The sequence below is a fragment of the Camelus ferus genome, chromosome 9, assembly GCF_009834535.1.
Source record: "Camelus ferus isolate YT-003-E chromosome 9, BCGSAC_Cfer_1.0, whole genome shotgun sequence".
Taxonomy (NCBI): domain Eukaryota; kingdom Metazoa; phylum Chordata; class Mammalia; order Artiodactyla; family Camelidae; genus Camelus; species Camelus ferus.
The window spans coordinates 78,935,351-79,075,473 of record NC_045704.1 but is presented as its reverse complement, the minus strand read 5'-3'; the positions used below and the strand labels follow the sequence as shown (position 1 = coordinate 79,075,473).

The 140,123-nt window shown below is 38.9% G+C and overlaps 3 protein-coding genes, 1 long non-coding RNA gene and 1 other non-coding gene across 14 annotated transcripts; 4 read left to right on the top strand and 1 right to left on the bottom strand.

The window, feature by feature from the left end:
- The first annotated feature begins 13,739 nt into the window (after positions 1–13,739).
- TRNAD-AUC lies at positions 13,740–13,811 on the top strand. Its single transcript has one exon. It is a non-coding gene; the product is annotated as a tRNA-Asp (tRNA).
- Positions 13,812–18,506: 4,695 nt separating this feature from the next.
- DENND2D (DENN domain containing 2D) lies at positions 18,507–38,145 on the top strand. Of its 2 annotated transcripts, none has more exons than XM_032487307.1 (12): positions 18,507–18,756; positions 23,284–23,459; positions 24,304–24,416; positions 25,132–25,201; positions 25,908–25,985; positions 27,193–27,333; positions 28,608–28,756; positions 31,134–31,311; positions 34,325–34,366; positions 34,785–34,869; positions 35,197–35,436; positions 35,912–38,145. In XM_032487307.1, exons 1-12 carry the CDS (start codon positions 18,699–18,701, stop codon positions 35,986–35,988), a joined length of 1,407 nt encoding a protein of 468 aa, XP_032343198.1. In that variant the 5' UTR covers positions 18,507–18,698; the 3' UTR covers positions 35,989–38,145. The 2 variants fall into 2 exon arrangements, with proteins under 2 accessions (XP_032343198.1, XP_006182935.2); XM_006182873.3 differs by lacking the exon at positions 18,507–18,756 and adding an exon at positions 20,867–22,709 and having other exon boundaries at positions 35,912–36,399.
- A 371-nt stretch (positions 38,146–38,516) lies between these two features.
- Positions 38,517–74,567, bottom strand: CEPT1 (choline/ethanolamine phosphotransferase 1). Of its 5 annotated transcripts, none has more exons than XM_032487308.1 (9): positions 74,499–74,567; positions 67,282–67,691; positions 61,982–62,129; positions 59,957–60,098; positions 47,304–47,388; positions 41,243–41,374; positions 40,615–40,773; positions 40,009–40,134; positions 38,517–39,408 (listed from the first exon to the last, which is right to left on the bottom strand). In XM_032487308.1, the coding sequence occupies exons 2-9, from the start codon at positions 67,618–67,620 to the stop codon at positions 39,289–39,291; spliced, it is 1,251 nt and encodes a 416-aa protein (XP_032343199.1). In that variant the 5' UTR covers positions 67,621–67,691; positions 74,499–74,567; the 3' UTR covers positions 38,517–39,288. The 5 variants fall into 5 exon arrangements, with proteins under 5 accessions (XP_032343199.1, XP_014413235.1, XP_014413233.1 ...); XM_014557749.2 differs by lacking the exons at positions 47,304–47,388; positions 74,499–74,567 and adding exons at positions 54,013–54,097; positions 73,983–74,123; XM_014557747.2 differs by lacking the exon at positions 74,499–74,567 and adding an exon at positions 73,983–74,120.
- On the top strand, positions 74,090–94,692 carry DRAM2 (DNA damage regulated autophagy modulator 2). Of its 5 annotated transcripts, none has more exons than XM_032487311.1 (9): positions 74,513–74,651; positions 75,291–75,416; positions 80,458–80,599; positions 84,159–84,226; positions 85,381–85,520; positions 91,353–91,530; positions 92,055–92,137; positions 93,117–93,209; positions 93,705–94,649. In XM_032487311.1, exons 3-9 carry the CDS (start codon positions 80,469–80,471, stop codon positions 93,810–93,812), a joined length of 801 nt encoding a protein of 266 aa, XP_032343202.1. In that variant the 5' UTR covers positions 74,513–74,651; positions 75,291–75,416; positions 80,458–80,468; the 3' UTR covers positions 93,813–94,649. The 5 variants fall into 5 exon arrangements, with proteins under 5 accessions (XP_032343204.1, XP_032343202.1, XP_032343200.1 ...); XM_032487309.1 differs by having other exon boundaries at positions 80,455–80,599; XM_032487313.1 differs by lacking the exons at positions 74,513–74,651; positions 75,291–75,416 and adding an exon at positions 74,090–74,222 and having other exon boundaries at positions 80,455–80,599; positions 93,705–94,692.
- A 9,689-nt stretch (positions 94,693–104,381) lies between these two features.
- On the top strand, positions 104,382–130,887 carry LOC116665926. The gene is made up of 4 exons (XR_004322764.1): positions 104,382–104,958; positions 105,586–105,699; positions 106,847–106,883; positions 130,767–130,887. It is a non-coding gene; the product is annotated as an uncharacterized LOC116665926 (long non-coding RNA).
- The last annotated feature ends 9,236 nt before the right edge of the window (positions 130,888–140,123 follow it).

Here is a 140,123-nt window from a genome sequence, read left to right as displayed (position 1 = left end):
CGCACGCACGTACATTAACAATTAAAGCATCCTTATGTGTCACCAATCAAGATACACCAATTTACATGCCCTTTCAACAGCTACAATTCTCCACTGACAGGTATTTTAGTTGCTTCTGACTTTCACAATTACAGTCAATACTGCAGTGAGATGAGTTTGCACACAAAAATGTGCGTTTACTACTTCTATACCACTCTTCGAAACATTCTTGTTTATACTCCCTCCAACAGTCTGTGATGTGGGTCTATTACCCCCATTCTCACAAATAATAGTTATTATCAGGCTTTTATATCTTCTATATTAAACAAAGATGCCTTATATCAATTTATATTAGAATTAAAAGTTGAGCAATTATTTTATTTATTTATTGGCCAAGGCTATTTCTCCTCTGAGTTGCCTGCCCATTCATGTTGGATTGTTTATCCATCTTTTTGGTATTGCTTTTTAGTTTGTTGGTTTTTTGTTTTTTTTTTTTGTATTATATAAATTCATCTTTTCTCTCATATTTAATTTTCCCCATTTTGTTCACTTCATCTTTTGTTTATATTCTCTTTGTGCCATTAAGAAAATAGTTTTTTTGAAGTCTGATCTGTTGATCTTCATTTATAGCTTCTGCATCTAACTGGGGAAAGAGGAGGTAGGTGAGAGCTATGTCCACGCAGGATAAAGGAACAGAGAATGAAATACGCACAGCGCAGCAGTGCAAACAGAGGGAGGGCTGTAGCTAGAAGGTGACTGCAGTGCCCTGGTAGGAACCAAGCTGGCTTCCTCCAGAAAGAATGCTTTCAGTGGGATTAGAAAGCGGGTCTGGGCTTGGCTCGGGTGCAGAAGAAGAGCCGGAAGCATGCACTGCTGCAGACCTCAGGGAAGTCCTGAGGTGGGAGCAGGAGTGAGTGGGAGCCTTTATGGGCATCACAGGAACTGAGAATCACCCAAGGTGAGAGTGTGAGGTTGTCCATCTTGGTTACAATGCCAGGTTTAAACGCCAACTCTGGGTCATCTTGATTTACAGGGACGTAGGAAGGCAAGATCTAGCTCTGTTTCAAACCCCAGGGAAGACCTGAATCCCTAAAGCTGGAAAAAAAACTACACTTCTTAACCCAAGGTTTGGTCAGAAATGTTTTTTTGGGATTTGAGGAAAAGATTCAACACCCAGTTCTGCCAGAGGAGGAAATAAAAATGAAGGATGACTTTTTATTAGTCAGTGAGGAACATGAGGCACTATCACTGGTCCAGGGAGAATTCCACCAGCCAGCCTGGACTGGGAGAGAGCCGCGGCAGCAGGAGGCCAGAAGCAGCGCCCTCTTGTGGTGGTTGGTAGGTGGCTCAGTACCTGGACTTGCGTCCTGAGAAGGTGCTGTGTCCCCCAGCCTCTCAGTCTCTTCTTGGGATAGAGATGTCTTAGAAAAGCAGAGAGGATGAATAGGGAGAAAGGAATGAGTCCATCACCTGGCTCACTGTGGAAACAGGTATGGACCAAAAAGGGGGAGGGAACAGAGGCACAAACACCAGGGGAAAATGCAAAGCAAGGGTGAAGAAATGTTCTGTTCTAAATACGGCAAAATGAGTTTTTCTTGTTTGCCTCAACTTGCAGACATTCCTGAGGCTTGGCGCCTCCCCACCTTGCTTTCTGGGACCTGGATCAGGCCTAAACCTGGTGTAACAGAAAGGGGCTTTTGTTAATGGGCCTCAAGGTAGAAGAAGAGACAGGCTCTTGCAGCATATGTCAGCCTGGGGACACATGGGATGTGTGCTAAGAAAGGCCTGTCTACAAGGCAGGACACGGAGGGAGGTCAAATGAGGCCAAGTATCCATGTGGAGAAGAGGGGCCAGGACAGGTTCACAGAAAGGTATTTGCTCTCTGGTGAGAGGAGTTGGCCTGTGAGACACCCAGAGGGCCTAAATAGAAAGACTCAGCCCAAAATAAGCACTAGAGTGGGGGTGGGGGGGAAGGTTGAGCTCAGTGGTAGAGCCCATGCTTAGCATGCATGAGGTCCTGGGTTCAATCTCCAGGCACCTCCATTAAAAATAAAATAAAATAAAATAAAATAAAATAAAATAAAATAAAATTTTTTTAAAGTACTAAGGTGGAAGGAAACAAACTGAAGGAGACACTCAATTACCCACCTGTCTGAGAGCCCCTTCTGCATGAGAAATTAACTGTCAAACTTGAGCCAAAAATGTCTTGCATAGTCTTCTGGACTTTGTGTGTGAGATTGAACTATGGTGAAGTCATTGAGTCATAGACCCTAGCCCTTCCCTCTCTCCACTAAGTGGAAATGTGAGGTCATGACTGTTTCTCGCTCCCCACCGTATCTTCAGGACTTCTGTTGCAAACAAAACAGAATCTCAGTATGTCACCGTTAAATAAACAAGTGTAAGAATAAGTGAATAGGTCATTCATCTGTGCCCTTCCAGCCAGCCCTTGTCCACAGCAGGTCCACTTGGTAGTGCATCATTGATAAACAGATGAATGAACGAGCGATCTTTGAGAGCCCAGGTTGGTGGTTATTAAGCTGGCGGTAAGCTCAAAGATGTTACATACAGGCTTGTATAGGTTGAACCACTGGTGGGAACTTGAATCAAATACAGGATGTGGGCTGCGTGCTTCTTGCCTTCCTATTTTAGAGGGTGGGTGTTGAGCACTGAAAGTGCCCCTGATTTGTTAGTGGGCCCCTTGCAGGGGCTGCCAGAGCTGCAGAATTGAAAGCTGGGGGAGGAAGGAGGAAAAGCAGGATGTAAGCCCCAGCTAGAGATAAAAAGGAAGCTGTTGTGAGGCACTCATGCCACAGATAGTGGAGCCAGATTCCTGGAGGGGGCCTGAGATAATCACACAGCATCTTCCCATGGGCCTGCCCCAGCTCTTTGTAGACATAAGCCAGGGAAGAGGGAAGTTCTTTATAGAGCAGGGATGATAAGAGGACCTCCCCTGTGGGTTGGTCTGTGAGGATTCATGTTGGCTGCGTGTGTGAAACTTTCAGCATTGTGCCTGGATCTGAGTGTACACTCAATAAATAACTAATGTTATTTTCCAATACATTCTGGATGCTCATTTCAATTTTCTGCCACACTGGTAAAGAAGGGAGGTGGAGAGTTGTGAGGAGTTAGAACTGGTGTATAGGGTGACCTTCCATGGAGTCATCACCCACTGCCTGATCCGGCGGCACTGGCTGCGGGGAACCTGGCCTGGACGTGGCTGCCAAAGCCCAGCGGTGGTTCCCTATGTCACAGGTTAGGTTCCACAGTAACAGATGTGGAGTCGGAGCCTGGGCACAAGTCATTTATCAGGAATCATCACCTGTGAAAAGGAGGGAGAAGGGGCAGGACTGGGCGGGGGGCAAAGCTGAGTCGCGATGCAGCCCTGACAGAGCTTCAGCCAACCTGGCCAGGAGCTCGAGAACAAGTGGGGTCCATCTGAGTCATCCTGCTTCAGATTAAAATGCCTGGGCCTTTATCCTGCTACCTAATTTAGTCCCCAGATATGAGTCACCCTCGTAAGGGTGTGACCTGGGGCAAGAGGGCTATCTGTACCTGAGGCCGACCCTGAAAAGCAGCAGCAGGAGGTGTCTGCCAACGCCAGTCCCTAGAACAAGCGCTCCCGGAGCGAAGAGGCTTTTTCTTGGTGACCCTCTGCCCCTCGGGGCCTGACACAGAGGCAGGTGTTTAGCACTCTGCTGATTTTCGGGTGAATCCCATTTGCTTAAGTGTTGCTGTTCACAGCACCATTTCCTAGACATGGGTTCATTGTGTTGCATGTTGGTGTGAGGGGCCTTCGGAGCAAATATGAGGCAGATGTCACAGTGGGGAGGATCACATAGCTCATCTCACTGGCTCATGGTGGAGTGGGTCTCAGCCCTTCTAAATGGTCTGTTACACTTGGGCCTGGAAGACCTTTCCCAGCTAGTCTGAAATAGGGTATGGGGAGGTGCTGGAGGGGAGCAGGCTGAAGAAGTCAGTATTCTGTTAGAAGACAGGGACTGGGGGAAGTGAGGGCTAAGAGGAGCTAAGCTGGGGGCAAATGGTATGATTTGAGCATAAAGAACAGCCTGAGAATGCAAAACACCTGGCCGCTCCTAGTAACAACGGCAGCTTTGTCACAGGCAAATGATCTCCTCGCTCTGAGTTTCAGTTCCTTTATCACGTGCCAGTGTGCTCGCACTCAACTCATACCCTAGTAACTAGCATAGAGGCTGAAATGCACAACACATTTCAGAAGGGTTTGTGGCCACTTCCAGTCACAACTGAGTAGCCAACTAGAGAACGAGATGAAACATGTGAAACCACTGTTTTCAGACAGCAGGCAGCGTGCAGTGCACGGCTGTGAACCCCGAGCGAGAGAAGGAAAACCAATGAGGTGAGCGTTACTGCTCCCCCAGATTTCTGCCTTGGGACAATTTCCAGACTGCAACACAAGGAAGGGGGCACCTATGCAGAGCATGACCTGAGAGGACAAAGATTGGCATTGAAAGAGGCTGGGATGTATGGATTAATGCAACAGAATACCAGAGACAAGGGAGCAGTAGAGAAAAAGAGCTTCAGAAATCTGTGTGATTCCCCTGGGTCTCGGGGTGAATGCAAAGCTGTACATACAAAGGGTGAAACCCCAGAGGGATGGGCAAAGTTCCATCACCAAAGGAAAACACAGCACCGCGGAGCTGAGAGCTGACCAGCCACGAGAGCTTGCACAGGTCTGGGAGACACTGATGTAGGACTGGCCAGGGTGGAAAGTCTTGGTTGAGCAGTTGGAAAATTAAACTGGGACCTCAGAAGTTTCAATCCTTAGTAAAGGGCACACTGGCCCTAAAGACAGCTTCCCTAACAAAGCCTGAACACAAGCTGCAAATCATTCAAGCCCCAATCTGCCAGTAAACTGACCACCTGCCAACAAAATCTACACGTTTGATGACATGAGAGTTACAGCAGTCAGCATCCAACAAAACGTGGCTAGATACAGCAAAATACAGGAAACATGACTAATAACCAGGAAGGAAATGTGTCAATAGAAATACACCTAGAAATGACAGAGATTGACACACAAGGGCCTTAAAGCAGCTATGTTAAATATGTTCAAGGACTTAAAGGGAAACATGAATATAATTGCCAACTGAAGACTGTCACTCGCTACCTGGCATTAGCCAGTGCAGTCACCAACCTGCAGCACAACTTGAAAGGAGTTCAGGGTGGAGATCAGGAATGAGGTACTCTGTGCTCTGGGAAAACGGGCAGAACAGGCCTTCAGATAGTTAAATATTTTCAAGAGAAAATTTTATGAACCCGGATTCTTGCATCTTCCCATACTTAGAAAAACATTAATCATTAACTGAGATATCTGATCCTCGTGACTAGTAGCAACCTTCTACCGAGATGTGTGCTTGGTTACATGGACCCCTTCTCCAGAATCACGTGTATACTGACCTCCCCCTTGCCTCCTCAGAGCAGGTCCTCAGAGCTGTGTGAGAGGCTGCCTCCCGGGCTGTCATCCTCAGTAAGTCCCCAGATAAAACAGAAACTTCACATCTTTCGCATTGTGCATTTTTATTTCAGTCTTTTTTTTTTCATAATGAACAGAGAAATAGAAACCATGAGGGGGAAAAAAGGAAACTCAAGAGCTGAAAAATACAAAATTCAATGTGATCAATTCACTGGACGGGCGTACAAGTAGATCCCGAAGGGGGAAACCCTGGCAAACCTGAAGGCAGAGAAACAGCAACTGTCTAACACCGGGAGCTGCATCATGCAGGTGACTTTTAGGTCGTTCTTAGAAATTTGGCTTCTACTCTGAGTAACATGAACGTCATTGGAGGGTTTTGATAAGAGGGGCGAGACCATCTGACTTACATTTTATGGAATCACTTTGGCTGCTGTGTTGAGAATAGACTGAAGAGGCAAAAGGTTAGACACAGATGGCCTGTCAAGAGAATATCACAATATTCTGTGTGAGAGATGCTGGTGGCTTAAACCCCGTTAGTAACAGCAGGGGAAATGGGAAGTTGTTGAAATTTGGGATATATTTTGATGGCAGAGCAGATGGGATTTTTTTCATGCACTAAATTTGGAATCAAAAATGATGTCAAAATGTGTATACTGAGCCATTAACTGTGTCTGGAGAGCAAAACCTATGTATCAGTCAGGACTACACTTAGGTATGTATGACAGAAAACCTAAGGAGGCTTATTTGTTTCACATAACTGGTTAGACCAAGGCTGGTCAGCTACTCCAGGTTACAATTAGTACCCCAGGCTCTTGCTATCTTTCTATTAAACCATACTTAACAGATTATATCTTTGTCCTTTCTCTTGTACCTCATGGTCCCAAGATGGCTGCTGTACTTCCAGGCATAATGTCAGTGTTCCAGGAAAGAAGCAATGGCAAAGGGACAAAAGGGGACCTGCCAGTTGAGTTTGTCCCTTTTTACCCAAGAAAGCGAAAACTTTCCTGGAAGCCACATCAAGCAAACTTCCCCTCATATCTCATTGGGTCAGGTAGCCAACCTTAGGAGAATGAGAGTACTATGTGTGCTCTAGGCAAACTGCAATTCACTCCTTATGGCCAGAAGAAGGGATCTTCTCTCTGTAAAGTCAAAGAACTTCTACTGGTAGTTGACCACATCGAGGTTTTATTAGTGGAGCAGAAGGGCCATGCTGCAGGAAGAATGTTAGGTTGGTGATGGACAATTTCTGTCATTGATTGCTTTTTGTGATTTTGTTACACACCCCCCTCCAAGAGTTTAGCAAATGTATACAATAAACGTGTACTTGCTGTAATGTTGACAGGCTGGCATAGTGATTTTGAAAGACTTCATAAATAAGAGGGAAAGACCTAGAAGGGAGAGGGGAAGGGTGGGCATGTTTGGTTTCAGATTATTTAAAAAATGACCTGTGAGGGGAGCAATGAACTGGGGACTCATGAAGTCTGAAGAGATGGTACGCCAGGTTGGCTGTCTCATTCATTTTAGGTTATCTTGAGGAACAAGGGAAGTGTAGAGTGAATAACCAATATAGTAACCACGAGAACAAAAAAAGCACGTTATATCAAAGCTGAAGGCAGAATTCCCTTTGGAGAAGAACTTTTGTTGTTGTTAGCAGAACACTTGCAGAATCACTCCATTCTGGAAAGTTAGGTCTCAGGATCTGGTTTAGAGAGCAAAAAAAAAAAAAGAACCAAAGAAAACAAAATAGCTTTGCAAAATAAAGTAAGAAGAATCTTGAGTTCTGATTGGCTGCACAAGAGGAGAGAGAAAGGGATCGTGGGAACTGGGAAGGAAAGGGGCAAAATGAAAATGGTTGGGGGACAATTATGCAACCCTCACAGCCAATGCATTATATGCCCCCTCCCCACACAGCTTTCAAGTGGCAGAGCCAGGGTTGATTGATTGATTGATTTAAAATCTCATTCTTTGAATTTTATTTTTACATTTTGAATTTCAACATTATTAAGGCATAATTGACATACAATTGTAGTAAACTTAAACTATATGTCATGGTGGTTTGATATATATATACACAGTAAAAGGATTCTTTCCATGTAGTTAATGAACACACACATCACTTCAAATATTTATCTTTTTTTGTGTGTGTGAGAACACATAGTTTCTACTCTCTTCAAAAATATCAATTATACAGTAAGTGTTGTCAACTATAGTCACCATATTTAACATTAGATCCTCAAAAAGAACAAAATACCTAGAAATAAACTTAATCAAGGCGGTTACCTATACTCTGAAAACTGGAAAACATTGATGAAGAAAATTGAAGATGATACAAAGAAATGGAAAGATAGCTTGTGCTCTTAGATTCGAAGAATAAACATTATCAAAATGGCCACGCTATGCAAAGGAATCTACAGCTTCAATGCAACCCCTGTCAAAATACTCATGACATTCTTTACAGAACTAGAACAAACAATTCCAAAATTCATATGGAACCATAAAAGACCCTGAACAGTCAAAGCAATCTTTTGCAGGTCTTTTTTTCCCTCTTCTTTTTGTTCTCTTTTCTTATGGTTTGATGCCTAGAGAAGTTCCTTTAACGTTTGTTGTAAAGCTGATTTGGTGGTGCTGAATTCTTTTAGCTTTTGTTTATCTGTGAAGCATTTGATTTCTCCATCAAATCTGAATGAGAGCCTTGCTGGATAGAGCATTCTTGGTTGTAAGTTCTTCCCTTTCATCACTTTAAACGTATCTTGCCACTCCCTTCTGGCCTGTAGAGTTTCTGCTGAAAAATCAGCTGATAACCTTATGGGAGCCCCCTTGTATGTTATTTGTTGCTTTTCTCTTGCTGATTTTAATATTTTCTCCTTATCCTTAATTTTTGTCAATTTGATGACTATGTGCTTTGGTGTATTCTTCTTTGGGTTGATCCTCTGTGGAAGTCTCTGTGCTTCCTGGACTTGGATGACTGTTTCCTTTCCCAAGTTGGGGAACTTTCTGGTTATTAAGAGCCAGGATTTAAATGCAGGAATTCAAAGCCCAGTGTGCCTTCTGCCTGCAGCACCCTACCACCCCACCCTCAGTCAGCAGGATGGAGTTCCAGTTTGAACTGGGAGCAGTTGGCTGATCATTCACAAACTCTTCCATCTCCAGCTATGGAAAGACTTTGAGGTGAAGGCCCACCTCAGTCGTGAAATGAAGTATCACGTGCTCCGGCAGGAAGCCGCATTATGACCTTGGGGAACAGACAGTTTCCTCCGGTTAGTGTTGTGGGTGAAGGTTCCACCTCCTTCCCCAGAAGAACCTGGTAAACAACCTTAGCCCCTCCTCCCACCCCCAGACCTCCTGCAACCAGGACTGTTGCTAGAGCAACTGATTCTTTCCATTTCCTGATAAGCAGGGGACTGGTATCTGGGCCCCCTGTGGGATAAGTACCAATTTGAGTTTGGTTTCTTTTGCGTGCTGTTACAGAGAAAAAAAGAGAAAGAAAGCAAAAGGAAAACAAAACAGGTTTTGACTGCACAGCCCCATTCACCACGGGAAGCTGATACTCGTGGTTTCTCAGGTATTCACATCTTGATTGCTGCTCAGACCTCACACCCTTCGTGTGGTCCATGAACGTGCTGAGTACTGCTCCATTCTGCTTCCTCTCAGCTGCAGGGACACAAGAGAGCTCTGTTAAACATACCTCTGATGTAAGTGGCAATCGTATTAACACAGATACCCCAATTACTCAAAGCATTTTTGTAACTAAAATCCCCCTTGGTCTTCACAGGAAGCCTGCTGTTTATGTTGGGTGTGAAAGCTCCTCTGAGCACTGAGATGCTACCTTCTTGGAGCCAGGTTCAGGTTTGTGTAGTTCAATCCACAGCACCAACCAAGGTACCTGGGACACAGGAAAGACTCAGGAAATGAGAGCTGTGAGAAAAAGTGTTACAGTGAGATGTGAAATGAGAGGAGTGGTGATATGATGAAGTAGGTTGCGGCTTCTTTCAGCTCTTAGAAAAGTCTGATATGGGCATCCATTGAGGCTGAGGCTGGTCCTTATTTTTGAGTCGGTGTGTAAATCCCAAGAGGGCGAACTCCCCGAGGGCACTGAGTTTGAGCAGCTCTGTTCAGCAGAGTCCACTTTGGGGACAGGTGTCAATTTGGTACATATAGCTAAATAGACATGTGGGCACCTATGTGAGTTCATGTGTACATACACACCTATGTGCATCTGTCTCTTTAAAAATGACTGAGACACAAGACAAAATAATATTTTCTGCAGAGGCCAAAGGGAGGGAGAAGAGAGCAGTCTCTGAGACCCAAGTGGGCAGCCTTGGTCGTGAGGGGAATGCCAGTCCTGCCTCCAGCCTTTCTACCCAACCATCTTTCTCACTTCCCTTCAGGTCCCTGCCCATTATGACCTTCCTCCTTTTTCCACACGATGTCTTTCAAAGCCTTTCATCATTTCCTTAGCTTCCCCTACTCGATGGTCATGGTCAAGGTTGTTCGGCACAGTTCCTTTCTGAGCCAGGCAGGGGCAAGGGGAGAGGAAGGGACTTCGGGTGTGGGTTTGTACCTTCTTGGGCTCTGTTCTCAGGGTGACCATGGGTAGTTGGGGGTTGATGTCATTAATCAGTCAGTGAACAAGTATTTACTGATGTCTGTGTTCCAAGGCTGTGCTCATTGCTCTCTCTAGTATCTGCTCATTAAGGGGGAAAAAGAGAAAAAAAATTGAAGACAGTTATCCATCAGATCCCTTCCTTGAGCTGAAGATAGGGGCTTGGACACTCAAGTCCCAGGTTCTTATCCTGATAGTCGCTAATCAGTTGTATAATAACAAGGCTACACACACACACACACACACACACACACACACACACACACACACACACGGCCTGGGAGGCCAAAGACTAAGTTTTCAAAACGGGGATTTTCCTACTGCTGAAACCATGCCTGCAGTGGTGGCAGCCCTTGATAGGGACAGCCTGGGGCATAGGATGCCTCCGATAGTGTCTCTTCTGACTTGACATTCTACAATTCTAGGTTCTTTCTGTCAAGACCTGGCAAGAATATAGTTAATGAGACAAGTGAGATGTAGACAAAGAAAAAGGGTGTGGAATAAAGGGATTTTACTGTGGGCAATAAATAAGGACATTTCATTGCAATTTGTTCATTTCATTGCATTTCATTTCAGATTCATTGCATTTCATTCAATTCATTGCATTTCACTGCAAGGAGAAGAGAAGCTCAAATGAGCCAGTCAAAACTCATGTGGAAGACATCTCAGTAAACATGTTATAAAAGATTACTGTTCAAAATATCAAAAAGGTGATAGAAGATGCACTAAACTGAAAGAAAAGGTATAGGGTTGAGAAGACTCTAAGAAGAGTTAAGCTTATTAATTTATGGCTCATCTAGAGTAATTTTAGATTTACTGCGTAAGCCTTGTTTAGCCATCTCAAACCAAACTTTGACTCTGAAATGTTAGTTACTGTAGTCATGGGACAGAGATGGTTTTTAAGTTTCCCTCAGTGGGATGAGAAAAATATGTAGTTCTGGGGAAATGTACAAGTAAACAAGGAGGCAATAAATAGATGAATGTAGGATCAGTACTTTGGGTAAACTGTGTTCATTCAGGTAAAGTAATGTATCTTCATGGTGCTGGTTTGGTTCTGTTCTGTCCACTTGCCACGCATTTAGCAGGTAGATATGTTTGACTTACAAGACTTGTTTACACATTTAGGAGATGTGATTGTTGGATTAATATGTCTTTCCTGCCAGAAGTTTGCATCGTTGGAGAACTCAGTCATTTTGCACTTCTAAATGTAGAAATGCCTAAGGATCTTTGATGAATTACAAAGCCATGCATGACCTTCATGTAGGGCCCCCTTCTTTTCCTGCTACAATGGTGAATGGGGGGCTTATTTCCCTATAATTTCTGTAGAATTATCTGCCTTATCTCTAAGGGGTCATTCACATCGCTGAGGACTTTTAGTAGCTGTGACTCCTCTTACAATGAGCTTCTGTCCCATACATGAAAAAGCAACAATAAGAATAGCAACAAAACTCAAATAGACTGGGGAATTCCTTGGTGTGGAAGGTAGGGCAGTTTAGGAGCAGCAAGCAGACTGGCCTGATTGTAATCACACAAGGTATCTGTCCTAGGACATCGTGGGAAGCTTTGAGGACCGGATCACTTGTCAGCTCAAGAACCTAGAGATAAGGTTCCCATCCTAGTGGGAATTTAAAGGTTCACTTTACCTGCTGTGTGACCTTGGGCAAATTTCTTAGCATCTCTGAACCTGTTTCGTCATCTGCCAAGCAGAGCTAGTAACACCTAGCTCAAAGTGTTATTAGTAATGCTGATTTGCAATAATATTTGTAAAGTGCTTAGCATAGTTCCTGGAACATATAAAGAGCTCAGTCCATGAGAACTGTCTGTTCCTATTAAGTGAATGGCCAAAGAGGACTAAGAAACTCCTCTAAGTTATTATCAAGGTGTTGGGACTGTAGTTCGGCTCATCAAATACATACTAACCATGAACTAATGTCATAGTCATAGCACTGGGGTTTATTCATATTTGTTCAACAAACATTTATTAAGCAGATGTTTTTTAGGGACATTGGTTTTGCCTGTTGGTTGTTCAGAGCCCTGACTAGTACTGAAAAGACACCTCCAAATTCTTACACTTTTTGTTCTTTTTCTTCTGAATGTATTCTGTATTCAGAGTGGTTTTTAAAAAGGAGATATTGCTAAGTGAAAGAAGCCAGCCTGAAAATGCTACATGCTGTATGATTCCAATTCTATGACATCCTGGAAATGGCAAAACTATGGAGACAGTAAAAAGACCAGTGGTTGCCAGGGGTTCCAGGAAGGGAAGGAGGCATGGATAGGTGGAATACAGGGGATTTTTAGCGCAGTGAAACCATTCCATGTGATGCTGTAATGGTGGAGACATGTCATTACGTATTTGTCAAAACTCAGAATTTACAAGACAAAAAGCAAACCCTAATGTTAACTATGGAATTTAGTTAATAATAGTGTATCAGTATTGGCTCATCAATTGTAACAAATGTACTGCACTAATGCGAGATGCTAATAATTGGGAAAACTATGTGTGAGGGTCGAAGTGAGGGAATATGTAAGAATTCTCTGTACTTTCCATTCAATTTTTCTTAAACCTAAAATTGTTCTAAAAATTAGTCTATTAGCTAAAAAAAAAAAAAAAAAAGGAATTAGAAATTTCACTACCCATTTTGTCCCCTAGTCCTACCTCCTAAAGATTAAATTTGATTCCACAGGCTGGAGTGCAGGTTTTTTCATCATGTCCCTGAAACATGCTGTGTTTCTCTTAATCCCAGCATCTCTACGTTATAATATCCTTCCCACAAGAATGCAAATGCTTATTCATCTTTATGAGATCACATCAGTCTTCTGTTCAGACCTCCCAACGGCTTCCCATTCCAAGCGCTTTGTGTGTATTAACTCATTTAATCCTTAAAACAACACTGTGAGGGGTCTTGTCTCCATCAAATACGAGAAAACTGAATCACAGAGAGGTTAAGAAATGTGTCCTATGTAACGGAGCTGGTAACTGGCAGAGCTGGGATAGCCTCCTAAGTGGGCTGGCTCCAGAGTTTGCAGAAAAGTACCAGAAAACCCCAAAATGTGTTGAGTTGCAGGTCACACACATTTTGGGGTGGTGAAATCATTTTAGGGTGCCTTATATAAGCATATTTTTAAAAAATTCAATAATAGAATGGAAGAAAAAAGAGGAATTCCCTTGCACATAGTCGGAGTGGTATTGTTTTGTGAAACTTTTGTGTTTTTTGGATACGACCTGTCTGTATGTGTGTTTGTGCTGAGTGCCGTGTAAAACGTATTTGAAAAGCTCATTGCATTAATCTGCAAGGAGAGTTGTTACCTCAGGTAATAAGAAGCACAGAGCTGAGGCAGCGCCAGGCTCCTGCCAGCCCAGTCATACCTGGATCCCGCCTGTTACTCTGCGAGCTGGTTTGTCCTGTTCTGCTGCATGTGCTGGCTTCATCTCAGCAGGTCCTGCCATCATATCCAAACTGAGTGATGTCCAGAGGTGGAAAAACACCATCCCTTCTAGAGAAATCTATGCCAGAAGTCTTCAGCAGATTTCCCCTTGACCAGGGTAGACACTTCCTTACCTCTCACTGGGCCAGAGCTAAGTCACATGCCCACTTTAAGTCATTCGTGAGAATGGAGACTAGGACTGCTATGATCAGATTCCACTGATCTGATAAAACTCTGAATAAAGATTTCCAGCAAAGACAAAAGTCACAATGGTGTGGACGGGGTATAGCTCGGTGGTAGAGTGCATGCTTATCACGCATGAGGTCCTGGGTTCAATCCCCAGTAACTCCATTAAAAAAAAAAAAACTTTCTAAAAAATAAATAAAATAAAATTATGACATATGAGATAACCACAGGGGAACAAATAAAGGTCACAATGGGTGTTAAGCAGCCTAAGTGTTTGCCTTGAGTAGAACTTGGAAGACCAAAAATGTTTCAAGTAATTTTCTGTCTTCTTAGAGATGGAAGCTTAGGGCAGACTACTCATCTAGTCATTCACCATTAATTCCATTGAGAAATATTTAGCAATATCCTAGTGTGTGCCTGGCACTGTGCTAGGCACTGGGGACACAAAGGTGAGTAAAAGAGACATGATCCATGCATCCTGGGGGTGACTCTAGGAAGGGAGAGAGTTGTTACACAACTAATCTCAGAAATATATGTGTAACTATAAATCGTTAAGTGCTTTTAAGAAAACAAAGGAAACAGTGTGATCTGAGGTTGTAAAAGGAGGATCTGATTTAAATGGGGTGGAGAAAGTCAAGGTTTGGTCAAGGTTATCCAAATATAGAGCAGAGGCCCTTGTCTAGGAGAGAGAATGTAAAAGGTGGTCTTTGTTTCCAATTTTCAGATGTCCTCTCCTAATACTGGGAATCATTGATGATTCCTGGAAGATGTATAGGCTATCGTTCAAGTCATTTCTCACAGGAGATCAGAAGCCAAGACTCCAAGGTGGCTTGAAGGACAGATAGCTGAGCTTCTGTGAACCTCAAGCTGTGAAGAGGAATTGTACGGGACTATGGACCGCGTTATTCTGTACTGAAGGACCCATTCTTTGGAGGTGTTTTGTTTTTGTTGTTGTGGTTCTAGTGCTTTGTGCCAAAGGATAGGATCACATCCGGTGTCTGGGGCAGCAGTCCCCCTGAATGTAATAAACCTCACCACTGTCAATCATCCTGGAATATGTGAGTACTGAGGCAGGGCTGGACTCAAGGGCATTTCCACCGCAGCCAGGTCCCTGCAACATGGGGGCAGAACCTGGGAGCAGGCAGAGAAGTGCCAGGAAAGGACCCATCTGCAGAACCCAAGAGCAGTGATACTCTGTTTTCAAGTTCTCTGTTTTGCAGTATACTTCTCTTATCACAAGACCTTCAGCAAGTCCTAAGAAACCTTATTTCCTGATCTCAGGTACCACTGTATGGAACTGGAGATAGAACCAATGTCCAAGTTGGGCAAAACAGTACAGGGGAGAGCAGGAGTTGTCTTGAGACAAACATGCATAACCATGGAAGGAGAAAGTAATAGTTTGGATCCCTGTTGCAGACTGTGATGACAAGCAACTGCCAGAACTGGTCTGCGGAGCATGTAAACACTTTTTACGGATTTCCCAGAAATACCTGGAAAGAGGAGCCTGGTAATAAACAGTGCTTCTGCAATTAAAAAGAAGAAGCTGAGACTACAGTGATTCGGGCATTAAAGGGATATGTGAAGTTTGGACTTTGGAATTACTAATCTATTCTCTCTGGTTTTCACAAGCACCCTGCAGAGTGATTTGGCTATTTTGGGAGAGTGAGGCGTAGGAAATGCCTAACCCAAGGCAAGTAAGCGGCAGCCTGGGGCTAAGTCCAAGCACCCCAGACCGTTGTGTTGTGCCGTGTACATTCCCTGAATGAAACTGACCTGTGCGCTTCCTTTCAAGACCTTTGGGAAAAGTGGGCTGGTTTATTTTCTTCCGCTCCACAGCCAGACTCTGAGAGAATAGCCAGAGGAATAGGGTGGGGGACAGTAACCACAAGAAGAAAAAGGGGGGAAAACCTTTTCTCTTAGCAGAAACTGAAGCATCTCATTTTATCCTTTAACTTCCCACTTCCTCATCTACAGATTAATCCACACCTATACCCATTCCCCCCAAACAGAGCTCTTTCTCCCATTTAAAGCCAGTCTTCTGCCAAAGCCCGGACTTCATCGTCTCCCTCTCCTTTCACATCTTTTTCCACCTGCCTCTCTCTTGTACTCTACATCTCTTCCCTCCTGCTTCCTCCCCTGGTGCCCATAAATATGCTCTCATCTTTCCCATCATAACCCCGCACTTTAATCCCGAGTTTCCTTCAAACTATGGACCAATTAACTTCTTTTATATTGTTATCCACACTTCTCAAAAGTGTAGATTTACACTTGTTAACTTCATCTCCTTCCATCCCAATAATTTCTCAATTCATTCTCATTTATGCCACCCTCATATCCTAATGAACACTTTCAAAAAACGTTTTAAAGTTTCATGTACTTATAAAAAAGTTCATCAAGGTGTACAGTGCAAAGAATGATCACATAGTGAACATAGTAAACCTCTGTGTCTGCCACCAGATTAAGAAATAGAACATTACTAGCACCCCGGAAATCCTGTAGTGTTCTTCCAACCATTACTTTCTCCTTCCTCCCTAAATGGAGCATCATCCTGACTTCTCATTCCATACATTAGTTTTGCTTGTTTTTAACTTTGCGTAAATGGAAACTAACAACATGGCCTCTGTTTGTGTCTGGCTCTTCTGTTCAGCATTCTGTTTGTGTGATGTGGCTATGCTACTGCAGGCAGCCGTGGTTTATTCATTCTTACTGCCGTCTAGTACTCCATTTTAAGAATATGCGGCAATTCATCCATTCCACTGTTTATGGACATTTGAGGTTATTTCCAGTTTGAGGTGATTTCAAATAAAATTCAATATAAATATTCTTGTATACATCTTTTTGGTGGGCATTATACACACATTTCTTCATCTGTTTTTAAAGGAAGGAAGTAGTTTGGTTGTGAGACAGGATGGACGGGAGCAGGGCACAGCCACTCAAGGAATAACAGCAACCAAAATGGTGGAAGATTCACCTCCTAGCTGGCCTTGAGGATTAAGAGGTTTGACTTCTAGCAGACCTGGAGCTTCATTATATGCTCATCGTAACAGTGTGATCAAATAACATGCCCGCAGGCACCATGACAGTCCCAAGGCTAACCGCAAAAGGCCAAAGAATGGGCCATGGTCTAATTCCTGGTAATCTCAGCCCCTTCCCCAGGGCAGTTGGAATGATCCCACCTGTAGACGTGTGAAGCTACCGGACCATAAAAACTGACAATACCACACCTAGTGGCCTTTTCGCTCCCTCCCCTTCAGAGACGGCCCGCACTCTGTCTATGGAATGGAGTGTGTACCTACTTTTACTTTAGCCGGAGCACCCAATGGCCGCACTTATTTCCTTGCATTTCTCTTGCCTTACACTTTATGTAGTATGTATCTCTCTAAATAAATCTGCCTTTACTTAGTGGTGGCTCGCACTTGAATTCTTTCCTATGCAAAGCCAAGGAACCACATTTGTGGGGGCACATCCCAGGGTTCAAGCGAGACATGGGACACAGCCCTCCTCAAGCCCCACATCCGTTTTCCTGCATCAGTTGGGACCACCATAAAATAGGTTGGGAAAAATTAAGGCACAATTATAGTCAGCCAATTGGAAAAGTTAACCATGAACAACTACTATACTCACACAGAAATGCATAAGACATGAATGCAGCCAAAAGAAGGTACTGGGGGAAGATATGTCTCCTCGTGTGTGGAAATAGACAGAATATGGAACAGAAACTGTGCAATTAAGACTGTGTAATTCAGCACAAAATTGCATAGGCCCAGAGTAGAAGCAACTTTTAGAACCTCCGGGCTAAGACTAGACAGTTTAATATCAGGCTGGATTCCTCACTCCTGCTCACCCATAGTCTGTGACAGGAGAGTCACCTGGAGACCACGCATGACAGAAGAAGGGGGCTGTAGGTCTGGGGGACATTTCTGTAGATCCCAGACATATATCTGCCACAGTGTCCTCTTCCCTCTGCCTTCCACACCTGAAATTGAAGCTAAAATCTCTGTGAATGGAAAATTTTCATATAAGCTCTGCACTCTCTCTACGGTTTCCACCCTACAGATACAGGTCCTGCGAGGGAGAGGGGAGCCAGGGCAGATTCCAAGAAATAAGTGGGGCTTATCAAATGCAAATTTCATCCCTGACAACTGAAGCTTGAAATCTGGGCATACATGGAAGCCAGCGAAGGTGAGAAGGGTGGAGAGGAGCTGAAAGGCTGTACTGGGGTGCGGCTAGCTGCAACTGTCCTCACCATCCTCATCATTATTATCATCTCCCTTTAAATTTAATCACATAAGAGTTTACAAAGAACTTTCTATCCCTTAACTTTCACATCTATGCGGGTGGCAGGGCCAGGATTACCCTTATTTTGCTGATCTGCCCCAGAACAAGCTGGATAGAAGGCGGGGTCAAGACCCTAACCCGCATCTTCAGTCCCTCCTCAAGAGCCGCCAGGTCTCGGGTCGGTTCCTTGGGGAAGCGGAATCGGAAAAAGAGCAATGCTTCTCCCCACGGGGGAGAAGGACAAATACGGGTAAGAGATCTGGAAATGGCCAGAGGCTAAAGCAGTAGCAGGGGTGAGATGGATGGGTTGGAAAGGTGTGCCGTCTCTAAAAACTCTATCCCCTTCTGGGAAAAGTCCGGAGCCACCAGGAAGGTGCACAGATGCCCACCGGGCGGGCACTCCCGGCGCTTGCCGCGGAGGTAGAGGGTGACTTCGTTGCGACCCCGCCCGCATTTGGGGACTGCGGGGCTCGGAAAGTCACGCTTCCCGGGGTGCCCCACGGAGGGTGGGAGCGAGGTGGCACCGCCCCTCCCGGACACGCGTCGAGCGCCCTCTGTCACCCCAGCCGCCCAGCCTGGGGCCGAGGGAAGAGCGGGCCCGCCCAGGTGCGCCGGGGGTTGGGCTGGAGTCCGGAAGGTGCGCCGCCCCGCCCCGGGCCTGTTCCCTCGGACTCCCCCCCGCGTGAAAGTGAAAGTGTCTGGCCCGCGGAGGTCGCGCCTTGGGGGGCGGGGCCGGCGTGGACCTGGGAACTGGCGCCGGGCACTCGAGGGGCCATGGATGGGCTCGGCCGCCGCCTGCGAGCCAGCCTGAGACTGAAGCGCGGCCGTGGGGGTTAGTGCCGGGCCGGGGCGCACCGGGGCGAGGGTGCGGGGACAGCGAGGGGACCGCGGGCCAGAACAGGGCTTGATCGGGGCAGGGGGCCAGGGGACGGCGGTGCGGAGGGTTGCGATCCGAGAGCAGTCTGAGGGTCATCGCTGGGGGCTGGGCAGGGGTCAGGTGAGCTGGAGGGAGGGCGCAGGTGGAGGTGGAAACCGGCTGGTGGGGACTGGGTCGGAGGTCAGAAGAGAAGCCATGCCAGCGGGGGTGAGGGGGAGGCTGCCGGCCAAAGGAAGCCGTTGTGGGGCCCCGGGGCCACGTGTCCTTCCAGCCAGGAAGCTTGTGGGGCAACCGCAGAGTTCCTGCAGCGCCGGGGCCACGGCGCGCCGCCCGGAGACCCCGCCTCAGCCCCCGGCCGCCCGCCCCACCCCGCCCCGCCCTGCCCCGCCTCGTCTCGAGGTCCAGGGACGCCTCCGGTGGGAGCCCGCGACCCAGCCCCGCTCGCGGCCGCCGCCCACCGAACTGGTCTTCCCGACGTGCTCCCCCCACCACACCACCCAAGGGCGGCGGAGAGCCCTGGAGAGTGCGGCCGCAAGCAGAGCTGGGGTGGAGCCTGTTCAGCCGATTCCTTAGAATCAGACAAGTCTAGCGCCCCACCCCTGATCTTCTCTCAGTGAAGTGAGAATATTTCTTCCGTCCAGGGTGGTGGGGATTCAATTAAAGTCAACATTCGTTTCCTTTCTTCTCAGCAGGGGCGCTGAGCTTTGGAAGGCAGATTAGGAATTCATTCATTTTTTTTCATTCATTCAACAAACATTGCTGCTTACCACTAGCCAGTCCGGTGGCCAAGAAGCCATAACCCTTAGATAATTTGCCCAGAGGTCCCACCTTCTGAGAAGAAAGGAGCTGGATTGGAGAGTAAGCAGGGGTCAGTTCTCAGACAGCCCACCTCTCTTAACACTGGCAATCAAAAGGTGGAGTGAGACCTCCTCTTACTCCAAGCCCCAGAGCAGGAGAGCCCTGCAGGGAGAGACTGGTGCTCCTTCTGCCATTACCCCTGCCCCCTACCCCCAGCCCTTGCCGTTCTTCCTAAACACAGTTTTCCAGTGTCTATCTGGTCATTCATTTCCTCTACCAAGGATCAGAGACCATGGATGGGGACGGAGGCCTGGGAGTCTGTGGTGGCAGGAGCGGATGTAGGGTGGGGCTGGTGGTCCCTCTCCTCTGGAGAGCACCGGCCTGGTCATTCCTGGTCTCCCTCAACCCTCAGAAGTCTAGGTGAATGGAAGGCATCGGTCTGCTCCCTGCAGCCCAGAGTTGCTCCCACACACCTGGTCCCAAAACAGGGCTGATGATTGTGCCCATAGGAGCTTCCTGGACATTGAGGACCTGTGGATGAGCAGCCAGTATGACTTGACCTGAGGTCTGGCACCTGTCAGGCCAGGGGACTGTGCCCTCTTCATCTTCCATACTGTCCTCCGCCTTCCTGGGGAGTTCCCCGTCCTTCTTTGCCTTTTTGGCTCCAAGGCAATTGTGTGGTCGGAGGGTGTGTGTGTGTGTGTGTGAGTGTGTGTGTGTGCGTGTGTGCGTGTGTGTACACGTGCATGTGTAAATCATCTAGATGGGGAGGAGTGTCAGTGGTGGTGGTCTTGGGTTGAGAGCAGCCAAGCTAAAAGAGGAGGAACCAGCTTTCCGGATCAAGGTTCTAGAAAGTCCCTACACCCGAATTCTGCTAGTTCTGGGACTTTTCAGCAGAGGGCTGTGGGAGGGGCTTCCTGATGGAGGAACAAGTGTAACCAGACTCCTGACTTCCCTAGAAAGGGTGGCTCCCTTCTCAACTGAAAACTCAGGATAATTATTTCTTTCTAAGGCGCTGAGGATTAAATGAGATGACCTATATTAAACATGTGTGTTTGATGGATGTTTTCTCTTCTGTTAATTAACCCCCTTTGAAAGGGAGGAGAAAGCAATCTTTATCTGGATTTTTTGGACCTCAGCCCCAAAGTCCAGTAACTTCTTTTGAGTTTGTGAGTTTTGCTGTGCTCTTGGCTCTCCTGATAAAGCAGGAAGAAATGGGCCGAAAATGCAACTCAAAGAATTTAGGGAAAGAAATCATTTCCCGAGGTTCTGGAATGATCAGTAAAAAAAAAAATTGAGGGTCTCTAGGTCTTTTGCAAACAGGAGGCATTCCCCATTTGTGGGATGTTTGGTGTGCACTGCATCCAGAAGGCCAGAGCATAGACATGAATCCCTCATAATTCCCACTCCCAAAACTTTCTGTTGGTAGTCCCTAAATAGTCCCTGAATCACTCTGTGCCTCAGTTTCTCCATCTGTATCAGAGATGCTTGTTCCTCGGACAGGAGGTGAGGATTGTGTTGAATAGTCTGCGCAGGTTGCGAGTAAGGTGTGGCGACAGATCCAAGTGTTCCAGGTCATTGTTCCCACAGTTACAGTATTTGTAACATCCTTATTTATCGTGGTTAGCATTATCCCCAGGAGTCACGGCTGGGCCACTGAGTACTGGCTTTTACTAGTCCCCAGAAGCCAGGTCTGGAGCTGTTAAGGGCAAGCAGTCATCTCCCCTATTTCAGCACCCCACTTTCTTCCAGAGGGCTACTAACTCTTTACAGGAGTGGCAGACCCTGGCACCAAACCTTTTTGCCTCCTGGCAAAAGTCTTTTTCTTTTATCATGTGCATTTACACATTCAAGGGTTTGTGTGAGAATCCTAGGCGATTCCTTATTGCTATCCTTTCTCTCTTCCCCATCCTCCAGACACCAATCTGTACCCTAGAGCCCCAGGGGCCTGCTGCTCTGCTTTTAGCCTGGCAGAACGGTTGACCTGGTCCAACAGGCATAAAAGACTGAGCAAGAGTGGGAGTGGGGTGGAGATCAGACAGGTGATTTCCACTGCCACTGAGTGCCCCTCAGGCTGCGGATGCAACCAGTCCCTTACAGTACACCAGGGAGAATGTCCTGAGTCCTTCCCATCTGGGAGGAGGGATTCTACACTGGAGCCCTGGAACAGATCCCATGAGACAATAGGTCCCAGGAGCCCCTTAGGATGTATCGCAGCGGGTGAGAGATGCACCACTGTAGATCGTCCTGAAATATTAGGAACTCTCCTGCTCAGAGATGAAATTTGCTCTCTATTTCGCCACCAGGAGAGGAGGCTTTTATGTTTGTATTGATATCCAGGAATTCCTCTTACTAGAACAAATTTCTCCACTTAGATAATGATTGGGCCAGGTCTATTGATCTTAATCAGGGGAGGCAGTGACATGCTCTCTGTGGGGAGTGTTTGGTCCCGCGCTCTTGCTTGTAACCTTGAAGTCCTGGAAGTTCCACAGCGGAGCAGGTGGCCTTGCAGGGGTCATCTGCAGCTGTTGACCAAGTTAAGAAGAGAGAGGTCAGGAATCGGTTATGAAGACAGAAGATCCCAGTCCTGGGGCCGGCGAAGTCCAGCGCTCACAGTTTGATGCTATCAGGCATTCTTCATTGTCCGGAGGTTGTAAGGAAACTCGTTTCACAATCTGCAGCCCAGAATTGAAAGTCCTTAGCCCAGAAGCAGCCGGGCTTTGGAGGTGTTTGCCTATGACCTTTTCTCTCACCACACCCTGGGGCTCTTGGGAGGAGCTGAGGTCTGAGCTGCAGTGCCAGGATGCTGTCTCTGTCAGTGCGGGCGTTCTGCTGCCTTCCTGGGTCCTGTCACAACCTTCTTGCTCAACCACCGGGTGCGCAGGATGGAAACTGCTCTCCCCGATCTGGAAGACAGTGCGTGGCTTGGCTTCTTAGAGTTGTGGCTGGAGACTGAAACAGCCGCCCCTTTACCGGGCTTTCTGTAACCAGACCGTGTTGGGGGACAGGGAAGCTCTCCATGCCCTACAGGCCCAAGAAGATGGAAAGACGAGTGGTAGGCAGGATACTCAGGCGCCTCCCCAACTGGCTGCTGCGAGGACGCCGAGCAGGTCTGGACTGGATCGCCCACTTCCCTTTTTCCGGGGTGGTCCTCTTCGAGGAGGTTGCTTCTTCCTTGAAATGTTTCTTTTTCTTCTTCCTTTTATATTTCAGCCTCCACCTGGCTCCCCATGTGACTGTGCTCGGAGGTTTCCCCTTTTGGTCTGCAGAGTCGGTCATGCCCTCTGTGGGGGTTGGTGTGGTCACAGCCACGTGGCTCTCGAGCCTGTTCTGATTTATTGAGTCCAAGTCTGCTTGGGGCACAATGTCTCAGGTAGTCAGAGTCTCTGTCACCCTGGGGCCAAGGGCCTCCCAGGCGGCCTCCCCAGTACATTTCCTTGACTGCTGAATCTGTGTTTTCTTTCCTCCTCTTGGCTCCTTGTGGCTCCAAATCTTCCAGGGCAGGCAAAGAAACTGTCCAGTTGGCTCTGATTCTGTGCCGGGATCTGAGGCGGTGGGCGGGCTCCGGGGACCTCAGCGTTGGCATGGCGGCTTGGAGGTGTGGAAGTTGCCCAGAGCTGCACAGCCTCCACCTGGGGCTTGGATCAATGAGATACCAAGTGAGCCCTGGTGTCTTGGTTTCAGTGCCTCTCCGGGACAGTTCGGGGGAAGCTGTAAAGGAACCAGAAAGAGCCCAGGAGCACTATCTGCCCAGCTTTGCTGGAGGGCAGCATTTCTTTGAGTACCTCCTTGTGGTTTCCCTCAAAAAAAAGCATTCAGGGGAGGACTATGAGCCCACGATCACCTACCAGTTTCCTAAGGTAAGGACTGAAGGAGGGGGCCGGGGGTGGAAGAGGACTGCGGTGTTTGAGAGGCGGTGGTGGTGGGGGTGCCCTTTCCCTCCCTGACTGGGGCTGGAGTCTGGAGCTGTCCTGAGCTCACCACTCCTGTTTCCTGCAGGCCCAGCCCTGTTTTCTGTTATCACCCACAGAATCTAGGTCTGGCATCTTTGTGAGGAACTGACCTCGGCTCCCTAGCCGGGAAATGAGGCTAGTTCTTCTGCCCTTTTGGGGAGCCTCCTAGTTCTTTCAAATTCCATCCTCAGCCACCCTGCTCTGTAGAGAAGCTTACCTTCTGCCACAGGTTCTTGGAGGAACCCTTTCCCTGCAGTGGATGGGAAGGAGAGGGCAGGACAGGTACATAGCTGATGAGCAGACATCAGTCTCCTTCTTGTCTGGTCCTGCGGTGGGTGAAGCGGTGGGGTTAGCTTCGCTTACCCTGTCCAAGCGGCGACTGAGCTGGCCACATCTCTTCTCTGATGTGGTCCTCCCAGGAAGCCAGGCGGTCTCTGGGCCTTTCTGTATTCAGCATGGTCCTGGCTCCCTTCCTAACTATGTAGATCCCTGGGATACTCAAGTCCAACTCAGGTTCATGTAGCCTTGGCCCAGGAAGAGCTCCTTCGGCCCTGGGGTTGTGCCAGCCAGAGACCAAGGATGCAGTCTCTGTGCAGAGTGACGGGCAGAGATACGCTTGGAGCCGCAAGCCAGTAGAAAAGCTTATTCTCAGACTGCTTTCGAGCCTCAAGAGAAGCCCACCAGGCCTCAAGCCCTTTCCACCTGCTCGTACCTCCAGCAGCCCACCTGTCTCTTTTCCTCTTCCTTATAGAGGGAGAACTTGCTTCGGGGCCAACAGGAGGAGGAGGAGCGGCTGCTCGGAGCCATCCCCTTGTTTTGCTTCCCAGATGGGAATGAGTGGGCTCCACTCACTGAGTATCCCAGGTAATTGCCCGGCCCTAGGACAGAGGAATCTGGGATTGGAGGAGAAGGGATAAGTGTGAGCCACGTGATTCCTGCGCCCCTCTCAGATGGAGTGTATGCTGATTTCTCACCAGCTTCCTTCCTGATGGGGAGGGACCGGAGTTCATTCATTTCTAAACATTTGCCTGGGGTCGGTCTCTGGAGGCAAGCAATCTTAGCTAACCAGGTTGACCAGTCCTTTCTGTCCAGAGAAGGGCAAGTTTCTCTCACCTGTCCTGGGAGTGAGAATTACTGTGTTTTGACTGCCTCTGACAGAAGACGGCCTTAAGAGAAGGCCTTTGGTCTCTAAGGAGTCCCTTGTATGGCAAAGTCTTTTATACCTTGAGTCCTGGAACTTGACTGCCTGAGCTCGAATTTTGGCTTTATCACTCATGAGGTGAATGACCTTGGATAAGAAACACTCCCTCAGAGTCTCAGTTCCTTCATCTTTAAAGTGGGGAAAGTCATTGAACGTACCTCAAAGAGTTGCTCGGAGAATTAAAGGAGGTGATGCATTTAAAGCTTGACACCAATAAGCACTTTAGGTAAATTACTGGTGTTCCAATTACTCTCAGGATCAGTCAGCAGCTCTCCTTGACCCATCTCACCCGCCTTGGCACCCCTCTGGTGCTGGCCGCCGTCCTGTTTTAGAAGCTGGTGAGCAGGTGCTAACTAGGTCTTGTCTGCTCATCCTCAGGGAGACCTTCTCCTTCGTTCTGACCAATGTGGATGGAAGCAGGAAGATCGGATACTGCAGGCGTCTCTTGGTCTGTGCAGCTCAGAACTGCCCCCTCTTCCCTGCAGCCTGCTCCGCTCCGCAGCTGGGGTTGCTCAAGCCTCAGCTGCAAAAGCCAAGTCTCCCTGGCAGTGGTGGTTGTAGACTGAGCACAGCCCAGCACCTGCTGCCATGTTAGTGCCGTCTGCAGCCTCACAAGAATGAGGACACACACCCCTCCTCACCCACCCCGGGGACCTTTGCTTTGGTCTTTACTCTCTCCAGCTTTCAAGCGTTCCTGTGTGGGGGAGGCTTCAGCACAATCTGCCCTCCACCATCTCTATCCAGGCCTCGTTGCCTTGGCCCCTGGGGCCTCCCAGAACCTGGCCTGGGATTTGAACATGGTTTAATCCTTGGGTCTCTCTACGGCACTTTCAGAGCGCCCCCCTCCCTAGCTTTTTTCCTCATCTCTACAGCACACATGTTCCCTCTTTGCTGACCCCTGATGGTGTTGGTGCTGCCCATGAGCCATCCCCCCCTTAAGGCCATCTTTTTTTTTATTTCAGTGACCGCTCTGGCCTCCCTGCTGCCGGTCCCTTGAATGGGACCTCTGTGCAGCCAGGCCTTTCTCCATCCGGCCCACCACCCTCGGGGAATCCCCCAGCCCCAGCCACCAGCCCCGTGCCCCATCAGCCCCAGCTGGGCGGAGGCCCTGGGGGGGAGGCTGTGGCACTGAAGGAGCCTCTCTGTCCCTGCAGCCCGCCGGCCGTGGCCCTCGCCTCCCCAGGGTGTACTGCATCGTCAGCTGCATTGGCTGCTTCGGCCTGTTCTCCAAGGTAGGGGCGGAACAGGATTCCTCGGGGCCAGTTGGGCCTGTTCAGCCTCCAGGTCTGCCTGGCCGCCTGTCCTGCCCGTGCTCCCTGCACTCCTCCCCCACGGTCGGGGTCAGGCTAGGCACACGGGGGGAACCGGCAGAGAGGTGCTTGGGCTTGACTTGATTTTCGGGAAAAGTGGAAACTGAACCCAGAAGACTACTTCCCCTGCAGCAGAGAATCCGCTGCTCTAGGGCAGAGAGTATAGCTCAGCTGTAGAGCGCATGCCTAGCATGCATAATGTCCTGGGTTCAATCCCCAGTGACCAGTGATTTCCCTAAAAAAAAATTAAAAAAGAAGAAAGAAAGAAAGAGAATCTAGTAAGATCTCTAGTAAGAAGGCAGCTGGAGCAGGACAGTGGGGAGAGCTCCACATTTGGAATTCGGAGTTTCAGTTTCCTTGTCTGTCGAATGCATCCCTCCCCTTCTATTTCATGGGTTGGTATGAGGTGATATGTGAACAAAGCAGAGCACTAAACAAATATATAGACTATGCAATGGGACTTGGGACTTGAGGGGGCTCCCTCTGACTCCTTTCAGGGTAGAAGGGAAGTTGAGGTTTCCAAGGATTTCTGCTGTAGCTAATTTGTGTGGCTCTGTGCCTGAGCTGGGTTCAGAGAGGAGTCCTTCAGAGTGGATGGGACATGTCTTAGTGGCACAAAAGGGCGTCAGTGTGCTCTGCCACAGGCATCCATCCTTTGGAAGGATGAAGGCAGTAAACTCCGTCAGCCTTTGCTTGGGCGGAGTGTTCATCTGTGCGGAGTTCTGAGCGATGGAGGCCGTCCCTCCCTGGGGAGTATCCAGTGGAAGTTGAAGGGCAGAGTGGCACCCAGCAGGCCCAGCTTCCATGCTCCTACTCCAGCCAGGACAAACGAACAAGGTACCATCGTGGATGATGAGTTTACTCTAGGACGACTTCCTGGGGAAGGTCGTCTATGTTGATGTTCGGAGAAAGGAGGAATATGGATTGGTAGACAGAGGATGAAAAGAATAAGGCTAGGAAAAAGGGGGTTTTGTGCAGGAGATAAACAGCAGACTTGTTTCTGCCAAAGAAGAAAGAGAACCAGTTAAGGATTGGCTGGACCAGCGTGGGAGACTCACATATGAGATCTCTGCCACCCGCCCAGTAGCATCCCTTTGAGTCATGTCTCCTGGGGTCCTTTTTTGTGCAGATCCTGGATGAAGTGGAGAAGAGGCATCAGATCTCCCTGGCAGTCATTTACCCATTCATGCAGGGCCTCCGAGAGGCAGCCTTCCCTGCTCCTGGGAAGACCGTCACCCTCAAAAGCTTCATCCCCGACTCAGGCACTGAGGTTGGTGAGCAAAATGGGTGAGACCCTCCCCAGCAGGAGGGGCTGGGTTTCTGTGGCACGGCTCCTCATGGAGCTTCCATTCAGCAGGTTCACATTCAGAGAAACTGAGCCAGGTAGGGAGTGGGGCTTGGCTTGAATTATTCACAGAGCTAAATATCAAACCCAAATTTTCTGATCCTTCCAACCTGATGCTCACAAGGACCTAGTCACTGCTCAAGCCACCAACATTTTTATTTATAATAAATAAGCTATGTAAGCTGAGGCTCCTGGTACTAGAATGGCCTTTGCCCCCAGCCCCTAAACTGCCACTTTTCCCCATTACCTCCCTTATCTTCCTGTTTCTGTCCTGTATCTCTACCTTATGGCGTCCACCTGTCTGTTTCTTATCACTCATCCCCAACCCTGAATCCCCACCCATGCCATATGGGGGATGTTACTGTTTTAAGACACTGAGCGGACAACGCAGCAGGTAGAACATTGTTTTAAGAATTCCAGCCCTGATCCATGGTACTCTGGATAATCTGAGTGTCCCTTTGAACCTTGGTTTCCCCATATAAGAATAAGAGGAGGGGGCTAGGCTTTTTCACTTACTCAAAAAGCAAGTATGAAAGGCCTGCTGTGCTCCAGGGTGCACTATTTTCCAGCTCTGAAGTGGTAAATAAAATGAATGTGGTTCCTGACCTTATGGAGCTAAAAGGCCAGTGGGGGAGGCAGACGTTAAATAAGTAAACACACACATGAATAGATAATCAAAACTTGTATGATTGTGACGAAAGGAAAAGAAAACAGGATCCTGGGTGAGAAAAGGGTGAGAAACACGTGTTGCATTAGGGGGCCCAGGAAGGCCTTTGAGACAACAAGGAGGGTAAGAATGAAGAGATAAAATGTGGTCAATTAACTACAATTTAAAAAAATAATTAATCAATCAACAATTGAAAAAAAAAAAAGAAGAATGAAGGGAGGAGAGCAATCCAGAGAAGGAAAGAACCTCAGGCAGGAAACAGCATGACATGCTCAAGGAACTGGAAGGGGTTGATGAGACAAGCGAGGTGGGGGAGATGGTGGGGGAGGCAGGGCCTCGAGTGCCATGCCAGCGTACATCTGCATTATCCTCAGAGCAGAGGGAAACTGTGGGTGGATTTTTAGCAGGAGGGAGACAGGATCAGATTCCCTCCTGCAGGGAGAATGGTGTGGAGACTGGTAGAGGCCCAGCTTTCTGGGGTCTGTGTGATTTTTCAGTGTGCTGACCCCCTCTCTCTCTGGTTGCCCCACAGTTCATCTCATTGACGCGGCCCCTAGACTCCCATCTAGAACATGTGGATTTTAGTTCTCTGTTGCGTTGTCTCGGTTATGAGAAGATTGTTCAGATCTTTGCCTCTGCTGTGCTGGAGAGAAGAATCATCTTCCTGGCGGAAGGTCTCAGGTAGGTCCAGCCACTGAGCAGCTCACCTGAACTGATTGGCATCCCTGGGTTCCAGGGAACAGACCCGAGGGTTCTCCAAGGAAATCAGGCCATAGGACCCGTGTGCTCACCCTGCTGCCTCCCGGTCTTGACCTGCACTAATTCTAGAAAAATACGCTTTTGCAGTCCCCCGTTTCTGCCTTCAAACTTAATTGCTGCCTAAGCCTGAAGCAGGTCCCTGATTTAGCCCTGAGAAGGGCTTGAAGTACTCCTGTGACAGCCCAGGTGGAGACCAGTTAGGGTGGATGCAGACATGATTCTTTTCTTGAAACGCTGAGGGAGGGAGGGAGGGTGGAGGACAGGGCAGGAAGCCATATAATGGTATGGAGTTCAAGCCCATCATCCTTAACTGCAAACACATCTTATTTGTCCACTTGTTCACTCATTCAACAAACATTTATTGTGTGTCAGCTGTTTACCAGATGGTAAACTGGTATCGGGAAGATACAGACATACAAGATGTGGTCCTTGACCTGAAGGGGATAAAGAATTATGTAGTGAGTGAAAGCACTGGTGTTGAAATCAGCAGAATAAGGTTCTGGTTCTTTCCTTCAACCTTTAGCTACATGATTTTCTGTAGGTTAGTTTCTTAACTTCTTAAAGTCATGATCCCCTTGTCTGTAAAATGGAGATATTGACTGTGCCGACCTCATCAGGATGTGGTGAGGATTAAATGAAATAATCCCATTAGGTAAGGAGCACCCCGCCAGGCACATATTGGTAAATGCTAGCTGTGATTCTTAATAATAAGCTCGCAGTTGAGTATATTCCTGTGTATAGTTGAAGCAGAGTAATATCATGTCTTGGTCTCTACCTCTTAGGGGCTTCAAGTTTGAGAAAGATGGGGAGACATGTGACAGAACAGAGAAGGGAGAAGGATCATAAAACAGGAGAAGGTTGAACTGTTCACGTCTGGGGATGAAGAAAGCTGATGACATTGGGCTTACAACCTTGGTTTTTATCTTTTAGGGAAGAAGAAGAAAAGGATGTTAGGGACCCAAATGTTAGGTCAGAGGGTCATGTGAATGTCATGGGTTTTAGAGGACAGGAAGCTTGGGCAGGGAATGGGGTCTGTGGGTTGAAATTCCTGTACAAACCAGTAATAACCAAAAAGGCACCAGTGGTAGGCTAATCCTTGAGGAAGTGGTGTGAGCTTTTATTTTTTTGGAAATAGCTCTTCCACTTTCGGCCCTCTAGGGAAGTGAGAAGTTTCTATCCTGGGTAGAGCTGGGATTCTGTCCTTTTCCCCCTAAGATCGGTGTTTCAGAAGTGAAGGCGACTCCAGGTGTCCTCTGGCCTGGCCATGGGCTCACCTCTGGACAGTAACTTTCTTCCGGGAGACCCCACCTCTCCCCACTTCTTTCCCACACTGAGTGTTTCAGGTTTCTGAAGCTCAGGCAGGAAGGGGACTTCCAGTCAGCCCAAGTCTTGGCTAGACTCTCAGAGTCTCCATCTTTCTAACTCAGGAAATGCTAGCTTGATACCAAGAATTGAAACAAGGTTTCCGCATCTGTGTTTATATTGGCCGTGGCTTTGGGGCAATTTGAAGAAACGAAGAGCCATGAAAGCTAGTGGAGAATAGAGAAGACAGAGGGTGGGGTTGTGTGTGTGGGTTGAGGGGGGAGTGGGAGGAGCTGAGCCCCAGTTGTGACTTAGGCAATAATTATGCAGGGATGCTTCATTGCAAAGGGTGGAGGAGCCACCTCTGTGGGACTTTCCGGGTAGAAATTGCTGGTAAGAGGTTCCTGGAATCTAGGAGTTTCCCACACAAACACAGGCACCAACCTGGTAGCTTTAAATAACCTCCTGTGGCCAGAAAGAGCCGTGAGAGTTAAAGGCTGGGGATGAGACATAAAGGGGGGAAATAAGGCTTGACCTCTCTGCTCTACTCCAATGTTTACATATTTGTCTCCTTAACGACACTGGAAGTTCCTTAAAAGCAGGGTCAGGCTCATACTTCCTGGTATCCACATCCTTGGCCCAGGGGTGCACATAGAGAAGGGCCTTAATCAATGATCTGTTTGAGTGGAGCCATTTCTTCTCCCCTCCTCTCTTTAGAGCTACTTCTCCCCGCCCCCAGTAGTGAGTTGAGGAGACTAACTGGGAAAAAAGGATCAAATAGAGGCCCCATCCTTGATGAGAGGAGCCTCAGCCCCTCCCAGTTTCTGCCCTCCCCTCCCAGCTACAAGGAGTCACAGCTCTGAGACCAGCCTGGCTCCCAGACTTGCTTTCATATCCCCTGGGGTAGCACTCAGCTGCTGCTGCCTGTGGTGGGCTGGGTGGGGGTGGCGGCTCAGGGAGGCCCCCCTGACTCTGATTCTCTGTGCCCTGTCCCCAGCACCCTGTCTCAGTGCATCCACGCTGCTGCCGCGCTGCTCTACCCCTTCAGCTGGGCACACACCTACATCCCTGTTGTCCCCGAGAGCCTTCTGGCCACTGTCTGCTGCCCCACTCCCTTCATGGTTGGAGTACAAATGCGCTTTCAGCAGGAGGTTATGGAGAGCCCCATGGAAGAGGTATGATGCAGCAGGAAGAGGGCGTGATTTGGAGCGAGGCAGACCAGGATCCGGATCCCGGCTCTGCTGCTAACAGCTGTGTGATCTGGGGCAAGAAGCTTAACTTCTTTAAGCCCGGGCTTCCTCATCTGTCATACTGGAATGACGATGTTCAGTTTCTAGGGACCCCAGGGGAAATGATGTGCATAAAGCACCTAGCCCGGTGCCTGACATATAGTGGCTATTCAGTAAGTCTCTGCTTCCTCCTCCTAAATGATTTCCCTTTGGGCTTAAGGGGTAGCACATCACTTATTTCAGGGGTCATCCAACTGCCCTGAGCCAGCTAGTCCTAGTCAGCTGGCCCTGGGTATCCCATTATTCTCTTAAAAAAATTATTTATGTTTGTGTGTGTGTTGGGGGATTAGGTTTATTTATTTAATTATTTGTTTATTTTAATGGAGGTACTGGGGATTGAACCCATGACTTCGGACACCCTAAACACACACTGTACTATTGAGCTATACCCACCCTCCCAATTTCTCTTCTGAGCACAGCTGGTCTATACAACACACACCCCACTGGAATTTATCCACATTGCTTGGACGTGAACTAACATAGCCTTCCTGAAAACAATGAGTCTTGAAAATGCTGATTTTTTTTTTTTTTTTCTGTAGCAAGGATCATCTTTCTGATTAGCTCAGAGCTCTGTTGGCTAATGAAGATATAGGTCCAAATCCCCTTTGATTTTGTCAGCTTCTTATTTCTTGGCAGTGCCCCCAGTACACCAGAGAGCTCAGTGGTGAAAATGGGCATACGTAACATAAATCTATCTCCAGTGTTTGGAAGAACAACTCAAAACAGGGGCTTTGCTTGAATTGTCAATAGGAACTTTCAAAATATAGCATGTTACTGCAGTCTCAAGCCAGAAAAGCTACTTAGTTGTGTCTGCACTGGCTGACCATGGACTCCCTCTGTGTAGACAAAGGGCCTATGAAAGGGAGAGGCCAGGTCCAGAAGTAAGGTATGAAGGCATGAGACCAGCCCTAGTGGGAAGATTCTCATTTACATAAGAAATAACTGAGGTCCAGTGAACTCAACTGACTTATCTGAGGCTGCACAGGCGATGATGGAGGTAGAACCAAAAGCCCTTCTTACCAAGTGCTGCTGGGAGATAGAGAAGCAGGCTCTGTTTCCCGTCCTTGCGTCCCCGGCCCAGCCAGCCCTCCTCAGAACTGCTGAGTACACATGCCCTTTGAGCCAGCCTTTGCCTTGTGACTAACTGGGCCAGAGTATCAGCCCCATGTTTAGCAATAAGACTTAGGATGTCCCAACCCCAGAAGTTTTGAAACTTCCCGACGCTGCAGCTCCCGCCCCTTGTAAGCTGTGGCTCCTCCCCCGGTGGCCTGGTGGGAAGACACCCCAAGGTTAATAGGACTCCTGTTCCTACTGTCTTAGAGCCTTGGCTTGTTTTATTTCTCAGCAGCTGCTCTGTGAAGCGGGCAGGGGATGAGGAAGGCAGAGGGCCAGGGGCCAGGGTAGGGGTAGGGGGATTCCGACTCCCCATGTCAGCAGCTCTCTGGAAGGCACTGCTTGACAGGCAGTAATATCCCAAATACTGGAAAGATTTCTGGGAACAACTTCACAAAAAAAATGTTCACACACTTACCTCCCCCTCCCGCCCCCACCCTAGATTGAAGAGCCTGCCCTGAATAAAGGCATCTGAGCTGATGTATACAAGAGGTTTCAGGCCTGAACTAGTTCAACTTTCCTTCCTTGATGATGGATAATTACAGGGCCCTCTCTGTCTTTTGGCATGCTTTCCTGTTCCTCTCTTTCTTTTTATTTAGAAGAAGGGAGCACAGAGGGATCATTCACCCTCCGGTCAAGACTAAGGGTCACAAACTGAAAAGAGGGGCCCAGCAGGCACCTACGTGGCCAGCGCAGGCGTTGGGGGCTTACGCTCATCTGTTGAGCACATGCCTTGCCTAAAGGAGGCAGGTGCACTCAGTTCCACCCGAATGTGGACCAGTGTCAGAGCTCCTACCTTGTCCAGGGAAGCCCCAAATCCCAAGTTTATGTGAACTTTTCCATTTAAATACTGGAAACTCATTCAATTATTTATAAAATAATCTGAGGCTCAAAGATGCAGATCTGCCGGTTGGAATCCAACCAGCAGGATGCCTGTTCGTCATCTCAGGTCTAGACTGAAGGCCCCTCAGGCAGGGACGCAGCTGGTGCTAGAACTCAGGTCCCCCAGGTTCCAGGCCTGTGCTTGTCCCGCCTGCAGCCTATGGACACATGGTCTCCTCACCGGCTTTCCTTCCCTCTTCCTGCTGACCCTGGGCTCATCTCCTTCTCTTGCTGTTTCCTGCTGGGAGGCCCAAAGCTCTGAGGGCTTTTTTTAAAAATAGAAGTGCAGGCAGTTGGACCTAAGGTTGTTGTAAGCATTCAAAAGTCGACATCCTTGTCCTAAAGCCAACCAGAGGGAAGGGAGCTGAGGAGAGCTGTGGGGAGAGGGCTGCAATCCCAGGGACAGCACAACCTCAGCTTGGAAACTGGTTCTACTGTCTGTTAGCAGTATCACCTCGGGCAGCTTAACTTCTTTGGGTCTGTCTCCTCACCTGCAAAATAGGCATAGTACCTGCCTCGACAGGACCGCTGGGAGGATTAAATGAGATAAAATCGGCAAAGCAGTTATGGTGTGTGCCTTGTACTAAATGTCTCACATGTAAAAGCTGTTAGTGTGAACCTCATTTTACTAAGGGAGTGAGTGGCTATGCGGTACCCGTACTCTGTACCCCTTCTCCCTCAGCTCTCTCCCTTACTCCCCCTTCCCACACTCTCATCCCCTTTCCCCAGGAAAGAGGGGAATGGTGAGAAAGGAGACCATCAGCCAGGAAATGAGAATTGCAGATGCTGCCTTGGTTGCTGCTTGGGCTGAAAGGTACAGCCACAGGCAGACGTGGAGGTGCTGAGGCCTCCCGAGGGCTATGAAGAAAGGGGAAGAGATCAAGCTGTCCTGCGTTTCTTTCAGGTCCTGTTGGTGAATCTCTGTGAAGGAACCTTCTTAATGTCAGTAAGTGTCTGGGTTCAGACCCCCGTCAGCCCCCCCACCAGCTCAACTGCTCTAGTCTCACTGATGCTCCACTCACTTCAACCAACTTTAAGTACTTCTGTTGAGTGAGAACTCACACTAACAAGACCTCTCCGCTCGCAAGGAGCCCACGACAAAGACGCACGTGACTTCACCAGGCGATTGGTGTTAGTGCCTTTAGAGCAAGGATATAAACCAAGTACTACAGGAATGGAGAGACTTGCTAATGTTTAGAGTCAAACTGACAATCAAGAAACAGCTTCTGTTTGTTTCTCTATGTGGCCAATTGTTTGGGGGTGAAGTTGGGGGTAAATTTCATGCCCTCCTCACACTCTCTGCCAACACCTCCCTCTACACCTCCTCTGTGACTCCTTGACCTCTGAGCTCTGTCCTCTCCTAGGTTGGTGACGAAAAAGACATCCTACCACCCAAGCTTCAGGATGACCTGTTAGACTCTCTGGGTCGGGAGATCAAGGAGTCACAGAGTAAGTCCTACCCTTTCTGCAAAGAGCTTGAGGGCATGATTCCCAACAATTCCCTTCCAGAACTCAAATGAATTCACTCAGCAGCCCTGGGCTAGTCCCAGAGGCCTGGATTCTAGGGCAAGCGTAAGTATGAGGTTTTAGTTTTCCTAAGCAGTGGTGGAGAACCCAGACCCAGTCTCCCGTTTTAATCAGTCATCGGTAATTATGAACCCTACTGCATCCCTTCCCCAAGAGCTTTCAGCCTGCAACGAAAGCCACTTGGAGATAAAAGTAGGTGGTTTCAGCCATCTGTTACCCTCTGAGATGATCTCTCTCTGTCCTCTGCAGCTCCGGAACAAATCAACGAGCACGTTTCAGGCCCTTTTGTGCAGTTCTTCGTCAAAACTGTGGGCCACTATGCCTCCTACATCAAGCGGGAGGCAAACGGGCAAGGCCACTTCCAAGAACGGGCCTTCTATAAGGCTCTGACCTCCAAGGCCAACCGCCGATTTGTGAAGAAGTTTGTGAAGACACAGCTCTTCTCCCTTTTCATCCAGGAAGCTGAGAAGAGCAAGCAACCTCCTGCAGGTATACAGGGACAGCCCTCTATCAATCTAAGCCCAGAGGGTCACTGTCTCCAAGTCAGGTGTGGCCCTAGGATGACGAGGAGGGAGGAGAGGGCACTCCTCTGTAGAAATCCACAACAGAGCTGTCATCTTTTCAAGTCGGATTGGAAAGAGAGACCCTGAAGCCTAAGGAAAATGCCTTCTGGGCTGACATTTTGCAGAGGTTGCTCTATTCATCAGCCAGCAGGAGGCCCTGTGCTCTTTGTTTTAGTCTGGAGTTAATTCCTATTAGTTATTCTTTGCTTTAGGCCCCTTCGGGCCAAAGTGAATACCCGGGTCTCCAGAGGCCTGTGAAGGCACGGGAATCCTGGCAGGAATGTGGGGGTGGGGGAGCACGGGCAGCAGACAGAGAGGATATTTCGGACCCTCGCTCCTGAGCTCATCTTGGTCTGCCTGGCCGGATTAGATGCCTCTAACACCTGTATCTGAACCCACAGGCTATTTCCAACAGAAAATACTTGAATATGAGGAACAGAAGAAACAGAGGAAATCAAAGGAAAAGACTGTGAAATAAGAGCTGTAGTGAACAGGCGTGACTAGACCGACAAGCCAGTTTTGGACTTTGGCCCCTGCCAGCACGGCAGGATCAGCGAAGCCCTCAGTCCCCAGAATCCACAGCCTTCTTCCGAGTCCTGGTAACCAGGTCTTGCTTCAAGTTGGTGTCTTGAATTTGGGATCTCTGGAATCAGCTATCTCAGGACTTTGGAAGGCTCTGACTTCTGTGCTCATGGAGCTGGGCACAAAGCTGCCTTTTCTGCAGAGGTGACACAGGGCAGCAGACAGTTGTACCGAGTGTTGTAGAATCTTCGATGTTGCTGTCACTGCCCCCTCCCACTATTACAAAATCCTCAAAAGAGGGACCAGTTATGGCCCAAAGGCCACGTAGAAAAAGAGGTCTGTGGACATGTGAGGATAAGAATAAAGATGACAACGTTCTTGTCCTATATATGTGTATCTCTGGCTTCCACTCTGGAGAGAGAACCAGCAAAACAAGGATAGATGTGAGACTAAACTGGACTAGATGTGGAGGACCTGGTAATAGTGCCCAGAACTCAGGCTGTGTTTGGAGCAGCAGAATTACACAGGGGTCAGCAGAGTCTCTAACATGAAGGGTAAGGGAACCTGGTAAAAGCAGCAACAGCACCAGGGGCGGGGCAGCAGTTCTTGGTTCTCCTTAGGTGGGCTTTCCAGAGTCCTGGGAGGAAAGGCTGCTGCCAGAGTGAAGCATTTGTAGTCCAGGCTGGCTTGAGGGTAGGCATTTCAGTTGACAGAAGCCAGTGAAGAACACTGCACTGCTTCCAAAAATTGGTCTGTCTGCCCGTCACTTCCAGTTTGGAACTTTCTGTTTAGACACCCTACTTCCTACTTTGTTGAGAAGCCCAGGTCAACTCTTTAGCTCAAGGCGGAGGGATCCTCACATTGATACTTTTTCCCCTTTGGGAAAAGAGAATCATAGTCTTAAAAATCCAAGGGGTTTAGTAGTCGGTCCATCTTTATACCTCTACTGACAGCTTCTGTTCAAACACTGTAAGGGGTCAGAAATTTTTAGAAGCATCGTGTCTTTCAAAAATTCCATCAATTAATATGTGTATGTGAGTGTGGTCCTCAGGGGCCCCTGAATTCTGTACAAAGAAAACAAATGTTGTTGGAGGGTGGGATAGGGGGCTGGGGTTGCCAAATTTAAGTGCAACCCAATATAATTTTATTTTAGGGGCAGAGAGACCCACTGCAGGTGGCAGATGCTCCACCGTGCACCTACCACCCCAGCTATGCTGCTACTCTGCACAGCTTCTAAGAGTTAATGCATGTCTTTAGGTAATTTACGGCAGTAGTTCCTAAGCCTAGTTTTACCTCAGAAAGTTTTAGAACAAGGACTGGAATCCTGGAGAGCTTATGAAAAATAGGAGGCCCCGTCTCAAACCTACCAAATCATCTCTAGAGATAGGACCTGGGAACCTGTATTTTTTTAAACTTCTTCAGGAGATTTTGGTACCTAACCAGGTATATGATCACAAGAAGAAGCAAGGCCAGCTGAGGTTCACATACCCTTGATCTGATGCTGATAGTAACCTAGAGCTGAAGGACACACACACACCAAATACCTGAATGTCTTCCAGATTTCCTTTAGGCTGAAAAAGATCCTAGCATCTGTTTGTAGCTATATCCCACTAAAACCTACTATGGTGTAGGAGAGAGCCCTGGACCAGGATTCAGAAGATGTGGATTCTAGTCCCCATTCGGAAAAGTAGCAACTGTTGTGACACTGGTATGCCGTTTAGCCTCCCACACCTCAATGTCTCCTGCAGGTAATTAACATCTGCTATATCTGACAAGACAAGGATGTAACTTTGCCAAATAAGTTAATTAGCCCTTCTTCTTTTTCCTTTGTCCAAGCTTACAAAATTTGATCTGCCTTTTTTCCTGTATGCACTTCTCTACTCCAGATGCTGGAGAAGTTGCTAGCAAGCAAAGGTACTGAGAAATGTCCCTTTCCTATTATATTCTAGCAAAGAAATAAAAGATTTCACTGTCATTGCTAATCAAGATTATATGGAACTCATGGAACCATTAAAAGTGCAAGAAAGAGTTCCGGCTGCCAGGCAAGGCCGCACAGCTACTGTTTACCTCTGATTATGGAAACAATGTATAAATAAAAATCAGTAACAACATACCTCATTTTAGTCAATAGTTTAAAACTTTTCTGCTTGTCTCCCTCTTCATTCAAGCAACTGAACTATCTATGTACCGTGGAAACAGATCTGGTTTATAGTTAGAGGATACTTGGTTTTCATTTCAAACTGTTGTGCAGATATTGAGCAGCCAGAAAAGGAGAGCACAAATTTTCAAGAGGCCCAAGCCTCTTTTATTGACAATCTGGGGGAAGGGTTTGAGATTCCTAAAAGACTTATACTCTCAAGGGTGACAACTGCAACAAAACAAAAAATCTCCTGAGAGGGAAAATGAACATAACACTCCTGTGTTTTGAGTTAATCAATTTTATACAAAACAGAAAGGTCACAGGACACATAACAACAAAGCAGCTGACCGAATTTCCTTATTTATTTAAGAAGAGAAATAAATTTTGCTTAAAATTTTTAAAAACAACATTAAAACTTAGTTTATCTTTCCACTGAATAAAACGGAGAAAAAGACTGGCTTTCAGATCATACATTTATTTAAAAAAATAAAATGGATTGATAAAGTTACCACATTATTATGCATGCTAACAGGATTTCCCAAGCCCGTGAGATACCATTTCTTGAGCAACAAGAAAATGACTTCCTCAACAATGTAAAGATAGGAAGTCTTTCAATCCAAATTCAAGATCTTTATCACTAGTTCCACCTCACAAGCTAGTGGGATGTATCTGTGCTACCAGCTGAGCTCCTTGGTAAAAAAGCTTGAGAAGACACTAAACAAGGATGTCACTAACAGATGATGATTTGTTAAAATTATAAAGCAACCATCTTCTGGCCTGCAAATATTCTACATTAGAAATCTCCACCACTGGGGGCCTGCTCCCCATGAAAATTTTACTCTGAATCCAAGATAATTACAAACACATGGCATTTTTTCTTGCATGCTTTCTTGGGCCAAACCCTGTATGACAACATGTTACAGTTTACAGGATGGAACTTGAAATCGCCATTCTCACACAGTACAGTTAAGGAGTGTTACCAGTAACAAAGAATAAAAGTTATACAACATCGATTATTATAAATTATATTTGTTCTTAGCCACCCCAATCTCCTTAATATGTCCAGATCCTTTCTTGCAGAAAACATGAGTTTCCTATATAACGTCAACTGCATCATTAATGATGATTAGAATGAGCCGTAGAGACTTTGATTCTGAAGACATGTATGTGCAGGTGAGATGCAATCTGATTGCAAACACTGACACAGTAGCGAATCAAATCAAAGAAAGAGAAGACCTGGGGGAAAAAAGAAAGACTATGAGATTCTCAGGACCTGCTTAGACCATCCGTAAGCTTCCTGAAAGCAAAGAGGAGTGGCTTCCGACTTTCTTCTCTTCAAATTCACCTTCAGTTCCATACAACTTAATAACTCAATTCCCTTTTTTTCCCTTTATACCAAGGAGCAAAAAACTCAGTAACTATTTTAGGCTCTGTGGACCAGTGTTGTCACAACTGCTCAACTCTGTAGCATAAAAGCAGCCATAAATAATACATAAGTGAATGGTCACGACTGTGTTCCAATAAAACTTTGTTCATAAAAAACTGTCCATTGGCCCCCAGAGTGCAGTTGGCCAACTCCAGCTTTACAGCCAGAAATCTGGAATTTATGAGCTATGATGTAGGCAGGACTAACAAGAATAATGCAAAAAAAAAAAAAAAAAAAAAAAAAAAAGACTCAAAGATGAAGCCACAAGGAATTCTCAAAAAAAGTCCCATAAATGTGGTTTTCTGGTATTCCAAATCATTACAATTACATGACCTATCTTTCAGGACCAGCCCATTGAAACAAGGAAACAAGTAGCTTCCAATCATGAAACAACACAGTACAAAACTTACCAGGGCAATCCACAGTACAATATATTCATCAATAAAGCTGTTAAAATACTGGTCCAGAAACAAAAGTGCTGGACCTATGAATGCTGTGTCATGCAAATGCATTTCGCTTTTGGTCATGTGTGCCACCTACGAATAAAACGGAATCAGTGATGTAGGCATTTTCATATTAGAGCTACACAGTAAATCAGTATTGTTATCAAGTATCAAGTTTCAAGAATTTGTCAGCAATATTTATTGAGTTTCTAAAACTAAAACACAAAGTGGGTAGGAGAGCTATACACCAAAGGGATACACCGTGTCCACTAAGGCCCTCTGAACATGCTTTTCACAAAGAGCCTTTACCTGACTGTACAGATTGAGATTGAAGAATGTAGACGAACTAACCAAATTAAACTGTGGATAGAAAGAATTACAGAGGTTCAAGAGGCTTCTGGTAATCTCAAATGGTTAAGACTAAAAACAGCTCCCACATTGATGTCAAGAGATTTTGACTAGAGAAGAGCAAACTCTAGAACTGCTTAGGGAGCTACGGGATGAAAACTACAGACTTAAAACCAATATAAGACAAAAGTTAAAAACAAAATAAACAAAAACTTTGGAGCTTACCACAAGCTTGTTGGTGATTTTGGCAGATACAAAACCAAATGTCAATATATAAAGACAGGGATGCTTTTCAAAAAGCTGAACTGCTGATTTCTTGTAGATCATTGCAGCTAATGTAATTACGGATCCAATATGGAGAAAAGGAGAAAGGACACTTGTCCCCTGCACAGAGTGAAGAGAAGTGAGGAGTTAGTCGTGTTCTATATGGATCTGCTTGTTGTAAGACAGATCAGCTTGAACTTCTAAGAACCTCACGGTGTCTGACAGCCAGCAGATTCTATAACTGAATACCAGAACAGCTACTAGAAAGCAGCAGCATGGATTGGTTAGGCACAGACTGAGGATTTTACTTAAGAGGCCAGACTTACTTTACAAAGCAGGGCACCCTTAAAAAAAAAATGTGCATAGAAGTGTTTGGGTGTGTGTGCATGCACAAAAACATGCAATTATAGGCATATAAATGTATATATGTGTAAATAAAACTGAGAAGTTTTGGCTACTACTTTTTTTTCTTTAAGACTAAGTGGAAACTCTCAATTAACAAGTGATTTTAATCAATTCAAATGAAAAACAAAGCAACTACAAAACTAAGTCCTAAGCACAATCATTAGAAATCTTAAGATATACTTACTGCTATTGTTGATCCATTTTTGCCAACACCACCTGTGAAGATTACACGGAAGTAATTTGTACAGGAAAATATGGTCCCTGCTACAGTGCAAAGCGCGGGAAAAATTTTCATTTGAATATTCAGCACTGGAATCTTTAATGGGTAGAGAGAGAGAGAACAATTACTACACATACAAATTAAAATAAGAAAACAAAACAGTCAAATACTTGATCCATATTCTGATATATTCTCCATTCCTTCTATAGTTTAGTGAATACTTAAATTTAATCGAAGTTTCTATCCTTTCCATTATGAGTAATATAACAAGTCTCAAAGATGAGATTATATAGAAATTAATCTCACTTCTGACACCAACTATTTAAAAAAGTAACTGATCGAACTTGATTAATATGTGTCATAGCTAAGTAAAGTTCATTCCAACAATGAACCAGGCTATCTTCTGGCCTTTTTATTAAAGAAGTGCAGTTTGTCTTTTTCTTTGTGCATTTTTTGAACTCTACCTCTAAATCTGTAATTTGTTACTAACTGTTATGAGAGAGAAAGCAGAGAATAAAGGACCAGAAATATTTGAAGTTAGGTTTAAAAATTCTGCAAACTGGAGAATGGAAGACAAAAGTTCTACTTAAAAGAGTTCCCAACTCCCAACTGTTAGGATACAGGCAGCTAGTAAAAACAGAGAGCAACTAAGAAGGCATTCACAGTCAAGGAGCTTCTGGTAATCTCAATTTGTAACTTCACAAAGAGAATAAACAGCTCTCATGTTGATGTCAAGAGATGCTGTTTGGAGGACAGCCAACTGAGGGGCAGAGGGAAAAATGTGAAGCACACCCACTGAAGTACAGCTCTGTACTTGTGGATCCGAAATTTCAACATGTAAGTTTACCTCTCAGAAGAAGTAAATACATTTTTATAGTATACTGAAAATATGAATTACCTAAAGTAAGGGGAGTTCAGTGGATTGAGAACATGTTATCTAATCTTGCAAGCACGATAGCCACCGTTTAAAATGAAATACACCTGTACTAAAATGTAAAAGTCATTTAAGATTTTCTTCCTTTTTGCACCTCTCTTTTTAGCTTTTCTGAAGTCTCTAATTTTGTCCAATATGGACTTGGAAAAAAAGCAACAGTAAAATGATATATTCTATTAATTTTAAACAAATGACTCTAGGAATAAGATTCCAAAAGCCCATAATGGTTTAATGGGCACTGAGTTCTTACAATGAAGACATTTTAGTTAGGGTTGTCTACACTTTTTAGGGATGCCATCTGCCTACACTTTCAAAATCAAATAAGAAATGTGGCATGCCCTATTTTTTGTGTGCATAAAACCCAAGTAAAATTGATAGATATAAAATTTCATGTTTAGATACTTTATTTCTTTAAAATGCTTAAGGCCTCAGTTTATTTAAACAACTCTACGACTCTTGCAAAACTGCAGTCTAAAAAGAAAAAAAGGAAATCAACTATTCAAATTTCAAGTTGTACTGTGGCAGTGTTTAATTTTCTAAAATGAAACAGGTCAACTTAAAAACTAAGCCCAGAACTTAATGGAGCATCTTAAATGGTCTCCTTTCCTTCCCTAATCGATCTCTAAACTGTACAGCCCAAATTCAAAGCTTATTTTCAATAAAGGAGAAAATCAACACCATGGTTGCTTTGAACTCCAAGAGATTTTTTTTTTTTTTTGCTCTAGTTCGGAAAATCAAGGCTATTACAATCTAATCTGATGCACCTGGCTAAAATTCAATACTCTGGCTAGTTTCTTTTTCCCTCCAGAGACAAAGCACCTGTCTGGCAAAGGAGGAAATACTATACTCCTTCAGATTTCAGAAGAAGCAAAGCATTAATCCATTACAGGGGCATGCCTGCACTAGAGCCAGGGTACTAAATGAGTGCCAACTCTGGTGCAGCAGCAATCTGTGCCACAACCGAAATGAACAGTGTCACAACTGTATTTAAAATATGGTGAAAATGCTTTAGGATCATGGAAACTGTTGCCCTTTGAAATAAGAAAAAATAAACAGCAACATTAGAAAAGCCAGGCAAATTAGTAAATGGCTTGGACCACAAAGTAAGTAAGCAGGCTACAGACTTACAAGCAAAGAATCATAAACATTCTTAGGGCTTTCTTCACTTCTGTCATATATAATAGATATACACCAAAACATAAACCCTTGAGTGTTGGTTTATGTTTGAACTGATTTTTATATTCTTTCTAGAACCCTGGATATTGAAGGTGCCCAGTATAAACTTGTCAAATGAAGATTAAGATGCTCTTCATTTCTCTTACCCTCTATGTTGAATTAATTTTTGGAGACACTATGAAGACACATCTTGCTCCCACATTAAGAAGGAAAAAGGAAGTTAGCTACAAGATAAATCTGAGGCACTGGGAAGGGAAAGCTGAAGTCAGAGGAATTCTGAGTCTCACCAGGTGATCCCTTAAAAATCAGCACTGACTGAATCACTTATGGAAAGGACTAAAAACGTTGCCATTTTCACCTCACACTCAAGATCAAGGAGGTGGGCACATCCATCTTTACCAATCTTTTTCTTTCTGGCCTCATCCTCCTGGAACTCATCCAAGGTGATCAAAGTGCATCCACTGTATAGAAACAGCCAGAAAGCTATACTGAAAACATCTTTATCTCAGGCCTTCCCAGAGCATCAGCAGTCTTTGGGACCAGGAAAAATAAAAACTCCCTTGGGTCATGGTGTCTGCTTTACGCTAGGGTAAAACTTTCTGGATTCATGGCATAAAGTTATGCATCCAAATAATATCTATCTTTTTTAAAGATTAAAAAAATCTTAAATTCTCAGATTTACCAGATTAAAATGGACACAGGTTTTGGTTCAATTGTTTGGATTAATGCAGAATATCAGTTACTCAACTGATAGATTAGCTTTCTTATGAGCATAATAAAACATTCTTACAGGCTTTGTAAATTTCAGCAGAAACAGATAGTATCATTTTGAGATTAGATTCTTCCTTCCAAAGAATGTGGAAACACCTGTTTGTCATGTTAAGTGTAAGGGCACTTCTTAAATCTTTTAGTTTAAGAATGAGCTACAACTAAATTGCACTACACAGTAAGTCTTCAGTTCTACCTAATGAATTATGAAACTTTACTTGTAGTAAAACTCACCATTTGCCTTAACTGGATTCCAGAAGGTGTCTCCTGGTTTAATACATATTTAATCAACTACTACTTTTAAAAGAATCAAAGTCATTGAAAGTAATCATGAGGGGGATTATATGTGGGTTCCCTTCCAAAGTGATGACATTCTTTTTTAAAAGAGTGATATATATGACAGAAGATAGTTCCACGACATACCCTGCAAAAAAGTCTTGTTTCTTGTAATGTGTAAACCATGCACTAACCTTTGTGCATGAAAATTTCTTTCCTTAAAAAATGGGGGGAACTGCCCCCCACCAAAACCACTCACACAAAAAAACCCAACCAACCAAAACCAACCAAAACTAACTGTAACTTTTGGTTAAAAAACCATCTCTTTGAAGGAAAAAAAAAATGGGTAATCCATATGTAGTGGATACAAATCACTTACTTCTGCAAAATAGCTGATCTTCTAAAATCAGTTATATGGAGACATTTGTACTGTTTCTGTTTGTTTTTACCATTAAGTTGCTTTCTTACAGATCAGTTAAAGCCTTTCAATGAGGATTTGGAAGGCAATTTCCATTTTATGTATTCAACCTCAAGAGATAAAAATTTCACACCCAGGCCCTAAATAAGTATCTTCTCTTCATTTTGGCACATAAATAAATCAGAACATTGCATGTAGTAGTCTTTCCTGAACTAACACAATGCAATTCAAAATAGCATATTCAGCAATGAGTCCATAGGGCCAAGTGAAAAGAAAAAAGAAAGAAAGTGCTCTGAAGTTCAGATTATGGGATTCCGTGCTGGAAACCGCTCAAAGAACACAGAATATTTCTCTGAGCCTTCAAATAAATATCACCAGAGAAGTCAAGTCCTTCCCGTTTAGTTTAATGATACTAACAGCAGAACCAATAATGCTATTAATAAGACAGAAGCCTGGGAATCTGTGTCTCTACTACAGCTTAACCTCACTAATCCTAGAACTGGATTGCTGGATGTGGGACCCCCATTTCAGTCTTGGGTCTTAGAGTTCCTTAGATTACTTTTTTAAACATAGAATAAAAAAGAATGATTATATTATTTTAATTATCAATAAAGATAGGACAAAATATTTGATTCTTTTAAAAGAAAAAAAAATTGTTATGTACATGTACAGGTGGTATGCACAAATCCTAATTAAAAAAAAAGGTAACAAGTTTACCTGAAGCAAACTTACAGCCAGGCACCACCTCAAAATTAAGGATATGTGTATAGTAGACATGAATATGTAACTACACTGACAACAATGCTTTATGTACTTCCATACTGATAAGGATACTTAGGTATATACACCTAATGCTGACTTGTTTTTCAATGATCAAGCTAGAAATCCCATTGTTTTGTTATTGGTATGCAGAAACATTATGGGCAATTTGTATATGTGTAAGATATGCAAATTAATCTTGGAGGGGGAGAGATTTTGGTATAAGACACAAAGTTCATGAAAATAATAATCGGTATAGTCGAGATACAAAAGACTTAAGTGGGAGGTTGACTTTAGCTTTATAATCTAGTTTTAGGAAAAGAAAATCTTTTCTTTCCTTCCTCTACAGCTAAATTGTTTAGTACTATAAACTAACAGTTCTATAACTATTTATAACTGTTAACTATTTAACCTACAGGAGACCAAAAGCAATAATATTCTTTAGTGAGATCTGAGATCTATCTATACGTATATCTATATATAGTGCGTGTACATATATGCACATCTATTTGTATTGCATATAGATACATATCTATAGATCTCAGATTTCACTAGAACTGTATTGGCTTTTGAGACTAGTGTGTAGGAAAAGATGTGATTTTGAAGGATATTATGTACATGAATGAACAGTTTCAGAATTTTCCTGGTTGACTATGGATTAAGTTTATTCCTTCATCTCCCTTGTCACAACCCTATCTTCCCAGCAAAAGGCATTAAACAATTTCTGGTAATAAATACCTAAGGAAGGGTGTTAACTACACTTCCTCAAGTATCTAATTTACCATCATGAAGTAAGTTAGGTAGGGGAAAAATCTTGCTCAGTAAATTTCCCTTATACCTTAAAATTAATCTGATTTTTAAGTACTGTGTTTGTGTAGGAGTAGTAAACATCTCACTTATAAGAGCAGCAACAACTTTTTTGAGGGCTTATTTGATAGGCATTGTTCTGAGTGCTTTACACATGCTCATTTAATCCACAAAATAACCTTATAAGACAGATACTATTATTTCCTCATTGTACAGAGGAGGAAACTAAGCCACAGGGAGTTAAACAACAGATGAAGTTCACACAGTAGGCAGTGGAGCCAGGATCAAATTCAGGCAGTCTAGTTCCTGAGCCTGTGTTCTGGCCCCTGTATTATACCTACTATATTCCCTCTTTCAGAAGTTTGTGGAAAACAACTTGTGCTTGTTGGAGTGACTATATTTCAGGTCTGGCTGAAAATCAAGGTCCTGGTAAAACAATCCTATGGCATGGATTTCAATAAGCATTTATTCTGATCTGGGGCCAGAGTTTACTTACTATCAAAATTTGTTATTCAGCTTTAAGCACATGACAGAGAAACCAGAAAACTTATGTAGTTCAGAAAGAGAAAAGATCTGATTTAATCTTGTCATTGGTTTACCTGATATACTACCTGCTGTTTCCTCATCTGTAAAATGGGATGACAAGTAATAATTCTGATAGCCTTCAGAAACAGCCATGAAATGGACCTACTGTACCACAGAACTCCAGGTAGTAAAGTTCACTATGCCCTAAAGAGAAGTCTGTGTCCTACTGACACTGTGACTTTTCATTTTCAGAATGAATAAAACAGTTTTACACATCACCCTTTAACAGTATTATCCTTTGTTAGGAAAACACAAGCAAAAGACAACACGCATTACATGGGATACACAATGCGAAGAGTTACCATAGACTGCCAAAAAGGTGGTCCTCCAATCACTGCCAGCAAATGCATGATTATTATGAAGATTTGCACTTCAGTCACATCAATTCTGATTAGGTACAAAAAGCCAAAAAAGCAGAATTACTCAAAACAATTTCAAGTTAATTACTTGCAAGCTTAGCAGCATTCCTCTATCATGCACAATAGAAACAAAAATCTCAAATATCAAGGAAAGGGGAAAAGGAGATGTCAAAAATTTGTTATGAGCAAAATCAAATAAAATCCAGAGCCTTTTAATTTAATTTGATGAATTTCACAGAGCAATAAAAACCCCTCCTTTCTAAAGGAAATTTCTGTCTCATTGAAGTTGGGCTGAAACTATAGCTTAACCTTTCTCACCAAAAAAAAAAAAAAAAAAAAAAAAAAAAAAAGAAGTGTATGTATATTAAAGTCCAAGTATCAAGCAGAGAATTGCACTGCACTGCTTTAAAATACAAGATCTTGAAATAAGTGCTTTGTAGTATCAAACAGAAGAAATGGTGAGCTGTTACTAAAGTGACATAAATCACTGATACCTTGCAAAACTTACTGCCCTTTAGATATATTCATTTAATGCCAACTGTGGTATGGGTGAAAAAAAAATGCACCCAATTCTCAATCAAATCCTTATGCTTATTAGATTCTAAGACATCTGGAAAGAAGATACTGAAAGCAGCCAGGAATTAGCTTTGAAGTTGCTGAAAATAATCTTACAGTCAAGAAGAGACAAACCTGGTACAAAAACAGGGCAGTAGAAAATTAGAAGTCTGAAAGTATGAAAAAAGAATACGGGCAAAAAGACTGAGAAGCAAAGCATAAACTCATGTTCCTTTTCCTCTGTCAATGAGCACTTGTCATTCTCAGATTACTGGATCCAAATGCCTTCTGATTTTGGTGATTTACCCTACAGGTATGCTTGCACAAAATGTCTGTACAAGGCTATTCAGTACAGCACTATTTATAGAAGCAAATTTTTTAAAAAAAAATCCCTCAGTGAGGGAGTAGTTGTAGAAATTATGGTACTTCCATACAACGAACTACTGGGACAGCTTTCTACATAGTGACATGGAAAAGTACCAAAGCTATATTAGATGAAAAAAAATGTTGCGGAATGCCTGTATGCTACTTTTTGTATTAAAAAAGAAGAAAAATGATATCCCATTTAAAATTTTGCCAATAATTACATAACAAATTTCTGGAAGGACACATTGCAAACTAAGAGCAGTGGGGACCTACTGGAGAGGACAGCGTGAGAACTGGATAGCTGGGAGATGAGGATGAGGAGACTATTCACTGCATACCTTTTTTATAATGTTAGTTTTTAAACAAAGTGACTAATTTAACTATTAAGAAGGTAAACTAAAAAAAAAAAAAATCAGTCTAAGAAAAAATGACAGCAACAACAGCAACGGGACCTACTCCCAGAGAAGAATGGAGCCCCCATTTCTAAAATTGATACTTCAAGCAATCTATAATGTGAGCTTAAGATACATAAGCTCTCATGCTCATAATAAATTACTAGATTGAAACCAGTCTCTCACAACTAAAAAACTGATCTTTGATTGCTCAAGAATGTATTAAGCTGCAAACATAGTGATGTAGTTATCTTGATATACACATTTATTAGAAAAAAAAATGGACTGAATTAGGCTAAAAAGAATCTGTAGAGCTGACCTGGTGAGTGGTGTTGCCAATAAAGGGAATTACACTCAGTAGCAGACTCAGGAGACTAAGCAGGTGTCAAAGATGTTCGACTCTGTCTTGGGTGGAGGAGGGCAGACATCTTACAACATTTGCTGGATATATGAAGTAGCCTTTTGGGAGGGGAAGGGCCAGAAGTATAGAATTACAAAATAAAAATGGAGGGAACCTCATGCAATTAATCTTTGTACCCTGGACAAATGAATGTAAAAGAGAACAGGAAACATGAAAAATCTTTACAAAGTCCCAAATCAGGATTCCTAGGGGAAGTTTTATGGATTAGCCTGTTTGGAAATTTTGGAAGACAGAATTTCCTAAACCATTCAGATATTATCATTGTATTTAGGTCAACAGTGCCTTAATGTTAGGAAGGAGAGCCAGGGAAAACTTACTTACCAGTTGGTAATTAGTTAAGAATATTGTTTACTGTGTGATTATCTGATTTAGAGGAATGCTCTGTACTACAGGTTAAAACCCTCCTGCTATGAATCATGAGAACAGCCTACCACCACACTCCCAGGGACGTGGCTCTAATCTTGACTGTCAACGAAAAATGCGAGACCATCCCCAAAGATAGAAACTAAGCAAGCTAAGAGGGACAGGTGACAGAAATGATTAACAGTGAACAGAAGAGTTAATGATTCTGTTTAGAAGAGAAGCAGTTACATGACAGTCCATTTTCCCACCTTCCCACTAGGAAGTCTCAGTATGGGCTGAATTCACCACAACACATATTAGGAGGGGGCTATTTTACTCTATGCAGGAAAGTCATAATTATCTAGAGGGAGACTATCATATAAAGGCAGGAATTTGGCATTTCTGCAGTCACTTGCTTATTAGTATTTCCAAAATACTAACATGGGTGATAATATTCCCACATGTTGGAACTGTTTCTCAAAAACAAAAACAAAAAGATCAACCTCCATAACTATACCAAAAGTAAGTTCTTCAATGGACAAGGGATATGTGGTAGAAAACCACCTAAAACACCAGAGTGATTTTTTTAAAAAGACACGGGATACAAATCTCCTATCTATAGCATTAGACTACCACTGCTTGAAAACTTCACAGGGGGGTGGAAATTGGATGGTAATCAACACAGTCTTCTGTAACCAAGAAAGTATTTAAGTATCTTGACTGGTATTGCTTAAATAATTTCTTATTTCTACTTTATTTTAGTATAGGCTGTTGAAGGACAAAAGAACTTTTCCAATTACTGAGGATAATCGGTGAGTATGCTGGTCAGAACACACTTAAATTACCACAACAAGCCAGCAACGAACAACATTCTGATGGCTGTCACAGAAGGAAAATGGAAAAGGCAAACCTGTTGTGGAGACTAAGCTCTCCCATTTTCCTGATGGGGAGGCTGTAAGTGTGGCAGTCCGCAGTCAAAATAACCTTCCACACTCCTAATAAGCCCCTTGGGCCCATCCTTTTTTACAACATCCTAACAGTATATTGATTAAGAGATAAAGATATCAAAGTATCCCAAATAAATGAATAATTTTAACTTCTGAATGGGAAATAGAATCTCTCCAGTTGGAGTTGAGGATACTAGGGGCCTTCATCACCAGAGGAAAGCAGCTTAGAAAGCTCCCTGATCGGGACAGTTATTACATCAGAGGTATACCTTTAAAAACTGATTTAAGGGGTGCAACAACTCCAAACCATCTAAGTTAGCTAACTATAAGGAAAATTCCTATTCTGAATGTTTCATTTTTATTTCTTAGTGTACAGAGCCCAACAAACACATTCTGAGTTCCAAGACTCAGTATTAACTGAGGGATGTGAAGAGATTTAACTGACATTCTGTTGATAAGCTTATTAGTCATCATTTCCTAGCATTTTTAAGTGTCTTTCACCTCTAATATCAGAAATAAGACAATTTAATCTAGTTTTCTTCTACATGTGACATGTGCATTTCAAAGGTATACTTGCAGTTAATTTGTAAACAAAATTTTTTTGTTGAATTATACATAGTAAATATAATTTTGTTGTAATTGGGTTGGCTACTAGCTTGGTTAACACAGAATATGCACTAGGGCTAAATTCACAATGTCACAGAAATTCTGATTTGCACAATTTGATTTGCTAGTTATTATTTTAAAAGAAGCATTTTGCTTAGAAAGTCATTGAAGATAGCTGGAATCCTATTCAAGGATTAGACTGCTATTAACTACAGATTCAAATTATTTGTAAAGGGATCTGACGTTCTAAGGAACTTATACATAACCAGAATATGGCACGCTCCTTATGTACTCTACCAGAAATACCATGGGTGGGTGAAGTACTGGTAGACTAGAACGAAGACTGACCTAGAAATTTAAAATACTGCCTTCCAATATTTTACTTTCTACCCTTGATACGGGGTAAACTGGGCATGACAAGCTTAAATGTTAAATAACATTAATCATACAGCTGAGTGATAACTACGAATATTTTAAAGTGTTATATACAGAGAAAGTCTAAGTATCTATTTTTGAGATAAACTCAGTTATACAGAACAGTATGATACAAGTGAGTACATGGGCTCTTCAGATGATCTGAGAGACTAAAACAAAACAACAATCCATCCAGCAACTCTGAATAGGAGAGAAATAGGCAACGGCTAGATTAGAACAAGTACCCTTAAGAGGAGCTAGAGTTTAGGTCTCAAATCTAAGGGGCAGACTATCCCTACCACCTTTGGAAACAGAAGGATTAAGAAGAGTAATAATCCTGGAGTTAAATAGAGGGATCATGGACAGATTTTTCCTCCCAAATTAGCACAATCAATTTTGGAAGAAATCTGGAAATTACTGGGAGTTACTAACACAGGTCTTAAAATACAATAATAATGATAATGAACAGTTACTATACAACAAGCACTGTAGTTAGCACATAACATGTTTTACTCTTTTAATCTTCACAGCTATCCTAGGAGACAGGAAATACTACCACCATTTTATAGATGAGGAACTTAAGTCATATAAGGAAAGTGGCTTTTCCAAGGTTATAGAGACTCTAAGTGGCATAACCTTGAAAGAAATTAGTGTTGTTCCTTCACAGTGCTAAAATCCTTCTAATTTTTAGTCTACGAATCAACTGGGACAAACATTTGTCTTATGTTTTTAACTTGCTATCACTAAGATGTCTATACATTTTAGGATGAAGATTCTCATATTTTAACACAATTTTCCCTAAAATTGCAGAATACAACAGGCAGCAACTAACATAGAAGTTTAGATGCTAATAAATTAAAATAATTTGGAAACAAATTAGAAAGAACAACTATTTCTGAAGCTTATATTTTTCTCTGAACGTTGTAAAGAAGAAAATACATCTGGCAACTTCAATGACCAAATCAGTTAAACAGGAAAATCTCTGCAAGTTTGCAATTGATAAAAGTGAAGACAATGTATCTGGACAAAAAAGAATGTAGTTCTAAAACATTTTTCATGATGTTAAAATTAAAACGCATTTCCACAGGAAGGGCTCTCTAAATAGAGGGTACTTTGTTATCATAGACAGACAAGGTAAAGGTGAATAATACAGTCAATATCCTGACTATTTAATTTCATTGAGAACATTGGTGGGGGAAAAAAACTTTTGGTAAATATAATTAATATTAGTAATAAATAAGCTATCAAAAATTGTAAATCTAGACAACTGCAGTGAGCATAAGGCTTCAGGTCTTTGGGGAAAGTACCAGAAAACAAGTTAAGGATAAAGAAGTGGTGAAGAATGACACATCTTAAACTGTGCACATTACTCTAGGAGGAAATCTCACAAACAATTATGTCAATGTAACTGTAAATTCAACTAAAATGGCTTTAGTTTTGCTCTTAAAACATGCCTACCGTACCTCTCAGGATACTCCACGTTGCAAACTGATTTGAAAAAAGATGTAGATTATCCCTCACTATTGATTTGTCCCCAAAGCTATCGTTACTACCACCGAATAACTGAATTTACAATGCTACAAGTAGCTTTCAGAAAGAACTCTGCTACCATTCACTATTTCTGTCACATTATTGAAGCATTTGGGGTATGGGGACTCAATGTTCAAAACCTAATGCAGCCTTGTATTGCTGAAATGATCTGTCAGGTGTGGTGTCCATACGAATAGTTCCCCAACACTCCCTGAGCTGCAAAATAAACAGAATCTATTTTTCTTATAAATAAACCTTTCATACTAAAGTGTCATGGATTCTGGACAATTCTACTGGGAAACCATTTCCTAATAAATCTTTTTGAACTTTTAAGTCATAATGTCAAAATCACAATTCTAGTATGAAAGAAAAAAGATACATTACTTACTCTTAGCATTAATTAAGGAAATAGGTATTTACCAAAACAAAACAAAACAAAACAAAACAGAAAAAGGACAGTATTCAAAGAATGACCATAGCAACATGAAAAGCTACGAATATTTAGTTTTAAAAGCACACTAAGAGGAAAACAGTAAACAAAACAAACAGAAGTGAGAATAGCTTCCAGCATTACATTTTAAAAAAAAACCAAGATCAATTAATAAAAGCAGAAGAACTAGTACCAGGTTTCTGACAGAATATTAAGAGAATAAACACTCTTTCCTACATTTACTGTAAGAGTCCTCTCAACTTACCTAAGGAAAACTCTGCTTGCTTTATTGTTTTCAAAACACCAAAAAAAAAAAATTCTATTTAATGGTGGAAAGGTATTTGTTTTAAAAATATTACATAGAGTAAAAATGATACTGGGTACAACAGGTAAATAGGAGAGAGAATTGTTTTTAGCATCAAATCACCAGAAATATTATATTTCAAAAAATTTTGTTCAATAGGGTGGATTTTTATTGCCCTATTACATATTAAAATTATCTGTTTTCTAATAACCTGTTTGTCTGTGAAATACCACCAGGAAGACTTTCAAATTTTTGTTTTTTAATTACTCTGTGCATGACAAAGGTGCTGTCTTTATTAAGTTCACGCCATTGTTCACTGGACAGCATGAATATTCTAGCAGTTACCGTGAAGTTCCAGAACCAAGGTCCCAGGGTTCCTGTGAGAAGCTGGCATATTATAATTATGATCTGGGACTCTGTAACATCGAATCTATGCATAAGGAAACAAACATTTCAAAATAACTTTACTCAGAGCTTTTGCTAAAGAACCCTACTAGAACGGGTAGCAAAAATAGATACAAAAGGCAGCATTCTCCTTATAAAGACATCTAAAGATTCAACAATGCTACTTACACAGTACTGTTACTATCCTTATGCATACAGGTATATTTCTTACCCAAATCAAAATAGCACAAAAGCTTAAAAGTTAAAACTGTAATACACTGAATAAATGACTCATAAGTAGGCAGTTGGAAACACTGGAACTAAAAACGTAGTCAATTCTCAATTACCCAGAAATGGTGAATACTGCTGGCTAAATGATCACACTATCTGTGACATAGGTCCCTTCAGTGCCAGAACCTATCCCCTTCCCTGGAGACAGGAATGCTTCCCAGAAGCCCGAAGGTACAGTCATCCATGTGTTTGAAAAACCACTAATCACCTCACACTCCTTCACTGTCCCCATACCTCATCACACACCTGTCTCTACTGTCAGTAAAATTCCATGGATGTGGAAAGGGCAAGTGGGAAAGTGAAAGTATGACTTCTCTTGATATGGCCAGAGCAAAAATCACACTGGCCATCTCCTTGGCCTGTTTCCTGATAATCTCTAGTCCAGAATCTTATTCTTTTTCCTTTTCCTTCTGCTAATTCCTCAGCAGCACTGTAACTCTCTACTACATTGGATTAATTTTATTAGAGGTAACAAGTAAAACATTCAATTTAATCACTAAAAAAGTTCTGGGACACAGATGGTGACAGAAAAAGAGCAGCAGTATAGAATGGGCTTCAAATGAAAACTACAGAATCAAAATTAAGAAGTGAGGAATGAATGCTAATGCGACAGACAGAGGTCCATGGTTTTACCTGATGATCTGTGAGTCCTAAGAGCAATCTAGATTTTACATTAATACAAACTGTTGTTTGGGGATATTATCTATAATAATCTGGTAACATTTGTATGGGCAGAGTCCAAATGAATGAATCATTGCTGAGGAAAAAAAAAAAGGGAAAATAGAGAAACTAGAAACTAAAAGAAAATCACTAGTATTTAATAATTCATGTGATAAATCCTAAACATTTAAAGGTAGGCAGACCCTATGCAGGTCTGCAATTGGAAACTTCCTGATTCTTAATCCACAGAAAGTGGACTAGGCATTAACAGGCAATAGGTTTTAATTAATAGGAAGTAGGAGGCCTTTGCATACTTATTCTTTAGAGGTTATCCGAATAAGAAGATGATCTGGATTTGCCAGACTACCAGCAGAATATACAACTTATTAACTTTTTTCATTTACAAGAGAAAAAGTCAGAAATCACTTAATTAACATAGGAATACTTGTTGGGGGCAAGGTTTTTAGCTGACGTAAATGTGAAACCTTAGATGCATGAATTGAAAAATGTCATAAAGTGAAGATAAATACTCTGCCTGCTAAAATTATAAGTAAATGCACTAGAAATGACATGTGTAAAAGTAACAGACTCACAGAAGGAACCTTAGATATTATGTAATTCAAAACTCTTACTTAACAAATTGGGGGATAAGGCCCTAGCCCAAGCGGATATACAGATAAAATAATTTGAAGATAACCCTTGAGGTAAGACATACTGGCCTGAGTTCAATCTATTATAATTTCTTTTTTTCTCTCCTGAAAAGATAACTTGAGAGTACTTTTTCTGAAATGATAATTTGAGTTCTACCTTTCACAGTATGTAAGATTTTTTTAAGGCCCATCTTTTGCATAAATACAGTTTTATTAAAGATTGTTTAGGGTTTCTAAGCATTTAATTCATAAACATGATTCTATATATACATCTATAAGTTATGTATTTAAAAGTATCTAGGTATAAAGGGTTTAGGCCTTAAGAGAAGAAACGTGGACTCTTCCATTTAATATAATCTATAAACATTTTAAAGAATATTTTACAAATGTTTACAAATGAGCTTCAACTCATAATTCTTATCTTCTTCTACCAACCCAATCCTTCTATGAAGTTCTGGCCTCTAAGCTCATATCCTCCTCAGTTCTGCATATCCAGGCTAGTAAAAATCCTAAAGGGCTAATAAGCTGGTTCTGGAAGGGTTCCAATGAGGAGTACTCATCTCCATCAGATCTCTACTTGCTCAGTGCAGATGCACTGTCAGGACAAAGGTCTGTCTAGATGTGACAAGTACTGATATTCTCTGTGCAAGGCAGTTTTAGCTGTGATCAGAGCAAAGTGTTGGACAATATAGCTCATAATTTCAGGGAAGATGTATCCAAATCACACCAGTTTTCTCACAAGACCTGACTGTGAATGAAAGGTATTTAGTTATGGATGAATTAAATTACTATGCCTATTTTTGTTCAAGATACTATCATCAAACTTAAAAACTGAAGACAGTGACATTAGGAGATTAAGAAAAACAAATAAAAGTTCTTATTTGGTGAATATACTATTTTATAAGGTTATTAAACCTATGACAACCTGGATGTATTATACATATATAAAAACCTTGTGAGTTTTTTCACTCATGTGTATAAACATCAAAATACAACAATTAAAATGGAAATGGTTTAAAATAAAATCCCAAGGTGCCTAAGGCTACTTTCACTTTCCCCTAAGGAGGAAGAGAAAGCAAGTGATTTTTAAAAATTTCTTTTCTCAAATTATGTTTGAGAATTGACCTTGTTCTCCCCAATTAAGTAAAATAAAATTTGGACTTCCTCTTCCACACATACAAACTTTACTTCAATATTTAAGCAATTATACATCTGCCTATTGTATCTGCTCTTTTGAGAATGTCTATATTATTCCATATGCTTCCATTACTCTGGCATTTTGATAAATATTTCCTTAAATGTAAAGCACTCACAGCATATTTCCATAAATGTTGTAGCTTGCTTTTAATCTTAAAAATAAGTAAGTTCAGTGTTGCTTTAATGTGAATCGTATACAATTTCCCCTAATCAAAACCAATCCCTTACAATACAAATATTTAATTTAAATTGAGATGTTAAATTCAAACTGGCCTCAATATTTCTAGGTATTTTTTCACACTGTTACAAGGAGGCACTGCAGTCTCAGTGGGAGCATGTCCTCCTGTCTAGCCCCTCCTGCCTAGTACCCCAAACTCCTTTGCCCTGCATTGTCAGCAGTTGAAGCTCCATAAATCATGCCCTCACTTTTTTTTTTTCTTTTTCCAGGTATCTTCAATCTCTTTTCTAAGTCAGTTTTCTTCTGTATGCTCAAAACTTTCCTATTAAAAATACAAAGCCCGCCTTCCTTTGAGCCCATGTTCTTTCATCTGATGCCTTACTCTTGCCCATCGGAGCTACACATTTTACAAGTAACTTGTACTTATTTCTCCCGTTCGCATCTATCCCTACAGCCTGGCTGCTACTCCACCACTACAGAGAAACTACTCGTGATGGCCTCCCGCTGCCAAATTCAGTGCATAATTTTCTGTCCTCATTTTTGAATTTGGCAGCAGTTAGCATTACTCTCTTTTGAAATTCATCCCACTTCTGGCTTTTCATTCTGGTATGCCTCCTCCTGTCTGGCTCTTCAGTAATTTTCATGGGCTTCTTTCTAGGCTTGCTCTCTAATTTTTCTGCAATTCTCATTCTATTTGGATGTCTAGAATTCCTCAAGTCCCATGTTCTAGATAAAACTATCCCTTCCTTCAAATAGGCTCCTCTCTCTGTAGTGCCCTTCTCCACCTTCCACACACCCACCCAAGGAGGGGAACTGGGAGTCATTCCAGTTTCTGCTCTCTCATTCATTCTCCGTATCCAAAAAAAGACTATGCCTATAGTTTCTACCTCTTAAATCTCTCTTCGACAGCCCTGTCACTGTGCTAGTTCAGAGTTCATCATTCCTCGTATTAACTATGCTGGTGCCTCCTAACAGGTCTCCTAACTTCTGTCACAGCCCACTCTGACTCACCCTCCAAAATGTTGCCAGACTGAGCTTTCTAAAAGGTGCTTTTGTCATTTCCCTCCTTTAGGTCTTGCAAAGGTTCCCCACTGATTCAGGATAAAAGCCCACATTTCTTGGCAGGACACAGACGGCCCTAGGTTTTCCATATCTTCTCCAGCCTTATCTCCTGGCACACCCATAAAGGCATCTTATGATCTAACAATATGGAACTGCCTGCATTTCTCCAAGGACATATTTCATCAAAGGAACACACCACAGGGAAACTCCAGACTGGCATATAGAAAGCTGTGATATCAAATCACTCCTAAAAACACTGTCTATTTAACTCTTCCCCTGCTTCCATGGCTCATTCGCTTTCCTTCCTTCAGTTCCCACACCATATGGTTGGTGCTGCTTTACTTGAAAGCGAAACAGAATAAATTAGGGCTAGATGATAAATGAGCTTTCAAAATAAGAGACTGAAAGTTAACTGTGACATAACAATCAATGAAACATAAACTATGTGAAATCCAGATATTACCAATTCTGCTATTTTTGAAAATAGTATCATCGCTAACAATTAAAACTGAATTAGGGCAAACCAAGTGATCTTAAGTCTATTATATTTTGTGGTTTTACATAATGCAGAAAAAGACTACGACAACATTATTGAGATAAAGTAAAGGCCATGAATGTAATACTGAGAAAACATCTGCACATAATATTTTCATCTACTGCTTCTTTTTTAATATCAGAAGTCTTCAATATTTCCTGAACATGGATCATTTTCTAAACTGCTGATGAATGCACAGGCATAGTTTTTAACTGGACACTCTTGTCCACTATTATCACTTATAATACTAAGAGTATCACCTTAAGATGGGCCTTAAGCATGTTCCCTAAATCCCTTCATTTGGAAATTATTCTAAGATCTGTCTTTTAGTTCACATCCAAAGTATTAATCATTATTCAGTTACTGTCACAAGTTAAGAACATCTTAAATTCTATTTAAATAAGTTTAGTAAAAATCTCCTAAAGTGAACTTGTAGGGAACAGCTAAATTTCTATGTATTGTGGCTTTTTCAAGACCTAGAAAACTAAGTTGATTAGGGATCTAAAATTTTAAAATCCATTAATGATTCGTCTTAGTGACTAGCTTAAGATGTTCTCCTATCATTTGCCATCAGAGATTTTTATTTTGATATTACATGAAGTATTCAGAGTCTTTTCTCAAATTCTTTTTCTTTTAACTCTACACCATAAAAAAAATAAAAGACTAACTTGAGCAGTGTAAATAGGATCTGTGATACTTAATTAAACACCAGTTGGGTTTACTCTTTAATATTTATGGAAAAGAACTGATCACCAGGTAGAAACTATTCACTCTGCAGTTTGAAAAGTTTCTAATTTTTAAATTCTTAGGCATTTTGTTGGCAGCAATACTCTATATGGTATGCTCATATCCACTGAATTATCAAGAGCTTAGATATATATAGATTCATAAATAAAACAATGTGAAAAGAGTAAAATCTAATTAAGCCATAATATTTAGAGGTGAGAGTTGCTTTTTGCTCTTATAAACTATCTTTTCTTTCCTGAAAATGTATTTTCAAGTGTCAAAATAAACCACAGAGTTAAAGCAAGTAACAATGGGGAAAAAGAAAAATGAATTTGTCTGAAGGAAATATAGTGGATATGAGTGAAGGCGTTACTGTTTTTCAAGTTACTTTAAAAATATTGGTTGACAGGTTCTAATACTTCCTTTTAAAAAGTGTGACAGAAGGAAACATGATAGAGCATTACATAATAGCTAAAATAATGAGGGTTTTAAACTTCTTTTATTTACTGGTGTAGTGATTTGATCAATTCCTAATACTCAAATACCTAAAAGCAACACTCTTCATATTTGAAAGAGAAAACAAAATCACCATTTAGTGTTACTTACATTCCAAATCGCAATGTTCCAGAAACATACGTTTGCCAATGTGCACAATAGAACATGAATGTCCCAGCAAAACAACAAAAAAACATCCAGTCGGGGTTTGTCCCCAGCTGCACTGCAATACAGGTTCCAAGGACTACAAAAACTGTAAAAGAAAGATCACAATGAAAACTGAACAGTCTGATTAACAAACATTAACTGAGCTGGAAATGATTTTGGATGAGGCAAAAAGAAGATGTGCTGTGAATGTACAGTCTTCTCTCAGTTATCTATGCAAACAGGAAAGTAGGATATACCCTTTTACACTACAATTTACCCCGTAATTTCAGTCTCTTCTTTCATTATACCACTTAATGGAACCAGACTTCTTGAAAGCAACTAAGACACTTCAGCATTTTTTAGGGTACAGGCACACCTCATTTTATTGCACTTTGCTGATACTGTGCTTCTCGATACTGCATTTTTTTTTAACCAATTAAAGGTTTCTGGCAACCCTCTACTGAGCAAGTCTATCAGTGTGATTTTTTTCCAACAACAGTTGTTTACTTTGTATCTCTGTCACATTTCAGTAATTCTTAAAATAGCTCAAATTTTTTCAGGATTATATTTGTTATGGGAATCTCTAATCAGTGATCTCTGATGTTACTACTGCAAAAAAAGATTATGATGTGCTGAAGGGTTCAGATGGTGGCATTTTTTTTTTTTTGGAATAAAGTATTGCTTAATTAGGGTATATACATTGGTTTTTCAGACATAATGCTATTGCACAGTTAATAGACTAAAATATAGTCTAAACAAAACTTTCAAATATGCTGGGAAACCAAAAAATTTGTCTCGCTTCATTGCAATATTTGCTTTATTGCAGTGGTCTGGAACCGAACCAGCAATATCTCTGAGGTATGCCTATATTCTCCCAACTCAGTGATGAGAGCACTAATATTGAGCAGTAAAAATTACAAGGCTGAAAGTCAAAAAGAAGGAAAAACAAAAGGCCTAGATAATTCACAAGGGGACCTACTTGGCTTTAGGTTGACAGCTGTCTTTCCTTATTTAGCAGATTTCATAATGGGTAATATACATTAAAAAAAAACTTCCTATAAAGGTTTGGAAGTCAACCTACAGTGTAAAAATGTCTATCATTTAAAAAAAAAAGACACCTATCATTCCGTTGTCACCTAGTTAAATTATAATAGCCTTTTAAGATGTCCAACTAGCCTTTATTCAGTATGTTTTTCTTGAGTCTTAAAAGTTATAAAAGCTTAGCTGCTCCTCCCCTTCTACCAAGCAAGCTGCTGTAGGATACACTGAAACAATGATTTTAACACACACTTGCATCTGTGAATCTGAGCTCACAAGGTAAAACCATCAAGGGTTTTGTTTGCATGTTTTAAAACATTTTAAATGCTATGCCAAATGACAATAAACCAACTAAAGAAGTAAATAAAAATGTGTGTGTTGGGGGCTGGGTTGGGGGAGTGGCGTTCCTGAAAGGAAGACTAGTTAGGAACTGTCATTTTATTTCTAAATCTTTTTTCCCTCTAAAGAAATACTCAAATATTACTTTAAAATGGTACAAATATGTATCATCTATAATCTAACTATAGTAACTCATCTATTGCTAGCACCTTAGTGTACTTCTTCAAATCTTTTTATCCAAGCCCATTATCACAGTTATACTCCAAGTCTACAATGTAATTTTAAACGTTTACGAATTTCCTATTGTACTCTTATCTATATTTTATGAGATTTTTTGATGATAACAATTATGCCCTAGGATTTTAAAAACAACAGGTGCCAAAAGAATATTTAGGATTAAAAATAACAAGTAGAAATTAATTTCTAAATTTCCCAACACCACCAAATACTGAACATTAACCAGATTTATGTTTTTTGAAAATACTAAAACTTAATACAAAATCACTTATTCTGGTAACTATTATAATACCATGAACTTCTAATTTATTCTAACACTGTTTATCATTTCCTTTTACCACTATTAATCATTAACATTAAAAAAATCAACAATACCTGTTGATAGTGAATCACAACCATGATCAAAAAGCTCTCCCAAAGGAGAACTACTATTGGTTCTTCTTGCCTGTTTCCCATCTATAGCATCCAAGGACTGGTAGATGAAAAGGCCACACGCACAAGCAATATACGCCCACAGAGGTGCCTGCGAAATAAAGTAAGAAAAACGAGAGTCTTAAGACATATTGATCACTATGTTTGGCTAATATATATTTTTACTTGTAGATATTTTATCTTCATTCTCCAGAGAAGTACTACTGACTGGAAGCTATGGGAGAGAAGACCCAAGGCTGCATAATGAAAAACTTTTTGAAATAATCTGAATTATAAGAGAATTAAATTCCCTGCTTTGCAGGAGTACTCAAGTAGACGCTGGATAACTACTTCACAAGGATATTACAGAAAGCCCATGAGAGGTTTGTCTCGGGAACTTCTATAAAACTCCTCCTAACACTTAAATTCTAAGAATCAATTAATGACTAATCTAGTACAGTTACCTTTCAAGATGTTTATAGGTATTATATGAAAATTTCCACAGTAAACTCATGTAGGAAACACTAGGCTGAACAATGTGAAACAGATTTCTCTACTGCAGGGCTTCTTCTAGCCCCTAAGATTACTAATGTATATTGTGAATATTCACGAGGGACAGAACACACTGCCATTTTCCGAACTTAATTTGAGCGTGTAACTTATTTTTAAACACACCTCTTCAATGTTCCATAAAACAATACTAGAGAAATAATGATCTACCTACTAGACTAAGTGCTTACATTATATTTCAAATATTTATGGCCACATTTCAAAGAATGGTTTCCCTTTTCCCACACAGAAACTGAACCACTAACATTGAATTTAAATGTTGTGCATTAAAAAAGAAGAGCATCTATTTGGTTTGTTCCCTGTAAGAATGTAGAAGAGTGTTTTGTATCACTTCTTGCTATTTTCCCATGCCCAGGCCATGAAAACATTTTTATAACCACAAGATATTTTCTCAGATATTGGTTATCAAGTTAAACTGTATTAAATGCTCAGAGCAGCAAATTAAAACTACTCAGAGCTGAGATAATATTAGTATATTCTGCACTGCAGAGGTATCTCTCTGGCAGAGATCTACTTAGATCTCAGTTATTAAAGCTAAGGATCTTCTCTTAAATGTTTTCTTGGAGTCTCATATTTTAAAATAGAGAGGCTGCTTAAAGGACCATTGTATACACCTCCCCCAGCTGGAGTTACCAACCTAGCAAGCAATTTACTGTGATTATGTAACCACAGTTTACAGGCCAGCACACTGGACTAATGGATTGATCTTGAGTACCTAAGAACCCTATCTTCTAGACTTTGGGTCCACTGCTTCTTACTTCTAAAAGAATCTAGTAACTCTCTAGAGTTGCACTGCCCTGTATAGTAGCCATTACATCTGAGAATATTTTAGTTTTAAATTCACTAAAATTAAATAAAACCAAAAATTCAGTTCCTCAGTTGCTAGGCACATTTCAAGTGTTCAACAGCCACAAGTGTCTGTGGCCTCCATATCAGACCAGAGACACAGAACCCTACCATCCTCCCAGAAATTTCTATTAACAGTCCTGCTCTAGGGGACTAGAAAACAAGGAACGTTTAGGGGGTCTTAACTTAGGATTTTAATGGGAAAAAGTGTTACTCTGGAACAGAGATAACTTCAACTATTACTATACACATAATCCTGGAAAATAGCAAGATAGAGATACATATATAAGAGAGAGCAAAGCTTTCTTGTCTTCAGATTTTTCTTTCTTTCTGTAGAACACTAACCTAATATGTATATATTTCTTCCTTGTTCCCATTATTTCACAACTCTCAGAGGTGTTTTAAAAAAGCCTTCTCTTTCAGGAACAAGCATGGTCTCAGCTGGGTTAAGACCCTGATACACTGAATGTATCGATCAGGAAACCATTACAGCCTGACAGGTGGGTGGGGAACTGGTATTAGCAAATAATCTTACTACAACCTAGCAATTAACTAAGTTGCAAAATCTTGCAAAGATGCTCTTATGAGTCAACTCAAGTGACAAATCCTCAAAAACATGTTTTACTGAGATTTTGAAACAGAACTGAGTGATTCATACACACAGAAATACACACACACACACACACACACACACACACACACACACACACACGCTGGTACAAGAGTGACTATTTTCCTGGGAGAATACAACAAAAAATTGTTGTATGTATGTTGTATGAATGAGGAGGAATCAGAAGTAGGGGAGGGAAGGAAAGTCAGATCAGAAAAGGAAGATTTTACTTTTGTTTTATGCCTTTCTGTTCAAATTTTTCTAACTATGTAAATTTTCCCCTCTCCTTTTTAACGTCAATAGAAGTTAACTGGGCAATGAGATTATGGGCAACGTGCCATTTTAATTGTATTTCCATTTTTCTGTATTAAAAAAATCTAACGAGTTTTTTAGTGGGTTAAATCTAAAGCATTATATTTAGCAATATAAAAACAAACAAAAGCAAATTAGCACTGACACAAAAATGCTTATGATCATATTCCAAAAAGTTAGTATACAACTCAGTTCCGGTTTTCCTGTGTATAAAATAACTAACACCAATGTTCTTTATCTGTCTTATGTGGCAAGGATAACTGAAGCACATGTAACACATACCAAGCTGAAAGCTAAATTTTAAATTAACTTATGATATGCTAAGACCAAAGCAACCAGCTGATGAGGTTTAAATACTTAGTAACAGAAACAGGTCATTAGGATACTTTGCTATTCTGTATAAAAAGGGAGAAGCCTGTATTTCTACCTCAGGAGTTTGAAAAATAAGGACTGATTTTCTTTTCTTATCTACTGGAAACTTTGGTTTTTTTTTTTTTCCTACAAAAAAGACAAACTCTGCTGAAACCATTACAACAGTGAAATTCTTTTCTACTAGATAGATGGTAGCTGAAACTTTAATGTAGTCAAAAAAAGTCAGCAACACGAAAAATAGATGGACATTTCCTAATACCTGTAGATATGAAATTAATGCTCACCCACTGGTATAAAGCCCAGAAGGACTAGAGATATAATGAATGAGAATTCCCTTAGGTAATAAATTTCTGGAACTCTCTGACTGCAAAACACTGATAAAGAAAAAAATATAAAAAATTCCATAAGAACTTAGATGAATTCATGAGTCCACAGACAACGTATTATTAGAAGAAATCAGCAATGAGAGAGAGGTTATAGGGAAGAATAGGTTATTTGACCAATGAAATTATAACCATATACTATTTATTGAGCATTATATGCTAGGCACTTTGAACACATGATCTTATTTAATCTTCATAATACTATGAAGTAAGATTTAAAAGGATAAACTGTGATATAGAGAATTTACATAACTTATTGAAGATCAGAGAGATAATAAGAACGTATCATAGAAGGCAGCCGTGACCTATCGTAATTCACTCTGATCATAGCCTCACAAGGATTTCCACCCCGCAGCTATAAACGCACACACACAGCGTTTGTTGGACACCACCTTCCCTTGCAGAGCACCAAACGGTAGCTCCGTCATAGTCCACACTGATTCCTCTCAGTAGCAATTCTGAAAAGTTCTCTGTGATTAGTGTAGTTTCTATTCTGGAAGTTTCCCCAAAGATTTAACTAATTCTAGGGTTACTTGAATAATTCCAACTCACTTAAGAACAGAGGCTGAGGAGAAGTATCCTAGGGAACATGGTGCCTGACACTCTGGGTGTTCAACAGATGACTGTCAGTGGCTGGGCTACCTCTGAACCTGCTCTCATCCCCTGATCCCCACCCTGGAACTAGTGTTGGATTGGGAAGGCTTCAACTGGAACCGTCCCACTTGCCTGTTGTTCTTCTATACCTCTACGGATGCGTGAGATCTGGACCAAATTCCTTTAGAAGTAGATGTCAGGTCCTCAGGTAAGTCACAGGTAAAACAGCTCAAAGGACATGTGATAAAGAATCCCAGCACATATTTAAACAATCACACTGGTGTTTATTTTTTAAGTTTCCTGACTGATGTAAAGCAAGATAGTTAAGAAAATGAGGGGAAACCAGAAATACATCCATACAATCTGCATGGACTGTATTTGTACAGTAAAAGAGGAATTAACATAAAGGTATTCAAGGGTGAGGGGAAAATGAGCATCTAGAAAAAGAAAAAACAAAATATGTTTTATAGCTAACTGTGACTCTCAGTAGCTGTTTACTTTAAGAGCTCTATGTGGAAACGAATTGATGAAAACAGAAAGGAATAAAGGATTAAATGGTGATAATTTTACCTTAAAAAGCAAATCATCTGAAAAGACTAGGCTTTAAAAAAAATTACTTCAAGCTTAAAACAAGACAAGGAATGTTGTGGCCATTATCATTTCATACGGTTCAGTCACTTTTGACAGAGTAGTTTTTGACAGACAGAGGACCGCCTTCTATCCTCCTGGGTAACCTGTGGCTGATCATTATGAACAATGCAGGCATAACAAATGTTACTGATTCTCCTTCACCTACCCACCTACCTTAGTTCACTTTTTGACAAGGAAGTTTTAAAAACAAACATCAATTTACCCATTCAGATAAAGGGTTCCAGTTTCAGTTTTGGTTTTAAGTAATGAGTAACGAGGGTAAAAGAGGGAACAGCAGTGGAGAGACATATTTGAGAAGGCCCAGGGAGAGGGTCCTTGTAAGCAATACCCGTGCTTTCCTTTTTATTGGTAGCCACAGCAGGACCCAGAGCAGGAAATAGATTATATTGTTTTTTTCTTATACTTCTGATTTGTTAGAATGAGAGACATATACCTGAGGTTATCAGCCACACATGTTCCAGGAAGAGAAAAAAGATATTCAACAATTCTCACTGGAATTGAGAGGGAAATACTTTTGATAAGACTAATTGATAGCTGTGCCATCTTACTACCAGAGACTTCCCTCTCTGATCACTTTAAATTCTGTTAAGACTTAACAGCCATTTTTAAAAAATGGGATAAAACTCTTAGAAAGAATCGAGATTTACTGACTTTAAAAGGAACATCTTACATGTTAATCCCAACTAACATTAATTTACCTACTAGGATCAGTCTACACTTTGCTTCTGATTTCTTATAAGCATAGTGTATAAAGTAGGTTGTCATTACAAGCTTTATTAAAAGTAGATATGATAGGATACTTTAAAACAGCTGACAAATAGCTATCTGATTGTCTTCCTTTAGCTAAAATAACCTAAAAATCCCAATTACAGTGTTTCTGGTAGGCAATAAATGTTCATATCTGTTGTTAAAGAAATTCCTCTTACCTGCTCTGTAGCTGTAGGGCAGTAGAAGACTAATAAAACAGTTGTACAGATGTTTATTGACAATCCAATGATGGTGATGAGATTTGGGGCAATCCAGGAGGGCACTCTTCCAACTAGCCATTCCCAGTACCCTTGCATTAAGGGCTCAAGCAGGGACCGTCCAGCACTCTGATATCTGTGTTCTTCTAGCCGCTTAAGCTGGTGTCTTGACAATGGTGGTGTAGGTAACTGAAACAACTTATTTAATACACACCCTGGAGTACTCATATGCCCGAAGCCCATGGGGGACTCCGGGTGAGAATCTCCACATCGTTTCCTTGTTGATCGATGCCCACTCATGGATCTTGGCTTTCTTTAATTTGGAGAGAATAATTTATCCTGTTTTACAGCTTTTGGTGGATAGTCTTTACCTGGAAAAAAAAAGATACATTTGTCAGCCACTATTTATATCAATGCCAGTAAATTAAAAAAAAAAAATCAAACTGATACTAGAGTAATACATATTAAGCAAGGATTAGAAAATCAGCAGTCTGTTTTTAGTTCTAATTCTTATTGATGGTACAAGCCAAAGAAGTCATATAACCTCACCTTTAAATGAAAAACATTAAGAAATGTTAATAGTAATATGTTTCTTGTTACCTTATAGTTTGACTTCAAAATTCATGCTTTTATCCCCCCATCTCACGCTGCTTTCATTAGTATAAATCGAACAAATCTTAGAAATGACCTAATCATTTCACATATATGGAAAATGAGGTCCAAAAACATGCCCAAAGACAGCTAGCAAATTAGTGTTAATACTGGAGGAATGACTTGAATAGAATGGGTCTTAAACCAGATTTTTATTCAATGCTAGTAGTTAATATTTACTAAACAATTACTACGTACTAAACACTTTAAGCAAGTTTTATATATTAACTCATTTAATCCCCACAATAACCACAGAAGGTAAGGACTATTAATTATCCCCATTTTTACAGAAAATGAAACTAAGGCACAAGGAGGCTAATTAACTTGTCCAAACTGGGTTCAAATAAACACAGGGTTTTTGTTTAAATTAAAAGTTAAACTTCTTTTTAGTGAAAAGGGATATAGATGACATGCCAGGATGGGATAAACAACAATGAAAAAAAATTAATTTTAAGAGGGCAGTATTTACATGTTAGCAGTGTGGCCTGATGAACTGTGGTAGTAAGAAAAAATTGGAAGTGCATTAAATGATGATTGTTCATAAAGAACCTTAAATTTAAATCCCTGAAGTGCTTGCACTTGACTTAGAGAAGATTAGCAGTAACATCTTATCCTAAGCTATTAATCAATGTAAGAAAATAATGACAACTGGAGAACACTTAAAAATTAGTATGGAGACCTCAAAGGTTTGAAGTGGTAGGCCTGGAGTAGGGTGGTAAAAATGGGAATATGAAAGGCAGTCAAATGTGTAAGTAATTTCTACTCAGAAGGAAGAATCAAGAGGAAGTGCTTAGGAATTAGACATGAGAGGTGAAGAGGCAGAAGAAAAAAAGGAACCAACAGTCAGAGGCTAGTGGTACTACTGTCAAAATGAGAGTCTGGAAGGAAAAATCAGTTTATTTTCCCTTTTAGAGGGTGCAGGATGAGAGGGGATCTCGGGTGAGAGCAGGAAAGCTATACATGCAGCTTTTAAGTAGAGATGTTTTAGACAAAATCAAATGACTGGTGTTTGGGTACGAGATCAAAATTTCAAGTTTTTCAACTTAAAAGCAAAAGGCTAGTTAAAGATTAGAAAGTAGAAAATTTCTTAAATGGATTGAGTCTAAAGAGAAAAGGAAAAGAATAAAGACCCTTACGGGAAACTCATGGTTAGTTGAGTAGGAGGAAGAGAAGCCATAAAAAGATTTTAAAAAGGAAAGAAATAAAGAAAAAAAGAATAATCTTAATGGAACTAAAAGGGTAGAGATGCTGAACCAAGATATGTGTACTTTGATCTTCTGGCAGAAAGTTATCCAGAAGGAAATATGAACTTCCCAGAAATGCTGCACTATGGGAATACAGAATGTGATACAGAATCAAGAACATCTCAACAATGGACCTAGTATCAAAATATACCCTGGGTTTCTCTCTATTCCCATAAACAACAAATTCCAAAATTTCAATGTCACTAACGATCTAAAGGGGCATCCCAAATCTCAGCCAATCATGTATCTCAATAACTGGTTTAGAAAATAGTTACTGTGGTCATTAACGGACTTAAATAAATTTTCAAAAGTCTCAAAAGAATCATCAGTGCCACTATTTAACTAACAAAAGTGCTCTGAAATAAAAATATTGGAATAATTTTCAAACCAAGGCAAATTAAAGCTAATTTCCAGCTACTTCAAAGAATTCTTCCACACACCCAACTGGATCACAAAGTACTTGATTAAAACCGTTTTAAAGCAATATTTATATAATATCAAACAACAAAATCATTTTAGAAGAAATGAGAGTGATAACCACCAAAATAATGTAACATGAAGCAGCCAAATTCTCAAAAGTCAAATAGAATAATGTATTTTCCTACTCGGTAAGCTATAATCAATCAGCTCTTACGTAATTCCACTTAAAATGGGAATAAAAAGTTGAGCCAATTCAATTTATATTTTATTATTGTAGTGTTCCATTCTCCAATAGTTTAAAAAAGATAAAGTGACATATTGAGGATGCTGGCCTGCTTTTGGCACTAAACAAGTACAAGCAACTGATCCTAATGGTTTTAAGTTTGAGCATTTGGCAGGACTACACGATAAGCTGATACTTCCTTCTAAATGTTTTCCCCCCTCTAACCTAGATTTTTTTTTTCCTTCTATTTCTCTTTTAGAACAATCTACGTTTTGACAGACCTTTCTAGATTTAGTCATTATATAATTCATACATGGAAAAAAAGAGTATTTCAATTTGGCAACATTGTCTCTGTGAACCTTATTAGCAACCAGATTGCAAAGAAAAACGCAGACACATATAGCCCCTGACATATAGCTACCTACTTCACTTTCAACACATACAGGTAGCCACCTTGCTGTCACTGCCACTGCCACAGATCCATCTCCACTCTTCCTTCCTCCCGTCACACCTGAGACCAGGAGGCTACTGCCATGAAAACTATCTCAGGAAAAAGACAGGAGTTTCTGAATTTCAGCATGTGAAAAGCAAGCATATTCAAGGGAGCAGGACAGTGTAGGCTGCTACAATAGGAGATCAGATTCTATGGAGAGAAAGGGAAAAAGGATGTGAAGTGAGAATACGGAAAGGAGGTACAAACATCACAAAAATTATTTTAACCACTTGAGATTTTTATGTAGAGTCAAGCTGATGCCCAAAAGGTGGAAGGGGTAATATTCTTTTCTATCCACACTACAAGGAACTAAAAAATTAATGCAAAAAATTAAAATTATTGCTGGCTAGCCTACAAACCTAGGCAGCAGTCCCAAGTTTTTATAAGAAAATGGATTCCAAGTTCCAAAAGCATTCAGCCAATATACGAGTGCAGTAAGCAAGACAGACATGGTCCCAGCTCCCATGTCCAATGGGAAAAAAAACTAAAAACAGGTAAACAAGCAAATAACATTACACACTCTGATGGGCACTATGAGGAAAACAAGGTGTGGAGCCAGGTAACAGTTGAGGGTGCAGATTTTAGATAAGGTTGTTGAAGTCCACGGAGAAGAAGCACTTATTCCAAATTCAGAGGAAGAGAAGGAGGTTGCCATTTCAAGAGCAAGAACAGTCCCAGAGAACAGGCTCTGAATACGAGTGATCTTGTCTCTCACTCAGGGACCTCTGCAATGACTATGGCTGGACAGTAGTAAAACAGATGAAAGGGTGAGATAAAATAAAATCTGAAAAGCCAGACAATGCACAGGTTCATAGACCTTGGCAAGGAGTTGAGATTTTATTTGGATGTTATGGAAAGTCATCAATGAGCTTATCAAGAAACCAAGAATTTTTTGGAACAGCCTATTTGTTAAGTGAGGATATATTTTCATAAACCATAATAGTAAAAGTGAGTACTTAAAACAGTTAAAAATTCTTATCACCCGGAGTTCATTTATGATAATACTGATTACTGTCCTATAGCTATTGCAACCTTTCCACTTGTAATCAGCAAATTTCCCTCCTCGGCGACATAACCTGATCGAATGTGATGCTCCTTTCATAGCACTTAACCACATTTTGAATGTTTTTGTTAGTTGATGATGTTTTCTGGTCTTTTCCCCACACTGGTATGTAAGACACAGGAGTGCAGGAGCCATGTCTATCTTAACATTCTTTTCCCAGAATCTCATACCAAACCTAACACTAAGTAGGTAATCAGTACTTATTTGTGGAACAGTGAACAAATGTGATTCATCTAATATTTAATGAGCACCTAGTGGTTCTAGACTCTGAGGAAACAGAAAGGTTGAAATATACCATCCATGCCCTCAAACTCAAAGTAAGGGCAGGGAGTCTTGTAAACAGCTGTTATAACATACTGTGAACAAACTGTTGGGGGAGTTCAGAGGAGGGGGCAGAGACGGTCTAACAAAATTCTTCTTTGTGCAGGCGTGAATATTTATGGGGAACCCAACAAAGGTACAAAAATAAAACCAGAGATATTAAATGAATACCTTTACTAAAATTATACACAATTTGTAGACCTTAAATCTATGATGCAGAACATCTGAGCATCTGATGCAGAATAGCAGCTGAGGATAATAGCATGCTGCCTACATGATTCCTGTGTTCTGCACTGGGGAACATCTGACAAGTAACACACTCAAAAAGGCATCTCCAACTGCCGAGCAGAGCATAAGGTAAGCTTACACAATATCCAACCTGTAGCGGGAAATTCCAGAATTCCCATCCCCCATGTCTAAGGGTGCCAAGTTTTGAGCTGCATTGATTCAGCAGTATGTCGGCCGTCCTTTCACAGGAACTGGTGACTACACAGCTTTTCCCACTTTCACAGCTCCACTAAAGGAAAATACTAATGGCCAACACTATTTGGGAGGCAGAGCAAATTATAAAAAGTTAAAAAAAAAACAAATAACTAATAGGATCACAGGATTACATTCAGCATTATTTAACAAGTGACACACAGAACAAGTTAGCAAAAACAAAAGCCTTTTCAGCAGACTTGGAAGCTAAAACAGTACTGTGTAACACAATTTAGATCTACTGTTTGTTGAAGTGAAATCTTGCATTTCTTAAAAAAAAAAGAAATAACTTCCTCCAGGGGGAAGGAAAAAAAAAAAAAGCCAAAGCCTGGCATTTGATGGATTATTTTCCTATTTCCTTAAAAGAGACAGCACAGCATAACTTTCAAAAGAGTATCACCATCACTTTTAGTTCTCTTTTAAGAACAAGTATACTGCTTCCTAGAAAACAAATTGACTATGCAATAAAACGTAACTGGGGTTATAAAACAAATTTAGAGTTAAACAGCAAACATTTAATAGTGTTTATAATGTAAATTTTAAGAGATTGGGTGTGGGAAAGGAAGAATGAATTTATGAAATCATAGTTGTAAATATTCAATAATAATATAATAACTGGGGAACAAATAAAGACGCCTCTGTTGGAACAGGTTAATACCAGAGGCTAATTTATTTCTTAAATGGAAGAGCTGTAAAAACAAGTTGTACAAGTAGCTTTGTGCTCAGCACAAAACGAGTATGAAGCAAAATGCTTTTAGAACTTCAGTCTCTGGAATGTTATGTGAACGCCAAAGGTACTAAAGTACTTATGCTCTAAATGCCTTTACCAACCTTACTTGTGTTGTCAATTCAATACCCTCACTGAAAATATTCCTACTAGTTCAAGAGCAGAAACTGAACCTTTTTTTCTTGGTCCACATACAAAGACAACACAGTAATATTTGTTTAAATATAACTATCAATTTGCCTACTATCATAACATGGATTCATTAATGAACTCAAAGACTTCAAGCAAAATTACATATTAATGCCAATGATGCAAAAGGCAAAACGACACAAAATGGCCAAGCACTTGATTGGAGAAGACAAGTGAAACAGACCTCATTCATCCAGTGTTCTTGGGAACATCGGCAAAGACTAGCAACTCTTCTGTCCCTTCTTCCAAGAACACTGCTGGAATAAACCCTAGCTGGCAACCTCAGAGCTTGTCAATATACGCTGAAATTTCTGGAAAACTTGCTGACCAAGAAGTGTGGCCCAGCCACGAAACACCAGCACCTTATTCCAAAGGGAGGGCAAACCCGGCACAGGATGCAACTCGATTTGTGGACTTAGCAGCACCCAAGCAGGAGGGTGTGGACCTGAAAGGCAAGGTCGGTTCCGCACGGACAGCGCCCCCAGCCCTCGGCCCGCCCAGCCTCGGCCGCCGAGATTCTCCTCTCCTCGCATAGCAGGCCCCGGGCTCTCGCGCTGGCGATTCGCCGCCTCAATCTCTCCATCCGCGGCCAGAGGGGCAGTCGCCCCTCGCCCTCCCCACATCCCCGCGCGCGAGGCTCCCCCGCGCGAGGCAGGGCTGCGTTCCCCCCGCGCGAGTCCATACACAGCTATATTCCAATACCCCACCCCGAGAGCGTGCAGCCCTCTCTCCACCCCTCGTGAAAGTCGTGTCCTCCGACACGTCCTTTACACCCTGGCCATATCCCCAAGACAAGAGCGAGCCCGGCAGCCTTACCCTGGCCCCCAAAAGCACACCCCTAGAAATAATACCTCCGACTCCAGCCGACTGGGTGACTCTGATCCGCGGCAGCACGTTCACGACACTTTCGCGATTGCCGTAAAGGGATACAGGGTCGGAACTGGTGGTGGCGGGAGCGCGCCTCTCCGGGCGGTGATCGCGCCCCGGGACCCGCCAGGCTGCTCGGGAGCGCGCCCCGGGCTCCGCCCATCTCAGTCCGGCCGGCAGGCTCCGGATCCGGCGGCCAGTACTGGCTGGGTCGTCCAAGCAAGGTAGGCCAAAAAAGGGGATGAGGACAGGCTCAGCTTCCACTAGGGCATGTGTGTCAGAGGATGGGATCGGGTGGGTCGGGGAGGCGGATGCTGCTGGGAGCCTTGACCTCCGTGGCGGGCGTGAGAGTCGCGTGCGGGCTCGCCCTGCCTCCAGGGACTACCGTACGCGACGCGCGGGAGAGGGACCGGGTGCTGGCCGGAGCCGCGGGCGGGCTCCCCGGGACCCGGGATGGGGCGGCAGCGGGTGCAGGCTGGGCTCAGGTCTCTGCGCCTCACCTTTCCGTCCAGGTCCTTGGTCTTCCCCTATAAACCCCAGCCCGCATGCCCCTAGCCGGGCCAAGCTCCGCCTCCAGCATCATTTCCCAGCCCCAGGCAAAGCGTAGCCGAGATCTTCGTCCAAGAGCTTTGCGCCTCCGGAATAAAGCAGCGGTGGGTGTAAATAATTCCTTGGTTTTATTTCTTTTAAGCGGTTGCAAAGAACCTTCGCCCCAATTCCACAACAAACTGCGGTTGAGTATACGTTCCCTTTATCACTGCTGGGCTCAGATTCCTTGGTGTGGGGCGGAGGTGGGGGATGGCGGGGGCGGAAGGAAGATTTGAAATTGCGATCCGTGTGACCTTGTGTTTACGCGAAGCTCAAATCTGCTACACCCAATTGTATCGCGGGGTGCCCAACACAGAAAGATAAATGGCTCGTCCTTTGTGTCCTCAACCATGCTTACATTAGGATACGTTTGCGAAACGCTACATTTTTCCAGTTCCCCCAAAGTTAAATTTGTAAATCAGTACGCAAATACAGCTGTAATTTGCATTGCATTTTCGGATTCTCCACCGTTTCTCTCCCTATAACATTTGATCCAGTTTACAAAAAAGCGCCTTAATCTTCTAGACTTTAGTTTGTAACCATTACGAGAATATTACATTTGTTAGAAGGCCAAGTTACAGTTAAGAAAAATAACCATTTTCTATTATGCTTTGCTTTGGGCCTGATGATTCTATGTACCTCTAAAAGGAGCTTAGGGCTTTCTCTCTTCACTTGGACTATTTATTCTTATTGTTTCTAAGCAGTAACCACTTAGAGGAGACAGCATAAGAAATTCGTCTTTTTACCAGTGGCACTTCAATATTTGTGAAGTTTACAAATTGTAGCTGCAGTTCTGATTCATGGATCTTCAAGGAGAGCAGAGAAGATAGGTGAGAGATGCAAGAACATTTTGTTAAACACTCTCACTGGTATGTGAAGCTTATTCCTGCATATTTTCAAGTATCTTGAAAAGTTTCTTAAATTATAAACCATTAAAATTAATTTTGCCTGGTTGGCAGTTAGCCAGCGGTGCTTCCAGCTTTCCAGTGATAACAACGCATAGGTAAGTAGTCTGCCCCACCTAGTTGGTGCACTTAGGTTTCTCAGTAGTCATTAGCAAACTGGTAAACCATTTCAATCCCTGCTCCTTCTCTAAAATGTCAGTTCAGATAACCAGAACCCTAAAAGCTTAAGGAAATAGGAATCCAAAATGATTCATATATACTAAGAATTAAGTGTTGTCGTTCCCCATCCCTGTGGCTAGTGGTGGTTGTGCAGAATTGATACATCACCTATCATTTTTATATTATATGCCCACTCTGTTTTGTTGTAAGGAACAGCCTTCTGAGATGGCTACTTTCAGGATACCGTAACTCAGAGAAGCTGAGTAACTTGCCTGAAATCATACAGCTGGGACATGAAAAGCTAGAATTTGCACTTAGATAAATCTGACCTCACAGCTGTGTTCTTTCCATTGCATCACAGGGACTAGTCTGTGCTTTATTTTGCTTAATATTAAGTTATCAGCCTTCCCTCATTATTGTCTTCCCTTCTGTGTTTTTCATTTTATTTTATCCTTTTTGAGATAAGGGAAAAGTGTCTAATGGGAGAAAGAATAAGAAAATTGATACCTCAGGTTTAAAATATTAATTCTAGATGGTACAAATCATTATAAAATACATGAGTATCAACTATTTAAAGAAAAAATTAATAATGCTATAGAATAGTGTTCTGCCTACAGTGTTGGTGCATTGAATTGAAATTTTACATGTTTAAGAGCATCTGGGTCAAAACAACCTCTATTTTTTTGTATGTGGATTTCACGATTTTCAAAAGGTAAAGGTTTGGGCAGATTTTAAGACTGATATTTTGTGAACTTGTAAACAGGTAATTCATCTTTCACATTGTAAAAGAGGAACAAACATTTATTGACCACCTGTGAGAGTATCTTATGTATGTTATCTCATTTAGTTCTTGAAAGAAAACCTCTCTGAAGTGAGTATTATTTTAGCCCATAAACAGTAAATACTAAAAGCTACCGGTATCACCAGTGTGTTTAGGTTCTTTACTTGTGCCATGTCAGCAGCGTAATCCCTGCAGTAATTATCCGGCACAGCCCAACTTTTCTACGATAATGGAAGTGTTCTGTATTTTCACCATCTTAAATGGTAGCTACTTGACACCTGTGGCTTTTGAGCACTTGAAATGTGTCTAGTGCACCTGAGGAGCTGAAATTAAAATTTTTTTAATCAATTGAAATTTTAACTTCAACAGCCACATATGGCTAGTGGTGACTGTATTGGGCAGCGCAGCCTTGGCCAAAAATACCCGCATTTTCCAAAGGAGAAACTAATTCAGAAAAATTAATGATGCTTGCCTAAGTTCACACAGTTTTATTTTAAAAAAAGTTTTTGAGCAGAAAAACATTTTAGGAATGTTAATTTGGCAGTGCATATAGAATGGATGGAGGGGAAGAGAAAAAGCAGACCAAAAGAGTTGAGAATCTGACCTAAGTGGCTACACTGGTAGACTACAAGGAAGAATGGTTGCAAATGGCTGGAGGTAGAATTGTCATCACCTAGTGACAACATGTGTGGGCTTTGGAAGAGAGAACCTAAAGGTACTTTGAGGCCTTAGAATCTGGATGGCCTGGAAAAATGGTAACACATACAGATCTTCCTCCACCTTTGATGGGGTTACATCCCAATAAACCCATTGTAAGCTGAAAATATCCGAAGTCAATAATGCATTAATATGTATAACCTACTGAAATAGCATACGTAGCTTAACTTAACCTACCATAAACTTGCTGAAACACTTGTATTAGTCTGCAGTTGGGCAAAATCATCTAACACAAAGCCCATTTTATAATGAAGTATTGAATTCTCATGTAATTTATTGACTACTGTACTGAAAATGAAAAACAGAGTGCTTGTGTGGGTACAGATGGTGATAAGGGAATCGGCTGTTCACCCTGGGATGGTGTGGCTGACTGGGAGCTGTGGCTTGCTGCTGTTTCACAAGAGTATCACGCTGCACATCACGAGCCCAGGAAGAGATCAAAACTCGAAGTGTGATGTCTAATGAATGCTTATTGCTTTTGCACCATCATAAAGTGGAAAAATTTTTAAGTTGAACTATATCGTAAGTTGGGGGTGGCCGGTACTGTGTACTGAAATAGGAAAATCATAAACCTTTTGAGGGCTTAAAGGGATTTCATTTTGGCTGTTTGTTCATTAAAAAAAAAAAACTTACTGAGTAATTTCTGTGAGCAAGGCCCTCTTCTCTGCTTGGGTAGTAAAGTGGAGTCCCACATCAAGGATTTTATCCACATCAGACACCCTCCCAGATTTTTATACCATAAAAGATAATGAGCTGTAAGAGATGTGCAAATCAAGTGTTCTCAGAGGAAAGGGTGCTTAATTCCAGATTTGAAGGGATTAGGGAAGGTTGTGAGTAGAAGATGGTATTTCAGCTCCATTTTGAAGAGTAAGAAGGATTTGGACATGGCAAAAGCGATTAAAGGAGGAGGTTATGCTTCTAGCCATGGGTGGACAAAATGTTTTAAAAATCTCCTTTGCTAAAACACCCAAGTGCTGAATAAATTACAGTAGCCTCTTAAATGCATAGCAGTTCATGAAGGAAAGAAAGGGAAATTCCTAGGCCTAGAAAGTCAAAGAGAGCTGAAACCAGAGTGGTAAACCAGCAGTGCATCTCTTTGGGGGTGCTTTTGGCTAGCAGCAGAAATAAAGTACAATTAAGGATGAATGTGATAGGCTCCCCATGCTCCCCACCCAAAGCAGAGAGATGGAACTCATACCCCTTGACCTCCCACGCTTTCTCCTCCAAGGGGCACCATTCACGTGATAGTTTGTGTGGATGATGCCCGTGTGTCAGGGGATATCTTTTCTTCATAAAAAGTAAAATGTAGTTATTTTTACTTGAAATTGTGCAGCTCATGGCCTTGGAACCACCTCTCTCCAGTTCAGCCAGGACCCTCAAAAATCTGTACACTCAGTGAAAGGTGGGCTAGGAAGAATACTGCCTTCCCGACACAGGGGGGTCACAAAGAAATTTATTCATTTTCACCACAGCTCCAGGTGGGGAAATAAAGATAACCACATAAGAACTTGAAACTACAGGGTCTGGCATTACTCAGCTTCAAGGTTCAAATTTACATACCTAAGTGGTCTAAAAAAATAAGGAAGCCAAGAAATTAAAGTTGGCCCAGGTTAGTGATGTGCCACAGTGCCTGGCAAAAATACAGACCGACTCTCCCTGCAATGATTTATCCTTAATCTAAGCTGTTTAGAATACTCCCAGTTAAGATCATCCAGACAGGGGCTCATAGTCAAAAACCAAAAAAACACATGCGCAAGGGTTGGCAGAACCGACAAATATGAAACTAGACTCCTAAAGATTATAGATTCGAATTGATCAGAAACAAAATAACATTTAAAGAGATGAAAGGAGAGACGTGAAAGATTTTGGAAGTTATTCGAGATTTATAGAAATTGAGAATTATTATTCGGGAAACTTACACTAGAATATTAAGGACTGATCTGGGAAAAAGAACAGAAAAGAGGAGATTGTGATAATTCAGACAGGAAGTTACTCAAAGCAATATAATGGTGACTTCAGGGAGAAAGGAAAAGAAACTTATGTAGCACAAGTTAAATGTACATATTTAGCAACAAATCAGATGATCTGAGTAAGTGACAAGTACAAGTCAAAAGTGGCTGAGATGACATTACTTGGAAGGTCAGTCTGAGCTGAGGAAGCTGAGCACATTGGAGGATCTTGGAAATCAGAGTTGTAAGTTTTACAAAGCTCATGGGAAATACTAAATTTCAATCCATCAAACTGTAAGAAGATACTCCAAACATGAAATTATTTTCACGTGTGTTGGAGTAATTTCTTAATGTTTGGAAGTGCCTCTGTATTTTTCTTTTAATTTAATGTATGAAGATACACTAATGTTTTCTAATTCATATTATTGACCACTTACTACTTACCAACATCCAGACAAAACATCGTGGACAAAGGCGCGCCAGAAGGCATGACACATTTGAGGAATTTTGAAATTTTTGAACACATTTGGAAGAAATTTTCTGTGGCAACATAGCATAGTGATTGGTATTAGAATGGAACTGCCTGAGTTTGAATCATGTCTACTGCAGCCCTCTGACCTTGGGCAATTCTCATAACCTCTAAATTCTGTAGTGAGCAGTAAATGAGATCACGTATTTAAGGTGCTTAGTAGCCTTGCTGACATATGGTAGTTTGCTTTTATAATGAGGATGAAGATGATAATAGCAAAATCAAATAACTGAGATCAAAGAAGTGGCCAGAGACGAATGTAGAAACGTCAATAGAGATTAGACAGTAAAAGGACCTTATAGACCATGTTAAGGAGGAAAGACAGCTTATAAGGGCCTAGGGGAGGCGCTCAGAGATTCTTCAAAGGAGAATAAAATGGTCAGATTGGTATTTCAGAATAAGAAGGCTCATTCCAATTTAAGAATGAAATCTAGATTGCCTGTGGTCCAGACTAGGAGAGGACCATTTAGGAAGTTTTTATAATCTAGTTGGGAAGTGATGGTGGTTTAGGTAGGGTACTGGCAGTGAAGATGGAGAGAAGGGTTAGATATGAAGAAATTTAGGAGGTGGAATAAACAGCCTTTGATGTACTTGATTATGTGTAGAAGGACAGGGGAGAAAAAATTTCTGGATACAAGAAGTGGGTGAATCTTGGTTCCATTTACTAAGAAATTGAAAGAGAGCCGGTGTTAGTAGATGGTGCTGGGCTGATCAGAAGTGAAGCAGCTGAGGGTGAGAAATGTACAAGGTTGTGGGACGGGGTGGCTGAAGTAGAATAGGTGACATACTCGTGAATAATCTTTCCTAATTTGTTTGTTTCTGCTTCAGAAGACCTGTTTGAGATGTGGTGGTTTCAGCAAGGCCTCAGTTTCCTTCCTTCAGCCCTTGTCATTTGGACAGCTGCTGCTTTCATATTTTCATACATCACTGCCATAGAACTCCACCACGTTGACCCTGTTTTGCCTTATATCAGGTTAGTGAAGTGTATTCTTATATAGAACATCGTCATGTCTCATTCGTATTTTAGCATTGAACCCAATATTTAATTTTAATATTTTAAAATTCAGATTTTATGTTTGATACTATAACAATAAAAGGAATGTAAAGAGGAAGTTTATTTGGCTCTTTCTGTGTGATGGAGAAATGTGGAGACAGAGGGCTAAGAATCAGTTAGTGAATTATGACACTTCAGTGCCTTGTCTTCCAAATAAGTATCTGAGGTCTCAGAAGATAGAATTGGAATTATTTTCCTCTTAAAATTAAAAAATTCTGGAACAATAATAATAATAATATTAAAAGATAGTGTTAATGACAAACACTTACTGATCTACTTACTGTATACAAGGCAATGTTCTAAGCATTCTTCAGGTCTTAAATAATTGAATTCTTACAACCACCTTTTGAGGTGGGAACTATGACCCCCATTTGATAGAGGAGGAAATGCAGTCCAGGGAGGTTGTCATTTGTCCAAGGGAACATGACTCAGTAATTGGGCAATTTGATTCTAGAGGCTATGCTCTTACTTTTTATAACATGTTACCTAGAACTTTCTGACACATTGAGTATTAAAATTTTATTGGTAATATTTTTGAAATTTCACAGCTACTAATGATGTAAGTATGGGTACTCAATCGTGTGTGCTATGTCCATAACCCTCTTTTTTTCCCAATTATAAAGGCAGTATGTGCTTATTATAACAAATTTTAAACAGTACTAGAGTGATCATAAAAATAAAAAGTGAAAGTCTCTTCCAACGTCCTCTCCAGTCCCTGCCCCTCCAAAGGTGCTTAATGGTTTGGTTGATTTCCTTCCACAGTTTAGCTTAAATCAGGACATTACATTCTGCATTTGTTGTTTCCACAGTGGTATGGTATGGCAGAAAGATCAACAAAAAATTGAGTCCCTTAGGATGATTTACAAAACCCAAAGTTATTTCAGAATTTAAGGTTTCAGTTCTAGGAATAATTTGACAAATAGTCACCACTGTTTATGACTGTGCTAGAGAGATACGTAACTTAAGGAACCAGTTCATTTTTTAGTAACTCTAAAACAACATACATATTCATGAGGGTCCTTCAGCATTTTTATTTCCTCTCAAAGAACTTGTCTGCTTTCATTTTTAAAGAGTTTTTGTCTTTGTTTTTGTATTTTAATGATTCTTAAAGCCAGTTTGTTTCATATTTTGTAATTCCCCTTATGGTGGAGTTTTCTGATTAAACACTACATGTTCATTATAAACAATCCAAAAAATACATTAAAAAATAATAATAAAAGTACATTAAAATGTAAAGAAGAAAGCTCTTTAAATTTTTTCAACTTTTATTTCTTTGGTTATTGCTTCTCTGTCTTATTTTCTCTATAATTTCTATTATATATATTTCCTATACCTCCTCATTAAAGAGCTTTTAATAATTTAAGAGACCACTGAGCTCTTCAGAGTTTCAGTTCTCTGATGATTTTGCATGTGATTTTCTGATAGAATCCTAGACACTTCCTTTTCTGTCTCTGTCCTTCTGCCTTTTTAAATTTTTTTGGTCATGAACTTAGTAGTTTTAACCCTGGGATCTTTCTCCAACATCCTAATATATTTCAATTCAGTGGTACTTATTTTTACTTCTCTTAGGCTCATTTCCTTCATCTGAAAAACGATTACGTTAGACAAAATACTCTGTAAAGTTCCTTTCAGTTCATAAACCCTATCTAAAAGGTTTAATTGTGATAGCCACAAGAAGACATAACCAAATGTAAATTCCACTTGGAAGACAATTCCACTGCAAGTGTGCTTTCGGTGTTCTAGTTGATTGAAGCAGTGAACACTGAAGAAAGGTTCATGAGACTAACCACTGGGGTATGAGAAGAAATTATTAAAACATCTATATTTTTTTTATTTCAAAATATTTAAACTTATGTTTAATATATGTATAATAATATAACAGAGAACATATATTGGTGATCAGACCATTTTTTTTCTGATGCTGTGTGATCAGAATAGCTTGATGACCGCTGATTGGGTTGAAGTGCTGTGCTGACGAGGTGATGGGCATGGCTGTTTCCACACACAGGCCAATTTGTCATTTTGTTCCAGAGCATATCTTGGACATGCATCTGACTACTTACTTATTGGGTAATTCAAAACAGGAGCATCAATTGGAATATGACTATTAAAGTTAAGGAGTTTTTTTCTGATTATAAGAATGGTAATTGTGTATTACTCTTTTTTTTTTTTAAGTTTTTTGCAGGGAGAGGTAATTAGGTTTACTTACTTATTTTTTAATGGAGGTACTGGGGATTGAACCCAGGACCTTGTGCATACATGCTAGGCATGCACTCTACCAATGAGCTATACCATCCCCCTTTGTATATTATTCTTGAAAACTTGAAATGTAGGAGGAACAACAACAACAAACATAACCCCCACTCCCTGAAAATGATCAAAGAGTATCAAACTCTTTTGTATCTGAAGATACATTTTAGAGTGGGAAGGAGCAATCCTTAGAATTCATATTTGATACTTTACTTTTCCTAAACCTTATCCAAATGTTAATCAAATCTTACTAATTCCGTACTGGATGTGACTTTCCCATTTCTCTTTTATTTCTTTCCTATAGTACTTCAGTTTGAGACCAAAGACTTTGTCTTTTTAATCTTTACAGTCGTTTGGGGAAAGGGGAAGGAACTAGCCAACATTTAATGGGTGTCTCCAGCATGCCTATTGCTGTGCTAGATACTTTGCATGTATTACCACAGTTTCATTTCCTCAAGTTGACCCAGTGAGGCTGGGAGGAAATTGATAGCCCCATTTCACAGACAGGGCACAAGGTTTCACAGTTAGTAAATGGTGGGTTGTTGATCGGGATCTGTGTAGTCCACCCTGCGCTGAAAGACAGACATGTAAACAGACATACTGCAATACAGTGTGATACGGGATTTTGATGGGAGTCTGGACTGAATGCTCTTTGCATCAGCCTGCTGCTAGAGGGGTTGGCCAAGGCTGTAGAGAGGAGGGAACTCAAAACTGGTCTTGAATGGAAGCTCCAGGAGTGTAAGGGCTTTGTCTATTTTATTTACCACTGTATTCCTGTCCCTAAAGTGCTGTCCCACACGGTAGGTGCTTGGTAAATAATCAGGAAATGATCAGGTGTTAATTGAATGTAGGCAGAGTCAACAACAGATGTCAAAAGACCGAGTCATGAAAGATCTTGTGGTGTTTCGGGAATATTCAGGTGAGACAGAAACATATTGCCTGACTGATCTATGTCAATAACACAGCCTTAACATGCCTGGGATAGCTCTTTTATCAATTTATATTGACTTCTGTTATGTGAAGAAGAAATAATCTTAAGTGATACATGAACGAGGCAAATATTGTGAGCTCAAATTATGTTTTCATAAAATCACGTTAAGAGTTGAGCTCATGAATTTATGAGAAGGTAAAGGATTTGAAGTAACCTCTATTGTTTCCTATCCCTTAGAAGAAATACATGTGTATATCTAATATGAGCAATTAGCACACCTTCTTTTTTTTCTTTCAGTGACACTGGTACAGTAGCTCCAGAAAAATGCTTGTTCGGGGCAATGTTAAATATCGCCGCAGTTTTATGTAAGTGATGAGAGTGGTTTTAATAGTCAAAATTAGTAGCTGAATTGAGCTTTTCTTGTTTCAACACTATCGTGTTACTTGTGTTACTTTCTAGGTATAATTGAAGAAATGTTGTTATTGATCACAGATATGTTTCTTTAAAAAAATTCTAGAAATGCTAAATTCTGGAAATCTTTTAAAATATATATATAGGGCTCTTTGACCACTCATCCAAATAGAAGTTGTAAAATATAACCAAATATTCGTTGAGGCCTTAAGTGGATTTCTTTAGCAGCCTATAGAAGACTGTAAACAGGCTGACCGCAACTATCCCCAATGAAAATTTTTTAAGGTAAACAATTTAGAAGTATAAGAATTGCTATGGAACCATGTTTTGATTTTTGAGCGGTATTCTAATGCCAAAGAAATGGAGCTCTGCTACAATATTTTGCATTCATTTTCATTATTTACTTTTGAACCAGTTTTTTTCTATTAATGGTTTACTAAAATACTGCTTTTTCCATCTATCGTGATTGTTTTAAATATTTTCATTTTGTCCCTGTGATGTTTATTATTTGCTCAGATCAAACACTGAAGATAAAAAAATGATTCAATGTATAAAAGTTCATCTTATGACTAACGTTTTTAAAAATATATCTACAAAAGCGTATCTGTGTTACATTTCTACACTTCTGAGTTCTTTGGCATTATTTTTGCAATAGAAGGTTTGATTTGGCCCTTTCTTAACTAACAAGGACAGTCAAATGGGTTTTTTTTTTTTCTTTTTTCTTAACTGCTATATCTGATTGAGCCAAGTTGTAGTAATTTGACATAAAAGGAAAAGAAAGTGAGGCAAATAATTTTTTGGTGTTTTTTTGCCTATGTCCATTTTATCCATATTCTAGGACAAATTGCTTTAGACTTTAGTACTAATTATATAGAATATTTTGTTTTTTATATAACATTTACTATTAGAGATTTTTCAGAAAGTGTCAGACTTATCTCTTAAATTTTTCCTAACTTATTTTTAATATGAGGCCTGTGGGAGGCAAACGACTTGCTCGGTCACACAGACATATCAATAGATTCATAATGCAGCCTTAAGAGTACTTAGAAATCTACAGCTGTTACTTAGTTACTTACTACTTTGCTGTTTTCTCATTCTGTCTTCCCAGGCGTTGCTACCATTTATGTTCGTTATAAGCAAGTTCATGCTCTGAATCCTGAAGAGAGTTGTATCATCAAATTAAACAAGGCTGGCCTTGTACTTGGATTACTGAGTTGTTTAGGACTTTCTGTTGTGGCAAACTTCCAGGTTTGTGTTTTAGCCCAGCATAGGTATTTTCCTGAAACACATAAAAATCCACGTTAAAAAAAGAAAAGCTGACGCATTCGGTTACATGCTGTCATTGTTTCTTTGCCTTAACAAAATGGAATCCACTGCCTTTAAATTATTTGACCCTCTTAGAAATTAGAGAAATTGATTCTCAGTAATCTCCTGAACAAATATAAATTATTCTGATTTTTAAAAAATCCCCAGGACTCATTACTTGGTAGATTCTTTATTACTACTTAGTTGGAGATTATCCCAAGACAGAGAAAATTGATATCAATTGTAAGTGACACAATTATAGATTTCAACATTTTTTAAATATGCCTAACAGGTTGTACTTAATCTACCTATTTTATATTCTTGTTTAGATGTTCCCATTGATTGCTTGTGTTCCTAGGTACCCAGCCCCTTATATGAGGAAGTAAAAGGAGGCTCTATAGCTCTTCCAGCCTTTTCTCAGGGAATTCTTAATGTTAAAGTGGCAGTCAGCCTTCACCAAATATTTGCAAACTCTCCACATTCCTTTTTATTGACGTTCTTTCAGAGGAGTCTTTGGTAATACCAGCTGCATCCTGGGCATATGGTGCTTTTTGATTAATCCCTGCCGTCTTTAAAGTTTCAATTTAGAGATTTGGTAACCTGCTTACACACCTAATAACCATTCAGACATACAAACACACACTCGTCATATAAATACACATATAAAGGCATATTCCATCTCTCTTATTTAGAGTTCTCCTTTCTTAAATGCTTCTGATTGGCTCTCCTATTTTTCAGTGTTTTGGTAATGGTTAATACTCGTAAATGCTATAAATATAACCCAAGTGGGTACCAGGGTAATGCTTGCTGCTCTAACGAAGTCCAGAATTTCAGTGTCTTAACACAGTTGATGTTTATTTCTTATATAAGTGGATCCAGTGAAGGTATTTTTGGTTGATAGATGGCTTTCCTCCCACAGTGGTTTAAGGTCCAGATGCTATCCATCTGCGGGTCCTGCCGTTCCCTAAGACCCTGTTATCTTCTGCATCTGTCTGCCTTAAACAGTCAAAGAGAACATGCAGAAATCACACCTGCTTCTTAAAAACCTTGACCTGGCAGTGACTCATATCATTCCACTGACATTCATTTCCTAGGTGCAGGAGGGGCTGGGGAATGTAGTCTATGGATCGTGATTCTAGTTATCCCTTGATCAGTTGATCAATTTAACAATATCTCTCATCACTGTGTGGTAAAAATGGATCCCTAAGTGACCTCCACATTTAACTACTTCTATTAGTAACTGGTATTTGTTCACAACCCAGTAAATTCCAGTGGCAGGTCCAAATAGCATCATGCAAGCTGTCTTTCTACCTTTATTTCATTGACCTACTAAAACAGTTTGCATTCATAGGCATTCTTCGTTTTGTTTTCAGCTTTCGTTTTAATTTACCTCCATCACAAGAGTCCCGTTGATCTTGTAGTTTTGAATCAAATTAGTTTTTTTTCTCTGGGTAACATCTGTTTTCATGCAGCTTTGGACCTGTTGAATGTGCTCTATATCTGTCACTGATGGCTTCATTGCTGGACCATCTTTATAAGCAGACCCTGTAATAGTACCCAGATGTCAAACCGTTCCCCTTCCTTTCTAATGTAAACTTCCACTGCTTATTTAAAGGGGTGAGTGCATTGCCTCTTTCTCCTCTTTCCATTTCTATTTTGCAGAGACAAACTGGTTGATTCAAATAGGAAAAATGGTACACAAACCACGTCTGTAAATGGCTTACAGTTAGAGAGCTTAACTTAGAAGAGAGGCAAGTGCTTTGTTTTAAAGTAGGGACTTGCTGGCTTTATGTCTTAAATATTTCTTGAAAGCATCTGCTTCTCTCTACCATCTCCTTTTCAGCCAAGTTAGATTTCATCATCTCTCATCTGGATTACTGCCGTGGCCTCCATAGTAGTTCCTCTGCTTTTACTGTTACATCCCTTTAATTTAATATGGCATCCAAAGTAATGTTTTGGAAATATATCTACTCCTCATTCTTCTTCCTTGTACGCCTGCTTAAAGCTCACAGGTCCAAGGTTGCATGAGGAGAGATATCATTTAAGAGAGGCAAAATGATTCGTTCAACTGCCAAACTGCTTAATTAACTTAAAGGTCTTTTAGAATCTGGCTGCTGTCTACCTCTCCAACCTCGTTCTGCATCATTCCCCTCCTGTATCTCCATTGTCCATAACATAGGCGTTTCTGTGTTCCTTATGTAAGACAAGTTTATTTAACTCTTATTTCGTATATTGTTTCTTTGATTGCACGTTCCACAACACCAAGCCTAAATAGAAGTTGGCAGACTATACTTCCTGAGGGAAGTCTTTTTTTGTCAATGACTTCCTCCTATATACTTCAAGTTTTCTTCCTTGGTGATCTGCAAGACTCTAAAAACTAATTTTTCTTAACACTTCTTATAGTCTAATTTTATATCTGTAGGTTTTTTAAAAATTTATTTAAGAATTTTGTAGTTCATATGTTTCTCCATCAATTACAGCACAGTGGTTTTGTTCACCATTGAATATTGAGCACCTAACATAGCACTTAGTACAAGCATGCTCCCATACTAAGTATTTAGTACCTTTGTGAGAGAGGCTAAGGGAATTAAGCAGGATGGGTGAAAAATTCTCTTGAGATTACCGTGATTGTATTTAAAGAGACCTAATAATTATCATACGGCATTTAAAAACTGACTTAAAAGATACAGGTTTAATTTCTTTGAAGACAAATGTGTATAAAAATATATAGCAGAGCAAAAATGTGTCCTCAGTGCCTAGGAATTTTTCCTTTCCTAGTGTCAACTGAAATAAAAATGCACAACATGAGAGATGTGAGTTTCAGTGTTATTTGGGGACTTACTGTGAACTATAGCCTGGGAGGCAGCCTCTGAGATAGCTCTGAGGACGTGCTCCAGAGAGATAAGGGGGGAGGTCAGTGTATACGTGATTTTAGAGAACAGGTTTGTGCAATCAAACACATCTCAGTAGAAGGTTGCTGCAAAGTCATGAGGCACAGACATCTTACTTAATGATTTTAGCCGTTTTTCTAAATACCGGAAGATGTAAGAAACTGGTTTCATAAAATTATCTCCTAAAAATATCTAACTGTCTGAAGGCCTGTTCTGCCAGTTTTTCCAGAGCACAGAGGGCCTCATTCCTGATCTCCACCCTGAACTCCTTTCAGGGAGCACTGCAGGTCAGCAGCCCCAGTGGCTGGTGACTCAGTCCTTGTAGAGCCAGTTGACAAGTGACATTCTTTAGTTGGCACCAGGAAATTTATCCTTGTCAAGGAAATGTGGAAGGGATGATTAGGCAGAAATCTATGTTAATTTTCTAGGGCTGTCGTAACAAAAATACCACAATTTGGGTGTCTTAAAATAACAAAAATTTATTCTCTCAAAGTTCAGGAGGCCAGCAATCTGAAGTCAAAGTATTGGTAGGGTTGGTTCTCTTTTGGGGAATCAGAGGGAGAATATTCCATGCCTGTTCCCTAGCTTCCAGTAATCCTTGGCATTTCTTGGCCTGTGGCAGCAGAACTCTGTTGTCATATGGCATTCTCCCTCCCTAGAAAATTTATCCTCAAGGAGACTATGGAAGGGGTAAGAATAAGCAGAAGATTAGTTCTTAAGTTTCATTAACTGCTTTTAGGTAAAGATTACAAACCACTCAATATGTAATTTATAAGTTCTATAGCAAACATTTGGCCCTGACCTCACATATCTCTGTAATTTGTTTGTCTTCATCAAAGAGTAAGTTTTTGTCTTTTGTTTTGTTGAAGGATGTATTTTTAAGGAGGATAAAAGAATGACTTGTGTACATAGGTCAAAAGTTTTATTTAATTTACTAATTAATGACAGAAATAGTGGGTACTACAAACCAGTTCAAAAGAGAAGTCAAAGTAGCACACACTTATGGTCAGATAAGGAATGCTCAAACAAATTTATAAATAGATGCAAAACTAGCAAAACTGATTATTATTCACAGAGTGATAATCAATTGCATTTAGTCTGACACTGTGCATTTCTAGTCATATGAATTATTTGCATTCCTATGCATTTTCAATAAGTTAACTTCTGTCTCCACACATAACATCTCTGTCTCTATACATAACATCTATCATTACTCAGCTTTTCTCTGCAAAATAGCCCTAACAAAGCCAAGTAAAATTCACGTATCTATAGACCCATTCCCAGAGGCTCTAGCATTCCATTGAAAGGATAACCTCTTGCCCATTTCAAGATCTTCTGCTGTTTCCCTAGTCTCTAAAATGACAAAGTTGACTCGGTTAAGCAAAAGTACGGCCAGTTGAAACCACTTTTATATACCTCTGTTTTGATTATAAAAATTCAAAAGTAGATGCCCTCCATCCTTTATTATTCTTTTTAGCTACATGATTTTGTTGATAGAACTGTGTGCTGATCACAGGTGGGCACTGATCAGGGTATATCTGTGTTTAGCTTCATCAATATATGTGAGAATATTTTTAAGGAGAAAAATCTACCCATATGTCTGCTCTTAACCCTAAAATAGTCAATTTCATTTTTGCCTCTATTTCCACAGCCTTTATCTATATATATATATATATATCTATATATATATATATATAGATAAATTCATATGAACCAAGAAGATATTACCATTTTACATTATGTTTTATGGGTGCTGAATTTTTTTTTCCTTTGTTACTCAAAGTGGTAATAACGATACATTTTTTTCCCTTTCCAAAGCTCATAACATTACCAGTTAAAACACCCCGTACCATATTGAAGTAGCCCTTTTTATCTCCGAAAGGAAACCAATACCTTTTAAAAATAATTTGTTATCTTTTCTTCTTTATATTAGAAACTTCTTACACCTTCAACTAAAAAAAGTGGACTCTGTTTGTGAATTAGCACAGTTGATTGTAGATGGAGGGAACCAACACTAACCTAACCTCTCTTCTCCTATTGCCTTAGTCATACCCTCTTTACCAAGGGCTGTACAGCACTTTCTCAACCGAATGGCATACAGATAGCATCAGTTTAAAAAAACTAGAGAGTTCACCAAAGGCCTCTGATAGTAGAATTTTTAGAGAGCTACTGTCCTCACTTTTAAACAGAGGGTATATGTAGTAAAATGTAACTGGATTCCAATAAAGGTAAGGTGAAGGAGAAAAAAAAATTACAAATTATGGTAATCCCTTACAGTATAATTTATTAAGACCAATCAAATCAGAGGCAAGGGGAGATGTTTTAATTTCTTGAGCTTTTAAGTTGCATTTAGATTTTAATTAGATTTAAGCTGAAACTCTCTACCCCTTGCATTCCCAACTATCCTAGTCCTCTTTATCTTGTTCTATTCCTTCTATGCTCCATAACCACCATCTAACTTATTATGGAATTTATGTATTTCTGAAGTTTATTATTTACTATTTGTGTTCCTTCACTTGAACGTAAATGTTAACAGCCAGATTTTTGTCTGTGTTGTTTACTAATATTTCTGTGTGCTTAGAACAGTAGTTTGATGCATAAGAAACCCACAAATAAACATATTATTAAATGAGCAAATGAATAATCACTATCATGTTTTCAGTAGTGGCACAAATGCATGAAATAATTTGGATTACTGTAATCCTCAGGTTTACGCTGAGTCCTGTGAGAGAATATTACTTCGGGAAGTAGTCTGTAGACGCTACAGAACTATTCCACTTAGTGAATGTTCTGTTGAAATCGCTGGGCTTGGGGTTTTAGATATAGTTTTGGCAATGTGTTTTGAGATTCTTTTATTTACTGATTTCTTCCTTCTACCTCTCAGAAAACCACCTTTTTTGCTGTACATGTATGTGGAGCTGTGCTCACCTTTGGCATGGGCTCATTATATATGTTTGTTCAGACCATCCTTTCCTACCAAATGCAGCCCAAAATTCACGGCAAACAGATCTTCTGGATCAGGCTCCTGTTGGTTATCTGGTGTGGAGTAAGTGCACTTAGCAGTATCCTTTACTGTAAAATGTGGCTACACTTGGAAAGGAATCAAGTAACAGAATTTAAGTGAACACTGTTGGCATATCATAAGCAGACCTTTTTTGGGGGTGAGATTGTTGGGTTAGTAAACCCTAAATTAAAGAATTGGAAGCATGAAATCCAAGTTTTACATAGGACCTAATAACTAAACTAAGAACAAGGATAATGTTTAGCCTGATCATACTCCCTTCAGGGATAGGAAGGATGAGTTAAGGCCCTCCCTGAGAACAATTATGTAGCAAAACCTTATGATAGAACTGCTGATTTATTGAGCAAAGAGGGATAGACGGTGCAAACCATTTCATAGTAATCTTCTGGGCATGTTTTAAACTTTACTACTGCCGTGTAACTTGAAGTCTTTAAGAAAATGGGTTTGGACCTTGGAAACATGTATGTGTAATCCTTTTAGACCTTTAAAGTGATTTTGGTTTTGAATCTAATTTAAACTTACAGGTCTCCTCTGAGATTCTTCCTTGACTTACTTTTTTTATAGTGCTGACTTGCTCATCCCTTCTGTACACTGGGAGTTTTGGCGCTGATATAGTACAGAAACTGCATTGGAACCCTGAGGACAAAGTAAGAACTGACAGTCTATAAAACTTAGTTTTATATTAAAGATTTTCATTGCTTTTGATGTGCTTTTCATTACATTACTAATAATGAAAGTAGAATAATTATTAATGTATAGGACTATTTTCTATAAAGGATAGAGTTTATGTAGAACCATCCATTTTTCTCCAGTCACTTTGTGATCCTTGGACATTTTCAAGACATAAAGAGAGTTGTGATGGCAGAGTCTTATCAGAAATTGATTCCTCTAAATATGGTTATAGTATACCATATACCCCACTGAAATCTTTTATTCGTAGAATACTTGTTTTCTGAATTGAAAGCAAAAATTTCTTTTCCCATTTTTTGTTATCTGTAAGTTTATTATTATGGACTTTGCATTTGGGTTCCAATGTAGTGGATATCTGACTAGAGATAGCATTTTTGATCCTGAGAACAAGACAAGAGGGACATATACTTAAATAGGCAATAAAATGAGTTTATCTGTTTTCACAAACCACTCAGTTGGCATTTTATTTTAAATTATTTTTAAAGAGTCAGTCGTAAATAGGACATGTTTGTGAGAGTGATTGAGCAAAATAATTTACTAGATTCTCCTAATTATAATTAATCTATATATTATTCAATGTTCAAAAAACACCACTAAGTTTATTCTGAGCATTGTTTACTTAAAATTTTTTTTTAGTGGCATTAATGACTCGTAGCTTTGGGAAAGGCAGTAACTTCTTGATTCTAGAGTAGAAGTTCCTGTTCTTAGTTATTCAAGTGAAAATTTTATTTGCTGTAGATGAAACTATGATGGATCATTTAGGAGGACTTTTCTAATGTCTACCTTTAAATCTAGAGATAGGTTAAATAAATCAGGGGTTGATATTCAGAACACAGGTTGGTTTATAAATATTATAGGTTTTTTATCTGAGAGAAATTATAGATCATTTGAATGAAATTTCACAGAACTACTCCTTTTTTGTTGTTGTCGCTTAAGGGTTATGTGCTTCACATGATCACTACAGCAGCAGAATGGTCTATGTCATTTTCCTTCTTTGGTTTTTTCCTGACTTATATCCGTGATTTTCAGGTAAGAAGACATGGAATTAAATTTATGCAATTAAACCTCCTTTGGGTGGAATAAGAAAGCTTTCTAGAAGCAAGTCTCTGGCGTTTTTGAAAATTAACTTCATAAGCAGTGATGCCAGAAGAGGACCTTCTGTGTTTGGAGAAATAGTGTTTTGCCAGCAATGTCCAGCCTTATAAAACAATTTGCAAAAATTCTTTCAGAGAGTTTTTATTAACTCTGCCTACATTTACGTAGGCCATCCTCAACGTTTAGTTTTACGCATTCTCCGTAGAAACCAAAGAAAATTAAGGAACTTCTGAGTAGAGAAGCTTGTTTTTCCCAACTCTGTTGGTACTACAGATGATACTGTTGGCAGTACAACAGCTGTCTCACTCTTGTTACTCATTAGAATAGATTTACATTCCTAGTCCCAAAAGATGTTCCTCCGAATGTATTAAAAATGTGATCTGCCTTTAAGGAGCAAACTTCTATGTGTAACTTTCTTTTCTCTTCCAGAAAATTTCTTTACGAGTGGAAGCCAATTTGCACGGATTAACCCTCTATGACACTGCTCCTTGCCCTGTTAACAATGAACGAACACGGCTACTTGCCAGAGATTTATGATGAAAGGACAAAATATTTCTGTGGTGATTATGATTCTCAGGGACTGGGGAAATATTCATGAAGGTTACTTACTCTGCTCTGAAATTTTCAACCAGTTAATCAAGGCTGACGATGTCGAAGAATACTGATAATCAAGACCCATGAATTAAGCCATTTGATATTATAAAGGATATCTTCAAGAGGACCACATAAAAACATGATGCCTATAGTTTTTTTTAATCCCAGAAAATAAAACCAAAGGACTACAACATTGTAGCTTTTTTCTACTTTTTTAAAAAGAAACAAGCAGAAGTGCACCAAGCAGTCTGCAAAATCCAACTTTTCACATTTTTTAAGGCATTATAAAGGACGTTTTGTTTAGAGTACTTATATGAGAGACATTTTTCAGGACCCCAAATAATCAGCATTGCTCAACAGCTCTTTTTTCATTGGATTTTGAAGTAGTAGTTTTACCATATTAATACATTTCTTACCATCTTCATAAAATTTTTTTTCTTCTGGAATCCAGTTTTAAAGGGAAGCAGACCTGAATTCATGTGAGCACCATCATTGCTTAAGCTTTGCACAAGAGAGCCTGGAGGTATTGAATTGATTACTGCCATGAGGCCAGACACTATGCTAACTGGTCTGTCACAGTGCTTGCAATAGTTTCATGAAGCTTAGTGTCTGATACTAGATTTTAATTACTAATGAATAAGGAAAGTAGCTATCAGTAAATATACTCCAATTGTGTTTTGTGTAGAAGTGTTTAGTGGGTTCCTTCACAAGGCTGAGAAGTTTGTGAATAACAGCAGGTATGATTAATATAAAATAAAAATCACCTCAAACTGCAGTCAAGACCTTCTTAAGATTTTCATTTATAGCCAATTATAATTACTTGTAAAAGTAGCATTGAACTGGAAAATGAGCCTTTTTGAGGGGAGCTGGTCTTTGTAGGACCCAAATTCTAAAGAACAAAATCAACAATCCAGAAAAACGAGGTACAAGATAATTGTGATACATGCATCCACCAGCACAACGTTCTCTCTTTTCCTCTGGCCATAAAAGTGATTGGATAGCTTCTGCTTGGATCCCTACCTGTGCAGATAAAGAATGGTTTACAGATCCCAGATAAAATTCAGAAGAAGAAAATGCTCATCTGGAAGGTGCCTTTGATGAACTGATTTGCAAAAGGATCTCTGAAGAAGATTAACAAGGCTTATCTTTTTAGAAGAAATGGTTCCATAGTCAGAATAACAGACAGAACAGGTTTGAAGTGTAAGAGGTAGCAGTTCAAGAGAAATGATTATATGATGGAACCATAGATGTCAGTTATGAAAAGGATGCTAGTTACAGAATTCTATAAATATTTCTGAAGACTTCTGGTCTAGTTTTACAGAAAATGGAATAAAATACTTTTTAAGCTGTATCAAGCAACAGTGAACATGGGAGACATTTCAGTAAACATTGATTGAAATCGTATCATTAGGAAAAAAACTCAGTATGAACCATAAAATTTTTTTATCATGCCTCTGAAAACCATGGTGCAGCCACATCTGGGAAACAAAATCCAGTCCTGATTGCTATACATCAAGGAAACTAATTCAAGTTGTCAAGGACTACAGTGTGGTGAGAGGGAAAATGATAGAATCAAAGTTTATAAAGTTATAAATTATATGTGGGGAAGAGCATGGACTTGTACATCCATACTAGAATATTAGGCTTAGGGATACACTAATACATTAAATTATTTTAAGACAAAAAATGTTATTTGGATAGTACTTTAACTTTTGCTCTTACAAATAATATAGGCTAAAAATATTAGTAAGTTCAAAAAGGATTATAAATAGAAAATTTGAATGTGCCTTTATCCTTCATCTTAATGCCAAAGTAATGGAAGGCAACTGTACCCTATGTCAAAATGCCTTGCCAAAGTTGTCAGACACATTAGCTTGGATGAATGGATAAGGTAGTTCTCTTCAGTCAATCTTCTTTTCAATGTTTAGCTTTAAGAGTAAGAGATTTTAAGCTGAAAAGATTAGCAGATACAATGAATTGATAGTGCAAAATCTGTTTTCTCATTGTCCTACGTACACAATAAAACTACATTTCCCAACTTTCAATTAAGTATAACCATAAAACTGAATTTTAGCCAATGAAATGTAAATGAAATGGATGTGTTTGCTGTTTTTATATTAAGGTTTTGTAAAACAGGAGTGCTCTTTCCCAGTCTTTTTATACCATTTGTATATTGATGACAAGATTTTAGGATATGGCAGAATCACATGTAGGAGCCCTGAACTAGTCCACTTTTAATCAGATTTTAGAATACTGAACTAGAGATCTAATATAATTTAAGAATTCTGTTTTTATCTATCCCAGTTATTAAGATTATGTATTTTTAAATTGTGTCATACATTGTAAATGATCAGTGGATTTATGAGAGAAAGAAACTTATCTCTTCTGCAGTGTTCTTTACAGGCTTACTATGAAATGAAGTTCAGTAGATGTTGGGTTAATATCCTTGCAAATCTTTGTTGTACATCTTGCCTTTTTTCAAGCAGAGTGCTGGTTTTAGAAACTATATACTCATTTATGAGGGAGATAAGAACATAGAACAGACCTAAAACAAAGGAAAACTCTTTCTGAGAAATTATGACTCTTAACAGTATAAGAAATTGTATCCTCCAAAAGACGTAGCAGTTTGAAATAGTATTCACCTGAGAGTTCACCCATTCAGAAAGCCTGAGGAGAGTACAAAAATAATACCTCAGAAATTCTAAAATATACAATTGGAATGTAGTGCAGAGGGAAATCCCCAGTGTTTGGGAATCTGGCAATTCAGCTGAGAAGCACAAAGATTCGTCTGGAATATCACCAATGACCAGATCCCAATCTCTGTTAAGAGGAAATCCTGTTCACTTAAAATATTTGAAGCAAGTAGTAAATTGAATCAAACTAAAGCAGCAACAAAGCTCATCTCCACCTCAACTACAGACCATAAATATTAATTCAGCCTCTCACTCTGCAAACATGGCCAGAAAACAGCCATGCCATTTTTTGGAGGCAACTATTATGGAAAATATCCAGCATATAGTAAGAAATTATAAAGACATGCAAAGGGACAGAAAATTTTGACTCAGGAAACAATAGAAGCAAACTCAGAGATTGCATAGATGTTGCAATTATCAGAGCTAGATAAACTATGGTAAAAATGCTGAAGGAGCTATTAAAAAATTTGGAAAACATGCACAGAAAGATGGGATTTCAGCAGAGATAAGTATATTTAAAAAAACAAAAATTCTAGAATAGAATATGATGGCTACACGAAGGAAAGAGTTTTTATCAATCCTTGAAGATGACAATTGAAAGTAAAAAACTGGGAGTGAAAGAAAAAAAAAGGAATTAAGTATCTGGTTTTGGAGGCAAAATTAAATGGTCTTAATCTTTTAATTGAGTTTCAGAAAACGGATAGAATGGCATGGAAGAAATGTTTGAAGAGATACCAACTGAGAACTTTTGTAAAGCTGATGGAAATTAACAGAAAATCAACAAAATTGAAAGTGAGATTTTGGAAATTATAAAATTAATAAATACCTAGCAAGACTAATACACCGTGTTGAGTAGTATTCCCCAAAAAGTCATGTACACCTAGAACTTCAGGATGTGACCTTATTTGGAAATAGGATATCTACAGATGTAATTAGTTGTGATGAGCTCATACTACATTAAGATGAGCCATAAATCCAGTGACTGGTGTCTTTAAAAGAAGTCCACAATAGAAACAAAGAATCAGAGAAAAAAGCTAATTGAAGACAGAGTCAGAGATTAGGATAATGCGGTATCAAGGCAAAGAATCCCAAGGATTTACAGCAAGCAGAAACTATGAAGAGACAAGGAAGGGTTCTTCACTACAGCTTTTAGAGGGAGCCTTGATTTTGGATTTCTGTCCTCCAGAAATGTGAGAGATTAAGTTTCTGTTGTTTGAAGCCATCCAGTTTATGGTGATTTGTCATGACATCCTAGGAAGTTTAAAAAAAAAAAATGAACAAGTAAGAAAGAGAAAACACATTACTGATACTGGGAGTGAAAAAGAGGACATCACTACATAGCCTATTGACATTAAAGATAATAAGAGCATTTTATGGCCAATTCTATGCCAGTAAGCTCAACAACACATGAAATGAACAAATGCTATATGAAATGTACAAATTCATAGAAATGCAAAACATACCAAGACTAAGTCAGGAAGAAATAGAAAATCTAAATGGATCTAGAATAACAAGAAGATTGAATCAGCAATACAAATTGAAGCAGCAATACAAAATCCTCCAACAAAGAAAAACCCTTGACCTCATGGCTTTAGTGGTGAATTCTACCAAACATTTAAAGAACTAATACTAAGTCTTGCAGATTTATCCAAAAAATGAAGAGTCCACTTCCTACCTTACACTATGAGGCCATCATTCCCCTTATACCAAAGAAAGACAGACTCCACAAGAAAACTAGAGACTGATATCCGTTATGAACATTGATACAGAAATTCTCAACAAGATACTAGGAAACAATTTGGCAGCATATCTAAAGGTTTAGGCACCATAAGCAAGTAGAATTTATGGTTCAACATATGAAAATCAATCTGTGTAACATACCATGTCAACAGAATGAAATGGGAAAAGCCCACATGAACATCTCATTTGATGCAGGAAAACCATTTGACAAAATTCAACACACTAATGATAAGACCACTCAACAAACTGGGAGTAGAAGGAAGCTACCTTAATGTAATAAAAGCCATTTATGAAAAGCACAGTGAACATCATACTCTGGTGAAAGACTAAAAGCATTTCCTCTGAGATCAAGAACAAGGCAAAATTGTCCTCTTTAACACATCTATCCCAAAATAGTACTAAAAGTTCTAGCCAGAGTACTTAGGCAAGATAAGAAAATCAAATGCATCCAAATGGGAAAGGAGAAAGTAAAATTACTGTTTTGCATATGACATCTAATATATAGAAAACCCTAAGCAGTTCAAAGAAAAAACTCAGAACTAATAAATCAATTCAGCAAAGGAATAGGATGCAAATCAACACATAAAAATCAGTTGAATTTCTACACACTAACAACAATTTGGAAAGGAAATTGCAAAAACAATTCCATTTGAAATTACATTTTAAAACACTTAGTAATTAATGTAGTGAAAAGTAAAAGACTTGTACACTGAAAACTACAAAACATTGCCAAAAGACATTAAAGGAAACATCAATCAATGGAAACATCCTATACTTGTGGATTGGAAGGCGCTATTGCTAAATCATCATTACTACAGATTTAACGTAATTCCTGTCAAACCCCCAGTGACTTTTTTTTTTTTTTTGCAGAAATAGAAAAACTAATTTTAAATTTATGTGAAACCTCAAGGGACCCTGAAGGGCCAAAAGAATCTTGAAAAATAAGAACAAAGTTAGAGGACTCACATGTCCAGATTTCAAGACTTACACTACAAAGCTACAGTGTTATATTGGTGAAAGAACAGGCTTAGAAACTAACAGAATAGAAGAAGAGCCCAGAAAAAAATCTGTCTTAATCTGGTCAAGTGATTTTTGACAAGGATGCTAAGACTATTCAATGGGGAAAGCTCAGTCTTTTCAAAGAATGGTGATGGGAGAATTGGATATCCCTATGTAAAAGAAAAGAGTTGGACCCTTACCTAATACCATATCTAGAAATTTCAATGTATCAAGAACCTAAATGTAGGGTCTAACACATAAAATTCTTAGAACGGTACAAAACCGTCACAACATTGGATTTGGCAATGACTTCTGGGATGTGACGCCAAAGGCGTTAAGTATCAAAAGAAAAATTAGACAAGTTGGACTTACTAAATTTTTTAAAAATTGATGCAGCAAAACCACACTACCAACAGAATAAAAAGGCAACCCACACAATATTAGAAAATATTTACAAATCATATATCTGATAGGGGATTAATATCTAGAACATACAGAGAACTAAATCTCAACAACGAAAACCAAATAATTCAGTTCAAAACTGGGTAAAGAACTTGAAAAGATATTTATCTAAAGAAAATACAGGATATATTCAGTAAACAATGAAAAATGCACAATATCACTAATCATTAGGGAAATGCAAATTGAAACTACAATGAGATACCACCTCATACCTATTACGATGGCTACTAACAAAAAACAGAAAACAAAAAGTGCTGATAAGGATGTGGAGAAGGTGGGATCCATGTCATAGCAAAACCCACTACTTCCCTCCCTCCCTCCCTTCTTTTCTTCCTCCTTCTTCCCTTCCTTTTGCCAGACAATACTGCATTCTATCAACATACCATGGCTTGTTTATCCATTTATCAGTTGATAAAAATTTATGTCTCCACGTCTGGGCAACAAATGTTGCTTAGATTTATTTTTTGGTGTCATTTCTAAGGAATCATTGTCTTACCCCATTTGGGAGATTGATTTCTAACTCTTTCAAGAATTTTATTATTTTATCTGTTAAATTTTATTTTACCATGCAAAATAGATAATTGTTTTGTGTATGGTGTGAGGTACAGGTCTAAATTCGGTTCTCTGCATGTGAATATCCAGTTATCTAAGCATCATTTGTTGAAAAGATTACTGTTTCCTATTGAGTGGTTATGGTTTCCCCGTTGAACATAAGTTTGCCATAGGTGTATGAGTTTATTTCTCTACTCTCAATTCTATTCCCACTGAGATGATTAGATAGATAGATAGATAAGATAGATAGATAGATAGATAGATAGGTATGTAGATAGGTAATCCTCATATCAGTACCATGCTTTGAGTACTGTAGCTTTGTAATAGGCTTTAAAATTGAGAAATGTGAGTCTTCCAGTTGTGTTCTTTATTTTTAAGATTGTTTTGGCTATTCTGGGTCCCTTGCATTTCCTCATGAATTTTAGAATCAGATTGAATTTCTCCTAATGAGCCAGTTGAGATTTTGAGGAAAACTGTTGAATATGTGTATCAATTTCAGGAGCACTACCATGTTAACAACCCATGAGCATAAGATACCTTTCCATTTATTAGGGTATTATTTAGTTCCCTTCAGCAGTGTTTTGTAGTTTTCTGTGTGCAAGTCTTGCACTTGTCTTGTTAAATTTATTCTTAAGTATTTTTGATATGATTGTAATTTCAATTGGTTTTTTAATTTCATGTTATTTCATTTATTGCTAGTTTATTGTTTTTATATGTTGATCCTGTAAGCTGGCTGAACATATTCATTACTTGTGATAGTTTGTGTGTATTCCTTAAGATTTTTTAAAAATTGAAGTATAGTTGATTTACAATGTTGTGTTAGTTTCAGTGTTACAGTAAAGTGATTCAGTATATATATACTTTTGAGATTATTTTCTATTAGAGGTTATTACAAGATATTGAATATAGTCCTCTGTGCTATGCAATAAATTCTTGTTGCTTATCTATTTTATGTATAGTTAATCACATACTTCTAATTGATCCCTCCCCACAGTCCTTTCCCCTTTGGTAACCATAAATTTGTTTTTTATGTCTCAGTCTGTTTCTCTTTTGTATATAGATTAATTTATATTATTTTTTGGATTCCACACATAAGTGATATTATATAATATTTGTCTTTCTTTGTCTGATTTGCTTTACTAAGAGCAATATCCTGTAGGTCCATCCATGTTGCTGCAAATGGCAAAATTTCATTCTTTTTTATGAGTAACATTCCATTATATATATATATATATTATTTTCTCTTAAGCCAATTGTCTGTTGATGGGCACTTAGGTTGTTTTCATGTCTTGGCTATTGTAAATAGTGCTGCTATAAACATAATGGAACATACATCTTTTTGAGTTAGAGTTTTTGTCTTTTCTGGATATATACCCACAAGTGGGGTTGCTAGATTTTATAGTGTACCTATTTTTAGTTTTTAAAGGAAACTCCATACTGTTTTGCATGGTGGTTGCATCAATTTACATTCCAACAGTGTAGGAGGGTTCCCTTCATGTCCTCTCCAGCATTTATTTGTAGATGTTTCATTATAACTAATCAGACTAGTGTGAGGTGATATCTCATTGTAGTTTTGATTTGCATTTCTGTATTAATTAGTGATGTGGAGCATCTTTTCATGTTCCTGTTGACCATCTGTATGTCTTCTTTGGAGGAAGGTTTGTGTAGGTCTGTCCATTTTTTTTTATTAGGTTGTTTGTTTTTTTGATCCTGAGTTATGCAACTTGTTTGTGTATTTTTTATATTAACCTGTTGCCAGCCGCATCATTTGCAAATATTTTCTCCCATTTCACAGGTTGTCTTTTTGTTTTGTTGATGGTTTCCATTGCTGTCCAAAAGCTTTTAAGCTTGATTAGGTCCCGTTTGTTTATTTTTGCTTTTGTTTCTTTTGCCTTGGGAAACTGATCTAAGAAAATATTGCTATGATATATGTCACAGAACGTTTTGCTTATGTTCTCTTCTAGCTGTTTTATGGAGTCACATCTTATAGAAGAAAATAGATGTCTAGGTATAGGAAGCACAGAGGACCCCAAACAATAGAATCCAAACAGACCTACACCAAGTCATATAATAATTAAAGCAGCAAAAGTTAAGGATAAAGAGAATATTTTAAGGATAGCAAGAGAAAAGCAAAGAGTCAGTTACAATGGAATCCCTATAAGGCGGTAAGCTGATTTCTTTGCAGAAACTTTGCAGCCCAGAAGAAAGTGACATGATATACTGAAAGCTCTGAAAGGGGAAAACATGCAATCCAAGATACCCAGCAAGGTTAGCATTTAGAATAGAAGAAAAAATAATTTCTCAGACAAGCAAAACTAAAAGTATTCAATAATACTAAACCTACCCAAAAAGAAATATTAAAATGTCTTCTCTGAATAGAAAAGAAGCATGAGTCTAGAGGAATGGGAAAATCAGAATAAGAAAGGGAAATATAAAAAAAAAAAAAAAAGCACTGAAGGCTTCTTAAATAACCCAGCACAGAGAATAAAAAACAAGTAATTTGTCTAAAAGCAATTATACCTAAATTAACAATGAAGGATAAGCATGAAATAAGACATCAAAATCACAAAATATGGGGGATTATAAAAATACAGATCTTTTCCAATGTGTCTGAACTCGTATGATAGTTTAAAGCAAATCCAGGGTACCTACAAATCAAAACAAATAATAGATTCACAGAAACCATCAAGAAAGGAACTCAAGTATCCTACAAAAGAAAACTATCAAACCACAAAGGTAAGAACAAAAAGAAGAGATGAACAAAGAACTCCAAAAACAACTGGAAGACAAGGTTTAAAATGGCAATAGGTGCATACCTATCAATAATTACTTTAAATGTCAATGAACTAAATGCTGTGATGAAAAGAACTAGAATGGAAGATTGGATAAAAAAACAAAACGCTACAATATACTGCTTACAAGAGACTCATTTCAGGGTGGAAGACCTACACAGATTGAAAGTGAAGAGATGGAAAAGTTATGCAATAGAAAGAGGAAAGTTGAGTAGCAATATTCATAGACAAAATAGACTTTAAAATAAAGGCTGTAAACAAAGACAAAGTGGACATTATATATGATAAAGGGATTAATAAAAGAAGAGGATACTACACTTATTAACATTTATGCACCTAATACAGGAACACCTAAATATATAAAACCAACCCTAACAGACATAAAGGGAGAGATTGACAATAAAATAATAATAGCAGGAGACTTTAACGTCCCACTGATGTCAATGAACAGATCATCTAAACAGAAAATAAATAGGGCAACAGAGGTTCCAAATGACACAACATACCAGTTGTACTTAATTGATATCCACAGGACAACACATACAAAATACACACACACACACACACACACACACACACACACGTGTGTATATCTCTCTCTGTATATATACAAGGATATATATGTGTATGTGTGTGTGTGTGTTTATTTATTTATTTATTTATTTATTTATTTATTTATTTATTTATTATTTCCCTGTGTTTTACAGTAGGTCCTTCATGTTTATCTTTTATATACAGTAGTGTGTATATCTTAATATCAAACTCCTAATTTATCCCTCCCTGTCCCCCCACTCTCCCCTTTGGTAATGATAAGTTTGTTTTCTATGTGTGTGAATCTATATAATAGATGTTTTAAAGTCTTTGTCTTGTAAGTCCAACATCCTGAGCTTCCTTGGTTACACTTTCTGTTGACTGCTTTGTCTTGTTTTGTGGACATCATGCTTTCCTCTTTCTTTACATGCCCTATAATATTTTTGTTGTTGAAAACTGGTTATTTTATGTAATAGAATTTGGAAACTCAGAAAATCAGCTCCATCCCACTCCCACTGCCTTTTCCCAAAGATTGTAATTGTTTTGCTATTCGATTACTTTCTTGGTCAATTCAATAAAGTCTGTATTTTTTGTTGTGTAAAGCCAATGAATTGTTTGATTAGTGGCATGGTCAGCTAGTGATCAGTAGAAGCTTTCTTAAATGCCTTAAATCAGTATAACCCCTACCCTTTAACAAGAGTCTCTGTGTATGTATTACAATATGCCTTCAGTGATCTGGCAGTTTACAGCTGTTTCTGAGCTTTACTTCCTGCTTGTACAATAATTCAGTGTTGCTATAAATGAAAGATCAAGGTCTTTTTATATCTTCCTGAGAATGCACATGTTCTTGCACATGGGTTCTGCCTTCCAGACCTCTAGGAATAGTATGTATCCTTTCATAGCCAGTTGTAGAAATTTATTTCCCAGATTTTTCTGTGTAATTTTGGGGGGCTATTTTCTTTTTCTTTTTCTTTTCTTTTTCTTTTTTATACTTTTTTCCCCCCTAACTAGTTTTGCTGCCTCAGGCTGCTGCAATGTTAAATAATTGCCATTATTATTATTTTTTAATATACTAACAACCAAGAGTTTCCTCACTGTATGAATTCTGAATCAGTTCAAAATCCTCTGAATGAGGTGCTTCCAGGGAGCTTCCAAACAGGTCAAATGGTGACAATTCTCTGGTAATGAGCTATGAGAGGGCCTCCAAACTCATTCTCACTTCACACATATCTGGTCAATTTATCTTTATCATAGGTGCCAAAGAAATTCAATGACAAAAGCGTAATTGTTTAATCAAATGGTCCACAAACAACTGAATAGGTAAGTAGAAACAAAACACTAATACTTAACTGACGACATACACAAAATGTTTAATTTAAATGGCTTAGAGATCTATATAAGAAAACTAAAATTTTAAATATATATATATATATTTATAAATAATATTACCAACTATGTGGGAGACAATGATTTCCTATATATAGGACATGAAAGGCATGAGTCATTAAAAACTGATGACTAGATTTATGAAAATAAAAATTCTCTGCTCTTTTGTGATAATTTTATGTGTCTTCTTGGCTAGACTATGGTGCCCAGTTGTTTTGCCAAACACTACTCTAGATGTTGCTGTGAAAATATTATTTTAAGTGTGATTAACTTATATAATCAGTTCAATAAGGCATATTACCCTCCACAATGTGGATTGGCCTTATTCAATCAACTGAAGGCCTTAAGAGCTAAGACTGAGGTTTCCCATAAAGAATTCTACCTCAAGTCTGTAACATAATGTTCACTAAACTCATCCTGGTAATCATTTCATAGTGTATGCAAGTTAAATTATTATGTTATATAACTTAAACTTATAACTGTTGTATGTTAGTTATATCTCAATAAAACAGGGTGGGTGGGGAGAAGACTGCAACATAAATATTCTGGCTGTGTTTTCAGCCTGTTGGCCAGCCCCGTGGATTGTGGACTCAAGGTTGCAGCATCAGCTCTTACCTGAATTTCCTGCCAGCTGGCTGTCCTACAAATTTCTGAATTGTCTGACCACACAATCAGGTGAGCCAATTTTTTTTACAAATCAATAAATCAGTCAATCTCTCTCTGACTCTCTCCTTCCCTCCCTGCTCTCCCACCTCTCTCTCTCTACACACATACACAGAGTTCTGTTTCTCTGTAAAACCCTTATACAGAACCTTAAGAAAAAGAAAAAGAAAACTAGAGTAGTACAAAATATTCTAAATATACAGTTTGCAGAGGAATTATATCCAAAATATGTAAAGAACTCCTTTAATCTAGTAATATAAAGATCTATAAAGAAACAGATTTAAACAAACACTTCGTAACATTAGAAAAACAAATGTTCAATGGATGTATTAAATTATCCTCAACGTTATTTGTCATTAGAGAAGTGCACATGAAAATGTCAAAATCATTACACTACCAACCAATTAGAACTGCTAAAATTAATAACACTGACAACAAATATTGATTAAGTATGGAGCATTTGGAATTTTTGTGTTTCTAGTGAGTGTAAATTTATAACCACTTTCAAAAATTGTTTGCCAGCTTTTTGAAATCCAAATTTACAATTACCAAATGAGCTAGCTGGATATTTCCCCAAGAGAAATGACAAAATATGTCTACACACAGACTTGCACTTGAAACCTCATGGCAGGTTTATTAATAATAACCATAAATTAGAAATAATGCAAATGTCCATCAACAGGTGGATAGGTGAACACATTGTGGTATATTCATAGAATGGAATGCTAATAAAAGGAAACAAATTACTGGTATATGCAAAGAGAGATGAAATTTTAAAACATACTTAGTGAATACAGCTATACCTGAAAGAGTTCATTAATACAATTCCATTTATATGAAATTTTAGAAAAAGCAAAAAAAAAAAAATAATAATCAGACAAGGTTGACAAGACAAATTATTATACAAATTATAATTAGACAAGACAAATGCATCTTTGCCTGGGCTTTATTATTAGGGGATTGACTACAAAGGGAATTTTGGGGAGTGATGGAATACCTTAACTTCTTAATTCTAGTAGTGCTTACATTGCTGTACATAGTTCTTGAAACTCATCTAAATCTGTACTTAGGATGGACACACTTATTGTATGCAAGTTATACTTAAATAAGGTTTATGTAACAAATATAAATTCATTAAATGCATCAAAAATTTACATAGGCACTGGTGAATTTGAGGACCACACTTCAGAAAGCAGGTAAGCCCCCCAAAATAAGCCTGTCATTAGTGATGCTTTTTTTCAAATTGTGGTAATTGCCAACTCTGAAAGCAGATGCTGAGAGAGTACCAAACCAAGCATTACTTTTTGTGGATTCATGGTAATACAATGACAAATATGGCCTTAGGAGGAAGTAAGACTTTGGCAAAGAATGAAAACTTAAAGTTGGGAGTGTGAAAGGAATGAGTCTGAAGTATATATAGAATTTCCCTCATAGATTTGGAAACCAAACTTCAGATCATATTATTCCTTAAATAAATCAATGTACCCTGGAATTTCTAGTTCCCTTAGCCTATCTTTCTAAGAGAATCATGAGTAAGTCCTGTCAGGAGGAAGATTATATCATCCAGTGTCTTAAATTGTATGTACAGTTTTATTATTAAATCTCATAATAAAATATCTGACAATCAGATGAGTATATGGGGCGGGGGATGCTTGATCAAATACTAAAAAGAAATGTATTCTAGACCACCAAGAAATCTAAATAATGTATTAACAGACATGGACTTTAAAATAACTAAAATGCAGGTAGAGATATTTGGGGGTTGGTGGCCGAGATGGTGGAGTAAAAGTGCTGGAGCACACCTCTTCTCAAAAACACACCAAAATCACTACTGACTCAGAAAAACCATCAATAAGAAAGACTGGAACCTACCAGAACTAATCTTCCATAACAAAAGACATAAAGTAGAAACCACAATGAGAAGGGAAGGAGAGGCACACTGTTGATAAAATCATATCCCATGGTGAGTGACTCCCAAACCAGGGAATTATTATATTGCAGAGCTTCTCCCACAGGAGTAAGAATTCTGAGCCTCACATCAAGCTCTCCAGCCTGGGGTCTAGCACTGGGAGGGGGAGCCCTCAGAGTATTTGGCTTTGAAGACCAATGGGGCTTAATTGCAGGAGAGCCACAGGACTGAGAGAGAGAGGCTTTTTTCTTAAAGGATGCACACAAAATCTCATGCTCACTGGGATCAATGGAAAAGGCAGTGATTTCATAGGAGCCTGGGCCAGACCTACCTGCTGGTCTTTGAGGGTTTCCTGGGGAGGTGGGAGGTGGCTGTGGCTCACCTGGGGACATAGACATGGTGGTGGACATATCAGGGAGTATTCATCTGCATAAACTCTTCTTCCTGGAAGCTGACATCTTTCCTGGGTCATTAGCAACTAGACATCACCCCACCCAAAGCCTGTAAAATCCAGCTCTGTGATGCCTCAGGCCAAAACACTAACTAGGTGGGGAAACACAGCCATCCTTCAGAAGACAGGCTGCCTACAGACTTCCTGAGCTCACAGCCCCCTCTAGACATGCCCCTAGACAGGGCCTGCCTACAAGCCCCAGCCTCACCCACCAGGCGGCAGACACCAGAAGTGAGAAAACTATGATCCTGCAACCTATGGAATGAGTCTGTAACTGCAGGCTGGACTCTACCCTGGGACCAGCTGACCCTTGAAACATTGGGTGATGAGAGGGGAGTGAACTGCTGGGACATAGAGGACCTTTCCTACAGAAGGCCATTTCTCCAAGGTCGAGAAACATAAATTACCTACCTACATAAAAATACAAATAGAATTTTAGACAAAATGAGGTGGCAGAGAAATACGTCCAGACAAAGCAACAAGATAAAATCCCAGATGAAGAAATAAGGGACATAAAGATAAGCAGTCTACCCAAGAAGAAATCAGGATGGTGATTGTAAAGATGATCAAAGAACTTGGCAGGAGAACAGATGCACCAAGCAAGAAGTTAGATTTTAACAAAGAAAATATGAAGAACAACCAAACAGAATTGTAAAATACAAAAACTGAAATGAAAAATACACTAGAAGGAATCAATAGTAGACTAAATGAAGCAGAAGAATGGATCAGTGAGCTGGAAAACAGAATAGTGAAAATCGCTATCACAGAACAGAAAAAAGAAAAGAAGAATGAAAAGAAATGAGGACATTTAAGAAACTTCTGGGACAACATCAAGCACAATAATATTTACATTTAATGGTCCCAGGAGAAGAGAGAGAAAAAGGGCCTGAGAAAATATTTGAAGACACAATAGCTGAAAACATCCATAACCTATGAAAGTAAGAGGTCACCCAAGTCGTGGAAGTGCAGATACTCCCATATAGGATTACCCTAAAAGGAACATACCTAGACACATTATAATTAAAATGACAAAGATTAAGGATGGAGAGAATATTTTTTTAAAAAAAGGAAAAGCAACAATTAACATACAAAGGAACTGCCATAAGACTATCAGCTGATTTTTCAGCAGAAAATCTGTAGGCCAAAAGGAAAAGGGAAGGCAAGATATATTTAAAGTGATGAAACGGAAAAACCTACAACCAAGAATACTCTACCAAACATGGCTCTCATTCAGATTTAACGGAGAAATCAAAAGCTTTGCAGACAAGCAAAAGCAAACTTTAAAACAAATACTAAACAACTTCTCTAGGAGGAAAAAAAGCCACAACTAGAAATAAGAAAATTATGAAATGGAAAAGCTCACTGGTAAAAAAAAAAATCATACAGTAAAGGTAGGAAATCATCCATACACAAACTAGTAGGAAGACTAAAAGATTAAAACAAAAAAGTAGTAAAATCATTTGTATTCACAATAAGCAGTTAAGGGATACAAATGACAATTAAATGTAAAATATAATATGAAAAAGAGTAACTGTGATGGGAGAAGGTTACAAATGCAGTGTATTTAAAATGCATTTGAAATTAAGAGAGCAGCAACTTAAAGTTATATATATCTATATATATATATATATAGATATATATAACTATATATATATATAAAGAGAGAGTTACTGACAACTATATGCCAACAAAAAGGATAACCTAGAAGAAATGGACAGTTTCTAAGAAATGTACAATTTGCCAAAACTGTATCAGGAAGAAATAGAAAATATCAATAGACCAATTACCAATACTGAAATTGAATCAATAATTTAGAAACTCCCAACAAACAAAGGTCCAGCACCAGATGGCTTCACAGGCAAATTCTACCAGACATTTAGAGAACAGTTAACACCTACCCTTCTGAAACTATCCCAAAAATTTGCAGAGGAAGGAACACTTCTGAAGTCATTCTATGAGGCCACCATTGCCCTGATACCAAAACCAGACAAAGATATACGAAAAAAGAAAATTACAGGCCAATATCACTTACGAATATAGCTGCAAAAATCCTCAGTAAAATACCAGCAAATTGACTCCAAAATGCATTAAAATGATCATACACTGTGATCAAGTGGTATGTAAACCAGGGATGCAAGGATTTTTCAACATCCACAAGTCAATCAACATGATATACCACATTAACAAATTGAAGAATAAAAACTATATGATCATCTCAACAGATGTAGAAAAGCTTTTGATAAAATTCGACATCCATTTATGATAAAAAAAAAAAACTCTCCAGAAAGTGGGCACAGAGGGAACATAGCTCAATACAATAAAGGCCATATATGACAAACTAGCATCATACTCAATGGTGAAAAGCTGAAAGCATTCCCTCTAAGGTCAGGAACAAGACAAGGATGCCATACTCACCAATTTTATTCAACATAGTTTTGGAAGTCCTAGCCATAGGAATCAGAGAAGAAAAAGAAATAAAAGGAATCCAAATTGGGAAAGATGAAGAAAACTGTCAACTGTTTGCAGATGACATAATGCTATACATAGAAAACCCTAAAGAAGCTACTAGAAAACTATTAGAGCTCATCAATGAATTTGGTAAAGTTGCAGGATACAAAATTAATATACAGAAATCTGTTGCATTTCTATACAATAACAATGACATATCAGAAAGAGAAATTAAGAAAACAATCCCATTTACATCACATCAAAAAGAATAAAATACCTAGGAATAAATCTATCTAAGGAGGCAAAGGACATGTACTCCCCAAACTATAAGACCCAGATAAAAAACTGAAAATGAAATAAACAGATGGAAAGATATACTATGTTCTTGAGTTAGAAGAATCAATATTGTTAAAATGGCCATACTACCCAAGGCAGTATACAGATTCAATGCAATCCTTATAAAATTACCGTTGACATTTTTCACAGAGCTGGAAGAAAAAAATGTTAAAATTTGTGTGGAAACACAAAAGACCCTAAATAGTCAAAACAATCTTGAACAAGGAGAACAGAGCTGGGAGAATCATGCTCCTTGACTTCAAACTATACTACAATGCTACATTAATCAAAACAGTATGGTACTGGCACAAAAGCAGACACATAGATCAATGAAACAGGATATAGTCCAGAAATAAACCCATGCACTTATGGTCAATTCATCTATGACAAAGGAGTCAAGACAAGAATATACAATAGAGAAAAGATTGTCTCTTCAGTGAGTGGTGATGGGGAAACTGAATAGCTAGCTATAAAAGAATGAAATCAGAATATTCTCTAATGTCATATACAAAAGTAAAATCAAAATGTATTACAGACCTAAACGTAAGACTGTATACTCTAAAGCTCCTATAGGAAAACATGGGCAGAACACTCTTTGACATAAATCACAGCAATGTTTTTTGTTGAGCCAGCTCCTAGGGTAATGGAAATGAAAGCAAAATAAACAAATAGGACCTAATTAAACTTAAGAGCTTTTGCACAGCTAAGGATACCATAAAAAAAACAAAAAGACAGCCTACAGAATGGGAGAAAAATATTTGCAAATGATGTGCCTGACAAGGGACTAATTTCCAAAACATGCAAACAGCTTAATATAAAAAAACAAAACAAGCAACCCAATCAAAAACTTTGCAGAAGATCTAAATAGAAAGACATACAGATGGTCAAAAGGAACATGAAAAGATGCTCAACATTGCTAATTATTTAGAGAAATGCAAATCACAACTACAATGAGGTATCACTTCACACCAGTCAGAATGGACATCATTAAAAAGTCCACAAAAGATAAATGCTAGAGAGGGTGTGGAGAAAGGGGGACTCTCCTATACTGTTGGTGGGAATGTAGTTTGATGCAGCTTTTATTTCCATTACTCCAGGAGCTGGTTCAAAAAATATATTGCTGTAATATATGTCCGTGAGTGTTCTGCCTATGTTTTCCTCTAGAAGTTTTTATAGTATCTGGTCTTACATTTAGGTCTCTAATCCATTTCGAGTTTATTTTTGTACATGGTGTTAGAGAATGTTATAATTTCATTCTTTTACATGTAGCTGTCCAGTTTCCCCAGCACCACTTATTGAAGACACTGTCTTTTCTCTGCTGTATAGTCTTGCCTCCTTTGTCATAGATGAATTGACCATATGTGCGTGGGTTTATTTCTGGATTTTCTATCCTGTTCCATTGATCTATGTGTCTGTTTTTGTGCCAGCACTATACATTTTAATTACTATAGCTTTGTAGTATAGTCTGAAGTCAAGAAACATAATTCCCCCAGCTCCATTTTTCTTTTTCAAGATTGTTTTAGCTATTCAGGGTCTTTTGTGTTTCCATACAAACTTTAACATTTTTGTTGTTGTTGTTGTTCCAGCTCTGTGAAGAATGTCGTTGGTAATTTGATAGGGATAGCACTGAATCTGTAAATTACCTTGGGTAGTATGGCTATTTTAACAAAATTGATTCTTCCAATCCAAGAACACGGTATATCTTTCCATTTGTTTGTCATCTTCAATTTCCTTCATCAGTGTCTTATAGTTTTTCAGCATAGAGGTCTTTTGCCTCCTTAGGTAGGTTTATTCCTAGGTATTTTATTCTTTTTGGCACAATGGTAAATGGTATCATTTCCTTAATTCCCTTTCTGCTATTCCATTGTTAGTGTATAGAAATGCAAGTGATTTCTGTATATTAATTTTGTATCCTGCAACTTTACCATATTCATTGATGAATTCAAGTAGTTTTCTGGTTACTTCTTTAGGGTTTTCTATGTGTAGTATCATATCATCTGTAAACAGTGACAGTTTTACTTCTTCATTTCCAATTTGGATTCCTTTTATTTCTTTTCCTTCTCTGATTGCTATGGCTAAGACTTCCAAAACTAAGTTGAAAAAAAAGTGGGGAGAATGGGCGTCCTTGTCTTGTTCCTGATCTTAGAGGGAAATCTTTCAGGTTTTCCCCATTAACTAAGATGTTAGCTGTGGGCTTGTCACATATGGCCTTTATTATATTGAGGTATGTTCTATCTATGCTCAATTTCTGAAGAGTTTTGATCATAAATGGATGCTAAATTTTATCAAAAGCTTCTTCTGTGTCTATTGAGATTATCATATGGTTTTTATTCTTCAATTCATTTATGTGGTGTAGCATGTTGATTGATTTGCATATATTGAAAAATCCCTGCATCGCTGGGATAAATCCCACTTGATCATGGTATATGATCCTTTTAATGCATTGTTGGAGTTGATTTGCTAGTATTTTGTTGAGGATTTTTGCATCTATATTCATAAGTGATTTTGGCCTGTAATTTTCTTTTTTCGTATGTCTTTGGTTTTGGTATCGGGGTTATTACGACCTCATAGAATGAGTTGGAAAGTGTTCCTTCCTCTGCAATTTTTTGGAATAGTTTCAGAAAGATAGGTGTTGACTCTTCTCTAAATGTTTGGCAGAATTCACCTGTGAAGCCGTCTGGTCCTGGAATTTTGTTTGTTGGGTGGTTTTTAATTACTGATTCAATTTCTGTACTGGTAATTGGTCTGTTCATATTGTCTTTTTTTTTCTGGTTTAGTCTTGGCTAATTGTACCTTTCTAACAAATTGTCCATTTCTTCTGCATTGTCATTTTCGTTGGCGTATAGTTGCTCTTAGTATCCTCTTATGATCCCTGTATTTCTGTGATATGAGTTGTAACTTCTCCTTTTTCACTTCTGATTTTACTAATTTGAGCCCTCTCCCTTTTTTTCTTCATGAGTCTGACTAGAGGCTTATCAATTTTGTTTATCTTTTGAAATAACCAACTTTTAGTTTCATTGATATTTTCTATTGTTTTCTCAGTCTCAATTTCACTTATTTCTACTCTAATCTTTATGATTTATTTTTGTCTGCTAACTTTGGGATTTGTTTGTTCCTCTTTCTCCAGCTGCTTTAGGTGTAAGTTTAGGTTGTTTACTCGAAATTTTTCTTGTTTCCTGAGATAGGTTTGTATCGCTAAAAAATTCCCTCTGAGAACTGCTTTTGCCAAGTCCCAGAGATTTTGGATTGTTGTGTTTTCATTTTCATTTGTCTCAACGTATTTTTTGATTTCCTCTTTGATTTCTTCCATGATCCACTGTTTGTTTAGTAGCATATTGTTTAGCCTCCACATGTTTGCAGTTCTTGCAGTTTTTTTCTTGTAGTTGATTTCTAAACTTATAGCATTGTAGTCTGAAAAGCTGCTTAGTACAATTTCAATTTTCTTAAATTTTCTGAGGCTAGTGTTGTGAGCCAGCATGTGGTCGATTCTGGAGCCTGTTCTATGTGCACCTGAGAAGAATGTGTATTCTGTTGTTTTTGGATGGGATGTTCTATAGATATCAGTTAGGTCCATCTGGTCTCATGTGTTATTTAGGGCCTATATTTCCTTATTGATTTTCTATCTGGATGATCTGTCCATTGGTGTAAGTGTGGTGTTAAGGTCCCCCATTTTTATTGTATTACTGTCAATTTCTCCTTTTATGTCTGTTAAAAATTGCCTTATATACTGAGGTGCTCCTGTGTTGGGTGCATATATATTACAATTGTTATATCCTCTTCTTCAATTGATCCCTTAATCATTATGTAGTGCCCTTCTTTGTCTCTTATAACAGCCTTTCCTTTAAAATCTTTTTTGTCTGATAGAAATATTGCTACTTCAGTTTTATTCTGGTTTCCATTTGCATGGAATATCTTTTTCCAACCCCTTACTTTCAGCCTGCATGTGTCTCTAGCTCTGAAGTGGGTCTCTTGTAGACAGCATATATATGGGTCTTATTTTTGTATCCATTCATCCAGTCTATGTCTTTGGGTTGGAGCATTTAATCGATTTACATTTAAGGTAATTATTGATAGGTGTATGCTTACTGCCATTTTGTTAACTGTTTTGAGTTTGTTTTTGTAGTTCTTTTTTTTTTTCTTTCTTCTTTTTGTTCTCTTGTGCTTTGATGACTAGGGAAGTTCCTTTAACATTTCTTGTAAAGTTGGTTTGGAGGTGCTGAATTCTTTTAGCTTTTATTAATCTGTGAAGCTTTTGATTTCTCCATCAAGTTTAAATGACAGCATTGCTGGATAGAGTATTCCTGGCTGTAAGTTTTTCCCTTTAAGCACTTTAAATATATCATGCCACTCCCTTCTGGCCTTACGGGTTTCTGCTGAAAAATCAGCTGATAACCTTATGGAAGTTCCCTGGTATGCTATTTGTTGCTTTTGTCTTGCTAATTTTAATAGTCTCTCCTTATCCTTAATTTTTGTGAATTTGATGACTGTGTTTCCAACTATATCATGAGCATGGCCCTCCTACCTTCCTGCTGTGGTTCCCTCTCTATGTTTCCAGTTGAAGCAGATCTTTTTTGCTAAGCTCCAGTCTTTTTTCTTGATGCTGTTCAGCAGTCGGTTGTGGTTTTGTTGTAGTTGCGAGGAGAGGCAAGTTCGTGGTCCTACTACTCCGTCATCTTCACTGGAAATCCCAGAATATACATTCTTATCAAGTGTACAAGGGACCTGGCCACATATTAGGCCTTTAAGCAAGTCTGAATACATTTCAAAGGGTTGAAATCATACAGAGTGCTCACTTTGACAAAAGTGAAATTGATCTAGAAGTCAGTGACAAAAAGACTACTTTTTTACAAAGTCTAAATATTTAGCAACACAATTTGAATAACCAATAGTTCTAAGAAAAACACAGTGGAAAATAGAAAATATTTTACGTTGAATAATAATTTAAAAACTACTTCAAAATTTATGGGACACATCTAAAGCGGGGCTTAGAAGGAAATATAAAGCTTTAAACACGTCAGTTATACGAGAAAAAGTTTAAAAATTTATGTTTCCACCTTAAAAAAGGTAGAAAGAAAGCAAATTATTCCTTAGGGAAAATAGAATAAAGGAAGCAACAAACACAGGAGCAGAAATCAGTGAAGAGAAAACAGATGCACAATAGGGAAAGTAAGCAAAATTAAAAGCTTGTTTTTTGAAAAGTTTAAGAAAACTATTAACTGGATAACAAGACATTAAGGAAAAAGAGAGAAAAATATAATTTTTCAATATCTGAGATTTTAAAAGTTGACATCTCTAATAGGAAATATTTGCTCTTGAGAAACATGAATTTTTAAAACCAGGATGACTCTCAGACCCACCTTATGTGAGTCTTATTTCTTCACAAATGATTTGATATTCAGGGAGCCAGAGATACTAGTTTGTACCTGGCTGTGTGGACTACTGAAAGACTATTGCAAGCTTTACTTTAACAAACAAAAAAAAAGGTGTCCTTACAGTTGTCCCACTAGTAGGTGTGGTTCCTATCCTATATAATTTTGAGTAGACCCCTGGCAAGGAAGGGTAACATCTGCTGTGTTTGGCAAGACACAATGATAACAATTTAATAAGGCTGAAGGATATAGGAAAAAAAGATCTACCCAAATTTACAATATGTGTGGGAGTGGGTAAACCATAGCCAGGCTGAAAAAATCATTACAAGAAAGTCAGCTAGTGCATATTTATATATTTATAACTTCAACTGGAATCTAAATAATATCCTTTGCTGTCACATAATGAAAACTGATGGGAATGCAAACATTTCTTAAGTGATTTCAAGTGACCAACTTAAAAAAAAATTAAAGCCAAGAGTCTATGTTCAAAACCTTATTTTTGAGTGAATGAGATAAGACTGCTTTCGGACTAAATAAAACCCCTAATTTACTGATGGTGTATGAAAGAAATACTTTTACTGAAAAGAGTGAAAAATTATACTGTACTATGTTTGGTTTAACTGTTCTGATGTGTTGTTATTTGGTGTAAACTTACAATTGATCCCTAGGATACAAAGGTCTGTGGCACTCCAAAAACTAATTGGCTAAAAAAAAGTCCAATTTGCCAAGGGACAGAAGGAACATTGAATAAGAAATTCCACTGAATAATAAAAATGTTGGTAATCATAAAATGTATTAATTTGTCTTTTCCTATGTTAAAGATGTTAATGGAAAGTCATAGGAAATAGAGTGTGGATAAAAGGTTAAATTATTTCCTTTTCTGCATGAAAATTCTTTCAGTTTGTTTCCTAGCTCTGGAAATAAATATAGATGTATGTATCAACTATGTTATTAAGCAATATTTGCTACAGTTAAAATGAATCCTGACTGGTAAATTGAATCTGGACTAGGAGAACTATAAACACATCATGAGAAGCCATATTTGGGGGATTTCCTCAGTGTGAGACTCATACTGGGCAATATCCTTGAGGGAGCCCTGAAAGTTATGCCTATAGAGTTGTGGTAAGCTTCTGAGTAGCATGAGGCTTTTAAGCCAGAGAATCTGCCACATTTCACTCAATGTTAATCTCATTTCTTTGAAGCTGAACTCTTATTTGAGGAGTCAGGAAAAATAGATCCTTTATGGCTGTGTGAACTGTTGCTCAGACTGCTGTAATGTTACTTCCACAGAAGAGAAACATATAGCATGCTGTGATCCCTGTCTTATGGCCTCTTAGTAGACCTAAGGGTGGCCTATGATAGTTTCATAAGACTGAATGCTTAGTTAAACCTAAAAAAAAAAAAAAAAACCAAAACTCAAGTTGGAAGATGACATCAGCATGATAATGGACTTGGAGATTTCAATGCTTGTCTCCCCAATAAAAACAACAAATAAACAACTACAAACCAACAAAAACATCTCTGTGAAAGTTCTGGACTACAATGAAGAGTCAACAGAAATCCACAGAGCACAAAAACTTAGGATGGCTGCATAGAAAAGCATAGGTAGCATGTTACCTGCATAAACCCATTCACCAATCCAAAGCAGCTCAGCACCAAGAGGAATTCCATGGAGAGATTTTTAGCCCATGCTGGAAAAGAGGGACAGGAAGAGTCCAGCAATCTTTGTCACCGCTGGAACATCTGTAACCTTTGCTACCAAGAACCCTCACAGTCTTTACTGATACTGAACACTGTTGATGTAGCTACCCAGAGCGCTTGTCACTACATGTCCTCCCCAGGGTTGTTGCGCTTGCTGAGACCTTCTCCCTAAGGCCTGAGCCACTGCTTCACCCCCAATTTCTGAGATTTAGATGCTATAGTCCCATACCACATATGGGAGCAGAGCTGCTGATGTACTGTGCTCCATCCCCTGGGTCCTGAGTCAGGGCTTTGACCCACCGTCACCAGTGCTGCACTGCCACTGTTCTGGGCTCCACCACTAAGGCCCAAGTTGTAGCTCTGACTACATTTTTGCTACTCCCCAAAGCCTGAGTTGTATTTGTGACCTGACATCACTGGGGCTGCACTGCAGCTGCACTTTGGCCCTTAGGTCCAGATTACCATTACACTCTATTATCCCAGGGCCCATACCACTGCTGTTTCCCCCAACTCCACTCCCTTGGGGCCCAAGTCACCATACCAAGTCCCAGATACTCTGACCTCAGTTCTGTGGATGATCTGCACATGATTGTACCCTGGATAATTATGTCACCACAAAAGCAAGTGTGTCTGTGCCCCAGCGCCATGCACTATGGTAGTTCTGCATGCTCTTGAGCACAGGATATCAACTTGGTTGCTAATCTGAGTACCATTGCTCCAGACATGTTACCAGGAAAAAAAAAAATGTTCTTGGCTAAGTTTCCTCCCACAGACAAAAATAACAAAAGGATCCCAGAAACTTCTGTCACCAAGGACCCCAAGATCCCTAGTTGCCATTACCACTGAAGGCACTTACAGCCTTGATCAATAAAGACCCCCACCATCTTTGCTGATTTTCACTACAGGTGATGGAAGTGCATGGAGACCATACAACTGTGCCCTCCCCAGAATTGGAGACTGCAACCCTATTAACATTGCCCTTGCAATCACCTGCAGGTGAAAATAATTCCCCACTGAAGCCAATCCAAAAGGGCTGGAAGAGGTGATTGTACCCTTAAGTGTACAGACATCAGCACAAAGCCAGTAGAAACACAAAAAGTAAGGAAACATTACACCACCAAAGTAACAAAATGATTATCCAGTAACTGACCCCAAAGAAATGGAGATCTACCAGTTACCTGAAAAAACCTCAAAAGAATTATTTTGAAGCTCAGGGATCTTCAATTGAACACAAATAAATAGCTAAATGAACTCAGGGAAACAATACATGAACAAAATTACAACTTCAACAAAGAGATAGATATCATAAGAATCCATCAAAACCGCTGAAACTGAAAAATACAGTGAATGCAATGATGCAATGAAAATGCAATAAAGAGCTTCAACAGAAGACTTAGTAAAGCAGAAGAAAGAATATGTGAACTTGAAGACACATCTCTTCAAATGATCCAGTAGAGAAGAAAAAAGAAATAGAAATGAAAAAGAATGAAAAAAGCCTATAGGGTTATGAAAACTATCATGAGAGCACATATACTCACTACAAGAGTCCCAGGAAAAGAAGAAAGGGAGAAAGAAATAGAAAGCTTATTTAAAGAAATAATGACTCAAAACTTCCCAAATCTAGGAGAAAATATGGACATCCAGGTACATGAATCTCAAAAGTCCCCATACAGACTCAATTCAAAGAGATCTTCACCAAGAACAATATAATTAACTTTCAAAAATCAAGTGAGAATCTTGAAAGCAGAGAAAAAAAAAAAAGAATCATCATTTACAAGAGATCCTCAATAAAGCTATCAGCAGAAACCCTGCAGGGCAGGAGACAGTAGGATGATTTATTCAAAATGTTGAAAGTTAAAAATGCCAACTAAGAATATTTTACATGTCCAAGTTGTTCTTCTGAAAAACAGAAAGATAAGGCCTTTCTTAAACAAACAAATTCTGAGGAAGTTCATCACCACTAGAAAAACTAAGCCCAAAAATAGCAGAAGGGAGGAGATAATAAAGATTAGAGCAGAAATAAATAAAATAGAATACAAAGAAAATAGAAAAGATTAATAAAACAAAGAGTTGGTTTAAGAAGTACAAACTTACTATGTATAAAATAAGTACTGAATCACTGTGTTGTACACCTGAGACTAATATAATACTATAAATCAACTATGCTTTAAGAAAAAAAAGGTCTGGCTTTTATAAACAATAAAATTGGCAAGGCTTTAGCTAGTCTAAGTAAAAAAAGAGAGAGAGATGACTCGAATATATAAAATACATAAAATTATGAATGAAAGAGGAGACATTACAACTGATAACCATAGAAATACAAAAGATCACAAGAGATTAATATGAACAACTACATGTTAGCAAATTAGATAACCTAGAAGAATTGGATAAAATTCCTAGAAACATACAACTTACCAAGACTGAATCATGAAAAAATAAAAAAGTTAACATACCAATAATGAGTAAGGAGATCAAATCAGTGATCAAAAACTTCCCAATAAGGAAAAGTCCAGGAAGAGATGGCTTCACTGATGAATTTTACCAAACATTTAAAGAAGAATTAATACCAGTACTTCTCAAACTCTTTCAAAAGGTTGAAGAGGAAGAAACAATCCCAAACTCATTTTATAAAGTCAGCATTACCCTGATACCAAAGCCAGACAAGGACACAACAATAAAAGATGCAAGAATGATTTGATATATGCAAAACAATGTGATATACCACATTGAAAGAACAAAGGATACAAATATATGATCATTTCAGCTGATACAGAAAAAGCATTTGACAAAATTTAACATCATTTCAGGATGAAAGCTCTCAACAAATAAGGGATAGAGGAATCATACCTCAACATAATAAAGCCCACAGCTAACTGAAAAGCTAAAAACTTTTCCTCTAAGATCAGAAACACAACAAATATGCCTGCTCTTACTATTATCCACCATAATATTGGAGTCCTAGCCATAACAATTAAGCAAGAAAAAGAAATAAATGACATCCAAAAAAAAAAAAAAGAAAGAAAGAAAGAAAAAGAAAATAAAGGAAAAGAGTAAAACTATCTCTATTTTCAAATGATGTAATCTTATATGGAAAACCCTAAAAATTCCACAAAAAATAGAACTAATCAAATAATCAAATTTCAGTAAAGTTACAGGGTACAAAATCAACATATAAAAATCAGTTGCATTCCCTGTGCTAGTTCTTTGCAGTCCTGATATAGTCCTCAGAACCAGAGGACTAATTGGTGTTGATATTATTATCCCCATCTGGCAGAGAGAAAACTGAGATTTGGAAAGTATAAGCAACTTGCTAAATTTCTCACAGTTTCTAAGTGGTGGGACCAAAATTTAATACCATTTCTGTTTGACTTCAGAGCTCTTTCCCATGACCTTTTCTGTTCGTAGTGCTAAATTAGTTTACCTTGAACATTTCTAAAATTGCATTATTATCTCCCATGGAGTACTCTCTGACCTCATCTTTTATGCTATGGTCCTGCAGAGTAGTATCCCCTTAAATCACCAATAGCACAAGAAAAGAATAAGTGGATTGTATGGATAGGGTAATGTCAGTGAGTCTACAAATATTTATTCTAAATGAAGGGAGAGGGATAACCTTATCATGTCCATTCACAATTAAAAAGTTGGCAAAAACAGTAGCAAGGAGAGAAATTTGAAGTTGGCCAGTTCTCTGATTTGTTGTGTGGTGTTGTCAGAATTATTCATCAGCCTAGCCTCATGCAGACAAGCGATAATTTCTGCAGGGCCAAGAGAATTTCATGACCCAAACCCACAGGAAACTCTTAAGCATGGAATTTTGAAGCTGTTTACTTTATCTATCAATGAATGACTCCAAACAAATTCTTGATTGGGATAATGTGATTTAAAAAAAAAAAGAAAAGTTCTTAGAATTGGAAAAATCCTTTATTTAGATAAAAACTTATGGCTCCTGTTTTCTGCCTTATCTTTGGCCAAATATTTGAACAGATTTGCAATAAAAAAGCCAGATTGACAAAAAAAAATCAGTTGCATTCCTATGCACTAACAATGAAATATCTCAAAAAGAAATTAAGAAAGCAATACCATTTACAGTAGCATCAAAAATAACAAAATACTTAGGAATTAATTCAAGTAAGGAGGGGGAAGAGCTATACACTATAGCACTATATAAGACATTGATGAAAAAAACTATAAGTCATTGATGAAAAAAGTTGAAGAAGACGTAAATAAATGGAATGATATCCTGTGTTCTTGCGTTGGAAATATTTATATTTTTAAAATATCCGTACTACCCAAAGCAATATACAGAGTCAGTGGGATCCTTATCAAAATTCCAATGGCATTTTTCACAGAAATAGAAAATTCAATTATAAAATTTGTATGGAACCACTCAAGACCCTAAACAGCCAAAACATCTTAAGCAATGAACTCATAGAAACCCACTGAGACACATTATAATCGAAATGTTCCAAGGCAAAGGCAAAGAGAGATTATTGAAAACAGCAAGAGAGAAAAAACTCATACAAGGGACTCTCAATAAGACTATCAGCCTATTTCCCAGTAGAACCCTTGGAGATCAGAAGGCAATGGGATAACATATTCAAAGTGCTGAAAGAAAAAATACTGTCAACTGAGAATTCTATATCTGGCAAAACTGTCCTTCAAAAATGAGGGAGAACTTAAGGCATTCCCAGATATACTAAAGCTGAGTGAGTTTGTTACCACTATACCTACTCTTCAAGAAAAGCTAACAGTAAGCATTCAGGTTTAAATGAAAGGTAACTAGACAGTAACTCAAAGCTGTAAGAAAAAAATAGTAAAGATGAATATGTGGGAAATTATAAAATCTAGTATTACTGTAATTTTGGTTTATTACTCCAATTTTTATTTTCTATGAGATTTAAAAGATGTATGTGTAAAAAGTAATTCTTAATCTATTCTATTTGGCACTTAATGTTTTGAGATGTAATTTGTGACATTAATAACAGAAAGTAGTGGACAGAAGTTTATAAGAGTAGAGGTTTTGTATGCTTTTGAAGTTAAGTTGGCATAATTTCAAAATGGATTATTTTAAGTGTAGGATGTTAAAACCATCCTTATGGTAGCAAAAAAGAAGATATATATAGAAAATACACAAAAGATTGAGAAAGGAATCAAAATGTTTCACTACAGAAAATCAACTAAACACAAAAGGTAGTGATAGAGAAAATAGGAGATTAAAAATCTGTCTTATGTAGAAAATAAATAGTAAACTGGCAGAAGTTAAGTCCCTCCTTATAAGTATTACTTTTAAATGTAAATGAATTAAACTCTATAAACAAAAGATAGATGTTGGCAGAATGGATTTATTTTTAAATGATGTAACTGTTTGCTGTTTATAAGAGACTCAGTTTAGATCCAATGACAAAAATAGGTTGAAAGTGAAAGTATAGAACAATTTATTCTATGCAAATAGTAACCAAAAGTGTATTGGGTGGCTATAATATCAGACAAAATGATTTTAAACTCTAAAAGTTTACAAAAGATAAAGAAAGACACTATATATAGCAATAAAAGGTTCAGTACAGCAAGAATATACAGCAGTTATAAACATTTATGCACCTAATGAAAGACCTCCAAAACACTTGAAACAAAAATTGACAGAATTGAAGGGGAAACTGGACAGTTCTACAACAATTGTTGAAAACTTCAATACCCTACTTTCAATAATGAATAAATCAACCATATAGAAAAAAATACGAAAAAAACAGATTTGAAAAACATCATAAGTGGGCTAAACTTAACATATGTATGAACACTGTACCTAGTAACAGCAGAATAAATATCCTTCTCAAGTGCACATAAGACATTCTCCAAAATGTACTATATACCAGGCCAAGAAAAAATTCTCAGTAGATTGAAAAAAAAGGATGTCATACAAATTATTTTCTCCAACCAAAATAAAACAAAGTTAGAAATTAGTAGTGGAAGGAATACTGGAAAACCTACAAATGCATAGAAGTTAAACAACACAATCTTAATCAAGTTGGTCAAAGAAATCATGAAGGAAGTTAGAAAATACTTAACAAAGGATAAAAATGGAAACACAATGTACAAAAACTTATAGGATGCAGTTAAAGCAGTGCTCAGAGGGAAATTTATAGTGATAAATGCATATAATTACTAGGAAGAAAGATCTCAAATCAATAATCTAACTTTACACCATAAGAAACAAGAAGATTAGACTAAACCCAAACCTAGCTGAAGGAAATAATAAACATCAGAGTGTAAATAAACAGAGACTAGATGAGATTGCTCATATGTGGAATCTAAAACAAACAAACAAACAGCATAAATACAAAACAGAAACAGACTCATAGACATAGAATACAAACTTGTGGTTGCCAAGGGGGTGGAGGGTGGGAAGGGATAGACGGGACTTCAAAATTGTAGAACAGATGAACAAGATTATACTGTATAGCACAGGGAAATATACACAAGATCTTATGGTAGCTCACAGAGAAAAAAACGTGACAATGAATATATATATGGTCATGAATAACTGAAAAATTGTGCTTTACACGGGAATTTGGCACAACATTGTAAAATGATTATAAATCAATAAAAAAAAAATGTTAAAAAATAAACAGAGACTAGAAAACCAATAAAAAAAATCAACTGAACCAAAAGTTGGTTCTTTGAAAATATCAACAAAATTTACAAACTCTACCAAGACTGGCAAAGAATAAAATAAAGATCCAGTTATTAAAATTAGAAATGTAAGTGACCCTACAGAGATAAAAAGTTATACAAGAATACAAAATAAGATACCTTAGAAGAAATGGAAAAATTCCTTGAAACATACAAAATGATCTAAACTGATTCACGAAGAAATAGAAAATCTGAAAAGATATATAACTAGGAAGAAGTTTGAATCCATAATTAAAAGCTTCTTAAGAAAGAAAATCCTAGACTTGATATCTTTATCAGTCAATTCTACTACACATTAAAAGAATTAACACCAATCCTTCTCTACCTCTTGAAAAAAATTGAAGAGAAAACTTCTAATTCACTCTACAAGGCCAGAATTACTCTGATATTAGAGCCAGAAAATGGTATCATAAGAAAAGAAAATTTCATATCTGTTACACACATAGAGTTTAAAATTCTCAAAAATAATAGCAAATTGATGTACAACCTCACATCGGTCAGAATGGCCATTATCAAAAATCTATAAATAATTAATACTGGATAGCATGTGGAGAAAAGGGAACCTTCCTACACTATTGGTGGGAATGTAAATTGGTGCAGCCACTGTGGAAAACAACATGGTGGTGCCTTAAAAAACTAAAAATAGAGTTACAGTATGATCCAGCAATCCCACTCCTGGGCATATATCCAGAAAATACAAAAACTCTAATTCAAAAAGATATATGGACCCCAATGTTCATAGCTGTACTATTTACAATAGCCAAGACATGGAAGCAACCTAAGGGTCCATCAACAGATGAATGGATAAAGAAAATGTGATATATATACATATATATTATATATATATTACTCAGCCATAAAAAAGAATTAAATAGTGCCATTTGCAGCAACATTGAGGGACTCAGAGATTATCATACTGAGTGAAATAAATCAGACAGAGACAGACAAATACTGTATGATATTACTTACATGTGGAATCTAAAAAATGAAACAAATGAACTTATTTACAAAACAGAAACAGACTCACAGATACTGAATACAAACTTATGGCTACCATTGGGGAAAGTGGGGGTGGGGGAAGGGATAAATTAGGAGTATGGGATTAACAGGTACACAACACTATATATAAAATAAACAAGGACTTACTGTATAGAACAGGGAACTATATTCAAAACCTTGTAATAAACTATAAATGGAAAAGAACCTGAAAGATAATATATATGTATATATATACACATACATACACACATATATATACACATACATATGTATATATAAAATAATGGAATCATTTTACTGTAAACCTGAAACTAACATAATACCATAAATCAACTATACTTCAATAAAAATAAACAAATAGAATACACAGCATATTCAGAAGATTATTCACCATGAACAAGTGGGGTTTAGTTAAAGAATGCAAGTGTTTTAACAATAAGAAAACCAATCAATGTAATAGATCACATTAATAGAATAAAAGGGGAAAATACATATGATCATCTCAATTGATGCATTTGAGACATTCAACAATATCCAACACTTTTTCATGACCAAAAACTCTCAGTAAACTAGGAATAAAGGAAAAATTCCTCAACATAATAATGGATATTTATGAGCAACTCACAACTAATATCATACGCAGTGGTGAAAAACTGAAAGACATCATAATGAAAGTTCTAGCCATAGCTATTTGACAAGAAAAATAAAAGGCATCCAAATTGGAAGGGAAGAGGTAAAACTATATTTGTTTGCATATGACACAATCCTATATATAGAAAATCCTGCAAGAATCTGCAAGAAAGCTACTAGAGCTAATAAACAAATTCAGCAAATTTACAGGGTATAAGATCAACACACTAAAATCAGTTGTATTCCTATACATCAGCAATGAACAAAGCAAAAAGGAATTTAAGAAAACAATCCTGTTTACAACACATCTAAAAGAATTAAATGTTTAAGAATAAATCTAACCAGGGACATGAAGATTTGTATACTAAAAAACTACAAAACGTTCCTGAAAGAAATTAAAGAAGATGTGAATAAATGGAAAAATTTCCCACGTTCATGAATAGGGAGACAACATTGTAAAGATATCAATACTATCCAAAGTAATCCACAGATACTGTTGTTGAACCAAAGTTCATGTGCCTGATGCACAGTGAGGGCAAACAAATTGAAATGTTGGAGTTTGGAACAGAGAAAGGTTTATTGCAATGCCAAGCAAGGAGAACAGGTGGCTCATGCTTGAAAAACCCAAACTCTCTAATGGTTTTCTGGAGACGTTTTTATAGGCAAAACTTAGGGTGAAGGCTGCAGGGTGTGTGACTTTTTTCTTATTGGCTGGTAGTGAGGTAACAGGGCATAGTTCCAGAAATCAGCCTGGGAAGGAAGCTTCCAAAGGCTTTCTGGTCACAATCCAGCAGATCAAGATCATGGGAAATCATCAGAAACTAGAAACTGAAATTTGTAATTTGACAAGAATAGAAATGCAAACTATTCTCAAAGATTTTTTTCAGAAAGATGAATACAAGGGGGCCAATTGGCTACTGAGAGTGTTTAATACAGGCTCAGAGCTCCTGCCTTGGGCCACAGAGAGGAGGCACCATCATTACTAAAGATCCTAAAATGCATAGTTCACATATGCATTTTTGGCCCTTGGATTCTTTGGCCCTTGGAGCTCAATTCTTATATGATATTTCAGTCTGAAGTCACCCAAGGAGGATAGAAAGCATCCCCAAAGCCCCAGGCAGGTATGATAATGAGGCCAAAGATTTTGAGAAGTTATATAAGCTTCAGATGAGGAACAGAAAATTTCCTCAGTCCTTTGGTATTCCAGAAATCTGCCCTTGCTGACTTGGATTTTCATGGCTTGGAAGTGAGCTCACCCCTCTTTTGCAGTCATTGCTGCTAAGGTAGATGCCCACTGGAAAACTATGGTGTAGGCTGCATGCTCTTCTGCAAAACTGATATAGTTCAATGGGTCTGTAATTTCTTTGAACATTTAAACAAGGAACGTCCTGAACACACTTCTAATCAAAGAAAGCCCTCTTTGACAGAGTCCACATAATTGTTGTTGCAGGGCACTCCTCGCAGCTATTGGGTGGAGTTGCTTAAACTCATTGGCATTTCCCACACCATATGGGAGACCATGAATGGAACTGATCCTCTGGCTCTCCAGTGGGGCTCTCTCTGCCCATCCTGATTCACAAATTCTGACCTGTTAATCCTACCTCTTGGAACACAAAAAACCCTACCTCAAACTGCCATCCCTCACCTAAACCACTTCACCTGCCATGTCTTTTCTGACTCACTGACTCCCTCTACTGCCCCTGAACAATCAGACCTGCCCTGTTTATTGGTAATTCAATAGGGTGGGTCTCCAGAAGTAAGTACTAGATAGATCTCCCCCAAACAACATTAAAAGTTTCTCATCCCAAAAAAGGAACCTGCCTACACTGTTGGTGGGAATGTAAATTGGTGCATCCACTATGGAGGACAGTAGGAGTTTCCTTAAATAATGAATAATAGACTTATCATATGATCCAGCAATCATACTCTTGGGCATATATCCAGAGAAAACTAATTTAAAAAGATACATGCATCCCAATGTTCATAGTAACACTACTTACAATAGCTAAGATGTTGAAACAACCTAAAGGTCCATCAACAGACAACTGAATAAAGATGTGAGATATATATATATTTTTCCATTGTGTGTTATATATATATATATATTCCATTGTATATATACAATGCAATATGACTCAGCCATAAAAAAGAATGAAATAAACATTCAAAAATCAGTTGAATTTCTTTACACTAACGATGAATCAACAGAAAATGAAAGTAAAGAAACAATCCCCTTTAAAATAGCACTGAAAGTAATCAAATACCTAGGAATAAATGTAACCAAGGAGGTGAAAGACTTACATATGGAAAACTATAAACCATTGATCAAGGAAAGTAAAGAAGACTTTAAAAAATGGAAAGATATCCCATGCTCCTGGATTGGAAGAATCAATATTGTTAAAATGGTCACACTGCCCAAGGCAATCTACAGATTTAATGCAATCCCTATCAAATTACCCAGTACATATTTCACAGAACTAGAACAAATCATAATAAAATTTATATGGAACCACAAAAGACCTAGAATTGCCAAAGCATTACTGAAGAAAAAGAAAGAGGCTGGAGGAATAATTCCCAGACTTCAGACAATACTATAGAGCTACAGTCATCAAGACAGCATGGTATTGGTACAAAAACAGACATATGGACCATTGGAACAGAATAGAGAGCCCAGAAATGATCCCACAATCTTTTGGTCAACTAATCTTCGACAAAGGAGGCAAGAATATACAATGGAATAAAGACAGTCTCTTCAACAAATGGTGCTGGGAAAACTGGACAGCAGCACGTAAAGCAATGACGCTATAACACTCCCTTACACCATACACAAAAATAAACTCAAAATGGATCAAAGACTTAAACATAAGACAAGATACAATAAACCTCCTTGAAGAAAATATAGGGAAAACATTATCTGACATACATCTCAAAAATGTTCTCCTAGGGCAGTCTACCCAAGCAATAAAAATAAAAGCAAGAATAAACAAATGGGACCTAATGAAACCTACAAGCTTCTGCACAGCAAAGAAAACCATAAGTAAAACAAAACGACAACCTACGGAATGGGAGAAAATTTTTGCAAATGAAACTAACAAAGGCTTGATCTCCAGAATAGATTAGCAGCTCATACGACTTAATAAGAAAAAAACAAACAACCCAATCCAAAAATGGGCAGAAGACCTAAACAAGCAAGTCTCCAAGGAAGACATACAAATGATCAATAGGCACATGAAAAAAATGCTCAATATCACTAATTATCAGACAAATGCAAATCAAAACTACAATGAGGTATCACCTCACATCAATCAGAATGGCTATCATTCAAAAGTCCACAAATGACAAATGCTGGAGAGGCTGTGGAGAAAAGGGAACCCTCCTACACTGCTAGTGGGATTGCAGTTTGGTGCAGCCACTAGGGAAAACAGTATGGAGATTCCTCAGAAGACTAGGAATAGACTTACCATATGACCCAGGAATCCCGCTCCTGTGCGGATTCCAGAAGGAACCCTACTTCAAAATGACACCTGCACCCCAATGTTCATAGCAGCACTGTTTACAATAGCCAAGACATGGAAACAGCCTAAATGTCCATCAACAGATGACTGGATAAAGAATAAGTGGTATATTTATACAATGGAATACTATTCAGCCACAAAAACCGACAACATAACACCATTTGCAGCAACATGGATGTTCCTGGAGAATGTCATCTAAGTGAAGTAAGCCAGAAAGAGAAAGAAAAATATCATGTGAGATTGCTCATATGTGGAATCAAAAAAAAAAAAAGAACATAAATACAAAACAAACAGACTCATAGACATAGAATACAAACTTGTGATTGCCAAGGGGGTGGGGGATGGAAAGGGACAGACTGGGATTTCAAAATGTAGAATAGATAGACAAGATTATACTGTATAGCACAGGGAAATATATGGAAGATCTTATGGTAGCTCATAGTGAAAAAAAATGTGACAGTGAATATATATATGTTCATGTATAACTGAAAAATTGTGCTCTACTCTGGAATTTGACACAACATTGTAAAATGACTATAACTCAATAAAAAAATGTTAAAGAAAGAATGAAATAGTGCCATTTGCAGCAAAATGGATGGACCTAGAGATTATCATATTGAGTGAGGTAAGTCAGACAGAAAAAGACAGATATCATATGATATCACTTATATGTGGAGTCTAAAAAATATATACAAATTTTATTTACAAACCAAAAACACACTCATGGACGTAGAAAACAAACTATGGTTACCAAAGGGGAAAGGGTGGAGAGGGATAAATTAGGGGTTGAGGATTAACAAACACACATTACTATATATAAAATAGATAAACAGCAAGGACCTACTGTATAGCACAGGGAACTATATTAAATTTTTTGTAATAACATATAATGGAAAAGAATCTGAAAAGAAAAAATATGTATATATGTGTATGTATAACTGAACCACTTTGCTGTATACCTGAAACTAACATTGTAAATCAACTACACGTCAATTAAATTTTATTTAAAAAAGGATCTCATCTCTTGCCCATAGATCTGGTGGCTGAAGGAACCAGTGGCCCATGCAAGATGTGTCCAGCCAATACCCAGAGCTCTGAAATTGGCAATTGCTGCAAACTCTTCAACAGTGATTAAGCCATTCTGGATCCTTGTTCCACCACCCCACAGTAATCACTCATATAGGATTCTGGTGGTTAATCGGAACTCTAAAAGTAAACAATATATTCTAGCTTTACTCAGTATGAAAACTCAAGTGACTCTCATTCCAGACAACCCATCCAAATTTAGAGAAGTTACCTCTTAAGTTACAGGGTAATGTCAGTATAACAGTCATGGCAAACAGATTCCACTAGATGTCACTGTTGGAGCAATTCTTTCTTAAACTATTGCTCATCTTGGATTCTCTGGCTTTGAGTTTTCCTACTGTAGGGCATATATGCTATTGCACATCAGGTGCGACACTGAAACAAATCAAAATCATGGATCCTATTAGTCAAAATTGCAAAATTGGACACTGTAGGGCTTCCCCTGCCAATAAAGGTAGTCAATATGGCACAAAACCCCTGAGACAAGGCATTGTTGACCTACCACCCATTAGTCAAGATTTACTAAAAGAAGGGAGTGATTATTCTATTTCTCCTTTAAATAGCCATATCTGGCCAGTCTTAAAGACTTAATTCACTTAGAATGATGATCTCTAGGTCCATCCATGTTGCTGCAAAAGGCATTATTTTATTCTTTTTTTATGGCTGAGTAGTTTTCCATTTTGTGTGTGTGTGTGTGTGTGTGTGTATTATATATATTTACCACAACTTTTTTATTTAACTTTTTTTTAAATTGAAGTATAGTCAGTTTACAATGTTGTGTCAATTTCTGGTGTACAGCACAATGCTTCAGTCATACATGAATATACATTCTTTTTCACTGTAAGCTACTACAAGATATCAAATATAGTTCCCTTGTACTATACAGTATAAACTTGTTTATCTATTTTATGTATACCAGTCAGTATCTGCAAATCAACTCCCAATTTATCCCTTCCCACCCTCTTCCCTCTTGGTAATCATGTTTGTTTTCTATGTCTGAGTTTGTTTCTGTTTTGTAAATAAATTCATTTGTCTTTTTTTTTTAGATTCCACATATTGGTGATATCAGATGGTATTTTTCTTTCTCTTTCTGGCTTACTTCACTTAGAATGACATTCTACAGGAACATCCATGTTGCTGCAAATGGCATTATTTTATTATTTTTTATGGCTGAGTAGTATTCCATTGTATAAATATACCACTTATTCTTTTTCCAGTCAGCTGTTGATGGGTATTTAGGTTGCTTCCATGTCTTGGCTATTGCAAATAGTGCTGCTTTGAACATTGAGGTGCATGTATCTTTTTGAATTAGAGTTCCCTCCAGATATATACCCAGAAGTGGGATAGCTGGATCATATGGTAATCTACTTTTAGTTTTTTGAGGACTCTACATACTGTTTTCCACAATGACTGCACCAACTACATTCCCACCAGCAGTGTAGGAGGATTACCTTTTCTCCACACCCTCTCCAGCATTTATCATTCATGGACTTTTGAATGATGGCCATTCTGATTGATGTGAGGTGATACCTCATTGTAGTTTTGATTTGCATTTCTCTGATAAATAGTGATATTGAGCATATTTTCACATGCCTATTGACCATTTATATGTCTTCCTTCAAGAATTGATTGTTTAGGTCTTCTGCCCCACCTTTCAGTTTTAATTCAGCCTATTTATCAGGTCACTCAAAAGTTGACCACCTTCCATTGAGGGGAGCACCAACAATGGGCATTGAAATTAACTCAGCAGTCTATATGACAAGCCAGGCCACTGATTCCCCTAAACTGATTTTAGACTTGAGCTACTGACCAACCTTGACTATGCTTCCTGGAGCCTCTGTTAACTGAGCATAGTCAAAAATGCTCCTGATGACTATTTATAATAGCCAACACATGGAAACAACCTAAATGTCCATGACAGATGGCTGGATAAAGAAGTTGTGGTGTATATAGTCAATGGAATATGATTGAGCTATTAAAAAAGAATAAAAATTACCTAATTAAACTTACAAGCTTCTGCACAGCAAAGGAAACCATAAGTAAAACAAAACGACAACCTACGGGATGGGAGGAAATTTTTGCAAATGAAACTAACAAAGGCTTGATCTCCAGAATAGATTAGCAGCTCATACGACTTAATAAGAAAAAAACAAACAACCCAATCCAAAAATGAGCAGAAGACCTAAACAAGCAATTCTCCAAGGAAGACATACAAATGATCAATAGGCACATGAAAAAATGCTCAATATCACTAATTATCAGACAAATGCAAATCAAAACTACAATGAGGTATCACCTCACATCAATCAGAATGGCTATCATTCAAAAGTCCACAAATGACAAATGCTGGAGAGGCTGTGGAGAAAAGGGAACCCTCCTACACTGCTAGTGGGATTGCAGTTTGGTGCAGCCACTAGGGAAAACAGTATGGAGATTCCTCAGAAGACTAGGAATAGACTTACCATATGACCCAGGAATCCCGCTCCTGTGCGGATTCCAGAAGGAACCCTACTTCAAAATGACACCTGCACCCCAATGTTCATAGCAGCACTGTTTACAATAGCCAAGACATGGAAACAGCCTAAATGTCCATCAACAGATGACTGGATAAAGAATAAGTGGTATATTTATACAATGGAATACTATTCAGCCACAAAAACCGACAACATAACACCATTTGCAGCAACATGGATGTTCCTGGAGAATGTCATCTAAGTGAAGTAAGCCAGAAAGAGAAAGAAAAATATCATATGATATCACTCATAGGTGGAATCTAAAAAAAAAAGATGACAAATGAAATTAAATATAAAACAGAAACAGATTCACAGACATAGAACACAAACTTGTGGTTGCCAGAGGGGAGGTGGGTGGGAAGGGACAGACTGGGAGTTTGAGATTTGTAGATATTGACAGGTACATATAGAATAGATAAACAAGATTATACTGTATAGCACAGGGAAATATATTTAGGATGTTGTAGTAGTTCATGGTGAAAAAGAATATAAAAATGAATATACGTATATTCATGTACTACTGAAAATTGTGCTGTACACCAGAAATTGACACAACATTGTAAGCTGACTATAACTCAGTAAAAAAAAAAGGAAAAAAAAAGAATAAAAATGCCATTTGCAGCAACATGGATGGTCTTGGAGATCATCATTTTAAGTGAGATAAGCCAGAAAGAGAAAGAAAAATACATATGATATCACTCATATGTAGAATCTAAAAAAAGGCAGGGGGAGGACACTATGAACTCATCTACAAAGCAGACTCAAGTCTTGACCAGGACCCCACCCCCGTGTGTGGTATTCCATGGTTGAGAAGGAATCCCCCAAATACAAAATATTCCCAAGAGGAGTGAAGGGACTGTGCCCTACCACAGGGACCCTGACATTTGGGCCTGGCACAGGAAAGAAAAACCCCCAAAATATCTGGCTTTGAAAATTAACAGAAATTAAGTCCAGGGAACCATAGAACTATACGGAATGAAGAATCCACTCTTAAAGGGCTCATGTATAGACTCATTCACCCTGAGATCTATTGCAGAAGAAAGAATTTAAAAATCACCTAGATCCTAAGTGAGTGAGAATGACTTACTAATCCTAAAGTAGCTGCCAGAGAGGCAGGAATCTGCAGTGACTCTGGGAACAGAAATGTTTGTGGGAACCAATTTTTCATTCCCTCCTTCTAGCCTACTAGCACCTATGGTCATGCTATGCACCCCACCCACCCCACACAACATCTACTCCCCAAGCAGGACAAGCAAGCATGCTGTGCCCCACTCAACTTGAGTGGCAGCTGCATGCAACCAGCTGGGTTGAACCACAGCCAGGCAAGCACCCCAAGTCTTGACATCCCCATGCAGTAGCCATGCTACAACTGGGCCAAGGAAGTGCCTTGAGCCCTGCCCACTCCATGCTGCATCTATGCCACAACTATGCCAGGTGAACACATCACATCCTGTCCTCCCTGTGCAGTAGCTTCAGCCCTGCCATAGCTGACAGGGGCACAAAGTTCTCACAAAGAAAAATGCCCCTTGAGCACCTGGCTCTGGAGACCAGGGGATATTGTGCTTCTGGGACCTATGAATAATCTACACAAAATCACTTCTCCAAGCCTGGGAGAGGTAGCTGTTTTGCCTATTACATATAGACAAACACAGAAAGTCAGGCAAATGAGAAGACAGAGGGAAATATTCCAAACCAAAGAACAAGAGAGATTCCCAGAAAAAGACTTTGATTAAAAGGAGATAAGCAAGCTATCTGATAAAGAATTCAAAGTTATAGTCATAAAGATGCTTACTGATCTCAGGAGAAGAATATATTTTAAAAGTTAGAACTTAAACGGAGATTAAAAATATAAGAAAGTACCAAACAAAGCTTATATATATATATATATATATATAAAACAACCAAAAATTTACTAGGCAGAACAGATGAAGTAGGAGCATGATTCAGTTAACTGGATAACAAAGCATAAGATATTACCCAGGCAGAGCAGCAATATTTTAAAAAAATTTAAAAATTGAGGATACCTTAGGGGACCCCTGGGACAACATCAAGTGGAGTGACATTTGCATTACAGAAGTCCCAGAAGGATAAAAGAGAAAGGAGAAGAAAAATTATTTGAAGAAATTATGGATGAAAACTTCCTCTGTATGGGAGACAGACATCAAGGTTCAGGAAACTCAGAGAATTCCAAATAAGATGAACCAAAGAGAACCACACCAAGAAACATTATAATTAAAAGGGTAAAACTCACGATAAAGATAGAATCTTAAAAGCAACTAGAGAAAAAGCAATACATTACATACAAGGGAAATTCCATAAGACTGTCAGCAGATTTTTCAGTAGAAACTCTGCAGGCCAGAAGGGAGTAGCATGACATATTCAAAATACTGAATGAAAAAAAAAATTCCAACCCAGAATTTTCTACTGAGTAAGGTTATTCAGAATTAAAGGAGCAAATAAGAGCTTTCCCAATTAAAAAAAAAAGCTAAAGGAGTTAATCACCACTAAACCAGCCTTAAAGAAACATTAGAGGGACTTCTCTAGGTTGAAAAGAAAATATACTAATTAATAATAAGAAAATGTATGAAAGTAATAATCTCACTGGAAAAGGTAAGAAAAAGTAAAGGTAGTAGATCAATCACTTATATAGCAAGTATGACGTCAAAAGGTAGAAGTTGTAAAATTAACCAAAGTTGTAATAATTAGTTAAAGTATAAAATTTTTTAAAAATCTAAACGTGTCATTAAAATATAAAATGTGAGTAGGAGAGTTAAAATGTAAAACTTTGGAATGTGTTTGAATATAAGTTGCTAAAACGTTTTAACTTTTAAAAAAATGTTATATACATAAGACGTGATTTATGAACCTCTTGGTAACCACAAAGAAAAAATTACAGTAAATATGCAAAAGAAAATTTTAAAAGGAATCTAAACATAACACCAAATAAAGCCATCAAACCACAAGGGAAGAGAGAAAGAGAAGAAAAAGACAGAGAGGAATGACAAAAATAGCCAAAAAGCAATTCACAAAATGACAATAAGTCCATACCTATCAATAATTACTTTAAATGTAAATGGACTAAATTTGCAAATCAAAAGACATAAAGTGGCTGAATGGATGTTTTAAAAAACAAGACAGATCAATATTCTGCTTTCAAGGGACTCACTTCAGAAACAGACACTGAAAGGATGGAAAAAGATATTCTGTGCAAATGAAAGTGAAAATAAAGCTGACATAGTTATATTCATATCAGACAAAATAGACGTTAAAACAAAGACTATAATAAAAGACAAAGAAGGTCACTAAGTAATGATAAAGTGGTCCATAAAACAGAGAAGACATAACATTTATAAATATATATGCACCCAACATTGGTGCACCAAAAAATATAAAGCAAATATTAATGAACCTAAAAGGAGAAACTGAAAGCAATATAATAATAGTAGGGGATTTTAACACCCTATTAACAGTAATGGATAGATCATCCAAACAGAAAATCCATAAGGAAGTATTGGCCTTAAATGACACGTTGGATAAAAAAACCTTAATAAATAAATAAATATATAATTCTATCCAAAAGGAGCAGAATACACAGACTTCTCAAGAGCACATACAACATTCTTCAGGATAAATCATATGTTGGGCCATGAAACAAGTCTCAATAAATCCAAGAAAATTGAAATCATATCAGATATCTCCCCTGACTACAGTGTATTAAAAATAGAAGTCAATTACAATCAGAAATATGGAAAAACCACAAAAATATGGAGTTTAAATGACATGCTACTGAACAACAAATGAAATCAAAGAAAAAAATTTAAAAACCTTAAAATAAATGAAAACAGATATATGACATATCAAAATCTATAGGAGGCAGCAAAAGCAGTTCTAAGATGGAAGTTCATAGCAATCCAGGTCTACCTCAAGAAACAAGAAAGAGCTCAAATAAACAATCTAAGTTTTCATTTTAAAGGAACTAGAGGAAGAACTAATGAAGCTCAAAGTTAGTAGAAGAAAGGAAGAATAAAGATGAGAGCAGAAATAAATGAAATAGAGACTAAAATGATCATGGAAAAGATAAATGAAACTAAGAAATGGTTCTTTGAAGTGAAATCAACAAATCTTTAGCTAGACAAAATAAGAAAAAAAAGGGAGGGCTCAAATAAATAAAATCAGAAATGAAAGAGGAGAAATTATGAATGATACCACAGAACAAAAAATATCATAACAGACTACAACAAACAATTATACACCAACAAACTGGACAACCTAAAATAAACAGATGGGTTTCTAAAAACATAAAATCTTCCAAGACTGAATCAGAAAGAAATAGAAAACCTGAATAAACTGATTACTAGTAAAGAGATAGAATTAGTAATTAACCCCCCCTCCTCAAAAAAAGTCCAGGACCAGATGGCTTTACTGGTGAAATCTTCTAAATATTCAAAGAATTAATACCTATTGTTCTCAAACTCTTCCAAAAAATTGATGAGAAGGCAGAGATTTCAAATACAATTTATAAGGCCAGTATTAACCCAATACTAAAACCAGACAAGGATACTATTAAAAAAAGAAAATTACATACCAATATTTTTGATGAACATACATGCAGAAATCCTCCACAAAATATTAGCAAAACAAATTCAACAATACATTTAAAGGATCATACACCATGATCAAATGAGATTTATCCCATGGACATAAAGATGGTTTCACATCCACAAATCAATCAACATGATACACTACATTAACAAAATGAAGAATGAGAAATTACATGGTCATCTCAATAGATGCAGAAAAAGCATTCTATAAAATTCAACATTCATTTATGATAAAAAACTCTCAACTAAAATAATTAATTAATTAATTAATTTAAAAACCTCTCAACTAAATGGATACAGAGGGAACCTACCTCAACATAATAAAGCCATATATGACAAACCCACAGCTAACTTCATACTCAATGGTAAAAAGCTGAAAGCACTTCCTCTAAGATCAGAAACGAGTCAAGGATGCCCACACTAGCCACTTTTATTCAGTACAGTAATAGAAGTCCTAATCATAGCAATTAGGCAGGAAAAGGAAATTTAAAAATATCTAAATCAGAAATAAAAAGTAAAACTGCCTCTATTTTCAGATGACATGATAATATATATAAGAAAAGCCTAAAGACTCCATCAAAAACTGTTAAAACTAATAAATAAATTCAGTAAAGTTGCAAGATACAAAATAAATACACAGAGATCTGCAGTGTTTCTATACATTATCAACAAATTATCAGAAAGAGAAATTAGTAAAACAATCTTATTTACAATTGTACCAAAAGAGAATAAAATACCTAGAAATAAATTTAACCAAGGAGGTGAAAAACCTGTACACTGAAACTGTAAACTTTGATGAAAGAAACTGAAGAAGACACAAAAAACTGGAAAAGATATTCTGTGCTCATGGACTGTAACAATTAATATTGTTAAAATGTCCATACCACCCAAAGCAGTCTATAGATTCAATGTAATCTCTATCAAAATTCCTATGGCATGTTTCACAGAACTAGGACAAATAATTCTAAAATTCATATAAAACCACAAAAGACCCTGAATAGCCAAAACAAACTTAAGAAAAAACCCAAAGCTGGTGTTATCACACTCCCTGATTTAAAAGTATACTACAAATCTATAGTAATCAAAACAGTATGATACCAGGACAAAAACAGACACATAAATCAATGGAACAGAATTCAGAGACCAGAAATAAACACACACATATATAAACAATCTATAACACAGGAGCAAAGAACATACAATGGGCAAAGGACATTTTGTCAATAAATGGTGTTGGAAAAACTGGACAGCCACATGCAAAAGAATGAAACTGGACCAATATCATACACCATACACAACAATTAACTCAAAGTGGATTAAAGAGTTGAATATAGATTTTTGATCAAGATGGCACAGTAACAGGACCATGAGCTCGCCTCTCCTTGTACCTACAACAAAACCACAACTGACTGCTAAATAAATATTAAAAAAAAGTCTGGAACCTAGCAAAAATATTTCTTCACCTGAAAACATAGAGGGAACCACAGTGGGACGGTAGGAGGAGTGTGCTTATGGTATAATCAGGCCCCATACCCACCAGGTGGGCAACCCACAAGCTGAAGAATAAGTCACAGAGGCCCTGCCACAGGAGTGAGAGTTCTTAGTACAACATCAGGCTCCTTAGCCTGGGGTTCTGGCATTGGGAGGAGGAGACCCCAGGACATATGTTTTGAAGGCTGGTAAGGCTTAATTTCAGGAACCCCTAAAGGACTGGGGGAAACAGAAACTTCACTCTCTTGGGAAGTGTACACAGTATCTTGCATGCACCAGGTCCAAGGGCAGGGGCAGTGATTTCATAAGAACTTGGGCCAGACCTGCCTGCTGGTTTTGGAAGTTCTCCTGGGGAGGTAGGGGATGGCTGCAGCTCAACCAGGGGACATAAAAGCTGGTGGTGGACATTCCAGGAGTGCTTATCTACATGAGCTTTCCTGGAGGCTAATATCTTGATTGGATCATTAGCACCAAGACCTAGCCGTACCTGACAGCCTGTAGGCTTACGGACTTGGAAGCTTCAGGCCAAACAACATACTGGGTGGGAATAGCCTGACTCATCAACAGACTTCCTGCCACAAACACCTCTAGATAAGCCTCTATATATGGCCCTACCCACCAGAGGTCCAGGACTAAGCTTCACCCAGCAGTGGGCAGGCACCAACTGCTCCTGCCAGGAATCCTGCATAAGCCTCTAGTC

Excerpts from the sequence above, each read along its gene's own strand:
- DRAM2 (XM_032487313.1), top strand. The coding sequence starts at position 80,469 with ATGTGGTGGTTTCAGCAAGGCCTCAGTTTCCTTCCTTCAGCCCTTGTC. Across the intron at positions 80,600-84,158 it reads CCTGTTTTGCCTTATATCAG|TGACACTGGTACAGTAGCTC; the intron begins GTTAGTGAAGTG and ends TTTTTCTTTCAG. Across the intron at positions 93,210-93,704 it reads CTTATATCCGTGATTTTCAG|AAAATTTCTTTACGAGTGGA; the intron begins GTAAGAAGACAT and ends TTTCTCTTCCAG.
- DENND2D (XM_006182873.3), top strand. The coding sequence starts at position 22,619 with ATGCCCTACAGGCCCAAGAAGATGGAAAGACGAGTGGTAGGCAGGATA. Across the intron at positions 34,367-34,784 it reads AAGGAACCTTCTTAATGTCA|GTTGGTGACGAAAAAGACAT; the intron begins GTAAGTGTCTGG and ends GTCCTCTCCTAG. Across the intron at positions 34,870-35,196 it reads GGAGATCAAGGAGTCACAGA|CTCCGGAACAAATCAACGAG; the intron begins GTAAGTCCTACC and ends TGTCCTCTGCAG.
- CEPT1 (XM_032487308.1), bottom strand. The coding sequence starts at position 67,620 with ATGAGTGGGCATCGATCAACAAGGAAACGATGTGGAGATTCTCACCCG. Across the intron at positions 40,774-41,242 it reads AAAATGGATCAACAATAGCA|GGGACAAGTGTCCTTTCTCC; the intron begins GTAAGTATATCT and ends CACTCTGTGCAG. Across the intron at positions 40,135-40,614 it reads AAATCACCAACAAGCTTGTG|GTGGCACACATGACCAAAAG; the intron begins GTAAGCTCCAAA and ends TTTTATTCGTAG.